Source organism: Hetaerina americana, unplaced genomic scaffold (genome assembly GCF_022747635.1).
Source record: "Hetaerina americana unplaced genomic scaffold, ioHetAmer1.1.p SCAF_2, whole genome shotgun sequence".
In the NCBI taxonomy this organism is placed as follows: domain Eukaryota; kingdom Metazoa; phylum Arthropoda; class Insecta; order Odonata; family Calopterygidae; genus Hetaerina; species Hetaerina americana.
Window position 1 is genome coordinate 31,443,069 of NW_027286763.1, and position 144,179 is coordinate 31,587,247.

A 144,179-nucleotide genomic window follows, 5' to 3' on the forward strand; every position below is an offset into this window, starting at 1 on the left:
TCTGAAAAATTTTAAGAGTAGATTTGATGTTTTTTGTGATAAGGGTAAGGAAAGGGAGTGGAAAGGAAGAAAAATAAGTCGGATGGAAAAAAAATAGATGAGAAGTAATCCGGATGTTGAAATCTGAGGTAACAGATAAAATATTTTGTATGTACCTATCTACGCGAGGGAGACGAAGAGATTCTCTTCATGAGAGGGCCGATTAACATCAGTGGGCAACAATGTCGTCATGCGAAGTCCTTATGAAAGTCACCCTTGAACCGGACTTAATACATGTGTATAAAAAATTAATTTGCAGCATGAGTACATCTTTGTGCTACTCTTAAGCTTAGCTTGGAATTATGCCTCGATTCTGTGACTCTTCGTCCTAGGCGTAGCGGGTGCCAAATTGATCCGCCAAAGCTACACAGGGTGCGAGTGAAATTCACCGTGTGAGCCATAAATTTGTCAAGAGTGACCGCCTTTTCACTCTACGCTCGATAACTTGAGGTATAGAGGCCACGCGCATTGGGGTTGTTAGGGAGAGGAGAGATTAACTGCATTCATCCCTTTCTGTGCCAGTCTCATTATCCGAGTGATATCATCCGCTCTTGCGATTTCACCAATGGGAACGCTGGAAGTAAAACGAAGAAAAATATAGCCCTCCCGTGGAATTCCAATCTGATTACCCCTTCCCCACGGCGACCGCATCCCTCAACCTCCCACCCCCCGTTCACGTTTTCTTCTCACTCAAAACCCTGAACCCTCTCTCTCCCTCTTTGCCGACCGTGATTGGGAGGGTTCCACGTTTGAAGGGGAGGGAATCCTTAGCAGTGATACCCGCTTCACCCCACCGCCGAAGCGTCGCGGCTAACCGACAGCGGCCCACATTACCTAGGCCTCTCCCCTACGTCTCCCGTTCGACACCCGGGAACTCAAAGACACCAACGGCGCTGCCGACGCGATCTGCTTTCCCGTCTTTCCCTCGTCTACCCCAGCATTGGGAACAGCACGCGCGCCTCCACAGGGAGAGAACTAGCACGAAAGGCGTGGCGTCGGTGGGGCAGGTACTTACCTGTCTACTAGGTGGAGTGCGAATAGACGAAAGGGGGAGAGAAGTGGAGGGGGGGATTGAGCCTGCCTGAGGACGGAAAGGAGTGAGGGGCAAGGGGGCACTGGAAAAAGGCGCGATGGGGGGTCGCGGGGCGAGGGATCCGCATCTCTGCCGCCACAAAGAGGCAGTCATCTTCGAACTTCCGGGACGACCCTTCACCGATCACGGACCCTCGTCTCCCGCCGCCCCTAGCCCTCCCTGGGAGGCTCCCTCACCCGGAGTCGTGCCCCTGCCCCCTCGGCGCTGTGAATTACTAGCCGGATTTCGGTGCAAGCTATCTGGGATTCGCCAGGGACTTGAAGGATCCTCGACGACTGGTATCCGGCCGACTCCCGGCCAACTGGTAAGCAAAAAGTTGCCTGAGACAGGGAAATTACGAGGGGGAGGGGTATGAGTTTGGGATTTTCGTAGCCACCTACAACGAAATGGGGACCAACTGTACCCACGCGTAGAAATTTTGGCTACCTTTCTCCTTTTTTGCCCTGTCAACTCAAGGTCGCATACCGTCTCAGCCTCTTCCCTCTCCATCTTACTATCGTTACGTAACGTTTGCATTGCTGGGGTTTTCAATTATCCAAATAGTTAATCGTGAATATAATTGCTTAGTACATTTGAGGGTACATACAGTTTTGCTCCCAAAATAACTGAGAAGTGCCACAGTTTGATAACCTCTGAGGGTTTCACTTAATATGTAATTAACCAAAATAGAAAACGAGGAAAACTTGACATATTTTACTAAAAAAATTTGCATTTTTTATATTGTAGATTGGGAAAGAAAATCTATGCTTAAAAACTGTATGCAACAGAGAATGACACGATAGGATTCGCGTGCTTTCCTCTTCTTCTCGATTCATCTCCATTAGCTAGGCACGAGATTAATGAATGGAAGAACGGCTGTTTTAATGTGTGACATACTGAAATCAAAGTTGCTGCAGAGACTGTTCAAATACAGAGTACGTACGATACCTGACACGTAGACACATTTATTAATGGAATGGATACGGATGAGTTCATTTTACACCACTCTGACTTAGCTCTCAAGCTCCGCGAGGAATTTTTTCATATTTCTTGGCGATATTAAATAAGAAAAATAAATAAAATCTGGCTGTAAACCCGAGATTTATAATATAAACTGTATATTATTATGTTGATATGTTGCATAATGCAAGCATTTTGGAATACTATTCCCAAAATTTAAGACAAATGGTTAATTGACTGAGGAAACTTTTAAATTCTCAATCCCGTTCGCAAAATAAAGACCTACTAATAATAATGAGATTATTCCAGGTCTCGGTCTGGTGATAGACATGAAATTCATTGAAAGTGCTCAGCGATGAGTCCCATCCATCAAGCTTACAATTTTCCCTATTCTATAATGGGAAGAGCAAAACGAACACAATGTGTTAATTCACGAGGTCCCTTCCAGCTGACGTCTCTCGGTGATTATTTTGTGGCTGAGAGACCGCCCTTCAGCCGAACCTAGGCCATGATCCTGCAATCCACAAGAACTGGAATTGCGTCCATCATACTCGTTGATAAAATTCCTATCGTTAACACTGACTTTCCTCATGGACTAAAGGCGTTGAGTAGCACCACAGCCATATCACATGTCATGTTGAAAATGTAATGTTAGCCCCACGTGCTACGGTAGAAGAGATCATGCCAATAACATTAGAGAGATTAAGTGCAGAATAGATGAATTTTAGATATCATTATTCCCGAGAACGATGAGGGATCAGAATAATTTTATCCCCTTATTCTGATTCAGTTAACGAATTTTGTTATTTTGTTATGTTTATAAATAAATAAATAAATATATACATATGTATATATGCAAATAAACAGATGTTTATTTTTAAACCATAGAAACACAAAGAAGGGACACTCACATATGTAGTTTTGACGTTTCGACGGCAAGGCCGTCGTCTTCTATGGTTTAAAAGTCTACATCTGTGTTTTTATATATTTGTGCGTCGCCGAAGAGCGTTCCATTTCGACGATATATATAAATATAAATATATATATATATATATATATATATATATATATATATAAATATACACACACATACACAGCAATGAGCAATTAAGATAAACTTCATTTCAACACCACCCCTGCCACACACCCTAGCTGTGACTTGCAAGGTACCAAGAGATGCAGTCACATATTCACTGGTAGTGCATAGCTCGAAGAATTGAGAAATTAGCATAGGTTAATGATATAATAGAAGCCAACTTTGCTCTTTGAAGAGGGTCTTGAGAAATGGTAAACTATAGTTTAAGTCGACTTATACTGATGTCACCTTCCAATATTCGTAAATTTACAAAAGCGGACAAAATATACCGACACAAATATGGAAGAATCTCATCACTTAAACTGAATGTAGCTTCTTTGTGTGCTACCTATGTCTTAGGGTGGCAAACCTGGACACTTGTACGTATCAGCATGTACGTATCAGCTGACGCCGAACTTACAGAAGGAGCTCAGATTTACTTCGAAATTCCCTTTCGAGGGATTATTTTGTCATTTGAAAACAAAGAAGCACTAAGCAAAATGCATTTATATTTGCCGAGAAAATTTAGAAAATTAAAACTAAGTAGTTATACAATTCTCTTTGGAGAAGCAATATAAACTTGATAATAATATGCACCAACGCCAGGAAATATCTACTTTTCGCACCCATTGCAACGAAAGCTCTTTGAGAATGTGGAAATAAATTACGAGGACAATTGAAAATAAGGAGTAAACAACACAAAATACTCCAATTAATTAGTGACGACTTTCTTTGAAATATTTTGTTCACATTCAGGAATTAACATGCATGCCATGTTGGCAAATCATTGGCCGATGGGAAAAAAAGAATAATGGATATTTTACTGATATCTGAATTGCACGAAGGTCACGTGAGAAACAGGATATTAAATGAATCAAATTTCCCAAAACACAATGCTCACAACTTGGAAAACCAAAGGTTGATGAAGTAATTTTACTGGCAATATGTCATCTCTTCGTTTTGGCCAAAAGTTCTTACGTGAGGGAAATTATCTAACCAAACCAGCTTCAACATTGAGATTTGAACACAGCTGGAAACAAATTAAAACATACAAAATGCTGCTTTCGTTCGCAAATTTGTCTTTAAACCACCGAGAGAATGACGAAACGAGTTATCAAAGGATGAAGTAAAATAAATATATAAAGCAAATATATTTTTACGCTTTCTAGCACTGTTAAGTAAGAATAAAACGATTTAATTCTATACGATGAAATTATTAATCGATGTCATTCACAATTCAAGTTGAGTTATAGGATAGTGAGCAAAGCCTTTGACAGCTCACCGAAGGACGTTCAAAAGATTTCCATGTTTTATCCCGTACAAAACTGTGCGTTTTCCTAATACCAGATGGGACCCATCTTCTCTTCTCTACTCAATCCTCGTGCAAATACGGTTACTTTTGAAAGTCCGCAAGTTTCCGCGGTAGGTTCATATTCGGCTCAAAATTTGTCTGGTTTGTATTCACTCCCTGCCACACACCCTAGCGGTGGCTTGCGGGGTACTTAAATAAGAAAGTGCACAGTATCATCCATCTTTGTACCTTAAAATTATATAGCTATTACTCTGACAATACAATGTTAAGATTGAGTGCTACAGGTGCAGAAAATCTTACGTTACTGCAAACCTAAAAGCAAATAAATTAAGTGGAATTCACTGTACCAAAAAATTTGTTCGTTGCCAAATTTCTGCACTACCAAGCAGACGTAATCAAATGATAACTTCAAGGTCAAATCCAGACTCAATTTTAAATATTTATTTATATGACGAATCGCACTGCAATACCGCACACAGAATGAAGGATTCTTTAGGTTTTTTAATCAGGTTTTCTAAGAGGTCCAATGAAATGATGATAAAATTGGAGTCGAATATCGACTTTACATTTTTATTATTTCGGCGATTACTATCGCAGTTCAGCTGACAGAATGGACCAATAAGTTTTTCTATCTGGCTTCCCAGAAGCCCATGGCAGATGTGTGTTGAAATAAATTTTGACTTTTGGATTCGCGTGTAATGATGAGATAGAAAGGTGTCCAATAAATGACCTCAAAAGTGGGAGAACCTGATATACTGGCACGGTCTTTTCAGCGGTCTCACAGGGTGATAAAGAAAAGAGCTTCGGAAAGGCAAGAGTCAAACAGTGGGTTAGCAACCAATATACCGTTGGCATAATTTTCAACATATTATGCGGTGAAACCAATAACAGTCGAGTTTATTTGACTAGTAGATTGCCTGGCGAAGTTTAAACCTTGAAGAATTCAGTAAAACATTTGGCTACAGCCAAACCGGAAATGGCATGGTGATATAGGGGAAATGCGCATGCGGTAAGATGGTGCCAAGCAAAATGGTAGAATATCTCAAAGAGTGACAGGAAAACCTTATTTGTCTCTGACAATGTAGCACTGCATACAATAATACTATGTAGAGAAAGGACCAATCTCATATCCCCCGTTGATTTAACATTTCAAAAGAAAGCATCATGAAATAATTCAATGAATACACTTTCATTTTTCATCCGCAACCTGTTAATAAGTGCAGATTACGATGATAATTACTTTTGTACTCCCCAACGGAATGGACATTTAACTTGAAACATCACAAGCAGAAGAGTTTTGGACCGCGGTGAAATTTTGAGCATGGCTTTTATTGCAATCAGCTTGGTTTTACATGATTGTCATCAAGGCAATAATTGATACGAAGTAATATTAAGGTTACGTTTATTTGAACACAAAATTTGGGCTTCTGGAAAAATAGGGTACAAAATAATAAATATTTTTTGGCTAATACATACACATCTTCAAAAGACGGCTGCATTCAAGGGGTGCAGACATTTTGAATATTTCTGGAGATGTGGACCTGTAGGTAGTTTTCACGCGATATTTAAAACTTTTGTTGGCGTGTATTTTAAACAAAAGTAATGAGAATCTTTCAACAGAAAAGAAATATATTTAATATTGAATAATCTCTAGGTACTATCTTTTCAATATGAACCATTTTTATAAAACCACTTTACGGTATATAAATATTCTTAATATTTTTCAGAAATAAGTTTTCTTTGAATCAAAAAACCACTTCCCAAAACATTTTGCGAAAATCCGTAAAATCAGTAAAAGTAAAAGCTGAGCTTATGAACTTGGTTATAGCCCGAGCCTACATGTCATCAAGCAATCATGGGGGGAAGAAGCACATTGGGTATACGAACAGTTATTGGACGATCTATAGGATATACGATCAGTTTGTTAGAGGACATAACTGCGAGTGTCCCTAGAAGGGAAACATTTGATATTGATGGGCGGATGGAACGCGACGGTAGACGGCGAAGGAAAAGATGGTAGTGAGATAGGAGATTACAGTTTAGGGGCGAGGAATGACCGCGAGGAGAAAGCCAGAAGAGTTCTGCAGGAAACAAGGGTTATTCATTATGAACACATGGTTTAAACACCACAAAAGACGTATGTATACAGGGAAAATGCCGGGGGATTCAGGAAGATATCAATTAGACTATGTTAAGGTGAGGTACAGGAGAGGTATTAAGGAATAACGTGATCATTTCGCACAGTTTTCCGGGAGCGGATTCAAACTCGGATCACAATTGGGTAGTTATGAAGTGTAGCGTCCGATTCGAAAAAACAAAACAGAGAAGAAAATTGAGGAAATGAAATTTGGAAGTATTAACAGGAACGACAAGATAGGAGTATCATCCGAGTTAAGAGAAAAATATGATGAGGACAAGGGACTGCGTAATACAGTGTAAAAATTGGAACAGATACAAATAGAGATATCGAAAGTCGCAAACGAAACAATGGGAACTGAGAATAGGAAAATACAAGGAAACTATGAATTACGGACGAGATGATTAGAATTAGATGAGAGAAAGAATTGGAAGAATGCATATACATAGGTAGCAGGAGGTATAAAGAGTTAATAAATCAATTGAGGCGGGAGTCAAGTAGAGCAAAAGAGACGGTGGGTGGGAGACACAATGCAAGGATATGATAAGTTTACAAAGGGAGGGTGAAATTTGTGCGCTATACAGGAAAGTTAAGACACCGTCAGGAATTGAGAGAGGCAAAAATGAGTGAACAATCAAAAAGATAAGTCAGGAAAATTATTCACTGCACCACTGTAGATTCAGTGGAATTGGAATGAATGTATACAGGAAATACACGACGAAGACATTAGCCCTTAGCAAGACGCCAGCAAGATTAGACAGGGAAAGAGAATATGACCTAGATGACGATAGCTTAGTTCCAGGCACACTCGGTGGCGAGATAGAAGGAGGTTTATGATAATGTGGGAGTATGATCTTATGGACTAATTCTTAATGGGAGAGGAATTTAACTGGAAGACTTCGTCAGATCAATGTTAGTTCCCATTCCAAAAAAGGAAATGGAAGCAATATGTGCAGACTACGGAGCAAATAAGTTTAATTTCGCACAAAGCGATTTCTCCTACTTCTTCGTTTCATTTTCCCCTAAACTCTTTAATGATTCCGTAGGGGTATTATCTATTTTCATTGCCTTGTCCGACATCATATCTTGCAATGAATTTTCTATTTCGCTATCTAGTAATCCTTGACCCAATCTATCATCGCAAACGTCGTACTGCTTTGTATTTCTAGCCGACCGGCCTAATATCTTTACCATAAAGCTCTTGTACAAACTATTACGTGCGTAGCTTTATGTATTATTATTACAATAATTTTACCATATAAGGTAGGTTGTGAGTAGACCCAGCCTACACAACGTTACCACAATTCTTTTCCTTACCTCTCCTAAAACAACCTGGAATGCGATACTACAATTAACTCTTTCTCAATCCTACAGGTATATACTTCTGTCTTCTCTTTACTCCTCCCAACATGTTTATTATTGTTTTACATCTTTCTCAATAGCCTAACGTTTTCCTTTCCAACACAGCTTTTAACATCAATTCCTTAAGTCTTAACTCTAATTTTTTTAGGAACTTTTAAACGTATTAAAAAACTAAGAAACTTTAAAAAATAGAAACATATATGTGTGTGTTTGAGGGTCGCGGTAGTCCAGGGGGTAGAGCGTTGGACTACTGATCGGAGGGTCCGGGTTCGGTTCCCGGGTGAAGCTCTCTGGGTACCAGCAGCTCCACCCAAGCTATGTAATTTTTCGGGTATCAGTTCTTCCTGGGAAACCATAACCGGCACAGGGAAAGGAACTGCCCCCCCTACCCTGACGTGTGAATTTCAAACGCCGTTGGGCTTAGTACTGGGTGAACTCTACCATCACCTACCAAACTGACCTTCGGGTTGATTACTGCGATTATCGTTACATACATACACGGACAGATACATTTCACGCCGTGAATTTTTTGGCAGGCGCAGTCACGAGAAACAGGAGTTAAAAAATGATAGCAAAATGTAAACTTATATACCTTGTAAATTGTAAACCTGTATGCTGTATAAAATTGAAAACCTGTAAACTGTAAACCTGTATACTCAGTACTGACCTACTATTGCTTACTTCTTTCGTCTCAGTTATATTGATACATTATTCATACATTTACCAATATCGTTTACTGGGCTGATCACTATATGCAATGACAATGTTTTCCCACACATTCACTTCTGCTCAATATCCGTATGCCCTTGTGACTATTCACCTATCACAAGGTTGATCTAGTATATATAAAACATTTCTCTCCACCTCTCCCCTCCTTGTGGTGGCCTGGTATCTGTGTCCTCTACTACCTCAATCCCTAACCTTGCCTATTCACGGCATACTACCCTTTCCTCTCCTCGTTACCTACCCTTGTTCACCCTTCCCTCTTACCGTAACCTTTCCCTCCCTTTCGTCCCTCCTTGGGGTGTATTAAGTATTAATTTGAATGCTAAAATCGGAATTTTTGGATCGACCAAAAAATTACGATCTCAAACGCCTGCAGCCAACAAATCGGTAATACAACGTTGGTGCAACACTTGGCAATTAGAATTAAACTTAAAAAAAGTGCGTATTCATACATTTTTGGAAAAAGAGTAATTCCCTCCCGAACGCCTACTGCGTTGGGAACACCAAAATGGAATGTGTAAACTCTACTTAATACCTAGGCATTACCCTCACTCACGATCTCACCTGGGTGAAACACATACGGGGAATATGTGAAAAAGCCAACAAAAAATTACGATTTATTAGAAGAGTACTTGGTGAATGTGATAAAAAGGTCAAAGAGAAATGTCATCAGTCGTTGGTTAGGCATCATTTAGAATATACATAAGTATAGTATATGGAATCCTAGCGAAGTTGGATTAATTGCCGAATTGGATCGCGTGCAGCGTAGAGGAGCTAGCTTTGCAAAACGTTTCTATGGCCAATTGAGTGGCGTATCAATATTATTAGAGGATCTCGGTAGGAAACCATTCACGGAGCGAAAGTTAAATCACAGGTTAAATCTCTTGGATAAATCGAATGGATGTATCTTTTGCAATGATGTTGAAAATGTGTTATTAGCCCAATCGCACTACAGTTGGAGGAATGATGGCAATACAATTAAAAAGATTGAGTATAGAAAAGATAAATTTGAGATATTATTTCTCCCACGAAGAATAAGGAATCAGAATAAAATAACGTTTGTCCGTCAGCGCTAGGAAGGGAAGGTGTTTTGGGTAGAGGGCAATTTGTAATAAAACCCTGCCACACACCCTAGTGGCGGCTGACAGGCTACTTAATAACAAACAAATAAGTCAGGAAAACAAATCAAAAACATGTTTCTGCGGCAGCCTTGAAAAATATTCTTTTCCTCAGTAATATTTTCAACAATAGCAGTTCCTGTGATTTATTAATGTGACATTTAAAAAAAATTCTAAGTTAATGAAATCACTATTAAATTTATGATCTGACACAGTTCCGGACTTGCTAAGAAGAATTCGACGGTATAGGACGCGATTAATATTGATGGCTATAATGAAATTCACTTTAAAAAGTAGATTGAACTAGATTTCTGAGTTTTTTTCTGAGTTTCAGGGTGTACTTATGAATCCATACGATTCTTAAACTCTGTTTTAATGATTGATTGTTTGTACTGTATTTATATGCAGAAAATAGGAACTCATTAATTACTTTAGGTAAGATTCACGAAATAAGAGTTTTATACAACTGTTAATTTCACTATATTAATTTATATAATCTGATGCAAGTATATACGTAATCATACATAAGTATATATGCATGTAATACTGCAAAACAGTGGCAGGCTTTCATGGCACTACGAATATATTAAATTGTAACAGAGACGGTTAATATGTATTCGGTCGTTTAATCCCAGAACTTAACAATAATTTAAAGCACTAAAGAAATATTTAAAAAGGTGATCAAAAGGTGTAGAGGGTCCAATATTATAGAAAATCAATACCTTTCGCTGAGAATTCCTGAACAAGAAAGGTCACATGACTAACAAAACCGTCACCGATAGCAGTTCCGTGCAAATTTCCAATACTTTAGTAATTAAATAAATAAATTTAGTAATAAATCTTTACCAAGAGCTAAAAATCACGATGTACTTCATCAATTTTGTATTATTTTTCCGTGTGTGTGTATATATACTATATGTGTGCGTGTGGGTGTATATATATGTGTATGTATATATCTATATATATATATAAATATAAATATATATATATAAACACAGTAATTAACCCAAAGGTCGGTTTGGTAGGTGATGGTAATAGAGTTCACCCAGTAAGCCCACTAAGCCCGACGGCGTGTGAGATTCACCCATCAAGGTAGGGGAGCCAGTTTCTTTCCCTGTGCCGGTAATAGTTTCCCTGGAAGTTCTGGTACCCGAAAAATTACATGGCTTGGGTGGAGCTGTAGGTGCCCAGAGAGGCTTGTCCGGTAATCGAACCCGGGCCTTCATATACACATATATTAAGAACGAAAGAATTCAATCGCAAAACCGCAGATCATAATCCATGAAATTAAAGGTTGCGGGCACTTACTGAATCTGTACTTGTACTTTTCCCAAACGTAGCAATAAAGAAGAAAATAGGGCGTCCGTAAAAAACATTGACTTTTCTGATCCACCATAAAATACGCTTGGACGTTTTATCTAAGGTGCCCGTCATTGCGTGCATCACTGTACATGTAAGTGTATATGATAGGAATTTTGAAAAATTAATTCAAAATCTATTAATAAATAGAAATTAAATTAAATTCAAAACCTACTAATAAATAGAAATTAAATTGAAGACTTACTAATAAATTCAACACAAAATTTCAGTTCGAATATTTTTTCAAGATTAGAAACATTATTCATATTTGGTTAAAGCTAACTCACGGAAAATAACATTTTACCTTAGTTAATTTGACTATGTTATGAATTTTTCAAGCTTTCATTTTTACACTTATGTGGGTCGCGGTAGTCCAGTGGGTAGAGCGTTGGACTACTGACCAAAGGGTCCCGGGTTCGATTCCCGGGCAAGGCACTATGGGCACCTGCAGCTCCACCCAAGCTTAAGTGATTTTTCGGGTAACAGGTCTTCCTGGGAAACCATAACCGGCACAGGGAAAGGAACTGGCCCCCCTACCCTGATGTGTGACTTTCACACGCCGTATAAGGCTTAGTACTAAGTGATCTCTACCATCACCTACTAAACCGACCTTAGGGTTGATTACTGTTTATGGTTTTTTATGAAGAAATAATATTTTAAAATTATAGTTAATATTCTCTAAAATTTAATTATATTTTGACTAGTTAAAACAGTATCAAATTTTGGACGTAGTTTACGAAAAGTAATTACTAAATTGATTTTTATGCCTCAATCTAGCTTAAAATATTAGTAATATATTACTTATGGTACCTAATGGTTTCTTTCTTTCGGTGTTAACTTATGATACCATTTATATAAATACCAAATGGCTGCGGTCGAACTTCCTTCATTCATTAGCAGCTAAAATAGCGCCTACATTTGGATGCTATTCAATTATTTATGTTAGGCTTGCTTCACATTTTTAATATTTTAATTTGTAAATTATGTAAAACAACATTCAAAGAAATCACACACAATGAAAATGTATATAACGAAATAAGGATGGTAGTGGTGAAGATTTCCGAACACTCATTGATTAAGAGAAATGGATACGTTTTTCGCGGTGAGTAAATTTCTTGAGATAAGTAGGTGTCAGAGCCTTTAAAAGTTTATTCCGGATCTAGTCGGGGGGTTTAAGTTTCATACTTATGTTGAAATGCTTAAAATGAACTTTAATCGGTCTTCTCAATTATTATGTTCTTTCGGTTAAAATCGCTTTCAACGGTAGCACATTCGACACCACATAATCAAACCTAACATGATCACGCTTGCCGATTGATGAAATACCATGTGAAAAGAAGCTAGCAGAGATAAAATCCTTGATGAAAATGTTATGATTATTTCATATTTGATTCATTCATTTCATGTTTTTCTGCACGATTTATTAGCTGCAAATTTAGGTTTTTAATTATTATTAAACAGGGTGTAACGTGTTTCTTTGTCTTAAGTCACAGAAAAATTTAGAAATAAATAATTACTATTAAGTACCATTTTCTCTCAAGCGTATTTCAGGAATTAAACGAGTGCAAATGTGAACGATTACCTGTTCTTTCCTTACCCTGTCAAAGCACCAGTCACAGATATACGAAGTACAATCACTTAAGTCGACACTAAGGGAGACGAAACCATGGGCTTCTGCGTGGGGAGCTCTATTTATGTGGCTCGTCCCTGACCTAGAATCCTCCGCTATCCGTAGAGCTTCTTAGCGCAGCCAGACAAGAGGAGGAAAACAAAACAAGTGAAGGGGTACGGGCTTGATCTCCTAAGTGACGGCTGACGTTGATTCCTTTCGGAATGTGTACTGTTTCCGAACGCAATATGGGAGGGCTTACAAATGGAATCTACGAGTAGAACTGATCGGATAGCCTCCTGTGAAAGTTATTCTGGTCATGTCTTGCAAATCATCCACGAACTCATTTAAGAAGCTAACATTTCGACTTGAAAAGTACGAAAAATTAACAAGACGGATCACCCAAGACAACAGTTTATGCTTGCTGCAAAAAGTTAAATATTGATCAGCATACCGGTGGCGGACGTTTAAAAACCGAAACAAACATCACCATTTAGGAGGATTCATACTGCTCGACCGTACGCTTAGCAACGTTTTTTCGTTCACTTGATTACGATTTAAAAATATAGGTATCATTCCTGGTATAAAGATTTGGCCTCTGTTTATATCTAGCCTTTTCTCAAATTTCTTCATTATTTTTTTTTCGACAATTGTAATGCGGTAAAATCAGTAAAATGGAATGGCTATTTCTTAGAAAACCACTGACGATTTTGAAAAATAAAAAACACCCCGATGTCAACCATCATTTCTTTCAGAATCATGTCAAGTTATGCAACATATGCTTGAAAGGTACTTTCAGTATACGATCTGGAACGTAAGTCAAACAGTGACATTTTCAGCGACGGAATTGGCATGTTGTGGTAAGTAGTGCAGCCTTTTCTCTCATTCCTTAGGGGAACTGCTCGCATTCCTCGGCACGTATATCGTGAGGATATGGCAACTCTTTTCTCTGTGCTTTAAATGGGAAGCAATGGAAATCAAGTGAAACTTCGTCTCAGCGATAAAAAATTCATGAAAAAGGAACCGAGATGAACAGTAGCACGACTCGTTAGGTAATGAGGAGTTGGAAATTGCCTGAAATATGCCTGGGCAGTCATGCTTTATCATGCATCATAGGTGACCAATAGGATATTGACCCATCACTGTCCTCAAGGCAGATGATTTATCGCTTTCGTAGTGAATGTTCTATCAGTGAGTTACAGCATTTTAAACTGCAATATTTTGTTACTTTTCGCAAAGAAGAATATACGAAAATATGCCATCGGTTTCTAGTCGCTCCCGAAAATCCAAAGTTTCATTAAAATGGAAACTGAGCACTCAAAGGAAGCAAAAATGAGGATAGAACATGCTGAATTTGATGAAACTTAAGTTCGTAGAATTTAAAATCCTACAATTTATTTGTGTGCCTCCTTTTTGTTTGGGTCTACGTTTGGAATTTTCCCCTGCCAGAATTAATTTTGAATCTTTGGAAGAGAAAAAAATCCATGGGTTATCAACAATGAACATGATGAAGTAGGAGTTCTACAATCCCACAACCAGTTATTGATATTAGAACACAACCTTTTGTTGCATCATAACTTGTGGATGATTAAACAATATCAGGGTATGATGAAGGCAGTATATATCAATGTTGAGTTGCTTGACTATTTAAATTTAGGAAAAAATAGTATGAACAAAAGTCCGCCTGTAAATGTAGTCGTAGAATCTTAATGAATCAAAGAGAAAAGAGTTGACCACATTTAGACCCCTTCAACGCCTTAACCCCACCAAAAACGACACAATACCTATGCGCCATGCACTGCTAAAAACCCTCTACAATTCAGCATGATTTTTGCCTCCCTTCATTCTGTCCAATGTGCTCATTCTATTTTTCTTCCTCTGCTTCACCTGCCGATCATTCTCCTCTGCAAGCCTTCAACACTCTGTATCCATTTTTCCTGCCTTATTTGATATTAACAGGGTAACATATTGTCTTCTACTTTATCTTTTGGTTTTCTTTCTAGTCATTTATTTTTGCGATTCTTCTTCGCATTCACATCTCGAATGCCTCCAATGCCCCCAATTATTAACTTGCAGGAATGACTCTTTAGGAGCCATACAAAACTATATACTCTTCACCTTCGTTTTCAATGATCATTTTTATACACATTTATTGAACACACGTTTCCTATCATCTCCTTTAAAACCTTCTTTATCTAAAGCAATCTGGCCGTTTTTCTTCTAAAAGACTTACTAATTGAGTGACGTGCTCTACCTACCTAAGTTTATGCACTCCAATGTTGAGCTTATTACCTTCATTTTCCTATCATCGATTCTTTTCCCATTCATAAGGCACATACTAATTTAATAAGGCGCCAAGCAATGCTTGTAATTATTAAGTTGCCTAGCTAATTAAAGCGAGGAAATGAGCAGCAGTGACCCTCAAATGATCCTTAATACACTAGGCAAAATAAATGTTTAACCAACTTATTTGCACAAAATTCCCCATGGGTTTTCGCAAAAGGATACCTCCTTTTAAGATCTCATAGTTAATAGCTGTGCGGGGAAATTACTTTCGCCTAATGACTTGCCATTAGTTTTCAAAATAGACTACCTGTAGCAACGGATTATTAGATTTAAAATCATACGCCTTCTTGCAATCTGTACAGCGTGCTCACATTCTAAACCAATGGCGAGGCCGGTTACGAGATGATCACGTTAAAAGGGTTGATTCATTTAAGCGCCAGCATCTTTTGACACAGAGTAACAGTTGATGCACATAGAATGAAGGCAAAAATTGTTGTGGTTTTCCATTCCTCACTATATGAGCGATAATGATTCCAGGCTTGCCGGATAACTATGTCTCACCTAATCGACTATGACTCATATACGAGGCATCTTCATAAAGTAACGGCCGTTTGCTTATATTTAAATATTGGCGCTAAAGAGCACAGTTTCACTCCTGCAGCGCTATCTACTGATTCATTGAGAAGCTGTAGCAGCATTTGTTTTGTTTCAGAAGTCGTTTGCTTGTTCGTGCATTCAAACAACAATGTCCGCGATAATCGTTCATCCCGCCAGCTGTGAAGTGCATGCTGTCATACGATTCTTGTATGCAAAAGGATTGTCGGATACTGAAGTTCATCGGGAGTTATGCCTAGTTTATGGACCTACAGTTATGAGTGAAAGAAAGGTTAGACAATGGTGCCGTGATTTTAAAAATGGACGAACAAATGTCCATGACGAAGAGCGAAGTGGCAGGCCCAGTATTCTGACCGATGAAATTGCTTCGCAAGTGGAACAAAAACTGCGATGTGATCGTCGATTGACGATTAATGGCCTGGCTGAACAATTTCCTCAACTTGGACGCTTGTCACGGAAAACCTCGGATACCACAAATTGTGTGCAAGGTGGGTACCGAAACACTGCTGCCAAAACCAATAAGAAAATTCATGATTTTCGTTGGGAACTCTTTGACCAACCACCGTACACTCCTGACCTGGCACCTAGCGACTACTTCCTCATCTTGTACTTGAAACAGTGGCTCGCTGGACAACGTTTCGAAACCGAAGATTAACTCAAGAACGACGTTGTCGATTGGTTCAACTCTCAGGCGGCAAGCTTCTATGCAGAGGGATTAAAAAAGCTGGTGCAACGGTACGAAAAATGCTTAGAAGTGAACGGCGATTATGTGAAGTAGGTTTGTAGCTACCTAAAAGTGCCAATAAAATGTGTTTCATATGAGTATATTTTCCCTGTGACCAAACGACCCTTACTTTATGAGCATGCCTCGTACATACATATTTTGCTGATTTACATTCGGCAAGATCCCGTTGCTGTTCGATGGAACTCGTCGTGCCCATCGGATAGCTCAATATGCGTGAAGGGAGTGAGTTGTGCGTGTGTATGTGCTAATGAACAGAGTTGAGTTGACCTACCCGACTTGTTTGAATTTCAATGTTGCTCCATTTCCCAAACGGTCACTATACGCGAGCGGATTCGAAAAAGGTGGTAAGTCTTCGGGTAACAACTGGAAAAATGTTTAGTCCAAATTAAGTGCCCACAAGATACTCCACTTCAAATTTTACACATATTATTGAATGTATATCCTTCGATGACATCATTAAACTGGCAGCCCGACCAAAGTAAATTGTGAATTTATTCGTACCATTGTTCCAACAACTTTATTTCGCCAAATAGCATCCTTTAAGAAACACTATCCCCATCGGAAAATACTCTTGAGAATGATTTTTCGGGAGCGAGCGCAACCCACTCATGGGCGAGGCTGGACTAGGGACCGGGCGGCCTCGCCCCCACCAGCCATTTATCCGCGCGTGACATGTTGGTTCGCGGCTCAAAGATTGAAGATGGTAATGCGCTGTTTTTGTAAGTGAATGAAGAAAAGAAAACGCTTGGTTTTTAGGGGTTATTTTTTTCCACTCTCTACCGAGAAATCAATTCACTTATCCTGGAATAAAACTTGCCTCGAAAACCAGAAATTAAAACCGACGTTCGGATCCCATGGGCGTCACCTGCAGGTCATGTGATTGACTAAAATTATACTAGAATACATTTTCAAGCTTTATAAATACGTCTATAAAGAAACATGTTCAAAGATATATCTAATATGTTCTCTGGAGAAAGTCAAAGGGACGAGGGCATCTTACTCCGGCCGCCATTTTGATGGTGTTATTCAAGGATACGAGTATTCACGCTGATTATCTTCGGGTGAATTTTGAAGCGGAGTATTTAGAGAGCATGCTCTTTGGAATAAAAACTATTCCAGCCGATCTCCGAAGACCTGTCACCTACTATCTTATTGGACAACTTTTGAACTCGACAATCCGCTAGCCTACTAGGTTCACTTTGAAACTATCCTACTTTGAAATCCTAAGACTCCTGGGCCAAACATTGAAGGGGAGGTTCGCTTTCTTCTTCAATCAATCAATAGAGTGAATTTTTATGAAAACCGCTTTTTAACTTTGTGCGCGTGAAAGTAGTCGCAACAAATCCAATGAACGAAGGCGTTTACCGACATTAAAACAGATCCTTAAAAGAAACAAGCCAGAACCTATCAAAAAGAAGGATAATGTCAGTCGCGTGAAGCGAAACACAGATCAAGCATTATTTCAGAATGTTTTACTGAACAGGGAGAAAAGGTCAAGAAAAATGTTTTATCCTGAAGACTCTGAATCACCCATTATAGGTATAAAATAATTTTAACTTTTCTTTAATATCGTCTGCACCTTTCAGAATGTATAATGTCGAATTTTTATTTCAATGAAAAAACTTGTGGCTAAGAGAGAACTTCAAAATTACGCAGTGAGATGGGAATGGAAGAAAAAAGGTGTGGAATAATGAAAACAGACGAATGATTGAAGGATAATAAAGAGAAGTGAGGGGAAGAGGATGGAAGAGACAGAAGAATGCGGTTATCTCAGGGCGAGGAACATAAATTATGCCACGTGCTTCCGATACTTATAAAGTGTGACGCTGACGAAGAGGGGGAGGGCTGAGTTTCATCATGCATGATACAATGTCAAGTAAAAGTACATGTAAGTGGAGAAAAAAATCCCAACTCCCCCTTCCTCTTAACTAGACCTCACATTGGAAATGATTTTAAAGTTTTAACAAACGAAACGATACGCTCATTACTCCAGAAAATGGCTGTAATTTTATCGATCGCCATTTTCCACACATTTTGATCTCAAAATGCGGTATCTTTCTTCAGCAGGTGCTCTGAGAACTCACGCTATGCATTAATCATGAGAGAATTATGTTTTGCATAATATATGGATCTCAACGATTGCAATTAACAAACATAAAATTTGTAGCAATACTAGCGTCATTTCCGAGTGCTTTCTGTAAGCAAAACTTATTCACAAGTGTTAGAAAAACATTATGGATATAATATGAAATATTTTACTACAATCTTACAGTAAGAAAGGAAAACAAATTTCAGCATTTTAATTTTCATTTGAATACGCTACATGAGTTAAATAAAGAAAGGTGCATCAAGAAAAGTATCGAATTATAGCTTTCATAAATAGGCATAGGAGTGAGTAGCAAGGAAATCGGTATCTCATAGGTTAAAACTGCTACCTTCAAGTCCAATGCACAAATAAAGCCTGAACATTTGGATTTCAGGGAAATATGTCGAACAGGAGAGAATTAATGGCGAAAAAAACGTTGAGGAGGATATTCTAAAACTGAAAATCATGAAAGTTCCTGGAAGATTCCCTTGAAATAAATAGCAGCGTCTCTCGAAGAATGTTGCCCTTTTCAAAGCGTCACTCATTCCGTAAGATTAACAGGAACATGAGAAATTCATCACACCGTAAAAAACCGGATTTTGAGCAATCTTTTACAGATTTCCCACCAAACAATAAATTTCTTCCCACCTGCAGATCATTAACTTATATGAGTGTTCATTTGGGTGCTTCCTTTTTATAAGCTCGGGGGTTCATATAAAAACCTACTCTCTGATTGAAGTAAATTTCGTGACTTTTCTTTTCAAAATGTACAAGTTTTTCTTGACGTTCATCATTTAAAACAGCAGGATCGACGACTTGAATTTAAGGACCAATTGATTTCAAAGACCGAATGAAAGAAACTGAAGGCAGTCCTAAAGCTTTATTTTTATGAATCTATTTTGGACCAAGATGGCCGAAGTAGGAGGGACATAAAAAATAATTGCGTTAGACAAAGATGGAGTGAGTTGATGACAGAGATGTTGAGTAAGGACATTAAGAAAAGATCATGGAAAATTTTGATAAGGAACGTGGTATTTTACGGGTTGAAAACATGGTCGTTTTAAGCAAGATGACTGGCGTAGGTTAAAGGATTTCGAAATATGGGCGTGGAATAGGATGAAAAAGGCAATGGAAGGAAAGGAAAACCAACGAAGAAGGGCTAGGTATGGTGGGGGAAAAGAAAGTTCCATCTAAAACCTACCTTAAACGGTAGACTGTCAATGGTAATTATAATAATAAGGAATAAACTAAATTTACGATTATAATAAGGAAAAGGTTTCCATTTCGAAAAACACCGGAAGGAGAAAGAAAATATCATTGATTTAACGGGCTCAGAAGAGAGGTTTTTAATTTTGGGATTGGAAGGCTACGCTGAAGGTAGCCCATGTAACGATTGGCGTATAATTGGATTATTTCTCGTTCATCACAGTACGTTTTACCTTTAGGTAGATGGAGCTGTTGACTATAAATGTGTTTTTCGTTAGGGCGAATTCTGATATCAACGGAAGAGGTGTGTGGCGTAGGTAGCTGGGAGGGGCAGTGCCTTAGGCAAATGAAGCTGATAATGAAGTTGAGAATGCATGTATGGTGTCATGGGTTTCCACTAGGATATTAACGTAGGTGGAGAAGTCCCAAATACGTACCTCCGTACCTCCTCAAATACTGAACAATTTTTCGCTAATTTTGACATTTGTAGTCAAATTTTGTGCCTCCAACACATTAGAAGTATCGGTAGCAATTTTTTCCTTACACGTGCGTGAAGTGCTGAATTCAGACGGTCGAGTAAGTGTGCTCATGATCGCAGATCGTATTAGTATTGATGATTGTACACAATTGTTACTGAAAATTTGGCTATGGGAAAGATATGTTCTAAACTCGTCCCGAAGATTTTGACAGACGGCCTAGGGCAGAGTCGAGTGTCCGCTTGAGAAGACCTTCTGCAACGGCATTTTTCCGAAACCCCTTACAACTCTCATCTACATCTACATAATGCCCCGCAAACTGCCGCAAGGGCGTGTGGCGGGGGGTGTTAGGTCAACACCCGTAAAAAGGAACATAACCACATGCAAAACATTACTCGCAGTGGTTTATACATCCATGCAAAAAACCTTTCATTCGACAAGTATGCAAATAAATGTACTATTATCTAGCAAATAATGGCACCTTAAGTTGCAGTAATAAATTTATCCAATAACGTGCAATTAGAAAAGTAGGAAGGCGAAATACCACTACCACATGGACATGCAACATAAAACGGTCTCTTCCCCAAGGACACAGGTGAGGAATGTGACCCAACGCTGCAATCCTCACCAACAGACTATTTCTTATTCCCAGCAGTTAAATCCTCCTCCAAACTGCACCAACATGTAACCCTGTGTGCCGTCAAAGAAGCTTGCACGCGCACCCTTAAGAACCTTCCAGAATCCGCCTACTAAGGAGCCTTCGAGTCATGAGGAAGCCGCTGGCTGAGGTGTCAACGCTCAAGGGATGTACTTTGAAGAATGTTGAGGAATTGTAGCGATATCTGAGATAAATCTCGTTTTCGGAAACTATTCCCGATAATTTTTATACAAACCTATTATGTGATGCTTCCTTTATCCCCGATGCTTTGAACAATTTGAAAAATGACGTCAAAACCGACAGGGCCACTTGCGGTGATTTGAGTCCCCGATATCATTTGGGAGAAAGGCCTTCACACGTGCTCTATCAGAAAGTGGTAAATGTCTTTTTGGAATTCAAGGTTTGCGTGGTGGGGGAGGTGGACATGGCAGTTGTCGCTTAATTGGCGTGATGCTTCCGGTATGTAATCGCGTTTGCCAAGTATGACGGGGGAGGAACTTTTGATCTCCTTCGTGATAAAACTGTTTTCATTTGTCGTCAACTTCTTTAAGGAATGTGCTCCAGAGCGATTGAGGTTGCTTGGAGGATTAAGGGATTTTAGAAAAAAATATGTTAGCGATCCGGTGACTGGGTTATTGGGTGAAAGAAGCTTAGATGGAGGGCGAGACTTCGCGAATGCGGTGTTGATTGCGAGGGTTTTGAGTAAGGCCGAGACTGCCTAAATGCGGGTCAGTCACAATTACCCCTCACACTACTGAATTAAATTTTCTTTAACGCTACCTAAAGGCCATATGGACCAGCTCCCGGGAAAATTTGATGTAAAAAGCAGATTCCACGTAGTCTGCGCGGAAATTTCAATACTAAGTTTTACAAAGCAGATAATACTTCGCACTCTGCCAAAAGAAAGTATTTTTACGAGAAAAAATAAACATTTTAGAGATAGTTGCGGACTTCAATAAACGTGACGTAATGAATCTGTAAGAATATATAAATTTAATGACCAGTGACCTTTTGTCCAGCTATATACGAGGGTAGGCTCAAAAGTAATGCACACATGCTTGTAGAGCGCGAGCAAAAATAAATAGCAAGATCGGGAAAAAAATACATTAAAGCACAGTTCTTAAGTTTCGAAATCATATATTTATTTTTCAACATAGTCACCGTTAAGGCTCACACATTTCTCCCAACGTGTAACAAGTTTTTTCATTCCATCACTGAAAAACTCTACTGACTTTTCTCGAATCCAGGACTTGACAGCTGCCTTCACCTCATCGTCCGAGTTATAATGATTATCCTAGCGGTGTCTCTTTAGTGGAGGAAAAAAATCGGGGGAATTAGGAGGGTGTGGAATCGGTTCAAATTTCAGGTTTCGCAGAGCCTCTTAAGTTGCGCGCGAGGTGTGTGGTCGAGCGTTGTCATTCTGCAAGATTATTGACGCCAGGCTGCCTTTAACACGAAAAAAGTCTTCTGCCTTGGATATTCCAATATGGTTTGAAATACTGTTTTGAGTGATTCGCCGGTCATTTGAATCAAAACTTTGATGAGTTTACGATATTTGTCGTCTGTGGCAGTGATTTGACGTCCCCTGCGTGTTTCATAAACAATTATGGCCTTTCCAGGCTCGCAACCACGAAATTTTACTACCCACTGATTATAATTAGACCTATCAACAACAACGCCACAAAAAACAGCCTTTAAACGACGATGATTATCAGTAGGAGTCACTTTTTCAGCAGCTAAACATTCGATAACAGCACGCTGTTTAACTCGCGTTCACATAGCACTAGAACACGTCTCCATACTTCCGCTTCTCGAAATACACTGGAAGAATGAAACGATCTCAAACCTGAGAAAGCATGTTGAGGGGGGAATGTTACTTCCACATGCCACCAAATGTGCTTCTGAAGTTCATTTTGTCTGTGGTCTATAAGCATGTGTGCATTTGTTTTCAGCCGACCCTCGTAGATTTCGAATCTGTAAGTGTGTATCTACGAGGTGTACAAATTAAGATTGTATTTAAGGAGTACACACTTGTAATAAAAATAAATATTTTTATAATTTGTGAAGCCAACGGCTTAGACTTGAGTAAATTGAATTTTCAGTCAAGAGACAGGTAACCGGATTCCCATTCTAATATGATTAATTCCTTTCTCATCTACCATATTATCGAAATTTGTTTGAATTTGATTGAGTTAACGCTTTACCTAAAAAAAGAAATTTATAAATCAGTTTATTTCACAGACAAGAATGGAAACGATTACTCTACATTCTTGTTTTTAATCCCACCATATCTCCACGCTTGCTCGATTGACCATCCGACTAGAATATTACTCGTTGAGTCCATTAGCTGCAAATGGAACCGTATGCAGCATTAGTAACTTTTGGTTTTAAATTTAATTATTGAATTATTCTTGAATGTAACCAGGTAGGAGGGAGTAGAAAGCGAGCGAAATGAAATCGGTTCACAAAAAAGGGCCTCACTCACTAACACAAAAAAATATTCGTGCTTCTACTTTTAGCGAGCACAGTGATTTGAGAGAGACATGGCATGAGATGGATGGATGGAGGCATTTGAGATGCATGGCTTAGATTAACGTCTAGAATTAGGAGCCACTGCAGGCTTTGAAACTGCCATGCATTTAAATTCAACAAAAAAACTGTCGGTGCTAAAATTATTTAGGGGAAGGCAAGACATTTAGAGTGTCGCAAAAGACCTGCCCATATTTTATACGATAGAACTAGGTATTTAAAAACAAGTACTGGTTTATAACAGTATGAGCCTGAAAACCTTATCCCTGAAGTTATATCATTTTAAAGTAAAATAAAATGATAAAAATATCAAAGCATATAAAGTGTCGCTAGTAAAAACATTAAGAGGAAATTTTACAAATTTTCATGCTCCCCTGAAAAAAATTACAATTTAATAATTACATAATTAAAGAGACAAGATTTTTTCACACAAATTAGAGAAAAAATTAAATAAGTGAGTCATAATGTAGGAATAATGGAAGCATTATTCTAATAACCGAAGCATATTATCAATCCTCGCTCTCCTTGTAGTCTATATTAAGTATAATAAAATAGCAATACCATTATTTTAGCAACATGGGTATCTAACCACCAAAAATACACATTATCGATGATTTCCATATTAATAAGTGCTTCAAGAGAAGAACAAAAACATAATACGTCTTCGATGTTCTTCATTTCTCTTCTTCACACATCTGTCAGTATTTAAGATTTAATCATTTTTTTATCAAATAAGAACTTTCTGTGTCTGAGGAAATTGTAAGAAAATTTGATCATTTTATACAATTAAAAAAATCTCCATTTATTTACGTGTTCCGATTCGAAACATGAATGCATTACTTCCAACAATTTTACTCACACCTTCGTAATCTTGAATTACCTCCAGCTTATACTCGGCTTTCAATGTTTTCACTTTATTTTGAAACTTTTAAAGATACATAAATCAATTTAAAATAGAAGTACATATATCTTAAATTTAGACCACACTACACACGTGTCGTAATTTTGAGTGATTAAAAACGCTCCTTCTAGAAAAACAAAAACAGAAGGTTTTACGAAGTTCAGTTGCGAAGCTGGTAGAATATTTTTCCGGCAATTTTTTAAATATTTACTAATATATTAAAACAATTTATGAGCTAAACAAATTTCACTAAACAATATAGGTAATATAATCATTAAAATCGTGTATTAATGAAAAATCGCTAAACAACGGATCTTCATATTCGAGCAGTGGTAAGGTAATAGATTTCAAGTTCAGGAAGGGAAATTTGAGGTTTGTACTGAATTGATTTACAAAAACAAACTCATAGCATAAAAAGTCATCCTAATTTTAAGACTAATTTTAATTCGGGGCGCGCAAAGTCGAAACATACTTTTATAAATTCTTTATACAACCACGTCAATTAAATATCTATATTCTCCTTAAAACCACAACTCTCTTTTTTTCCGCCATGTGCTTTCCTTAATTTCTATCCTCTCTCTTACAAAAATGTATCTAATATTTTACCGTCCTTTTCTCCTCCTTCCAGTGCCTAAAGCCTTGCTTTGGACAGTTTTCCATGAGACTAACTCTTGTCTGATGAAACCGCGGACGATAAGGCGTAGTAGACATTTTGAAATCCATATAAATAATTACTGTGATAAAAAATCAGTTAATAACTGTCAGTATTTGAATTTTTATAAACATTAACCTAAAAATCACGTTCCTGAACGCTGAGCTTGGAAGAATGTCAATCATGGTTTAGTGATAATGGCAGTAAACTGACAAGTATGAAATATGCATGCATAACATCATCGGAGAAAATGTGTACCTTCAGCAGAAAAATAAATTTTTAGAGGAACTAGATCGTGAGGAGAAAATGAAATGACTGTCGTGCTAAAGTTATTAAAACAGAGTCACGTTTGATTTTTCGTGAGCGTCTACGAGTCATTGTCTACGTACACCCATTTGTCTGAAAATTTTAAATGACGCTGAATATAATGGCTGCACTCATTGTGCAAACTTAGGTATAAAACATTGCTGCTTCTTTCCAATCCAGGGCCACGTTAACCAACATGATATTATTTGATGCGCAGAAAACTATCTATCTTAATGATAAAAGGGCCTCGAGAATGATTTTTTAAGGAAATAATGTTGAAATATTCTGTTTCCGTCGCGGAAGTATAGTCTTGAGGCAAGATGATAGGGGGAAATTTATTAATTTATTTAACGTCTTCATTGGGGCGAGAGTCTTAGAGTCCCTTCTTCCACTGGAGAGTTTTGAAATGTGGGTGTGGACAAGGATGGATAATGTGAAATTGACAAAGAGGGAAACAAACGAGGAAGTGCCAATATTGGTGGGGGAGGAGAGAAGACTGCTGGTAGAAATCTGAAGGAATACGGATACAAATAATTATGATCGGCAATAGGATGTTGAAAAATACATGTATGATCGAGAGAAGGGCGTTAGGCAAGCGAGGACGGGGTAGGAATAGCATAGGCATGTTGCACACGGTGAAGGCAGGAAGTATTACGAATTCAATGGCGGGCTTATCGTAAAGTCAGATGTCTGATTGTGTTTTGATAGGAGAGGCGTATAAATGTATCGTCATACCGTTGTTATGTGTTCCCATATAAAACTTACCTTAACTGGTTGAATTACAATCATAATCATATTTAAACAAGCTCGAATCTGTACTAATTTATGTAAGTAATGCATTAGAAAATAATGAATGATCAAACGGCCTATCAGGGTCTAATGATCGCAGAAATGAAAACCTTAATCTTGGGAAACCGGAATTGGTCGATATTAAAATGCACCTACAAAGCACTCTTCAAGCCATCAGGACGCATTATTATATAGGACGAAGATATATTTGTGGCGGTGGTGTATCCACACCAGGCATACTCAGCACACGAACAGACAAATAGGTGTATCTCTATGCAAGAGATACACCTAAAGAAAAGAATTCCGGCTTGAAAATGAACTGGTAATCACTAATCGGACTAATGAGGAATGCACATGGCACCGCCACCATTTCTAGTTAAGTCATGCAACAACAGTGATAAGCTTAGTGCTGTATACAGCCTCTACTACTTTCAGCATATGCACGCATACATAAATAGACACACATGCATACGCATTGATTAAAATATATACGAGGGGGGACCAAAAGTAACGGGCATTAGGTTGCGGTGGGGAGCGAGAGTGGGGGAAGCCTTTGTTCGGCCGGTCGTACTTCAGGCTCACGCCATCTGCGTCAGTATACGCAGAGCCGTCGCTGTGACTGGATCGGTCCTTGAGAGCTGTTTCAGTGAAACAACTTTTTTCACTTCGGTGAAAAACGTGATGGCGGATTATCAAGAGCAACGCGCTGCAGTGAAATTTTGTTTCCTGCTGGGGAAATCGGCCGCGGAAACTATTGTAATGCTCAAGACTGCTTGTGGGGAAGCTGCCCTAAGCAAAACCAGAGTCTACGAGTGGTTTACACGTTATAAAAATGGTGAAATGTCAATTGAAGACCAACCCCGTTCAGGCCGCTCTTCAACAACAAGAACTGAAGAAAACCTCGACAAAATCAATCATTCGTGAAGACCGTCGCAGAACCATTGATCAACTCTGTGAGATGTCTGGAATGTCATGGAGTTCAATTCAGAGGATTCTATCTGAAGATTTGCATATGAAAAGGATTGCAGCCAAATTTGTCCCTCGCCATCTCACTAACGAGCTAAGGGAGCGTCGAGTTCAGGCAAGTTTTGAGCTTCAAAATCAGCTCGAAGAGGACCCTGATTTTTTTCCAAGGTGATTACTGGTGATGAATCGTGGTGCTACGGATACGATCTTGAAACGAAGCAGCAATCAAGCCAATGGAACACAGCTGGCTCTACTCGTTCAAAAAAAGCTCGCCAAGTGAAATCAAAAATCAAGACAATGCTCATTTGTTTCTTCGATTGCAGAGGTAGTGTGCACTCAAGGTTCGTTCTCCCGGGTCAAACTGTCAACCAGAAGTTTTGCCTGGAGGTTTTGAAGAGATTGAGGGAGAGTATCCGGAAGAAAAGAGCAGATCTTTGGCACTCGGGCGACTGGTTCTTCCATCATGACAACGCGCCGGCTCATACCGCTCTTTCATTGATTCAGTTTTTGGCAAAAAACGGCATGACATCAATTGTCCACCCCCCTACTCAACAGATTTAGCTCCCTTTGACTTATTTTTGTTCCCCAGACTCAAAACGGACATGAAAGTAAAGCGTTTTGACACTCTGGAGGAGGGAAAACAAAAATCGCTAGAAGGCCTAGAGGACATCCCGATAATTGAGTTTCAGAAATGTTTCGAACAATGAAAGCATCGTTTGGAGGAGTGCACAGTGGTCAATGGGGAACTTTGAATGTGAACAAAATTAAATGTACATATATTGAGAACTAAAGAATCTATAACAACATTCCTGTTATTTTTGGGTCACTCCTCGTACACACATAAATACACACGTACATACATATGCATCTCTAGACACATAAACATTGTGGAAAGAAAGATATAGTGCGGTCTCGCAAGATCTATCCTTTCGGTATCCATACTGATTTCTTATCAATAAGTCCTGGCTGCCGATATGTCCCATAATTGATGTGACAATTACGTGTTCTAGAAGCTTACAAGAAAATATTTGCAGAGAAATTGGTCTGTGTAGTACTGGGTTCTTCTCTATCGCAACTCTTAAAAACAGGTGCCATATTAGTTACGTATTTTCTATTCTTTGGGTATCTTGGGTTCCGCCAATGCGGACAAGAATGTCATCGAGCACGGGAGACTTGTTGAGTTTGAGTGTTTCAAACTGATGGAGTTTTCTAAAACACGATGTATTAATTTTGCTCAAACAGAATCTTACCAGCACAGATTGCATTGTTTCATAAAACAAGTGTGATAAGATTTAGATTGGCGATCACAATATTAGGTAAAACTTTTACTTGATAATTTAACATTTATGAAATCATGCTTATGCGTGAGGGTCTACGAGTTCTCGTATAATTTGATATTAGCTAGACTAACTCAACTTAACACACAGAGTTGAGATATATTATATTAACACTGCCATAAATGGAGTATCACATGCTATTTTTATAAATTTTTGAGTTTAAATAGTTGTATAGATTGTAAATCTCCAAAGAACCGTTGTCCAATGAAATTAGAATAATACTAATAGGAAAGGAAACAATGCAAACGAGGATAAACAACCTAAAGGGTATAAAAAAAGACGTAAAACGATGCTGACATGGGTAAAGAGGACATAAAATGGCAAACTATTAAAACTGTACTAATTGAAGCCGCAAAATTAGCTGCCATGAAAAGGAAAGACTCCGGGAGAAGGCCCAGGATTACGACGCATTGTTTAACCAGTGACGACGATGGAGAAAAGGACTTCACTCGAATCTTCAAGGAAATTAATTTTCTACGATGATACCAAGATATTTCCGCATACACCATCCTCTTTAAAAAACGGAAATATACCGTAACGCTATATTAGTACCCCGCAAAGTAGTAGTAGTTGCAAGGACGGTTAGCGGGGTATTATATAGAGATAAATGTAGAATATAAAAACTTTATTTTCTTATCATAAATAATTATATTTCAAGAGTAAACGATATTATCCTGGATTTGGCAGGTAAAGAAGAATGCGCGAGATTTTGAGCATTTCGTTTCGCCAGCCCACTCAGTTTCCTGGTCCTGATAACTTCAATTGAAAGAAGAATAGAATTACGTAGACGAGTTTTGGCTGGCCAATGGTGGTAAAGTGGGAGAGACGAGGAGTAGGATGAGGGATTGGTTTGCATTGAAAAGGGAAATGTTTACTCACGACGTTCGATTACTCGCTGGAAAATCCGTCGAAGATTAGCACCTGCACTCAGCTTTTGATGGCACTTTCACCGTTTCCAAGTGTTACGAGATAATGGGTGGTCACCGGTGTGAAGGATGGTGTATTGGAAGGGTAGGCTGTGAGGAACAAAAGGCATTTAAGGAAGGGACAAAGGGAAAGGAGAGAGAAAATAAGAGGGAGTTGCATCGCCGTTGCGATGGCAAGGCCAACTGCGACAGTTAAAGAATGATTACGGGATGACTACACGGGGACGTAGCTCCGCCCCCTTCCCTATGTCCTACACACTTTCACCTTCCTTCCTCGCGATCTATAGTGCAATCACATTCCGTAATCATCCTTGGTCCGGCGGAGCTGGCCTTACGATAACGTGCCCGTTCTCATTCTCGGCATTTTGATAGCAAAACATTGCTCATTTTTCTTTTTACTACATGCTGTATGCATTAAGTTTACATTTTGTATGCACTATGCATTTGAGTTATTACCGTTTATTAATTCAGTCGACATAATAATTTTCTCCATTTCACTGCACCACCCCTCTGCACCAACAAAATATTTATTTTCACTGAGAAAAATGGTTAGGGAAACAATGCAAACCAATCCCTCAATTAGGGTGATTGGAAAATTCCGTAAATCACTTTGTTTGTAGCCGGGTTATATAATCCCCAATTTATCAAAAAACGTATCAATATAGGTATAGAAGCAGTAGTAAGCACAGAAAAATTCAGAGTGAAGTGATCCTCACATAAAATATCAGTTTAATTGTAATGCACGCTTTGACTGACCCTTTGCCGCATTCGCTCGGTTAAACATGGCTATTGAGTTACAAAGAAACTCCATCAACCGATGATTACAAGTCTAACTAACTGCGGTTCAATTTTCAGCCTCAAATTTTGTTCAACTAGTGCAATAGAAATGCTTTGAATATAAGATAGATATTTATGAGGTGCAACCTTACAGAATATTACTGGCAGATTAAATGCATCTGTGAAAATCTGAATCAACATTAATCCGTGCCCTACTGAAGCCACAAAATAATCCGTCGGCAAAAGGAATGAGGCCAGGAAAAATCCCAGCTCATGGGGAATATCAATAGTAACACATTATTATAGAAAACTCCTGTACATAAAATCAGCGCCACGATAAATTAATATTTTTCAGCGATTACTCGTAATCTTGGTGAGTTATCACTTTCTTCTCGCAACACCATTTCTTTCCTCTGAGAATCATAGAATTTTTCCATAACTTTCTTGATGTGACGACAGTATTTTAAGGAGGCATTTACACGGTGGCAGCACACACAAGTATTTAAACGTACTTTCACAGGCATTAATCCATCGGCAAGTAATTAACAGGCATCACGGCACCATCAAGACGAGCATGCCTCATCGGGCAAACTTTGTTATTTTGAGCGTGGAGGAGGCGCGAATCTAGCTCGGAGACAAGTATATCCATCAGTGTAAGTGTGTGGAATCTGTAGAAGCGCAAGAAAGCAGCCTCGTAAGATAAATCGACGGGAAAAATATAAGTTTTTTTTTAAAGATAACTCACCCTTATTTAAGTAAGTAAACGCATCAGTGGGAGAGAATTAAAAAGCGGGTGGGAGATGGATTGGGTTCGGCTTTTGAAAATAGGACATGTTTTGCATCTAGGTTTATTGCAAGGCATGGGAGTGATTTTGGGACAGGGTGGGGATTTAAGGAGTGGATTGGTTGATTTGAGGAGTTCTGATGAGTTGTCGGGGTCTTTGAAATCAACGGAGGGGTATCTGGAATAAAGGTTGGTGGTGGAATTATGGTTTTTGAGGATAGGGTAGAGGTTTTTAGGATTGATCTCAGAGACTTTTGGCCAGGGAAGTATGTGGTACAAATGTAAGGAGGGTGCGTTTCTGCGGTGGATGAAGGTTTTGGAGTGTAAGCATGTCTTCCCATTATTTTGTTTAAGAGGGATTTAGAATGACCTCTATGGAGGAGGGAATGGTGTATATTTGAGAGGAATTTATCAATGGAGTCGGGGTGATCGCAGATTCTGTGCCCTCATATGGAAAAAAGAATAAGGAATGGAGCGTTTGGTGTGATATCGGTGGCAACTGTTATAATGTAAGTATTGTTCTTTGTTGGTTGGTTTTATATGTACAGAAGTGTGGAATGTTTTGTCTCTTAATAATCTAGAAAGTGATTTCGGAAGAGGAAACGGTAGAATTGAAGGAGACTGAGGACGAAGCATTGAGGTCGAAAATGAATGTTTCCAGGGAATCAGTACCATGTGGCCAGAGAAGGAAAATATCATCGATGTGTATGAGCCACAATAGAGGGTTCAGGGGTAGTTTTAAATTGCAAAAAATCCTGATAAACTCTTATTAATTACACTCCCAAATCTTCCTCCACCGCAAAAAGCCACCCTCTTAATTTGTACCACATACTTCCCTGGCCGAGAGTCTCAGAGATCAATCCTAGAAGAACCTCTACCCTATCCTCAGAAACCACAATTCATCAACTGAAGTGGAAGCTCTGACCCTCATCCTACGTTAATGCACCCCACCCCTCAACATCCTTGCAAACAATTACCACTCCTCTTGCAATCCGTCTTCCGCATCCGTTTCTCCCTCCTCACCCTAACTTGCCTCCCTCCACAATGTTTCATTTAATGACCGTTTCACCGTATCAATTATCGCCTCCCTCCCCACATATGACAAACCATTAATCCTCAAAACCCTCAAGGTGATACACATTTGGCCCCTGTGAGCATGCTCAGATTCAGACTTCAACCTTGAACCCTAAGGACGCCCCCTCTCACTTCCCGTCGATCCCCATTCCTGCCGCTCGCCTCCCAAACCCTCCCCTTCTCCATTCCTGCTACTCCGGCTCTCCCCTCCAGACCATCTCCCGAGTCTCAGTTTTCTTCCTTCTAATGAAAAAGGTGACTTTGTCACCGAAATATTAAAAAAAACTGTCTTCAGTGGCATTTTGGGTTTTTCTAGTGTTTGATACCACCGTTACGCCTGGGACTATACTTAAATTCACGCTTGTGAACTTTTTTCTTTAAACATAAATGACTATCGTTGGAAATTTATAGAATGAGTGCATAGTGACAATATATTTGTATACTAGCGTTAATTATATAGCCAATTTTTCAGCTTCTTTTTCCAAAATTTCACCATGCCACGAATCCCTTGTTTAATATAAAACAAAGGTATAAGCAAATATTAAGGATCCGTGCATGAATTTGTAGTTCAAGATGGGCTAGATTCAAAATCCGATTGTAATGTGTTCAGGAATTCATCTTAATCAAGAGGGATTTTATCCAAAATGACAGCGAAGTCGGTCGTGAATTTCAAAATATATTCACAGAAACTTTCTGTCACATCTTAAAACCCTTATAATAATGATTGAATGTATACTAAATTGCAAACATAAAGGCGAAATCAGGAAGATACTTACTTATATATTTTCATTTTCTTAAATTCAGATGTCTTACTCATTTATGGACGATCCTTACCAGAAGTGAATCATGCAATGTGTAACGAGTCGTTCTTCTCGAACCTTGGTATGAGTAAACGAGAAAATATAAAATGAAACATTTGCAAACAATAGCTAGGAAGAATAATCGAGATATTATAATTATGACAATAATAGAAGAAAACATTGAAATAAAGTAGGCAGTTCCGTGATACTACGGCAATTGCCGCTTGGGTTGCACTGGTTAGCAAGTTTGATCCCACCACCTTCCTTGTTACGAAGGTTTGAAGAAGAAAAGATGAAAGTTTCCAGTAGACGTATTTAAAGTAAAGGCATTGGAAAAGCAAAACATAATCATGGCGTTTAGAAAATCCCAGATGAGATGCCCATGCTGAGGAATAATCTGCTCGTATACTAGTATGCTATATCATTCACAGTTCAAAACGAACAAGTTAACATTTGGATAGCTGGTCAAATTTTAAGATATAATTCTTTTAAGGACCACCCTTTCATTATCAGACCTTTCCATTACTTTATCAAATGCACTTATGACTTATCTGGTCTTTGGCAACTTTCGGATAAATCGCTCTCGTGTTCTAGTAAACCGGCTTCTAGAGATTTTAATTCTCGATTCGTTCCTTCTGCTGGTTTATCCTTGATCGCCTTTATTGACATATTCCATTAGCATCTCTGATACCATTTCAGTTATTTTTCATTTCACAGAGTGATTATTTACGTGATCGTATGCCCTTCCGGCGTTTGTCCTTTTTATGCTTTCTTTGATTTCTTTCTCGGCGATATTGATATGTCTCTTTCTTGGATTTGTCTCGACCTTAGAAGTTGGTTTTTTCATTTATCATAAAGCGATTCTTAGCCTTCTCGTTTTAGGCTCATGTATCTCCTTAATTTTTCGTAGGCCTTATCTATGGCAGCCGAGTACAACTTGTCGGAATGTTTTTCTACTGCTTCTGTAATTGGCTTTTCATGTAATTCAATAACCTTCAGCGGCGGTTTTGTTACCTTTCTCCGGTTTTTCATCGATAGCCATTCTAAATCTTTATCAGTAATCTTGTCTCAGAGTTTTCGAGTCTAAAATTTACGCTTCGCCCTATTCATTTTCTCAAAGGCTGTTCTCCATGACCAATTTCTCACGGCCACCATTTTAATCTACAGGAAGATATCGCTCGCTCCCAATGGGTCTTCTGAGTCTTACTCATCCTATTTCCTCCTGATAGATGTCAGTGAAGGACGTAGTCGATTTGAGATCTGGTAGACCACAGAATAAACCATGATCTTCTTCCCCGATGTTACTAAAAAGCCTTTGCTTATCATTTTCCAATTCTGATGGATTTTCGAACGCATTTCATCGGCATGAGAACTTAAATATCGAAATCTCAAAAAAAATTTCATTTGAAAATGAGCAAGGATATATGTCACCGATTTGCTGCCTGTACTAAAAATATTTCTTGGATATAAATGGATTATAGACATTAATTTATTTCAACAAAGAACAATATTGCGACCTTCCAAACGATTACCTTTCAAGAAATTCACGTTCGATAGATTCAGTGTTCTCGTGGTTTCTGATGAACTTGACATTTCTAAAAATGATGTGCATCGACTTGTGATCAAAAACATGGGTATGAGAAAGACGTGTGCGAAGTTGGTTCCGCGAGTGTTCGCTGAAGAACAAAAGGAAACTCGAATGTAGACCTGCCAAGAGCTTCTCGAGCATATGAGTTAGGATACAAATATTTTTAGCCCCACAAGACTCCTTCCTCTTCCCTCGTCTCAAATCCGTGCTGAAAGGACGTCACTACGGCCCGGTAGAAGCGTTACAATAGGCCGTGACGGGGGAGCTTAGCGGTATTACGGACGCCGCCTTCCTAGAGACACAAAAAGCTTTTCAAACCCGTCACAGTGGTGTATGGACGCAAAAGGGTGCTCCTTCGAAGGCTTTTGAGTACATGTATCATTTCTGGCAATTGATATTTTTTAATCCACTCAATCCTACTACTATGTGGACAGAACTTGTATATGCTAACAGGCATACGACAGGAATTTCTGTTTAATTAACTCTGTTTAAAAGTAAATTTTGGTTTTTCAATGCAGTTATTTGGGCGCTTGGGTTTGATTTTGTTACGAATGCGTATCGTACGAGGGGCGACCGAGTAATTGAACTTCGGTGATGATGTATGGATATTTATACTAATTTTTCTCAATGGTCTAATCAAATATATATAGTTTTGAGCTGTAATAATTTCTTCGATATCACCAGTAAACTCAGATATCCCATACTTTTCTAAATTGGTTAACCTTACCTGTACTAGACTAAGGGGCTCTCAATTTAATTCCCCCAACATTCCCCTTACGCTCTCTTCTGCAAGCAATTTTAAATGTATCTGGTTGATTTTCTTTGAACATGTTTCAAATTCTTAATTGAGGTCTTCTCCTATTGGTCTCAAATACTTGCCGCGTATTTCAAATCAATTAAACCGGAGTTGCACCTTTCTCTTACCTTGTCATTGCATTTTTCTGCAATTCGTCTAATGAAACCTAATTTAAGTCTGACCCGCAAATTCTTCCACGGAGTGTTCCGCATAAAATATTTGATATCAGTTTAATACCCAAGTATTTGTTCTGTTTAGAGTTTCTTGATTCGATCATATCTATTTTACAATTAACTTAGCATAGAAATCACCTTACAGCAAAATTTCAAAGTGTTGCCCATCGCGTAATGCATTTTTCCTGGGTACTTATTAGAAAGCTACGGCCAAGAAATTTATTTCCTACTCTACCTTAAATGGATCATATTACATTAGCTCTAAAGAATCAAATTTTACATATTAATTCGAGCATTATGCTCTGTTTAATATTCAAAATACTTATATATTCTATTCTTTCAGGTTTCACTTCGTGGAAGTATTTAATATCCATACTAAAAAGAAAGACTTGTACTTTTCCACAGATTTTATTATATGGTACAACGCGTTTCACCGAATTGCCTCATCATCAGGTACAAATTTACTGCAAATTTGTACCTGATGATGCCGCAAGTCGTTGAAACGCGTTGTACCATATAATAAAATATGTGGAAAAGTTCAAGTTTTTCTTTTTAGCATGGATCAAAATACTTCATCTAAATAATTTCTAGCATTAAATTGACGTAAATTATTCATTTACCACGTTTAATGAAAAATATGTTTCAGTTAAAATTGTAGCTACTTAAATTGAGGATGGTGTTAGCCTTGAAGGACAAAAAATTAAATACGATTTGGCCCAAGGACGCTTGGAATCTCAAATGTAACCATACAAAATCTCCTTTGGAGAAAATAGTGCCCGGAGGGATATTCCGCCTTTTCATACACTAAACGAACTTATTTCGAGGCTTATTAATACGTTGTGCATATGTGACTCCCATTATTACATAGATACCATTTATGAGTGAAGTTAAAAGACGAAATATTCAGTCATATGGAACAAATCAGCTGAAACTGTACAGTAGCACAGCATTATTCTAAGAATTTTTCGTAAGAAAAAAACTGAAGCGAAGAAATAGCCACTCATCACTTTAACTTTCTACTTTATGATTTCTACCTGATCCTTCTAGCTTTTGGATCTAGAGGAATCGAGAAAACCAGTCAAGCGTGAAGCAGCAAAAAATCACTCCATAAAAACAAGAGATGTGCACAAGATACATCAGAAGAAATAGGAAGATAACAGAAACAGAGATTTAAGTATTAAATAAAGGACTGCAACAGCTATCTGGAGGCCGATGTCAGCAGGGACCCCAATTTAATTCCAAGGACTGTTCATCTAAAAATAAATAAGATAAAGAAAAAAAGATCAATCGCTTGTAGTTAAATTGAAAGAATCTGAATCAATGATTGATTAAAATGAAAATTGAAAAAGGAAATGGTAGTAACCCTGGAGTTATCGTAGACTAATGGTTGCGACGGTAAGAAATGATGACTGGAGTTTCAGAAGCCTAGAACAAAATCAAGTACGGAAGAATACCTACGATTAGGACACCGTAGATAAGAAACAAAATGCTGTACCTAATAGAAGAGAAAAGAAAGTAAGAAACCTCAAAGACTGAAAAGGAAAAATATGTTACCAAACGGTACGAAATGAAATTAGCCTAAAAGCGAGAAAAGCCAGAGAAGAATAGGTCAACACCTTGTGCGAAGAACTGCAGCATATCCTTGTCCAGGGTAAAGTTAAGGAACCTTAACAAAACTCGATACACTATTGCAACGAAGGAAGAGCAAACGTTCATGTATTGCGGACATTAATAGTGAAATCGCTACATGACACTGGATGATGACGAGGAAGCGATTTATTTATTATTTTATGTTGACGGAAAAGAAATCCACGCTCAAATAATGTAAGAAGAGGAAATTATCAACATTGATGAGAAAGGAGAATGTCTTCGAGTCAAAATATAACACTGCACAATGGGACTTCGGGGTAAACGACACAACGCGCCCAGACGATTTACACTCGGATTTCATTAATTCTACCTCCGGTTGCTGAAGTGAAAGGACGTGCCTCAGCGTGCCCCTCTAAAACCGGTTCTACCCACCTGCTCCCTGTCCTTCCCATGACCCAGCAGAGCAGTTCCTCTGACTGCTACCTATTGTGTATTGATCTCTACATCTACATAATACCCCGCAAGCCTACGGAAGGGCGTGTGGAGGGGGCGGGGGGTTAGGTCACCCCAAGTAAAATAGAAATAAGTATTATCAGTAAAGTATTATAGGTATTATGCATTTTATTTACGCTCAATTATGAACAATTACAGTGTTTTGTGCTTAATAGTCTCCGCGTTCGCGGGAATCAGAACTGTTTGAGGGTACAGATATTTTACTTTGTGCGTTACCTAGTTACTTAGTGCGATCTATCTTGTTATCTTGCATTTCGGTGTTATTAAAATTGTTAGCGAGCCAAAAAAGTAAAACCTTTGTGTTTTCATCGGTTTACCTTGAATAGGTCTTTGGTATATCTATTCATCTGAATCAGTAGGAACGTAGCCGGTGACAAATTCTTTATTTCCGGAATTTAGTTTAAGAATTGCAGATCAGCCTTTATTTATAGGAAAATAACGTGAATGAGGATAATTTTGCGTAGGTCTCCTTTGCTATACTTGGAGTGCAGGCGATTGCACGGCTACAAGAACCCGTGACGAGAGGTTGCAGAGGATGGTGCAGGAATTCCGACGCAATGAAGAGGGCAGAGTGGTTTCTGCTATGAGCAATACATGTATGACTCAATGTGGGAAGTCAAAAGACCACATCACCAATACTGCGCGGGTTCGCCCAACTGCTAGCAACGGCTAGGTGATTTCAGACCTGCCTGGGGCTCTGTCCCCCAATGAAGGATGGTCGCCTGTCCGTAGATCGGATAACTGTTGTAGTTTCATGGAATAAAGCTACCATTTGGTGCATCCGGTCCTCCGTTCTGTTTTTGCGTCAACGCATGTCCAGTTTTCAAGCTTGCGACAGCACAGGACGAAAACAGAAGACGGCGCTGACTCGTACACTGCGTGTTTTGATGGGAGATGAGCAAAATAATAGAGAGCGGGTGTCGGTTTACGCTGCAACTGCGGGTGAATTGGGAGGTGGCGAGAAGCGGAAATGCGACAGCGGTCTGCTCACTGATTGGCTGCGCTGTCTGCGGCACTTCAGAAACGGATGTCTGGAAGTACAGCTTAAAGGAAGGCCAGACTGCGGATGGGATTGAAATGTGCGTAAACAGATCCTATCCGTCTCCAACAGGTACCAGGGACTGCCGCGTGATAGCGCCACGCTATCTGCAGCCCCTACCCCGAGGCTGATGAATAATAAAACCTGACAGCGTAATGGAAGGGAGGGAATAGTAAGTACCATATTTCCCATCTTCAAAGATGCACTGGCGTAAAAGACGCGCCCTGATTAATAAGTTCAAAATTTAAGAAAAAAATACTTGCGTCAGATTGAAAATGTGTAACAATTTTGATTTTTACACTTAATACGAAGAAAATCGAATTTTTACATTAAAAAATCAGTAGCTACTCGTATATCAACGTTTATTCACTGCCAAAATATCTTCCAGCTGCCTTGTTTTCGTGTTCTGAAGCGTAATTCACGAACCGATACTAAGTTCAGCGATATCACCGCCACGGTAATGTTTTTCCCATAGTAATGCGGGAAAAAATAAGTAATATCAAGCATTTTACCGGCGAACCGGCTTGCGCTCATAGGTGATAATTCAAAGCGTGTCCCCTCGACCCATAAAGCGTAGGCTGGTTTTAGATCATGCTTAGAAGTAAAAATGAAATTGTCTCATGCGTCGGAAAATACGGTAGCTAAATAAGAAAACGAGTGTGATAAGTCTTCTTTTAGAGGAATTAGGCTGGTAGCCACTTGAGATACGAAGAGAACAAGCGAGGCTTAAACTTTTAGCAAGGTTCAGAACACACGAGTTTAATTATGGCACAAAGGGAATTTATGATTTATCTTATGATGGCCCCACACTATTGGGGTAGGTCAAACCGCAAAGATAAGATAAGGGAGATAGACTCCAATACAGATAGATACAACTATTCGTTATCTCCTAGAACAATCACGAATCATAATAGTAAGATCAAAGTCATGATAGAAATAGTAGAGGTAATCTAATTACAAGCGAGGACACGATTAAACGCCGCGTAGACATATGGTACATTCGTAGGTACATGTGCATGCGAATGTTATTTGCTAATATGTGTGTTTGCATGAGTGTAAGTTAAAAAGGGTTTTCCATTAATATACACGACTCTTTGGGTGCGAATTGGTATGCATTTGTTAGTTGTGCATGTGGTTTTTATTCTGTTTTACAGGTGGTGCCCTAAATCCCCCCGTCACACGCCCTTGCGACGGAGTACGTATTGTGTAAATGCAGGTGTGGATGATCTAGGTACAACAATTTTGAGGTAGTGCTTAAGTAAACCATTTAGGATTTCCTGTGATTAGCATACTGTATTTTGCAAGGGCTCCCGAAGTCAAACAAAAAAAGATTTACCAAATGAATTAAATGCTTTCATTCCATGAATCTACATCTTGACGTTTTGCTTAGGGGTTGAATCTTTGGAGGTTGAATGTTCATTTAGGGTAAAAACCGCCTTCAACTCCGTTCTCGAAATAAATCACTAATTTCTTTGATTTGCCCAAATTCCACACAACCGTTAGCACTACAAGTGTTTTAAAATCTAACGGTTTCCAGTAAAAAATTGCGATTCCAGTCTCGGATAACTTATTAGCTTAATTGTTGATTTTTGAATAATTGTTGAATTCGAATGCCTTGAAAATCAGAATAGTACAATTTTTCAGCTAAAATAGCTGTCTTCCAGGACTCAATTCGCACAATGAAGGAGTAAAACATACGTAGTCAGTCATAAAGTCGGATCTATCATCAGACAAATATTTTATCAATTAAGCATGAAATTGATATTTCATATGTGCTCTTTTTGCTGGCAAAGATATTCTTTATTCATAATTGAAAATTTGTCGCCAGCCTTTTCCTACAATAAATGTGAAACAACCATTTTTCACCCATTTATCCATCTCAAAAGTTAAGACATTCTTGTAAAAAGTCCTCTGGCTTATCTGGTATTCATCATCACTAGTATTTCAATCCTGGGATTGGTTTAATGCAGCCCTACATTCTACTCTATTTTATGTCAATTCCATAGACCTGATACCTTCTCTGTTTTGCGTCCTTCTTAATTTGTCCTATGTACGAGGACAAACACATACATAAAGGTACATGTGTCGTACATGTCTTTTGGTCTTCTTCGTGGCACTTTCCCTTCTATTATATTCCTAATCAAACCATTGTGCCGCAATGTGTGTGCAATCCTTCTATTTCTTCTTTTCCATAGAGTTTTCCATGTGGTCCTATCCTCTTCTATACACGTATACTTCCTCGTTCCTTACTTTGTCTGTCCATTGAGTCTTCAGCATTCTCCTCCAGCACCATATATCGAAGGCTTCTACGTATTCTTCGATGTTCCAAGTCTCGGAATCATAGAACACCATGCTCTACACGAAAGTATTGACAAATTGCTTCCTCATTTCTAGCCTTAGGTTCTTTGAAAATAGCAATTGCATCTTCTTCATGAATGCGTTCTTAGCTCGGGCTATTCTTCGCTTGATGTCAATCGAACTTCTTCCTTCCCATATTATCATGCTGCCCAGGGAGATGAAGGATTCCACTTGCTCTAGTTTCAACCCTCGAATTGTGATATCTGTATTCAGCTTCTCTCTTCCACACACAAGGATTTTAGTTTTCTTCTTGTTGATGCTCATATTATATTCCCCCAGTACTCTTGATCCATAGCACTTAGAATTGCTGGTATTCTTGATGAAACAAATGTTCAGGAGGGAACTACTCCTATTCTAAATATTCATCATCACGACACTTTTTTTAACATTTAATGCTAATCAACAAGGGCCGCACGAGCATTGTATAACATTGAGGTCATCTGCAAAAGCTAATTTATCCTTAGAACTATGAATAGCTGTGTAAACTACTCCATCGTCGGCAAATAAATGAGTCACACTATTTATTTATTTAGCATTAGTCCGACAACAGCATATTTTGGCCTTTACATCGGACTATTATCAGTGATAACAATGGTCACATTTACAAATAATTTCGTTCACATAAAGGAGGAATAAAAGAGGTCCGGTCCTAAGGTTACTACTTCTGTATTTGCGCAAACCTCTAATTCAGATACCACAAAGGGTAATATTAATTTGTTGCCGTCACACCTAGAATTTTAAAATAACAGAAATTTAATTAGTACATGTTGAAATTCCGAGCCACTATCTACCAATTAATCTTAATTGACAGACTGAGCTTGAAATTCTTATCTAAATTTAATGAAAGACATGAAAGACAAGAAAAAGAGAGAGTTAATTATTTCCTCTGATTGCAAAGTAAAGGCCCATAAAAAGTTATGATTATTTCATTTCATATTTATTCACCAGAAAGGTTGACGCAATTAAATTTCTCTTAAAATATTAATCTGCAGGCGCCAATCAATCTGAGCCTTAAGACACCACGCAGCAACCAGGAATAATGTGACGGGAAAGCAGTCCAAGGAATGGAAAGGGTAGGACAAGAAGTAACTGAGAGTGTTACTAGGAATAAATACACGAAGCATCGGGGATGGTGTCTCGTTGGCTTTCGCCTTAGAACAAAGAGTCATGCCAACGTAGCGTGACGAGTTTATTTTACCGGGAATTAACTCGATCATCCAACGGAAACAGGTGAAGGACACTCCAGTCTTCAAACTTTTCCTAATTCTTAAAAAAAGGATTTTGTCGTCAAGACTCTACTCCAGTATTCCATTGTTAGATGGAGCTTTCGATTTTTTCGTTAGATCCTTGGCAGTCTTTTTTAAATTCTATCTCGAACGATTGGCTAAGGCCTCGAAAAAATAATAGCTTTCATTCCAGTCTAATGACTTAACTGAAAAGGTTAGGAGCCTCATTTCCTAGTTATCTTCCTGGGAGATACTTAACTGTCAAGGGAAAGGGAAAGTCTAAAAGCGAATGCCCAGAACATAAACACTGTAAGTACTTTTTGTCGTCTTCCACGCGAATGAATTCGTGCATTCCAGTAAACGGGCAAAGTGCCCTAAGGAGAACACGCCAGGAGGGAGCTGTTTCATCGAAGGAGATAAAATGATTGCAAAATTTAGAAAAGAGCACATTAAGAAAACTAACTTTAAAGAATAAAAAATTTAAATCTTGTTTAAAAAATGCATATTAATTGTGATTTGTTTTATCGATGCGACAAATACGGAGATATTTGCAAACCTTAATTGAATTTTAGAGTTATCAATTTCTTCCTGGAATTAACGATGCCAAAAGAAACATAATCCTCTTTTTATACCATGAATGAATTCGAAGGACAAGGATTACAATTATCCTCTTCAACAATTTATTTCGCAAACCATTCGGCGTCAATTCCGTAAGTGGAGTTTGCTTGCGAAGTAACTACACCATTGGGAAATGAGGCCAGTGCAAACAAGAAGGGCGGTAATTAAGAATGCATTTTTGAGTATATGATAAATGATAATTGTTAACCGACAGCGCAGAGTTAATGATGGACTAATTCATTGAACGCGTCCACGGAGGTATTCTTTTAGTTATTTAACTATGAAAATTTCCGTATAGTGTACGCTTATCTTTATTAAATTTTCAATTCACTAGCCGAGAGCGTTCGGATCATCCGGTGCCGATTTGAACGCTGCGAAATGTTAAAACAGGAGTTATTCAATGGAAGATTAACGAATGCTATATTATTTTTTAGTAAATAAATTTTAGCTTCTTTTTTGCTTAATGCATTTTTCGATCTCGGAATTTTAACTTGTGATCCTGATTTTTAGATAACTTTCGCATTCCACTAGTTTCAAATCACTCAGCGCCAGAAAATGTCTCTTTGTTTGTTCGCAATTATATCATCCTCTAAAGTTAATGACCCCATAATGTTCATTCGCCTTCATCGCCTTCAATCCAATTCTGAGTCACGAAATGGCCATTATCTTTAGGTACTTTCTTCAATTCTGTCGACAGGAAGTATTGTTCGTATACGATGGTTTCTGGCTCAACTTTGTGGAAGTTCATGTTCATGAAGAGATGAAAACAATATATTGTTCCACTGTTCTTTATTTTGGTACTTAAAGTTTCTACGCTTAGGAGTCATCATCAGCTACAAATTGCTCAAGCTGCGGTCCAACTATACTTATACCATTCTTGTGGGGGAATGGAAGGGTGAGAAAGGGGGGGGGAATGAGAGGAGGGGAAAGAGTTTCAAAGAATTAGTTTCAAATGTATTTTTAAAAATTTTAATGAAACAAATTGATATTTTTAATTTGAAAAATATCCCGCAGTGTTATATAGATTTGCTTACGGAAATTACTTGTCAAGCATCGACCCCTTTAAGTACCTTTAATAGATTGAATTTTTTAGAATAATTTAGATGTCACCAGGCAGATTAGGGTAGTATTTTGGAGGTCGTAGCTTTAGGATGAGAATTTTGTTGTCGAAATAAGAATTAGTAAAGAGAAGGGAGTTCATGAGAGAAAGAGTAAGTAAAGTCATAATATAGAGTTAAATAAACACCTTAATATGGATTGTGGCAGGCATGATTGGGGAGCTTGGTCTATGAGGAAAGAGAATGAGCGTCGATTAGGGACTTGAAGAATGTAAAAAATAATTTAGCTAGCAAGGAACGAAAACGACGGACAGGTTTAACGCACAATTTGGGAAGCGAGAGGGCACAAAAATATATTTGGTCGAAGTTCGTAAAATGCAGAAGAGTGGAAGGGGTATTAAGGGATAGTAGACTACTGTAGACCATGGTAGAAGGGAGAATGCTGGGAGAGCCGAAATGGGAAGAAAGAGAATATATTTTTATGGATGCCATAAACGTAGGTAGATGATAGGAAGAATTAAAGAGGAAATTGTTTTCGTTCAAATTATAGTTTACTATAGTCTGACGGAATAAACTCTAATTTGGGCGTGATATATCATGATTTTTAGAAGCCATATTAAATATAATTTTTATGGGTCACTCATAAAGGCGATAATGTCGTCTGTTGCTTGACTATCGTGGCTTGAAAATTCTAGCTCGTTTCCATAATCACTTGCACGCTCAAAGTAGCCACGAGAATGAATGCTTAAGTTCAAGACTGCAATTGGAATGTTGTTGCGCTCCTCTTAATAAGTGAGGAAACCCGCCAGGAAGAACAAATATTATCGGTATAATGCACACGTTCATTGAAATATCCGTGATAAAATAGTCTAAACTGGAACATTTTAATCACCATCAAGGGAATTCCAGGATTCTGCAAATATGTGATACAAAAGGTTTACTAAGTTCGGTTAAATACCTTTAGGAAATGCGACCAGTATATTACATTAGAGACATAATTTTATACTTTAACTTTCTCGGAGAACATTGGTTTGATTAAGATCTCCCGGGAATTCATTCGATTTTATCAAATGGGATCACTTTGGGAAGTGAAATGTGGCATAAGCAAATTCATATCTCCATGGAATAAATGAATGGTTGTCTCTCTTTATGGCAGGGGGGTCGGAGGACCATGTCGGCTTGCCTAGAGCTCACCAAGGGCGCCAAACCATGCAGGAGAACGCACCGCCATGTCCCCCTGATCGCCTTCCTACTCGCCCTCTTCGGCTCCGTGGTGAGCATATGCCCTCTACCACACGAAGGCATTATTGGGGAGGCGACCGTTGCGGCCCTCCTGGCCCTGCACCGGGGCCCAAACTGCTCCCGTGTGGAACTGCGGGGACTCCAGCAGGCAGCCGCCCTCGGTCTGGCCGTCCGGAGGGTGAACGAGCTTCACGCCGAGGCCAGGGACGGCCTTTCCTTAGGTAAGAGCCGTACACGTCGACACCACAAACTATGCCGGTGATCCACTATTAGGAGTTGATTTTATGCCTTGATCATCCGACCTAATGCCCTCTTGAAAACAGGTCAATCAAAGACGCTCCCAAATTTCGTGACTAAAGGCACTGTTTCTAATACACAGTTACCAGCTGCCTCTGCATGTACACCATGATGGTCCTTATTTTTTAAATTTCTAAAAGTTTAGCTCCCACCCACCTATCTTGTTTTAATCAATAAAAATACGGTAAGTGCGAAAATTTAGCTCAATCGAATAACTGCGAGGCGACCCTGAAGTTTAGAAATTTTCCCTCAGAAGGTCATATTTTCATATACTTTGTTTAGTTATTTTATTTTGTGGAAGATTTTCTTTGTCACTTGTTATTTCTTCAGTTTTTAATAATCAATTAGTAAAGGAAATTAATGCGAAAAGGAGTAAGACATACATTTTTTTCCATAGCATGTGGTGTTCTATTCCTTTAATATAAAAAATCACTAAATATTAGCCGTATGAATTACGTCATGTAGTTTATCATTAAAGATAAATTTATACTATTATTTTTGGGTGCTTCGTTTATTTATTTTGAACCAAGTATGATAATTGATTTTTCAATTATCGTTTCAGAACTGTTTGTGTGGCTGGTATACGGTGACTTTTACGAAGTGTTCTTCCTAGACTTGTGAAATGGTAAAATGGCATCAACTTTTTCAGGTCGTTCGGCTCACAAATTAAGAAAAGATTATTCTGTCACTCTTGCTGGCTACATTTCCAATTGAATCGTTGGAGCCAAACTTCCTTCAAACAAACAAGTTTTAAGCGTCTTTTTCTACAATATAAGAGATATTACAACGAAAAAAAGTGCAGCATTGGTGATTCACGAAGTTTGTGTTTTTTGGCCAAAAGCACGAATTCCTACTAGAAGAACTGACCACTGCATTGACAAGTTAGTTGAATTCTATGATGAATGGAAGCATCTACAGAAAAAATATTCTAGAATTACAGGCAAAAGAAAAAGAAAAGAGATATTTTCATGAAACTCTGGGCGATTTGTTTGACATAGCTATTAAAATGCTTTGGGACACATGACAAATGAAGAGGACAAACATTTCTTAATGCTTCAGCACCAAAAAGGACGATCGGGCTCCATGGTTGGTGTAGATCGAAAACCAAAACACAAGGAAGAAAGAGACACGGCAATAAAAGCTGCCAGGAAAAAAAGAACGTATGAAGAAATGGAACGACATTTTGAGATATCAAAAACTGATGATTCTACACCAGTTTGCAGCAAAAGCAGTGATGGTGATCATGGCAGTGAAAGTTCTTCTGCCATCGATAAGGAAATAAAAGCAACAACTACAGCAGCAACAACAGTTGACACCAGAGATGCATTGCAGCTTTTTACTCCCAGTCTCTCTGAGGTTTTTAATAGGTACAAAATCACTGATAGAAATGGGGTTTACATGATTGCTGTAGATTGATGGCTGCTGCAGAAGCTTTTGGGTGTGATACTAAAAACCTGGCAATAAATCGAACTTCTTTTCAACGCCTTCGAAAGAAATTTAGAAAAGTGAGACACACAGAAATGCAACACAAATTCAAACTAAACGACTGCCAAGAATTAGTGTTGCACTGGGATGAAAAGTTGCCTCCAGAACTCGCAGGTATTGAAGAGATTGATAGACTGGCAATAATAGTAACTTTTGAAGGCAGGAGCAACTGTTTGGAGTCCCCGAAATCCCAAAATATTTAGGAGAAGAGCGAGCCATAGCTGTTTACCAAGCAGTGGAGAAGTGGGGTATAATCGATAAAATTCAGGTACTTTACCGTGATAAAACTGACTGCAAGCAACACGGGTGGAATGCATGGTGCCTGCAAAAATCTAGAAACATTGTTCAATCGTAGTCTGTCCTACCTTCCTTTGCCGTCAACACATTTTTTGAGTTAGCTTTGAGGAGCTGTGTCCACTCAGTGATGGATGCAACTTATGGTCCAGATACGGCGCTTTTCAAAGATTTAGAGAATCCTGGAAATTGTTTTCTGCCCGGTAACGCGGTGAGTCATGCTAGGTGGATGGCCAAGGCAATTTATTTACTCAAGATTTACCTATTTTAAGATCAATTTCAGTTATCTTATGGGGAGAAGAAATCTTTAAAAATATAATGCATTTTTCTTGCTCGAGTTTACGTTTGAGCCTGGTTTCTATCATCAGAAGCAATAAAGCACCTTATCACGATTTCTTATTCATACGTCCATTGTTAACTTATCAAGATATTGATCCAGAAAGGCCGCTGTCAAAATATTTTCAAACCATCTCTGGTACTAAGCTCCCGAAACTGTGGTTTTATCCTTATTTGATGACAATGTTCCAATCACGGTTAAAAAATATAAGACCCAAGTTATGCTAGAAGCAGAAAAGGGTTTAGAAGAAAAATTCAACTAAAGAGGACAATTGTGCACCAAAATGATTTTTCTCTCTTTACAAACGAGTTTTCGTCTTTTGTAACTCTCGTGACAAAAACTTTCTTTACGAGATTCTCTGTCAGCACCGATTTCCTCGACAAAGACCCTTCAACATTGAAGTATGAGGCTGATTACAGAAGTGCAATTAAAAAACTGGAGAAGAAAGTTGTTGTGAACGATGTTGCAGAGAGAGGTGTCAAACTAATTCAAGAATACAACAGCATTCTCACAAAAGATGCAAATGAAAAACAATATGTTTTGCAGATCGTTGCCCAAGACCGTAAAAATTACCCAACTGCTACTAAATCTTATCCAAAAATAATATTCAATGTTCGATCGTTCACATGTGAATGTTTTGATTCCATACAAATTATTTTTCTAGATAAAAATGTCTTCCCCTTAAAGAAAATTGTAGCTTTATTAAAAAACATAATCTTTTCGCAATTTCCATGTATTTCAAGGTTTGTTCCAACTACAAGACTTTTGAGGGTCGTCAAGTAGTTGTCCGATTCAGGTGAAATTTTGTACAGCCTGTTTTTTTGTTTATTAGGATATGATTAGGGGGTGGGAGCAGCAAAATTTTGACTTTCAGAAAATACCCTATAGCTAAGGGCCACCCTAATCTACACGGATAAATACACATGAAACTTTGCGCCAAAAAGATAAATAAATTAAACACAGCATTAAATGCATTTCATTCTATCGTTCATCGCTTAGTATCGTACGCTTTGGAAGCATACTGAAGAAAATTTCATGGTAATAATTAGCGGTTCTGTTGCGGTGCCCATGAGGATTGTCCCCAAACTCTCCAGTCACCACTCGTTTGTTAACACTAAGTTTCCCCAAGAGCAAACAGAGAAGGTCTTATCGTAAATTTCTAACCAAACAGCTTCCAAACCGTTAAATGGCGACTCGTTCGCTTAGCTACTGCGATCACTAGGCGTTACGCCAGTAGAATTCTTCCTTATCGTTCATCAAGGACAGGGTGTGTACTGGTACCAAAATCTATTACCTCCGATAAATGGTGTTCTTATACAGGGCACTTATTAATTTCGTCACGCTAGAAATATTGCGAAGAACCTTGCGGTAAACCGGCTCTGCATTAAAATGCTCTCTTAAAGAATTTTACTCAATTATCGATGAAAATTGCCGAGTTTTCCTGGGTGAAGATAAGACTTAAAGCCAGCTAAAATTAGACAGTTAAAATATATCTCATCCAGCTAATTTAGCACCAGTTAATGACTTCCCGCTCACCATGCTGAAGATTTCTCCGTAATATTTCTGCATAAAACGCATTCAGGTTAATTAAGAAACTCGCGAAGCATTCATTGTTCCGCATCTGACGTTGGATAGCGGAATTTTCAAAATGCCATGTTTTTGAATTTTTGAAAGGTTTGCTAATCATATTTTGACCCTTCCACACATGAATTTTACGCTCCATTATCTTGATTCAGGAACATTATCACCATCATAAATCATTTCTTCCCTCAATATGTTTCATTCATTTGAGACAATTCTCCCTCAACTCGAAACATTACAAGATATCCAGAATATAGCATAATAACGGGCAACAATCACATTTAATCCAAGGTATATCAGATGTGGTTAACATCGGAAAAGTGCCATCCAATACTTAAATGAGCAAATGATAAAATAATGTAATAGCTGTAACTGAATGATCCCTCCACAGTTCCTAAAAAAAGGGAGACGCGCTGGAGTAACAAGGAGGATGAAAACTACAGGAGATCTTCAAAGACCTCTCGACGACTCCTGCAGTTAGATTTCTCTGACAGACTCCTCGACAAGGGTACATCATTATAAATCAACAGACTTTTGAGTAATATTCTGGCAATTACTACGCAAGCTCCAATTTTTTTGGAATTTTTTGAAAAAGAGAAAATTAACTATTGTCAACCAACCATAACATCTAAAATTGCGCAACACATAAATTTATTTGAAACCGTAGCCATCGATAAATAGAGGGGTGACCATGTTTTTTTGGGACTCTTCATATTTAATCATTGTAAATAAAGCATATAATCTAAAGTTTTAGTTACATGGAAACACACCGATAATCTAATGCGCAGAAATTTATATATGTAGAAGAGATCACCTTCATATAAACTCTGTTATGTTCATAATTTTGCAAGAGGTGTATAAAAATTGGTAGCTGAAGGTTATTAGTATCTTCATTGCAAGTTGTAAAATCTGCAAAACCATAGTAGATGGAGAAGATAGTGATGATCCTTAATGTGAACCTCGAAACGCCATCTGATTTTGCGGTTTCGTACAGTTAAAAGACAGTTACATACACGCTAGTAAGTAAGTAAACGAATTCGTACCGTGAACACCGATAAAAGAGTGCAAATCGAGACATGCAGACTCAAAACGGCGTGAATTTCTCCCGCCGTCGGGGTTAGTACTGGGTTAACTCTACCATCACCTATCAAACCGACCTTCGGGTTGATTAATGTGTTTATGGTTTATAATATAAAGATTCAAATTGAATACTTGAAGCTGATTTTCAAATATTAAGTAGTTTCTAATATTATTTTCATGAACTACTCGCATTAAAGCCTTTCGACGGCTTAAATCACAAAATTTATGACTTAATTAAATATTATAGTAAATTGTGAAAGTTTCGGCGGTTAAAACAATTTTATACTCTTGGACAATGAAATATTTTGCACTTGTATGTATGTGTATGCATATATATATATATATATATATATATATATATATATATATATATATATATATATATATATGTGTGTGTATCTATATACATATATATATATGTGTGTGTGTGTATATGGGGGGGGTCACGGTAGTCCATGGGGTAGAACGTTGGACTGCTGACCGGAGGGGCCGGGTTCGATTCCCGGGCAAGGCACTCTGGGCAACTACAGCTCCACCCAAGCTATGTGATTTTTCGGGAACCAGACCTTCCTGGGAAACCATAACCGGCACAGGGAAAGGAACTGGCCCCCCCTAACCTGATGTGTGAATTTCATTTCAATTTCATGTGTGAATGTGGGCTTAGTACAGGGTGAGCTCTACCATCACCTACCAAACCGACCTTCGGGTTGATTACTGTGTTTATGGTTTATATATGTGAGGTTTATATATATTATATGATATTTATATTATATATATATATATATATATAATAAAATCTTGATACTGGATATAGTACATACTTTTGCATACATACGATACAATACTAAAGACGAGATTTCGCTTTTCGAAATATTCAACCAGACTAATTTATGGGGAAAAATGACAAAAAAATGAAATCGTTCCTTCCAATAATTCTTATTTGAAAGTTTTGGATACGATCCTGAACTTGTTTTTCCTTCATATTCTATAGTATTTCATTAAAGATACAATGATCAGGAGCACATCTAAGTCATATTCTATATTTTCAGGTCTTCAAGTCTTGGACACTTGTTCGGAACCTGAGGAAGCCGTTAAAATGGCACTTCGATCTTTGGTCAGCTCTGTCCAAGCGTCGCCCCTCCCTCCACCCCTCTTCCTCGGTAAGTTTTCGTCCGATTTACACCGAGGCAAAACGCCACAGGTCTAATGGGTTGACGGCTGAGCGCACTTTGAGAGAGCGGGGGGTCTACATATTTTGAAAGGTATTAAATTGTAGCACAGAGCTCATGTGCACTTATTCCCATCTTATTTTTATTCCAATCCTGATATAGCTTGAGATCAAGTTAAATTATAAAAGTAATCAGTTGACACTCAGTTGTCAGATATAATGTAATCAGGAGAAAAATTAATTTCGAAGAGAAATAGAAATTATAATGAGAGAATGAATTTATATCTCAGTCAACTAGCTCACAGCGTCTCGTGATAAAATGATATGACGAATATGTTCAAGCGATTATTGATTAACAAAAAATATATGCAATGATGATTATTACATTCTGGAAAAACTGTCTCACATTCAGATAGAAAGGAAATGTCATATTTTGGGTACTAATTGTGGAGGTTCAAGAAATTATGTGTTATCGGGCTCTGTATCATATGTGTTTTATGTAATTAAAAGAGACCTAATTATCGAACCACATCGGACGTTATGAATATACTCACTTATATTCAAGGAATAATTTGGGATGATCGATTTCTGCAAGGAAGATTTTGCCTGTCTCAAGGGTGGCATACCACGACATTCTGTTGATTGAGAGAGATCGTTGTACATCTCAATCATTATGAGTTTCTGTATCGACGCGCCTCGAACTACATGAGCTGTGGGGAAAACCTGGATACACTACTACACTTCAGAGACAAAGGAATAGTCCAAACTGTAGGTGAAGGCTCCTGCTCCAAAGAAGGCGAAGACAGTAAAATTGATCGGTGACAAAGTAATGGCCACGGTTTTTTGGGAGGCATGCGAAATCGTCAACAACGACTACTTGCAAAAAAAACAAACGATTCACAAAGTGTATTATGCGTCGTCGTTACAACTGTAAAATTCGCACATGACGGTAGGAAAGAGGCCTCGTGCCGCTTGTGGTTTCCCAGAGTTCTAACTAATAATATATATAATATACATTTTCATAAAGGAGCGTGCAAGCCTAATGAGTAGAGAATTCGGCAACCCAACTGAAGATTCCGAGTTCATATTCCGGGCGGTGAAACACTCCATTAAAAACCAATCGGCTTGATCCTCTGGTTACAAGGGTAACCGATTCGGCACAGGAAAAGGACATAACATGAGGTGTTTGAATGTGCGCATTTCAAATACATTTAAGCCTAGTTATGGGTGACCTCTACCCTCACGCATAAATAAATAACCTTCATGCTGGTTATTATACAAATACTTTTGCTAAAAAAAAGTCAAATAGAAGTGGAATGGTTCAGAATTAATAACTGACAAGGTTTGTGGATGTATCTTACCTGCAGGATGTTCTTTGCCACAGGAATATTGTCGCCAATTGTGCCAAATAAATTAATAGGATGCCTTGCAATTATACAACAAGATCACTTAGTTGATAGTAAGAAAACTATCCATTCAATTTCTAGGTATCAGCCATGCCGAACATAAAATTTCCTCATAATTTTGTTTTTTTTTGTGGGAAAAATATTTTCTCCGAGCATTGTATGAAGCATTTTTCGCTTTTCGTATTGGTTCATCGGGTCTAAGGGCCGAATGCGATTAAAGTCTAAATATACTGTTTCGATTTCACTGTAATCGAGCTATGGGCAACTGAAATAAAACACATGAATGGTACCAGAAACAAAGGTGTGAAATGGATGGCGATACAGAACGTTTGTATAAAAAGTATCGGGCAAATTTTTAGAAAATTGATTTATTTCAGGTACTGCTACAATGCCTCAAAATTTGTCAAACTACATCCCTTAAGCTCGAGATACTTTTTCCAGCGGCTTTTCCACACCTCTAAGGCTCCCTGAAAGGTGGATTCCGGAAGGTCCTTAGGGGTACTCGTGCGAGCGAACTACGACGCACATTCAAGTCAGGAAAATTTGTTCCCGATACTTTTTATGTCCGGTACAAGGTCTTTTCCAAAAGTAGTATGAATTGTTTTTTCCCGGATAGACGGACGGATGTGCGTCATGAAACGGTTATTGGAACAGCGATACACCATCAAATTTAACATGAAATTGGGCAAAATCGGGAAAGAAACTCATGAAATGGTCAAGGTAGCTTAAGGTGATAACGCCATGGGTAGATCGGGTGTGTTTGAGTGACACAAGTCGTTTCGGGAGGGTAGAAAAGATGTTGAAGATGCCGAACGTTCAAGACGCCCTTCGACATCAAAAAGAGATGACAATCTTTCAAGAGTAAAGCTTTGTTGAACAGGGATCGCAGATTAAGTGTTCGCATGATTTCTGATGAACTTACCATCCCTAAAAGTGATGTGCATCGACTTGCTACCAAAAACATGGGTATGAGAAAGATGTGTGCGAAGTTGGTGCCGCGAGTGCTCACTGAAGAACAAAAGGAAACTCGAACGTGGATCTGCGAAGAGCTTCTCGAGCATGTGAGTGAAGATCCAAATATTTTTAGCCCCACAAAACTCCTTCCTCTTCCCCCGTCTCAAATCCGTGCTGAAAGGACGTCACTAAGGCCCGGTGGAAGCGTTACAATAGGCCGTGACGAGGGAGCTTAGCGGTATTACGGACGCCGCCTTCCAGGAGACGGAAGAAGCGTTTCAAACCCGCTCACAGCGGTGCATGGACGCAAAAGGGTGCTACTTCGAAGGCTTTTGAGTGAATGTATCAATTTTGGCAATAAATATTTTTAATCGACTCAGTACAACTCCTTCAGGGATAGACCTTGTATAAGCCTTGTATTTACTGAAAAATACTACTACCAAATAAGATAATATATTACCAATATATTTTTCACATCTTGAATTTCGCTTGAAAATCATGCGTATCAGCCAGTTCATGTAAAATATGGAGTAAGAATTTACTCATTTTTGGGTCTGCTGGTGTAAATAGATGATTAATCTTATCAAAACAGAACGTCAATTACGAACCCTACTGAAGGAAGTCAATTTAAGCTTCCCCTAAAGATGTGCTGTATTGTTTTGAATCGATAAAGTGGTATAGTGTTAGATAATGAACGAGGTTAGCACACAAATTACACCACCAAAATGTCCCATAGATTAGCGGTCTCTCTCCATTGCACTTACGCAAATACGCAATCTCTTCTATGCAGCATATTTTTTGTGGGCACTGATTTTATGTGCTATGGTACTCTTCGTACAGGAATTGACATGCTGATGCATCAGTGGAGACCTACTTGCATTATCAAAAGCATTTCAGGAAAAACTTAGGCCAGGTACCTTAAAAGAAATTCCTACAATATAAAAAGGTATGAATTAGAAAGTGACCAAGTCGATAAGGGACTTCTTATCCAACCGTACACAAAAAGTGGTCGTCGATCAGCTGAGTTCATCTTTCATTTCAGGTGTGCCACAGAGACTTGTCATTGAGACCCTACTCTTATTGATATACATTAACGACCCAAGTTCCCGCGTTAGCAGCTGTTTAAATTTATTCACACACGAAAAATTTATTAATAGAGAAATTAGGACACCGGCTGACTACGAGCTACTCTAAAGCGATTTGGGCCAGATAGTGAAGTAGCGTAAGGAACAGAGTTTAGAACTAAATGTAAGAGACTATGCAGCACTGAAGTTTTAGAATGAAATAAAAGTAGAGGAAGGCGTAAAATGTAAAATATGTCAGATCAAACTAAAATAATGCAGTACTTCTGGAGCTAATTAAATAAATTTCTGTTGTTCAAATTTATGACAGGCATGTAAGTTGGTAAAATGTTTCCATATATCGCAATAAATTGAGATAGTTGATGGGTACTCGAATAACATATGTTTTTCATGCGCATGATCACTAACACTTCCAGCGAGGATTGGAAAGTACTCCTACGGAAATTACACTAATTGTAGTCGAGGTTTCATTTGATTGACTGTTAAACGCCCTCAAAGTCATCTGAGGTATTACAGCGAGTGCTAGGGCCAAATAACGTAAGGGTATCAGACCTGATGTGGTGGAATCGTTTCATGTTGCAAAAACACGCTTGAATTGCACCATTTAATAATGCATTAATGCGATGGGAAAATTATATATCGCATGAAAACTTGCGATAAAATAGTATCTAGGGAAAAATTACCAATTAACTCTTATCCCTTCAATATATATTTTTCACATTGTTTAATACCAGGTTATTATTGCGTTAAAAGAATGCACCGAGAACTTGTGTATTCCTCCGAGTTTTCAGGCATCCATGAAATCGAACGAGTACATAAGATTCTGAAGTAACTTAACAACCATGCTCTGAACTCTTCAGTTCTAGACAACTATCGACACAAAATATGAGGTATTTGACCAAGTTTCAAAGTCCATGCACTCATAAACAGATCGTCACGCATTTGTTCCTGCAAGTACTAATTTATCCCCAGAAATTAGGTGTGTATCCTCATACCCATGTTTATACTCAAGTATTAAGTTTTTATTCTGGTACTCAAGTTACTAATAATGTATACATTTGGGCCTCTCGTTGATGGAAATAAAGAGCTCTCAACAAATATTAGCAAAAAAATTACTTCCAACCAAGTTAACATGGAAGCGATGAAACACAATCCCATGGAAATGATCGGAGTGCGGAAGTCCGAAAGTGGCTTGCCCTCATTTGCACGGCAACGAGACGAAATAAAAAATATCCGACCCGAAGCCCTCAGCTTCTCGGTCCCAAGTTCAGTTATTTCTGGTTTGAAGCGTATTTGTCGTTTTGGGAGAAAGATTTTCCATACTTCAGCGAGGAGAGTCGTGGGATTAAGAGGCCTTCAGTTTTTTTCTCCTTGACCGAAGGTTCTGTCGCGGTGACGCTTTGTAAGGTTTGAGGTTATCTTAAGAAAATCAAAGTCTGAAGAAAAAAATCCTTTTGATATATATGTCACAGTAAACGAATAAAAATATTAAAACAGTCCACCAAAATACTCAACTTCTCGAATTAACCGCACTTAACTCAGCGCAACAGATTGCGCTGTCATGTGCCACCACGTATATTTATGTTCAAAGGAGGGTAAAATAAATTGGCCTTGAAAGTTAAAACGTTATTCTTAAAATAATTTCAAGCTAAGGAATGCGAAATATTCAATACTTTTTGAAGACATTTATGAGAACATTTACCTCATCACCAACAGTATTTAAATCCTAAGATTGATTTATTGCAGTCTATTTAGTTTTAATTCCCTTAGCCCCCGATTAAACGTAAGTATGGAGCCACTTCAGTGTCTTGTCCTGTCCACTGGCATTTTTTATGTGTATTTTCTCCTTTGATGCTGTTCAGAGACTGTGTTTGCCACCACCACGTTTTTTTGTCTCACGTACCTGGACCGTATGCTCCATATCTCTATCCTGAATTTGTCCAACTTGACTAAAGTTTCCTTCCCAGTAGTCCCCACCCAGGGATCCAATTTGGGAACTATTTTGTCGCAGGAATATTTTACTAGGAGACATTCCATTACGTTTTATTTGAATGAAAGGCTGCATAGCCTAAGGAGACTTACTTGGTGGTTTCCCATTGCTCTCTACATTGCAGTACTGCGACCGACACCGTGACTTTCACTTCCTCCTGCAGCCGTGGCATTTGATATCGAACCGATCTTCTTGATCTGGGCCATCAGTACCTAATGTTGAAACTGTTGAAACTGCCTCTCCCCACTGGTCCTGGGTAATTAGTTGTAGGAGCCATTTCTATCGTGGATAGTTCGGAAAAATCATGAAATATGAGCTTTCCAAAACCTGAAAAATTTTGGCGCCTTTGGGAATCAAACCAGCTTCGTAGTCGAACAGACTCGCAACCTCTGGGCTACCTCAGCCCCTCATAAACCTATGAGTGCTGCACTTTAGAATCCTGAACAGATTGACCTATGAAGCCGGCGACATCACAAACATATCAGAACCTTTAATGGGTCTCCACTTATAGAATGTCTAAAATGACTAATAAGCTTACTAAAATCAGAATCAGGACTAGAGAATGCGACAGAATCATTATTTAAAATCATTAAAATCTTCATCAACTGCGGAAGTTTATTCTCGATAATTACCGACATTTATTTAATAACTAGAGCCACTAAGATTATTGCTTTATGACTACACCCATAGGATTACTGAATTTTTCAGCGGAGGTGTCTTCATAGAAAGAAGGCACAACGACTGGGTACATTTTTACGCTTGCTAGGTTAATATTGCCGTTTGCCAGTAGCGTTTGGTACATATAATAATAAATAACTTCATGTTTTCCGCTCTTTATGGACAAGTCCAGTCGCATAGTCCATAACAGCTTTATTGATGTGAAACCTGGTGACATCAAGGGTTGAAATCACAGTTAATGGCAGGTTTTTGAATAAAATATGAGTATTATTTATTGCTTTCTTTGCAAAAATAACCTCGAAAGCGCGACATTGGATTATCCCCAGAACTGTAACATATTTTGCCATCTGAGTAGGAAAGTGCAGTTAATTTGATTATGCTGCAGAAAAACGACAACGAGGTTTGTTCTTCTCTCCTTTCATTCGCCTCGCCATGAGGAACGCTCAAGAAGACCATACGGCCAAATAGCACAAAAAACATCTTAATGACGCACGCGCCTCACCTTACTTCCCTTTCGTTGTCCGAGGCGTCCTTGCCGCTCGAAAGAGCGCCTTTGGCTACCAGGGCGACTGCGGTGACGTCTCGCCCGTGCGACGGGTGTTTGTTCTGGCAGTGCCCAAGGCCCTTCTCGAGTTAGAGATATTTTTTTACCAGTCGGCCACTCAGTTGATTCGGCAACTGAGCTTAAAAAAACGAACAACCTGAATATATAAATATTCGGACGTCTTCATCTCATGCGTGGAAATTGCTTTAATATATACACTGCCAGAAGCACTATTTACGTTTAAGATAATTTGCATGAATTAATGACTATGTACATGGTACAGTCCCAGGCAACCGAAAATGTTTCACCTTCTGAGCGGAAGTAGTGATTAGAAGACAGCTTTTATGCTGGAGTGAGCCAGGAAATTATACGAAGTTTTACAGCACCAGCTCCGATTTTGCCTTTTCAAGTTACACCTTAGTCTCCTCAAAGAACACGTATGACTAGAATCAATATTATTTTGGAGGGTAGGTGAGTAGATTGGAAGGATAGGTGACTTAATACACTGTGCACATGTCTCAGATAGCTGAGGTCCCAGAAGGGGTGGGATAAGATAGGGGTGCCCTTTAACATATGTGCGGAGAAAATGGTTGAAGGAGCATGATATGAACTGGAAATGAAGGTCGGTGAGGAATTAATAAAATTAGTTGGGCTTACGAATTATCAAGATTTAGATAGCCCGGTAGTACTGGGGATACAAGTATTGCTGAGCGCATTGCAAAATCAGTGAGATAGGTATGGGATGAGAATAAATGAAAAAAATCGAGACAGAGGTTGTGCGGTTTTTGAAAAAGAAAAAAGCCAAACTAAATATTACAATAAGAGTTCATACACTGGACTAGGTGGAACATATGCCTATCTCGCAAGTGCTTGGACCATAATGGTAAAAATAATAGGGAAACAAGAAGAACTGCGTTAGATATAGAAGCTTTCCAAGTATGCGAGAAATGATGACAGGGACATTCAGTAAGGGCGCTAAGAAAATATTAGTGAAAACTTGGATACTAAGTTTGGTTTGTTAACGGTGCAGAAACATGGTCGTTGAAGCGAAATGATAAACGTAGGTTGGAATTCTTTTGAAATGTGGTCATGGAGAAGGGAGGCAAAGGTGAAGTGGAGAGAAAGAAAACAAATGAGAAAGTGCTAGGCATAGTGGGGGATATAGTCGATTGTTGGTAGAAATGTAAGGGACGAGGGTAAGATGGACACAGAGTACTTTGATTGGCAATTGAATATTGAAGACTGTGATAGAGGGGAGAATGCAAACAAGAAAGGGGCACGAATAGGATAAACATGTTGTATGGAATAAAAGGGAGGACATAAGTAAGAATGCAGAATTGAAGAGGGGCTTAATCCAGTGTCGGATGTCAAGTTATTTTCTAAGGAGGGACAAACAAGTTTATCGTTATCAGGTCTCTGTCTATCCACACCCTACCTTTGGCGGTAAAATACCAAGTAAAATATTGACAAGCGAGTTTAAAAAATTTTACGTCTCATAATATTTTCAGAAGTTCATTAAAGTTAAAATTGTTTTTTTTAGAAACGATTGGAAGTCTTAATGGAGAAATAAATAAAATTATCAATGTGTAACAATACGTGTTCCTTGAACATTGCTGCTGTTAAGTGATGGCTTTTCTTGTCTCACTGATATTGATTTCGAATTATGATGACGTGCTAAAATGAATTGCACTTTGACATTGAAAATACTGCCAAATTTCGACTAAGTGCTAACTTACTTCCGTTTCTAAATGAATTGTTAATTTAAAATAAAATACTGTTAAATGAATGAAATTTACTTTTCACAATGGAATTAATTCCATAAGTTAATTAATTAGTCATAATAAAGATTTTTACTTAAACAAGCTAACAATTTCTAGCTTCTTAACCGTGCCTGTGAACCAAGATTAATGCTGGATTCCATTGTAATGACTAGATACTCTCAAATATTGACAGTTGAGCATTGTAATGTTTACTGAAAACAAGACTTAAGCTTTGTCAGCATATGAAATCAAAACAATCTCTCTCTGTCAAGACGTGCTAACTCTGCAGAGAAGAGGTTTTTCACAATTATTTGCAAGATAATTTTTAAATATTTATATTTTACACAAAAAATTGAGAAAAGGGCAATTGATACTGATCCAAAAGGAAGAAAATAGCCTATTTATTTAATTACTCGATTACCTCAGCTAGGCGAATGAGAGGAGTATGAAAAGCATTTTTATTTGGACTACCACTCCATTTGAGGAAAGAATTAGGAAAAATAAATGCAAGAATTCGGTAGAAAACATTTGGGAGAACGTAAAAGAGAATCGCGAGCATTGGTCCCCAAGTTCACCGCTGAAAAATGTGAATACAAAAACAGGGTTGAAATTATTATTAAATTGATCAATTACCCTGCAAAGAACTTATTCATTAACAGTCTAATCAGTTCTTATAACACCAGGGGCTGAATTAGAATCACGGGGATTTTGCCCGATACTCTGACGTGAATACCCAATATTCTACTGGAAATCGGGGAGAGTAGTGATCGTGAAAGAAATATGCAAAACAGCGGAACATTTTTGATGCTTTCTGAAGATCTTAAGCGATAAGGATGAGATGATGGAGATGTTGTAGTGACATTGATCAAGCGCAATTCAGACTAAATGATTTGCGGCGAAGGCGGGAAAAATACAAGTTTAGGGAATTAAGAAGATCACAAATCGACCACACTTTCGAACGATTTGCCAGTAATTCCTTCATGAAACATTTATTCTGTCATCCCGCCTACCATTTGTCAAAACTATAAAGTTCTTTGATAGTAAAGGAAGCTGAGAGATGAAAGTTACTAAACGATTACGTAGCGATTGTACATCATTTACCAATGGCAATACATTAACCCATAAAATGATAGCTGTACAATGATATCGCGTCAACTCCCGAATAAGAAGCAGAGCTGTACGATGGCTATGGAAAAAACGTACGCACGCATTCACTTTATTATTCCGTTGCTCACGTTCTTAGCAATTACTACTCCACTCCCCCAACTTTGTTTTCTATTACGTGTGATAATGAAAATTCCTTCTATCTTCACTTTCTGTGCCACACGGTCGCTCCTATACGTATTTTGCATTTTATTACTTTTGTCTACTCACCTGGAACCTGAATCAATCTTCTGAGGAATTTTATTAAAACAACCTATTACAGTACCTCATAGAATCATTTTCTAGATCTGCACAGTAATGAAGGTAGTTTAGAATTTTGTACTATTATCTCATTGAAAAATCTTAGAACACGATAGGTGATCTTAATTCTATAACTTTTTCAAATAAAAATGATTATTATTGGATTAAACTTCCGTTCCCCCCTTTATCCCGCGATAGGTTATTCCGCTAAAATCCTCGCTCAGTGCTTCCTAAGGCTAACTGTTGAAAAGTTCTCACATTTTACCCTTATATCATTTGGTAGTGCAACCAATTGCTCTCTCTAGATAGTCACTCGGCGTTTTCCTTATTGTTATCCCTAATTGGAGCATCAAATTCGTCTTTGATTGTTCCTGATCATCAAAACTTCTTCTTCGACGATCTTGTACCCATACCCTCTCAATCATCTACATCTACATAATACCCTGCATGCGGTCACAAGATGGGACGGGATGTTTTAGGTCACCAGTCATGCATGACAATCATAAGCCTATACACAGATATCAGTTCGATCATTCTCTCGAACAAGGTTTTATTTCCTAGATAAACCCTTTCCAGTGTCTATCTGTTACCAATTATGATGATTCCCGTTATTCAGAATTAAATAATTAAAAACAAGCACGGTTTCCACAATGTTGGTGCAACGCATGGAAATAAAAATTAACTTTATATAAGTATAGAGCGATTAATTTTTGGAATAGTAGTAGTTCCTTCCCGAAAGCATACTGTATCAGGAATACCGAAAGACAGGGTGTAGACTCGATCAAAGACTCCGGCTTCCACGATTTTGACCACAAATTACCCAAATACTCTTTCCCTTTATTTGCAAAATTTCATTTTTCAGCATTCGCCATTGCCTCATTTGAATGGCTTTAAATTTTGAATCATGTTAAATGCAGTGATGCATCCAACATGCTAACTGCTTCAGCGTTTCCTTGCTTAAGATATTTTATTATTTGTTTACTTAGGTCCTTTGTCCACTATTACCTGACACACATCACTAATAAGTGAATACCATTTTTTATTGTTTTGTAACATTTTCAATTACTTCTTTGGCTCAGTTTCGTGCTCAGTTCTTGTTATACCTATTTCCCTATATCTGTCCAGACGTAGCCATCGGATTCCTTCTTAGATTTTTTAGATCTCTTCCACTGAATATGACTGACAGATAAAGATAGTACAGCTACCGAGGAGGTACCATCTTAAATTAAAGAATAATATAATATTTGATTACGGCTTAGGCAAAGATGAATTATTTATTTATTCGACAGATAGTTGAGGCCCATACTTTGTGGAAATCCATTTGTAAAGCTTGAAGTAAGAATCAAAAAGATTTCGCGTTTCCACAGGAAAGAATTTATTACTGTCGACTAGTTTCGCTACGCTGAATAATCACTGTAGCATAAGTATTTTATTTATTCATTTATTTTTTGGTTTGAGACAATCTGAAGTAAAACTCATATAAAGCAATGCATTTTGCTCTTGCACTTCAAAACAACAACGACACTCGGACTCCCAACTCGAAAAGTCAAAAATTAACCATCGGAAACTAGAGCTCATGGCATCATAAGGCACTTCAGTAGGAGGCGACTCTTCAGGTTTATTTTCTTCTTCTATAGCTATTTTCCTTCAGCAGCCGAAGTAACTGAGCATATTTTAGAAGCTGTACCATTGATGGGCTCTCTCATCTCTATGTACGTAGGCACTTTCAAAGCGCTACACGTTACCAGGTAGCGAGGGCAAATGATGCTGAAAATACATTAGGAAATGCCTATAACCCTGATGACTAAATCCTCAATTTCATGCCATACTCAGTAAAGGGACATCACACCAATGCATTACTATACATTTACTACATTACATATATTACTACATTACTATCATTTCATGTTGCTGTTAATTTAGCTATTGTCATGATAAAGATTTTATTGTAGTTATTTCCTGTGAATGTCATTTTAGAGTTCACATAACGTTCTTTGAATTTATGGAAAGTCATTAACAATAAATCACCTAAAACTAAGTTCTTTTCACGGGAAGCATAAACCTTCAGGCTATCCATTTAAATTAGATTTGTGGCCTTAATGTTCCTGTTTGACGGGATACCGCACATGTATCCACTTCCATGTTTCAACTTGATCGAGCGTGGAAAGACGGAAATACAACAAGGCGGGCTTAAGCTACCGCATCGGCAATCTATACGTAACCAACTCAGCGGAAAATATTTTCTTTCCATACATGCATTATAGCGCGATACACAGAGTAGTACCAGTGTAATGTTGGATGAAATGGCTGGTTACACTTTAATCGACTTGGATATTAGTAGCTATTACGAAATAGGCTTTTAATTTCTTTTGGCAGTTACTCCAAGTTTAATAATAGCTTAAACGAATGTAATAAAAGTATTTGACTATATAATAACAGTTATTTATTTCACAGCCATTTATTTATTGAACTATTTAATAACAGTCACTTTATTCATTAACAATGAAATAGCAGTCAGTCCACATCACTTGTATTCCCACATTGCCCCTCAGTTTCGTTTAAACGCCCGTCGAACTTGCGAGACATCTTCAAGTCGACAAAACCACTTGCGGGCACCCCTGTATCTTGCTCCTGTACCGCACCCCTGCATCCGTCCCTGTCCGCACCATGCAACCGCCCACGCTCCAAATACTGCCATCTTTCAAGTCCCGCCACCTCCCTTACAACCGATTCCCAACCCGATGTCACCTAAACCTCAAAAAAACATTAAATATCGCTTCTCCTGTAACTTCTGCCCTGCCTTCTACGAGGGTGAATGCATCACTACCCTTTCCTTCCGCATGAATAACCACTGCTATTCCACCAAATCTCCCATCTTCCTTAATTATCCCATCCCTACTCACACTACTTCCCACGACCAAGCTTTCGCTGACTGCTTCTCCGTTTAGGTGATTGAAACCCTTCCCAAATCTGCAAGTAGCATACTTGTAGAAGTGAGAACCCGCGAGATTGCGCAAAGCTGGGTGCTCCGGTCATTTAAACCTCCCGGACTGAAACAAGCTCACTGAATCCATCCAATAGCCGCCGACATATCCCTCCCACTCCCTTTTCCGTTTCCTATTCGCCCTTTACCTATCCTCCCCTCACCCTTCCCCACTCATATCCTCTCCGCTCTTACCCCGAGAACGTAATTCCGATGATGAGGGCCGTGCCGTCGAAACTGCATATGTGCGTGTCCTTTCTTTCTATGTTTTCAAAATCTATATCAGTATATATATATATATATATATATATATATATATATATATATATATATATATATATATATATATATATTAGAAATAATATATATATATATATATATTATTTCTCAACCCATCTGCTCGCATAACTGGAAATAGAGGATGGTCGTGAAGGCCTTCATAACTTGATTGCTAATGCAGACTCAAGGTCGGGAGATTTTCGTCCACAGTTCTCACTGTAAGAGTATACACCTGCGTGCCGAAAAATGCCTCCCTTAAATTGCTTTTTTGGACTAAAATGGGACTATCCACAGGTAGTGGTCGAAATTCCCTTTAGAGTGGGCCAGGGCTCCGGCGTCTTTTTTTAACGATTTCGAATACTATTTATCGACCACTTGGCATAAATGGCAAACCATAAAAGTTCGACCTAAAGCGCAGATGGTAGAAGTTTCGTAACACTCATAGTTGGAGGCAACGGACGGAAGGCCACTGTTCCAGTGACTATGTCGCATTTAAATAATGATTTTGATGTGAACTTTTGAAAATGTTTTTCTGGTCATTTTTGTATTAAAAAAGTTATTACGCAGATCCTGAAAGCTTCAAGAATACGCAACATGAATGGCATAAAATAAATTGCGTATTTTTTAATGGTTTTTATGAAGAGAAGACCATGCAAAGTGAAAAGCAAACGCGAAATGTGCGTTATGTCGAATATCCGTGATCATGCAGGAAACAATGTTTCGTTAAAGCTGAAGAAAACTTCACCGTGAACAAAAAAGCTACACAAGTACTGCAGATGCTATTATTGTGAATAAATAGTGAATATAACAAAATATTGATTCATTCACGAAAAATCGTTGCTGTAGCAAAATCTGTATCATAGACCTCACCGTAGTATTTTTGTCGAGATATTTGACATTCTGCTGAAGAATATTTTTATGCAGTAACAAAGAGAGCATAAACTGTATGAAATCCTGCCAAGTAATATATTTTGAAACTATTTTGTAGCTTCCACATCACACCTAAATCGGTATCATTTTAGTGGGGCTCGAAAACAACTACGAGCGTTGGATTAAGATTAAAAGAAATTTCTAGGACTGCTACAATGAATTAGCCCGACAATCAATTCTTTTTCCACAAAATTTACTTCCAAATCGCGATTGTCTAACAAACATTTGAGTGAAGTCCTTAATCCTCCCTATTGTTCACGACTAGCACCATGTGACTTTTTCCTGTTGCCAAATGAGAAAAAAACACGTTTGTGGAAATCATCTTTCTTTATCAGAAGTAGGGTAGGCGAACTGAACACGTTTCAAATTGCAACGGTTCCTGCTATCGTAATATAAGAATAAAGTCATTGAAACTTGTATTGCACACTAATCACACATTAAGACAGAATCACACATTAAATTAGAAAAAAATAAATTATAGAAATAAAAAATACATAAAAACTCTTCACAGAATATTCCTTAATTACTCTATTATCCTCATTAGGAATACTTTTCGGATGCAGGCCATTATTTTGCTCCTCTTATGTTATTGCTCGAATTTCAGGATTATCCAGTAATAACGCATTAATGAGCCAATATTTAGCAATAAACTTCTGTAAATATTTCACTGCTTCATCTGTGTTTCATTATATTCATTGACCGTAGTCCTGAATCAGATGTGAACTGTCGTCCTTCGTCTCCATTTATGTCATTTACCGCATTGGGTGAGGCGTCTAGGTTACGGCTGCCCGAGTATGCGGAGCGAGTGGTTTGACCGGTGGTACGTTACTTCGGGGTTGATGTACATGTTTTTCCGCATGTGTCTGGCGCATTCCCATGCTTCTAATGTCATCAATTCAGAATGCTATCCCACGTCTCAGAGAATGCAGCCGCCCCATGTCTCTCCTAAGATTGATCACACTGGTTGATAGCAAAATAGGTCATCCCTCAGGGCTTTCTTCGCCTTGTGTGGCCTTCATGTCTATCTGGTTTTATATATGTACCACTCTCATCTCCACCAGGGTTGCTCTCGAGGGGGGTCGGCTGTGGGTGGCACCTCTTGATTTATACTGAACAAGGTATTCTCGTGTGTCGGGAGGTTTACCGATTCTCCTACGCGCACCATCATCTAGTCGAACCTTCAAAAGAACATCTCGATGTGGCTAATGGTCTTTATTTCATTAATATTTTGTTGATCTATAGCTATGAAACCAAGTTTAGCTTGAATGGGAGGGATAAGATAGGTGTCAGGAAAAACGACGCAATGTTCCCTGCATCACTATGTACTTGTATGAAATATAGTATTCAAAGAGTTTTTTTTCTTTGAATGAAAATGAATTCTTCATTTTTTACTCCAATTCTTAATTTTTATATTACAGTGAATTGCGAAATTGGAAGTGTTCAGGAAAGAACTTTTGAATGAGCGTGATCCCGGTGAATAGCAAAAAGTGATAGCGAATTTAATCGACGGCTAAGACGCACCTCTCGGTTTGTACTGTGAAGGATATGTGAGTAACATGGTGGAGGAAGAGCAGAGTCTGTGAACCAGAGTGAAAATTGCCTTCCTTGAACGAATTCTGCCAAGAAGTTCACAGTTTAACGTCCCATCCGATGGATTGCGAACTCCAACTGTAATGCCCTCCACATAGCACTCCCAACCAGGGATCGGGATACCACCGAAAAACCCTGCCACCCCCAAATGAATGATAATTGCTGAGTGTTTGCATGGCAAAAGAAAGTTTGCTCAGAATATGTTGTTAAAGTATGAGTACACCCATTTTAATACATGACATGGGGTAACTCGAGGAGCATTAATGGTTAAATGTTTACTGATGAGAGACAGATTACTGAAATATACGATTTCTCTTCAGCGTGCTAAACGTGATATAGTGGGAGTTACCCGTGTAAGTGGTTTCATGATGTTCTCATTTCCCCTCCCCAAGACCACTGAACCCAAATTTACTCAATTAAGGATACAGGGAAATTCATGAAGATAGTACTAAACATAAAGGTGTGGTTGAGCATGTGAATTAAGTATTTTTTTGTCCAATTAAAATGCAGTTAAAATTCCTTAGTTACGGAGTAATTGCAACGCAAATATTCAATAGGAAAAATCATGCCGTTTCCATGAAAATTGTAAATTATAGTGGGCCATGTCCATACAATTAATCTTATCTTTTCTTAGAAGTTGAAAAAATAGTGTCTTTGTAAAAATCTACCGTTTTTTAGGTACGCTTCACAGCTTTCAAGATGACACCTCAAATTCCTTGCAAAGTTTTCCAGTCAAAAGGATTTTTTACCATTATTTTCTAATTAAAAGCTATAACACGGTATATATGATTTTAATTCATTAAAAAAGTTGATTTTCTACCTTACAGCGATAGAATAATTCCTTCGCCTCTGTTTATGGCAAAGATATGAGCTATTTTGTGATAGCCTGACAAATCACGATTGCGGTTCATTAATTTTCTGATATATTTAATCAGCAATGAGGTCATGATAGACAAAAATTAAATACGCGAAATAAATCTTTGTGGATTAGCATATAAACTCGTACAATAGCAAAGGTTTGGAGCAAGGATGAAATTTGTGGATCCAATATTTGAATTTAGTACATTGTCATGGGAGTAAAACAATTGATCATACAAACATTTTGTAATTTTGATAACTCTCCAATGGTATTCCAAATGAGAAGTAGGGGAGGACTCTTCGTTGATTGACGCCGGGCTCTACCTTATTTCATCCTTTCATTAGCATGCATTGCCTGATTTCGAACAGAAAACTGTTATTTAATTTACCATTTTTTCTTCATTCCACATATTTGTATTTTGTGCACTCTGCAGTAGAAATATTAAAATTACGTTTGCTATCACCTAGATTAAAAGGCATGAATATAGAATAAGAGTATAACACGCAGTTAATCAATCAATAATAAATGTATAGCACGAGTAATTCTGAGGCATTATATTTCGTCATATTAAATTTATTTTTTTATCTTGAGAAGGCGAATATAACTTGCGAAGTAGATGAATGAGATTTTGGAACACTTGCTTCACTCAGAGTTGCTTCAATCCTCAACCAAACTTCATATTTTTCAAATGAAAAATCAATTTTCTCAACGTATTATCAACGAAATGATTTTCCACAAAACATCATAGTCTCCAAATCGTCAACAAATGATTATATGTTTCCAGCCTATGCAAATTGGACTCATGAGAGATTTCAACGAGAAAATAAAAGATAATTTCAAAGGTGGTATCTAACGCGGAGCCATGGTAAGTAGATTTCTACATGTAATCGCCTTTGGCGTGAAGAAGGTGCAAAACACGGTTTCAGGATAACCACTGACGAGTGATTCACGAATGCCTCCCCGTGAGCCCACCCGTCTCTCAATTCACCCTCAGGGTTCCTCGGACCCGACGAAGCTATCACACTGGACGCCGTGCAGAAAGTCACCGGGGTGTTCAAGCTGAGTCACGTGACGCCCATTTCACTGCGCGGTCGCGTGTTCAACCCGCTGCACGTCGTAGCAGTGGATCCGAGGGAAAAGGTGAAGGTGAGGAAGTGTTTTCGCCCGCCAAAACTCTTCCGCTCTCCTTTATGACCTTGTCTTCCCTTAATCGCCACTCAATGTTTTATTTGCGTACTTTTAATAGGAATTTTTTATTATCGCTCAGCATCTATGTTGATTTTGTTTTATCTTAGTTATTACTCGTTAGAGTTTTTAAAATTAATTTTGAAGTTTAATTAATATTAACATACTACTAATAAGTGATTATTATGCCGATATACAGTTATGGTAAATAAGAAAGATTGAAGAAGTTTTAATATCCTGGGAGATTGATTTTATAAATCGTGAGGACAACCCATGAAAATGATCGAGTAGAAAAATACATGCCAATTGATTTTCAGAAGGCCAAAAATTATTGTATAGTTAGATTTTATTTCTTTTTAATTGCAGTGATTAATATATTCCCGAATGCCGAAGATAAGAGTAAGAAAGAGTTTCTCGATGGGAGGGACCCAGAAAATTACATCAGGAATGCATTACTGTAGGTACACTCATCAAAAGCGTTCGATTTTAAGTTAAATTGATGACCATAGGGCACTTATAGTAATTCATAAATTTACTCATTCAAATATAACCATTGTTTTTATGACATAATTTGATTTCAACAAGAATTCATCTAGACTTTTTTCTACACAAGGGGCAGCACACAAGGCTGAAAAGATCTGAATTAGGCGAGCAAGTATCCGAAAAGAACTTTTGCAATTAAAATAATGAGATTTAAGGCACATAACCAAAATCGATTAAATACCATATTCTACGACGACGCTAATAAGGTCAAAAAGTTCGCCCTTCACTTATAGTGACAAAAAGCTTTCTCTCGACATTCCCAATCCTGAGGAAAACTGACAGCTTAGAATCTGTTATGGCCTTTAAATATTAATTCATAGAGAGTTATAATTGATTTTATATGCTATTTCATGAAAATACAGCGCATGAATATTCATATGAAGAATAAATTGGAAATGCATCCCTACCTCCAGTCCTTTCACTGCCTCTCTTATAACTTTATCCGTGTACACCAGGAGCTAATGCGATAAAGCACAACCCTGATTTATACTCCTACTTATCACTGCTCATCCTCACTCCATATCTTACCTACCTACACTTGGGCAGTCTGGGATGCATACAGGTTTCGGATAAATTATCTATGCCTCCTGTATGTTCCTATTTTGTGTATTAAGCCAAAGGCATTCAATCTAAACTGCCTAACACCTTCTCAAAGCACGCGAAGCTGACATATACTCGTATATCATGATTGAATTTATGCTCTTTTTGATCACTGATCTCGGGACTGTTATTTCAATGCATCATACTCTACCCATTTTAAACCGAGTTGATATTTCTCGACGTAAAAAAATTGCTCTCCCCTCTATAATTTTATTGACGATCCTTACTCTACCGCTGGCAAAATTAAAATGATGGCCCTATAGACCAAATTTGCAACTACTCTTCTCTTTCTTAGAATGAAATTACCATTGGACAAACAAAAACTTTGACATTTGACATATCCCTCCCATAAAATCTCTTCCTCCTTTTTTTTGTAATGCGCAAGGTATTTATACAGCTATATTAACTGTCATCAACGGGAAAGGTCCATCTCACCTCTAGGTCAGTAACAATCATTTCAGTAATTACCGCATCACGACGGCCCAAATCAATGATCAGCTTTCCTTCTGAGAGTACGCATTCTATTTAAAATATTTTTATCTAATGTAACTGGGAAATTCAAATCGGGAAATTATTTTCCGATCTGATGGAACAAAGAATGAGAAAACTTGCATAGTTGCTCGGTTACCCGCGAAATAATACGTAATAATTTTCATGTTTTCAGTAAATTATCAACTGACCACTCAAGAGCGATGAGAAAATATATCGCATTCCCCCGCCTTCGGTAGTTTGATTCATTGGTGGGTTCCCTTAGTGTCCAACTCTGATCTAAGAGCGAGAACACAAGTAATATTCGACTAAAAGCCACTGGAGATCGTTCCTTGTTCGATGGCTATGATCTCCTGCGATGAGCAAGAGCATATTCACTGCCAGTGGTCGACGCCTTCGTCATCCTGACCACCCGATCTCACTTTGGCTTTTTCTCCGTACGCACAGATGATCCTGACGTTGCTGAGGCGCCTCGATTGGACTTCCTTCTCCGTGCTGCACACGGGCGACGCCGTCTCGTCCGACGTGTCCCGCATCCTCGTGTCCGAGGCGACGTACTCCGTCGAGCCCATGTGCGTGCTCTCGGTGCAGGAGCTACCAGCGACGTACGACGCAGAGGACTACGAGGAGATTGTCACAGAGCTGGCCACCGCCAAAAGGAAGGGAGGCGTCACGGTGGACCTCAAGGGAAAGCAGGTATCCATGCACTCCCTCCTCGCCATCGGTTTCTGAACGCAAAACACACATTGGTTTGGTTTAACAGTTCATTTGTTTGTTCATCTGTCTAGGATTTAACTGCTTCGGGAAGCGGGAGAGACACGCGATTCAATTTGCGTGGACGGTTGACTTTCAAGTATCCCGTATGCTCGAAAGTTTTTGCCATTTTTCAATACTGGATGTTTTTATAGAGAAATGTGATAATCAAGAAAATGCCGACAATCGACATAAGTGGTCAACGTCAGCGGTAACCAATGTTGTTATTGACTCGTATTGATTACGTCAGTGAAATCTGTAAGAACTAATTCAAAGAAACTGCGAGAGATGATGCGGCAGTACCTTTAACGGAGTTACCTTCTAATGATCATTACAATGCAACATTTCCAAAGAGTTGAAATCAATCGTCTTGACCAAGTTGAAAGATTTTTACGCTTCGGAAATATTGAATTGGTAAGATATATTCGAGATAAGATATAAAATAATCACAAATTGGCAATTATACCAATGATATTCAGGGTATTAAAAGAAAAAAACAATACTTCCGACCTTATAATGGATGTGATTTTGAATTTTTTCTATGCACATATCCTTGAAAACCCTTAGTTACAAGTTTATGTTAACGCAAGCTCTTAATCGAGTTTTTCCTTTAAGGAAATATGAATGTTCATAACAATAGATTTTTGTCTACTGTATACTATTTTCAAGATGGAAGTCTGAAATCACAATATACATGTGTTCTGTCGTTAAAATTTAGTTCCCGCATCAATTAAACAATTTCACAGATACGAAAAATTGGTTCCCATTAAATGTTTTAGTAAATCTAATGATATTTAAATAAATATCTCTTTTCAATGAAGAAATAGTTACTATTATACCATGGTCTGGGCTTACATGCAGATTACCACGATCTAATATATGCGTTAGGGCCTAGAGAGATTAAATTTCCGAAGGCATATTTTAGTACAAACACATTTTTCTGTCGAATATAAACAATATAACCTACCACACATGCACGCCAGGTTCGTTTAATATATTTCAATATAAATCGATAATATGTGTTTGAAATTTATTCCTTAGCTCGTCCAGCTTGCCGAAGAGTATGAAATGTTAAATTTCAATAATTATGCTGTGGTGTTATTGGCATTGAAGTAGCTAGAGGTGGGTCTGCTACTTATTAGAGAAAATACTGTATGCCAGTATGAGAAAATGGGAACAAATCCTCGATTCGGAGACGGTGAATGGGGTAGGCTTATTCTATTTCCTTCTGTACATGAGTAATGTGTTAAATACTTACTTGAAATTTGGGTTATTTTAAATACAATCAAAAAAATCCTCCTACACTGATATATTAAATAAATATTCAACAGTTTCAAATGAATTTCGCTGTGAAGGTTTCCGCGAAGTGTAGCGAATGAAGATTCAAATCTTCCGGGATTTCTTCCGCGTGGGTCCATTTTCTAGGACGCAAAAAATTGGCCCCAGAAAATGGATCAACGCGAAAGAAATCCAGGAAGATTTGAACCTTCAGTTCCAAATTAATTTGCATAAATAGTTACTAGGCTAAAGCCTCACTAGTTGTTGAATCAACGGAGTGCCTTTATCCATTCTACACTGATCTCGATTAATATCCCTTTACCTTCATCTATGGCTTGGAAAAAATTTAGTCCCCGGATGAAAATATCGTAGCCTAAATTATGCGTATGCCATTCCTATGGTATTAAAAATCTAAAGTTGTGAGAGATGGTTTTTGAAGAGGATGCTAAGTGCTTAGATATATGATTTCCAAAAGTATGATTGGAATTGTGCAAGGGCATATGTTAAATTGGAAAAATAAATGGTCACTAATGAAAGCAAAATACATTTCCATTGTTTCGCCATCAATTTGCGATTACCAGAAATCATCGTATTGAGAACTATAATGCAAATTAAAGAGGTTAACGGTAGGCATAGGAAAGTGTGACATATAGGTAGTCTATCAATGGGTACCGTTAGGGGACCCTGAACACACGCTTCTTGTAATTCCATTTGATCTGTACTCCCTTGTTTGAAACCAATAACTTGACTACCACCAAATATTTACGGCTTGACTGAACGGGCGCTGTTCCATGATACAGCTCCTAATATGATCTGTAGTAATTGTAGTGATCGATTTACATGGAAATACGTAGGCTATGAGTTGCCATGTTTTCGACAATTGAAGGGTGCGTGCAAGTCCTGTAGATAGACGCGTTGGAATGAATTTTTTTCGATTCATTATGGTTATCATTTGCTTTTTTGTCTTCTTGGTTTACTTAACTAGAACATGGTTTAAAACAGTTCGAATCATACTGTAATTAAATCAACACAGTCCATGTTTTAAAAAGATCCACTTTCAAAGAAATATTTTCACCCTAAAGAACTTCTACGCTCTTTATTCAATTCATGTAATTAACTAGGGCGTTGGAGTCACCAAGAAAAATTATTTCCGCAGGCAGCCTTCGCAGCTGCGGCCGCTGCCGCAGCCGCAGCCGGCCGAGGTCCCCCCGGAGTCGTGATTATTGGTTCTCTACCCGGGCCGATTGCCGACTTCCTCCGGTACGTGGAGGTTTGGGGGCTGAGCAGGAGCTCGGCCGTAACCCCTTCGAACGCAGCCACGGCCCTTGGGGGCGTAGTGCAAGGGCCGGACGAGGCCGCCTTCGTGGTCAGCGTGTCTTCCACAGGCTTGCTTCCTGAGCTGGCGGCCTTACAGCTGGGGCCTACGACGAGCGTACTCGTCATTCAGGAGACGGTGGCCGTGCACAACGGGGACGACGACGACGACGATGAAGAGGTGAGACGGTCAATGGCGACAAATGCCACCATTTTAATATTTTAACATGTATTCATTTGCGTCTCTGATTATCGAGGTTGGCGATGCAAATGCCGATTATTTTAATTATTTATTCTGAAGTTCCAAAATATTATTACTGTAAATAGCCGTTGGTTATAGCTTTCTCTAGCCGTTTTTCAGTTGATAAGGGATTCGAAATGGCATTCGGGAATTGGAAGTTAAATTGGGAGTTAAAAGAAAATTTGGAATTTAATTTTAATCAAAAGGATAAAAGACCGTAAATGATTTCGTAGACTGGAGTTGCTTCAAAGTCCCGAAATGGAGTTCCCCTGCTAATTCGCTGACTGGTAAGGAAGTTGAGAAGCTCTGGGGAGGGTGGCTAACTATACCTATCTTCTCACCATTGAGTGGTGTCCACTTCCTCCTTATCCCCACAGTTGCCTCCTGCGTTGACTCCGAGGAGAGAGATCGAACCTCCTTGCACTCTCGCAGCAACCGCGTGGGTCACCTCGCTACAATCATGCGCACTTTTCTACTCAAAAGCCAGGAGGCTCCTCTCCGCCTTACTTAGGGAACCACTACAGGGATTCTTTCCTTCTGAGTGCTCCCAGGCCGAACTCTAGTTTGTTTCCCAGGGACCGAGACCCTGCCATGTAGTCACTTTTTTCAGCATGAAATTTAAAAATTTAGCATATGGTCGCAGCAGAACCCCAGAAAATAAATAACAAGCCTGTCGAACTATTATGGAAGCTCTTTATGCACTGGCGCTTTTCGGTTAATGTACTCAATCCAATATTGTGTTATAAGGCCCATCGGCGTTTTCATCGTTGCAGTAGACCCCTAACCAGAATTGTTTCAAAAAGAAATTAAGTAAGTAGGTAACATTAGCAACTGCATAGTCTCCATTCTGCTCTAACAGCACACTGATCCCCAGATGTGTTAACGGAAGAAGTCGCTTCGGTCGTGACAGATACTTTTGCAGTGCTTCCTCCAGATGTCACAAGTGCGCGGAACAATATCTGGGGAAAGGCTACGACGAACCAAAGGAGCTGTTTTGCTGCATATGTTGCCACGAACGCCTTGCCTTTTCAAAAGGCTATGCAGTGTGGTCCAAGAATGTTGAAAAATAACTTCCAAATTGTGTCAACGGAGGATCAAGATCTCGAACCAACCAGTACGCTAAAGGAGCCGGAAAAGAAATCTTCTACGAACACTCATGGACCCATAGCACCGCCGGAGCCTTCGCTAGGGGAGCACAGCCAATATAACCCACGGACACCTGACAAGACAATCGAAAAGACAAGAGCCAACAAATGCGGCAACGAATAGATGCTGTTTTCCTTGACCTCCCTCCTCTGTAACACCGAAGGCTGAGTCTGCATCTTCGCTTTGGATCCCCCTTGGTCAAAATAAATGAAACTTTTTAGGGAACGAACAACCACATTTAACGCAAATAACTCCCAAATATGGGACATACTCGTAAAGCTTCTGGGGGACACACGAGTCTTCCTATGAGATAGGTGCCCTCGCTCAAGAGTGGCCACAGGGGAACCAGAAGACCCGCCATAACAAACCACTAAAATGGAAAACGGCGGAGCCAACGGGTTTAACCGAAAACTAACCCGGGGAATAAGGCCCGAGACACATGGCAATCAACGCTAAGGAACGCCTCCTCTGAAGAACCCGCGTGTTCCGACCAGAGACCCCATCCGGAAAGAAAGAACCGCAGACGATATCACTTCCTACTTCCGCAATTTATTAGCTTTATTTTGAATACATTACTTTACAAGTTTTATCAAAATATTATCTAGTCCACCCGTATTTCCATAATTTTTCCCCAAAATTAACATGCCAACAATAAAATTAACTATGCTAATTTCAGAGTGCCATATGAGCTAATTTACTTTTGATTAATTGGAGTGTTATACTATATTCTATAATGACCTTCAGCAAGCATTCACTTGAAGTCCAACTAACCTTACCCTTAGTAGTAGATTTAGGGGAGGCGACCGAAAGCTAAGGTCACCATTAGGGATGGATAAGAAAGAAAGAGAAGTGAAGACCCGAGGATCATTAGCCTACTCTTAACGAAAGGCGCCAAGGGGTCCGCAGCTTAACGTCCCATCCGACGGACGGCGTAATCACTCTCCACAAAGCAGCTCAAGTAAGGATCGAGATACTACTGAAAAAAATCTGCCGTCTCCAGGATACCAATGAGAAGCCAGTAGGTTAGCCACCGCACCATCCCGATCCCCAAACCTAACGTATGCTAACACACTTGGTTATACTGTGGCTGATTTACTCAATGCCACGTACCCTCCACCAGTAATTCATAGTCACTGGTATTGCAATTACGGTAAGATATATTCCACACCAGTTAACGGCCCCAAGCGTTCTACCAAATGGTAAGGTTCTAACAAAAATTGGATCTTCATTCCGTAAAATTCGATTATATTATAATCTCGTAATTTATGCGCAAGTACTCAGGATTGAAGTGACTTCTAAATTAACAGCTTTTCCTAAAGCTTATGTGGTCTTCGTCAAGTAAGTCACATGAGTCTTCGTCAAATAATCCTGGGTCTCATTCTTACAATAATTCTTATCACAACTCTCTACGAATAGTAAGCTCATTGTTTTCAAATTATCTATGTCAATAATGATATACAAGAATTATTTACTGAAATGCCTTTCAAATTAATTAAATTAAAGTTTTGATCCTAATTAAGACTCTTTCATTACCGGACTCGTTTAACGAGCGGCGGCTTGGCATCTTTGGCAATTGCATCGCCAGAGAATCTGGGTGGTGCAATAATTAGTCTAAGGAAATTCCAAAATGTTATAATTCTTGAATAAGTGCACAGCGCAGACCAATAACATCCCGAGGGAACTCTTGAGTCTCTCTCTCGAAGTTCACATAGCAGTAATGAAGATGACCAATGATACCAATTGAAAGGCTTCAATAAATGTTTTACCTACTAAATCTACATTGGCGCTGTCTTAATCCTCAGAGTGGAAGGGATAGTAATTTAAAATCGTGCTCTGCGATCTTCTATGATTTTGAAATTTATTGATTGTAATCTTTTTTGAAAACTAAAGTAATTATCACTAACTCGTTCAAATACACGCCTTCATTAGGGATGATGAAACCACGATGGTGCAAATGGCACGGTGGTATGCTCTTCGGTAAAGTTCAGTCAAAAATTTTGAAATCGAGCCTCAGGTTACATCATGGACGACTCGAAGGGACCCGGCCTCGACGTACCGAGTTTTTGATTCCACAGATTAAGCTCGACGACAATCGGTTTTTGCATGAAAAATTCAAGTCCCTGCAATTTTGGAGGCTCAAACATTTCGAGGCCTTCCACAGTAAGCCCCATGACCGATAGATATTTCCTGGTTCCTACTTGGAGAGAACCCAAAGGCAAAGGAGCCATCTAAGCATAATAATATTATGCACAATTCAAAATACCTTAATGCACAATAAAAATTTCATATTATTGTCACGTTATACTAAGTCCACAAAAACTGTTATCAATAATTATTTTGCTCTTTCGTTCGCCATGAATAATTTAATCAAATATTTAAAAAAATATTTTCAATTATCAATTTTATATAAAATCAATATTCTCACGTTTCAGAAGGATGAACATAGTATTTTTCTACAATTTGCAGCTCCATGACGATCGAGATGAATTCCATATGAATCCACCTTAAATTTTCATTTCTTTTGAAAAGAAGTGATATCCATGTTTTTCTTCCTCCTATCGAGATATTTCAGTGGGTAAAGTGCTGGGTAACTGACCGGAGGGTCATGCCTCGATTCCGGGTGACGCTCCCGGGCAAACTTAGCTTCACCCAAACTCTATGATGTTTTGGTTACCAGAACTTCGTTGGAAACCACAGACGGCATAGGGAAACGATCACCTCTACCCTTTACAGTAGATATCACACTCCGTGTAGGGCTTAGGATTACACGTAGCTGAGCTTTACCCTCACCTATCATACTAACCACAGGGTTGAGAACTAGGGTTAATATCACCCTTCATACCTTTCCCTTCAAGAATAGGCAAAGTCAAAAACACCTGATGTCAGGTTGTTTCAGGAAACCTGTTAACTTTTACTCATTTCATTCATGCTTTCCCATTATTTCATTATTATTATTATACCCTCCCATGGACTACAACCTTGATGTGGTGAAGGGGCTTGTACGTTCCGATGAAACCTAGAGCTGTGCAAGAGGGAGCAATGATTATTGCTCCTGGTAGGGCCACCCATGCCAGCTAGGTCGAAGTTTACGATCCAGACGAAAGGTAGCCCACGCAGCGTCTGTTCCTCAGTGAGGCGGCTGCTAAGGTGTCTGACCACAGTGGGACGGCCAGTAAGAGATGGTGTCACGTTAAAAACACTATTTAGGAAGGCAACGGGAAACCACCTCAATTATTATTCCCAAGACTTTTATGATGGACAATATAGAGAATATGAGTCATGGAGACTACGGGACTCGGCCCAATCGGCCGTTTGTCGTGACCGGCAACGGGAGAGGCAAGGCTTCCGCGGTTGCCATCTACGGAACCCTTGCAAAGGAAAAACGACAGCAGCAGGACAGAAGACACAGAAAAAGAAGACCGAATTAGTTAGAATAGGATCTTGGAATGTTACAACAATGTTAAGGAGAGGAAAATTAGAAAATATAAAGCGCAAGATGGGTAGAGGAAACAGACATTTTAGGCCTATAAGATGGAAGGATAACGGATATTACTAGAGTGATAATTATTGAGTGGTGTACAGCGGAGGGGCAACAGCCAACTAGAGGTTGGAATAATATGGAATATAATGGAGGAAAGAGCGTAGTCAACATACAGAAATCAACGGACCGAATACTAATTGTAGAGATGAAAGCAGAAACGACGAACTTTGTCATTGTTCAGGTATACATGCCAACACGCATTCATGAGGAAGAAGAAGTCGTTAAGATATACGATCAGTTAGAGGACATAATCGTGCGTGTTCCTGAAGGGAAACATTTGATAAAGTTTGGGGATTGGAATGTGACGGTAGGCGAAGGGAGAGATGGTGATGAGGTGGGGGACTACGGTTTAGGTGCGAGGAATGACCGCGGGGAGAAAGCAATTGAGTTCTGTAGGAAACAGGGGTTAGCCATCACCAACACTCGGTTTAGACACCACAAAAGGAGTAGGTATACATGAAAAATTCCAGGTGACTCAGAAAGGTATCAGTTACATTATATTATGGTTAGGCAATATCTGGACTGATTCGTAGCATCTAATAGGAAGGAATCTGGTCGGAAGACTTTGTGAGATCAGTTTTAGCTCTCATTCCGAAAATGGTAAAGGCTAAAATCATGTGAGGACTACAAAGCAATAAATTTGATTACCCAAGCAGCTAAAGTTTTTCTGAGGTTCATCGAAAAAAGGATGGAGAGCAAGGCAAATGATTACTAAGGGGATGATCAGTTTGGGTTTAGGAAGTGGAGATGCAAGCGCGATGCCATAGGAATAATGAGATCACTAATCGAGAGGAATAAAGAATACAATCAGGACGTATTTGCCTGTTTCATGGATTTCGAAACGGCGTCAGATACAGTCAATTGGGAAAAACCAATGAATAAATTGAAAAAAATAGGAGTAGATTGGAGGGGAAGGAGATCGCAACCTGTACATGTATCAGATTGCTCAGGTGCGAGTGGAGGGCGGTGAGTCCAGATGGGCAGTGCTAGGAAGAGGTGTAGGGTAGGGTTCCCCATTATCAACGGTGCTGTTCAACGTATATAGTATGTGGAGGAATTGATTTAAGAGGCATGGGAAGAACTGGACATAGGAATGAAAGTCGGCGGGGAATTCGTAAAATCAGTTAGGTCCGCTTATCATCAAGCGCTAGTTTGTCAGTCAGCCAATGGGTTGCAAATATTTCTGAGTGAATTGGAAATTCAGTGCGATAGATATAGGATGAAAATATAAATATGCATTAACAATAATAAAGATTATGCAATTTTCCAGAAAGAGAAAGCCTAAGTTAATCGTTTAAATAGAAGGTCGAAAACTAGAGCAGTTGGGACAGTTTTATGTATCTCGGAAGTGTTTTGGACCAACACGGTCAAAGTAGGAGGGACATAATGAGAAGAATTGCGCTAGGCAAAGAGGCTTTCACAAGGAGGAGGGAGTTGATGACTAGCAAGGATGTTAAGAAAAGACTCGTTAAAACTTTGATATGGAGCATAGTTATGGTGTGCGGCGCGGAAACGTGGTCACTGAAGCAGGAGGATATGCGTTGTTTGGAGGCTTTTGAAATGTGCGTGTGTACGATGGAGTAGGTGAAATGGATCGAAAGGAAAACAAAGGAGGAAGTACTAGTTCTGGTGGGCGAGGAGAGGGGCTTGTTGGGAGAAATCATAAGGTGTCAGGAAAAATGGATGAAGGGCATATTGATCGACAGTGGGATGTTGAAGACTGTGATAGAGGGGAGAATGTTAGGCAAACGAGGAAAGGGCAGAAATAGGATAGGGATGTTGAACTGGATGAGGGGAGGAAGAAGTACAAAGAGATGAAGAGGGACTTGTTATAGAGTAGGATGTTGGGTTATGTTTTGCTAGGAGTGACAAAGTATTTATTTATGAGTTGTGTCCATACTAACCTACCTTAACCGGTAGATTATCTAATAATAATTATTATAGCGCTATCATTCAGGTAGATACTCATTGAAGATCACAGATCAGTCCCTGTGATTACAATGATTTCAGGCCATCAGAGTCTCTTAACCATGTTAATTCATGATTTCCTCCAGGGAAACGTCTACGATTCTAATGAGAAACCACTTGCGGTACAGGGAAAGGAAAGCATGAATGTCATAGGCCACTAGGTTTATTGCAACGTGCGCCCTAGCCAATCAACCCGACCTTGGGGTTGACAACTGTGGTTTTCGGAGATTAATTGTTGATACAATCCTATAGGGATTAGCTCTCATTCTCATCGCTTTTGAAAAATTGTCGCTCATCTAAAGGGTGGACTCATTACTGCCTGTTGGGGTTAAGGAAGAAGTCATCATTAATTACAAATATTTTTCAAGTAAAATATATAATATAATCTGAAACAAGATTTATGTATTTCTCTGCTTTGATGATAAAGTGAAGACATACGTTTATCATTACGGCAACAGGAAGGACAGCCTGTAAAAAGAGTGGATGGGAGGATTACTCAGGGATGTCACACCCTTTGTGTTTTTTCCCACCTGCAAGGCTCGACCCAAGAGTTTTGGTCCGTAATTTTCGTAGTAAAAACTTCGTTTGAAAGTGATTTGTATCAATTTTTGGATTCAATTATTTTAGTGAAACTTGGAACACATGTAATTAAATAGGGATTGTTTTTAAATGAATGAAAGAGAGAAAGTGTGCACAGGCTATATACTTGCTACGAAATTATTTGTCAATTGAACCTAATCAACGCAACCCTAATAATTTATATGAAATGTCTACATTAATTCAAAACTATAGATCTATAATTTTACCTAGAGGTAAAAGGATAAAAAGAGATGTACATTAGTTTTAATCAGATTATGTGGCAGCCTTAAGTTTTTTTATAAACACTGAACTAGAAAGGGTATGCGGGAGTCCGGGGGTAGAGCATTGGACTGACCGGAGGGCCCGGATATGATTCCCGGACAAGCCTCTCTGGGCACTCTCAGGTCCACCACCGCGTGATTTTTCGGGTGCCATAGCTTCCTGGGAAATCATAGCGGGGGAAACGGGGGAAGAAACTGGCCCCCTACCCTGATTTGTGATATTCAAAAGCCGTATAGTGCTTAGTACTGGGTTAACTCTACCACCACCTATCAAACGACCTTCATGTTTATTAATGTGTTCATGGTTTATAGGACTAGAACTATAGCCGTGCTTCAGAATTTCGCCAACAAAAGAACAATTAATCAAAAACGAAAAACATTTCTATCCATTCATGTCGCACAATTTCCTCAACTAACTTATAAAACGAGTAGATGATATTAACAGACAGGTGCCTAATCTTTCCATTCTGACTGCTTCCGTTGAGGTGGGAAACGAGATCGGGAATGGACAGGTGAGACCGAGTATCCACCGACTGGCGAACACCGTGGCCAACTCCACACTCTGGCCGCCTTACCTCTTGGCGACGCGCGGGTGCGGTGTCGCCAACGGCGCTGCCGCCGCCTCCGTCGTCTCCTCTTGCGTGGACGCCGTCGCCCGGTCCAACGTGGAGGAGTTCTACTTGGTGCAAGACCCCTCCGTCGTGCCCGTCATGGATGCCATCCGGCTCTTTTCCAGCGCCCTCGGCGTGGCACATTCCGCTAAATGCGGCGCCAGTCCTGGAAGGTGAGAAACGATGCAAATAGCGCGATGCCCCATGCTCATGGAACTTAAAAACGAAAATGTTCCTCATTCAATAGCTTTCGCAACCACATTTCCAGATTCTAATCTCTAGCACTGTTTTTTATCTTATTTATCATTATAATGTCACCTCTGCGAAACTCTTACGGTGGCAGAGAACTAAAACTACAAGTCGGATAAGTACATACTTAAGCTTTCAAACCCGTTGAAGACTCTCGAGCGGACGGAATGATGACCACATTCTACAATACAGCGCTTTAATCGCGAGATGTCTGTGTTTCATTTAAAAATATTGACACTATGTTAAATACCTTTTTTGCCGTTTTACATCAAATGCATATATTGTTTCCACAACTGATAAACAAAATATCAGAAATTAATTATAATCAGACATGGAGACGTGCAATACTAATTTTAGTACATAATTGTCGTTAAATTGAGTACAAATATTTTAATGTCTAATTTTTTAGTTAAAATAAGGAATATTAAACAGCGGACCAGAAGAAAGCACTAGGCAAGGTACTACAATAGGCCACTCTTGATATCTGCCCCCAGATAGCTATACTATAGTAGTCCTTTATCTGATTTCTTAAATTCTCCTTTAAGGAGCATAGTGGCCTCTGCTTCTTCTTACACCCTCTGGCACCTTTCATGTATATTTTCATTTTAAATGGATTTGAAATGAGGGGGTTTGCTATCGCCGCACCATAAAAAGTTATATTTAATAAATTTAATGTGCTCTAATATGATCAGTAGTTACTCTAATCTGAAGTCACGTTTATTGAGATTCGAGCAGTGATTAAATACTTAGTAAAGAAAAGTATCAAAGCAAAGGAAATTCATGCCGACTTTCAGAATACTCTGTAGGGCTCCGCTCCTTCATAGGCAACTATTGCCAAGTGGAAAAACGAGTTCAAGTTTGGTCGGGATAGCTTATATGGTCACCCGCCTAATAGTCGGAAAAAATGTGCCACTACCTAATACATTATTGCAAAAGTGTATAAAATGGTCATTGAGGATCGTCAATTGAAATTGCGAGAAATCGTTCTAGCTGACAGGATGTCTTTCGAACGGATAATCCACAATTTAACAGTGGATATGGACTAGGAAAATTATCTGCTAAATGGGACATGCAACTCTTGAAGCAGGATCACAAACGCATCAGAATGGAAATTTCCGAGCAATGTTTGACCCGTTCTAAGAGTAACCAACAAGATTTCCTGCGCCAGTTTGTGACAACAAGTGAAACTTGGGTCCAGTACTAACCCCAGAGACAAAAGAGCAGTGGAAAAATGCCCTGTCCAGGCAGTGGGAAAATGTTGATTCACCTCCACGGAAGAAAGCAGAGACAATACGGTCGGCCGGAGAGGTGATGGCTTCAGTTTTCTAGGATGCGAAAGGGATTCTGCAGATAGATTGATTATCTTACCACTGGCCAATCAATTAATGTAAAATACTACGCTAACCTCCTGGACCAACTGCAGCAAAATATAAACGAAAAAAGGCCAGGTTTGGCAAGGAAGAAAGTTATCTTTCATCAAGACAATGCACGCCCATACACAAGTGTCGTTGCCATGGTAAAAATACGTGAACTAAAATACTGAGAACTAAGAACTGTTGCCACACCCGCCTTATTCGCCTGATTTGGCTCCATCAGATTTCCATCTCTTCCCCTGGCTCAAAATTATCCTCGAAGGACGGAGATTCTCTCCAAACAAAGAATTAGCGGACGAAGTAGACGGAAATTTTGCAGGCTTGAAGGAATCTAGTTTTCGAGATGGGATTAAGACATTGGAACATCGCTGGACCGATTCTATTGGTATACAGGGAGACTGTATTGAAAAATAAAAATGTTTCACAGAGGAAAGTCCATTATTTCCGTTCCATTCCGAGAACATTTCAAATTACCCTCGTACTAATATGTATAGTCCGACAGTTTCAATTACTTCTTGTTCCAGTTTTCCTCATTATCATTGTTTCCTACTCGTTTCTTCACCACACATTGCTCTTATCCTTGCTGGAGCAGTGGGAGACATGAAGTGGAGTCGCAGGGATATTCTCATCTACAAGTATGAATAAGTCTATTGAAAAAATGAAATTATGGCATACTCTTTTACCATTCCTATTTGCTTACGTTCAATTATAGATTTTACGGTTGTTTATTGGTATTCCTAACTAGCTATTTATTTGGATATACAAGGCAATTTCTAGTTTCAAACCATTCTTAAAATCCTTTTAATGCTCCTACTTTTTTAAATTAATAATTATTACCCGATTTTTATTCACCCCTGAAATTGAAGCAATAATTGATTACGTTCTTCATATAATCTTTTCAAAAAATTATAGTATAACTCGCCTTGTATGATCTCGGAAACTCGGAATTTTCCCTGATTACCTGCGCCAATAATGAAGTTCCACCATTTTTTAGGTATTGGTAAACATCTTGACTGTTGGAATTAGATGTCTCACCACTAGCTTAGATATGACACCGTTTATTTTTTTCTCGTACACCGTACGCCTACATCAGTGTCATCTCACACTTACAGTCCCAAATCACTATTTTTTTTCTTCAAGGGAAATTCCCTATTACTTTCTCCAGTAGAGCATACATCTCATATACTTCTCTCTTCCATGCATCTTCATGCTGGTACAGGATCTGTCCCACAAATAAGTACCATGCTTTTTGCCATTAATGCAGATGACTGGAGTTGGGTATTTTGTGGTGGAAAAAGTAATGGGAGATCTTGGGATAGCAATGTGACCTACGTCAGTTAACTGTGGGCATTTACAGTGGACGGATTGCTGCTAGAATGGACCCCTGTACGATGGTCACGTCACGAATTCAAGATGCCAATTCCCATGGATCAATGATATGCGATAAAATTGTGTATTAAGCTGGGAATATTGGGTTCAGAGACTATGACCATGGCTAAGGATGTTTATAGAGATAGAGAACTGTCCCAAGTGATGGTTTTCTGCTTGCAGAGGATTTTCTGGGAGGGTAACAAGGAGGTTGACAATGAGGAATACCCTGTACATCCATCAACAACACAGTGTGATGAAAATGTTCAGTAAGTGAGACACGTATTCAATTCTGATTGGCCCCAAAGAGTCAGGATGTTAGCAAAAGAGTGCAATATTCAGAAAAAACAGTGCATTGCATTATTACAGAAGATTTAGCCATGAGTGAGGTGTGCCAAGATGGTCCCCAAGATACTTTCAGAAGAATGCTAGTGTGACAATCTTGCTTTGGACCTCTTTGACCACGGTGAAAGTGAACCTAATTGCTTACAAAAGGTGGTTACTGGTGACGAGACAAGGATAGGTCTTTGAGTACGACCCAAGTACAACCCTTTTGAGTACCATTTTTGACGACTGGATTGTGTCAAAGAGGCCATGACGAGGTGCCTGAACGAGGGTCCTATTGATGCCTTACAGGAAGTATTCCACAACTGGCCGAGGTACTAGCATTGGTGTGTCAATATATAAGGGTGCTCTTATGGAGATTTTTAGTGATTTGTACTTTGATCTGCAATAATTTTTCCCCAGATTCATTCCACTTATTTTTGGTACAGACCTTGCCTATGCATTAGTGTTAATATTAGATTAGAGGTCTGCTACCAGACAAAATATTTCTCTAAGAAACGAAAGAGGAAATGAAAGTTTTTACAGATAACACCCACGAAAAATTGCTCAACTGCTAAAAGAGAAGAAGAGCGATAAGAAGAAACCTCATTAGTAGCATCGATAATGACAATTTATACACGTATCAGTTTAATTTCACACGCCACAATGACTCCAAAGAATCACTAAAATAATAATCTAGATAAGGATCAATTTATATTTATGAATAGGGGGGAACACGACACTAATTTGCAGAAGAGAATATTTAGAGTGATTTAAGCAAATATAGAACATAATCAGAACTTCTTTGTTTGGTTCATGGAATTATAAAATAGCTTTGACAGAGAAAATGCGATCAAGTGAATGAATGATTAGCAGAAAAAATACCTAAACTTAAGGATAAGGTGACTGGTTTGAAAACTCATTATGAATTATAACTCTAGATGAAGAGTACACGGATAACTGCTCAGCGAGTTACGGGCAAATGAAAAAGAAAGAGCCGCACTTTATCACCTGATCTTTTTATTTAATCCTCTTGTTAATATTGAAGAGAGACGGAAGGGGCTATAGGAGGAAATAAAAGTGGGCGGGGAATAGACCAAATTTGTGGGATTTGTAAATGACGACACACTGGTAAGCTATTAATTCAAGGAATTTCAATTATTGTTGAGTGCATAACAGAAACAACGCAATTATATGAAAATAAGCCTCACTGCGAATGTTATTGCGGTTGATGCGATGAAAATATACCACAAGAAACGAAAGTCATCAAATTATCAAGTAGGAAGGTTAAGCTAAACTCTGGAATAGAAGGGCATGCGTTAGAACTCATGGAACAGTTCATTTCGAAGCAGTACTTTACTATAAGTTAGGGGACAAGAGATACGTTATTGATGCCGCGGTCTTTTATAAAAGGCTTTATAAAAAGTAAGAAAGATATATGGCAGACTTAATAGGGTACACAGCGCTATATGACTCTGAACCTGGTATTTCAGAGAAGATGGCTAACATAGTCTTCCGGAATGTTGGTGGGTAGAAAAACTGAGAAACTAAATGGGATGCAAAGGTAAACACATACGAGTTATATTGATTCAAATATAAAATTCTACTATGAAAACGTCAATGATGAATTTTTTCTTGCAAACATCTGTAACAGTTCGGCGATCAACTCGGTCACTTTGGTAAAATACGGTGGGTAAAAATGTATGAGATTCCCAAAATCACCGCCAATTCCATTGCATTCCTTTGAGGAATTATTGACGTCAAAATCTTTTTCAGTCGTAGAAATAATCATACTTAAGGTGAGTTTTGTCACGATATAAGCAAAATATCCGTGAAGACTAACACGCAGCGTAGAGCTTTACGACTTAGAGCTAGGCGCGTTTTCAGTTATTTTCATAATGAGTGCGAGTCATATTTACCGTTATTTACGAAATGAATAGCGATTATTATTACCGCTCTTCAGAGTTCGCGAATCGGAAACCAACTTATGAGATCCCTAAGACCGCCACGATTAATCGGAGCGGGGTTGCAATATTAGTGATTCTACACTACAAAGCACTAGTAGTGATTCGGGAACAGAGGAAAATCGTGCTATGAGTAGCGATAGTGGGACCACGAAAACAAGGCCCATGAAGTGTACTACACGGTATTTGTGGAAGAATATGGGGACAGATCCGAGGCTTTTGAGAAATGGAATTGGAAAAGAATATGCCAGTAATTAGGCGAAAAAAAGATAAAGCAGTACTTATCTTGAGAGAAATAGATAGGCGGAATCCAAAAAAGGAAGAGAATGTGGAGGAAGGAGAGCTTCAGATTGCTAGAATTTGAAGATTAAAAATAGATTAAATTCCTGCTGTTGAGTTTTAGAAAATAATTAAATGTTTCCCAGACACAAAGTGATAGGCAAATATAAGTGATTCTGATAATGATCGCAGGCATGCTAATCAATTAACTTTCCCATTTCCCCAATTATATTTCTACGACTTCACTCCGTTCAGTAAATTTAATGAATTCCATGGTTTCCAGGATTTCTACGCTTGGAAAACTCCCTGTACGATAAGTTAAAATTTTCAATTTTCTACATTTTAGTTATTCTTACATAATTATTTATTTAATGACTGTTATTGAGGCGAGATTGAGAGTTTATACTCCCTTCTTATAAATAACCCCTATACATACACCCAGTTAAGACAATTACAAACCCAGCCCTATGTGGAGAAATACCCACCCGGGTGGGAATCCAACGCGCGACTACTGAGTTGGGTGAGGATGTTACCCCGCCACCACCGAGGCCGGGTTACATGTCGTACTCACTCATTATTTAAGCAACAGTTTTCTCGAAATCCCCTATGATTTTAAATTTGAGACAAATCGGATGGCGAAAGTACTTACCCAAAATGTATCGTTCTCTTCAGAGTACGTAAAACGGGAGATTGGAGGCCCACCAACGCGAAAGCATAGACAAGGAGACCGTCAACCTAAAACCTTATGGTACATACTTGGGGCCAGCAGTATGAAGGAGCAAAGTTAATGCCGTTCACTGATCTTGAGAAGCGTTTACAGAGAAGTATTTCTTGGTTTGCTTATTAATATATATTTTCATCATTGAATGTTTACAGCCATTGCCAGCATCGGATATAGTAATATTAGATTTTGGCACCCTGGACTTGAATATCCGTTAGCTTCAGTGATATACATACGTAACAGTCGACTAAATACTTAATCAGAATCACATTAAATGCAAATCTATTGCACGAGTATGCTGAGATCTACTACACACGTATTGTATCGTACTGGGAGAGAAAGGCAAAAATTGAAAAAAATGTTTTACCTGATGCTTAAATCCTTATTTTTCATATATTTTATTTACTTCTTGAATTTATAAAAATAACTTTCTCTTCCCCTCCATTACCCTCTTATAAAATCATCCTTCGTAACCTTTTCTTTTGCCATACCCTTGCCTGTTGTCGAGTATAATCTCTCTATGCTGTATGCAATAACGCCTCCTTGTTTCAGCTATTAGTCCTCATTCCTCACATAAATAAACCACCACTTCATTGATTTTTCTAACCATCTAACCGGACTACAGCCTTGACAGCCTTGAAAGCACTTGCAGGAATTATTTGGCCCTTTAATTACGAGGTCTAGAGAAATGATTCCTCAAAATATGCCCGACCATGAGAGGAAGGTCGATTACGAAAAGAGGTAGAAGCATTCACCCCAGTGACAATATACCAGGCAGACGTCTTATAAGGAATACGATCTCATGACTTCGCAATTTAAAAGGATTGTCACACTGGAAATGTAATTGAAAGAGTCGGCGGTAACTCATATTAATTAATTTCTTTCATTAAACACAGGTAGGCAAATAAATTTGCAGAACTACAGACCAAAATTGGAGAACTACGAGTATGAAGGGGTGCGGGGGTGGGAGGGATCAAGGTGTACCCAGCCGGCATCACATGGAATTAAGTACGATAGGCAGGGGCATGAGATAAATTTGCTTAAAATCTCATATACCGTTTAATTTGTCATTATTTGATAAAAATAAGTTCAAAAGCAAATAGAATTGAGTTGTAGTGAGCAAAAGAACGGGTAGGAGGGTTATGATGAATTAGAAAAGAAACAAAAAATGTCTCAATAATCCAAGAAAAAGTTCCTTACTACTAATATAGTACGGGGAGAAAATAAAACCCACTTCAAATAGGAGGTAAATCACACCCAGCGCATGGAGATCTAAGCAAAACGTTAAAATCCTGCTGTACATAAATCTAAATGCTTAGAAAAATAGACACTGAGGTAAGCAGCAAGAAGAGAGGAGATTCTTCTCAATTTGTATACATGCCCACACATTGCAAAGATGGCAATTTGCGTATCAACAATTTTGCAGAATTTATAATTGGTAAAAATATTATTTGATTAGTTTTATCATAACTTAGACTATCTCGAATACGCACGGAAGGCAATGCTCTAATCCTAATGAAATGACGGAATTCTGGGTACAAAAGTACTTGTCAACTGTCAAATGTGTAGATGTAAATGAAATCTCAAACTTAAATAAACTAGATGTAGATGCAATATCAGATCGAAATGCGTTATTCGGCACAAAGTAGAGAGAAGATATAACTTCACCATCCAAAAAAAAAATCCCAACCGCGATTCTCTGTGCCTCATGCAGTCCAGATTTTTCCCTTCCGCTTTCAACAGAAGTGGCACCTTCATTTGATTAATAATTCCGCCCACACTTGGAAGTTGAGAGTGCCCAGTGGAGGGCAAAGGCTTGCGTAAACCTCAAATAGCCACCCTACTGGTGCAGTTTGCTTAAGTGGCTCTTTGTGGGGGCGTCACCTCGCTCTTGGAAATGTACTAAAGCGTTTTATGGCTTCCGTAGGTGAATATTATCGGGATTGTTCTTGTGTAACGCGAAGTGGCCTTTCAAATACAAGAATTCCGAGGCTCCTTTGATCACAAAAAGTGTAATCAAACATGAAAAATGCATTCCGTTGAAATTATCCATTGGTGCAATATGTACGTTGAAAAATCAAAACAAAAGTAATATGCCTCCCCCTGCGTAGACGACCTTCACTTACAGGGATTTTCCGCTAAATTATGACTTAATCTTCTCGAATAACTGTAGTTTTTTGCGTTTTGAAAATGCCCAATAGGAAGCAATGGACAGTAAATTAAAGCCATTCCAATGCATTCTCTTTTGTAATTACGCCATCTGCGATGCAAACGTTAGGCATTTTGATTGTAGCCTACGAATTAAAGCAGCGTAGCTAATTAAAGATATAAATCTAGAATTGAAATTAGCTCATCGCATACTATATCAATGAATTTAAAAATGTTCGAGAAAGGATTTAATATTTAACCTCCCCAGTACGATAATTTACCCTACTTCAGGATCAAATATTGCCGAGAAACATGAAAAATCACCAATCGCAAATTCATTTGCTTCACCAACCATACTCTAGTTTGACCCCAGTAGATTATTGGGCGTTTTGAATATTTCTTGAGGCCACAGTGATTATGAAACAATCATTTATAATGAGTTTTTCAAAGCATACTGACGTATACCTTTAGGAAACAGAACAGACATAGTGAATTTTCAGTTTGCTTTATTCCTGATGATTCTTAAGACTACGAGTATTATAAGGTTGTAAAGTTTGGTTTCCCCCTAATATATGGGGAATATTACACTTCCTTTTCAAAGTACTGCACTGAAGATCCCATAGTGGAGTACATATAGACCAAGTTAAGAGCAAATTTCGGATGCCTCCATTTAAGTTGATGCTCGCCCACCTTCAGATAAGAACATTTTGCAAACATTCTTGAATTAGGTGAGAAAATAACTACGGAAAGATAGACGACTTTATTAAAAATATTTTTATCACAATCATTCTCCAATAAAAGATCTCTACTTATCTAATTAGCTTGGTCTTTGGTGGGAAAAATAAGTAACTTGCAAAGTTACATCACCAATAGAATATTTACTGCATATTTTAGTCTAGAGATGAGATCACCTGTGTGCACGTGATTATAAATCATAGAATACAGCAGTGCAGTTAATATTTTCGTTCATTATGTTAAACTAATTCTTCAATGTTTTATTCGCCTTAGAAACTATTTTCACTTTAAAAGGAATAATTTTATTTTATTACTTTTGTGATGAGAAAATGTGAATGTATTATAATCTAAAAATGAAACAAGCCATTCACACGGTCAAAACCATACGTCGTTCCTCAGTTAAAAGTTTGATACTTTTTAATATAACTATAATTCAAAGGAATTTCACCAAAAATTTAAATTCATTTTGTTACTTCAAATCTATCAATGAAAATATATCTTTAAGCATGAAAAAGAACGAGCTTTAAAAAGAAAACGTTAATAGGAAGGGACTAAATGTCGTAAATGCATGCTAATACCCACTTAGGCTGCTCGATCAATCATTCAGCCTTTCACTCGCATGTCCTTGTTTAAGTTTTTACGTCTCATTTTCTACGATGTATATCCCCCGCTACCTTTGAGTCCTAGCTCTTTGTCCGGCCAGATCAACGGCTTCAGTGTTCTTACAAAAGTTGACCTTACACCTTTGGTCTTTTTAGTTGTCCAAGCAATACGGAAGTTAGGAAGAGTTTTCCCTTCCTGTCGTGGGAATATTGGATGCATTGGAGCACTGGCTCTCTCAAGCCGAGGGAGGGAGAAGGAGGATGGGTGTTGTGAGGGAGAGATGTGGACCCTTAAATTGTACGTCATCGAGACCATTTTCACCCCTAAACTCCGGGTAGAGCACGCCCTCTTTCCCCACTCACTCCAGTCGAATGGTTTTTCATTGGAGCTCACACAAAAACCTTGGTTGATATAGCAACCTTGAACGAGGGTGACGAACCTCTTTCCTTCAGGGTCGGAGGGTAAAGAGAACGGAAAGGGACACACAGACTGACTCGAGGTCTGTCTCCATTTGTTTTAGTTTGTTTTACTTACCTCCCAGGTATATCTACGTTTCGCTTTTTCTCTCGATATTCGGTGCGTGAAACCTCGGGGCCGTCAGATGTGTCATGTAAGATATTCTAGCAATGAAGAGGTTTTTTTACATTAGAGTGTAGGCCAAATACTGGGTCTCTCAAGTCCCCCATGCAAAATAATTTAGCTTTAAGTGAAGTGAGGATCTGTGTTAGAGAAGTACACAATAGGTCCTTTAACGTGATTCATATTACGCTACACGGAATGTATTCGATAATATCAAGAAAAAGATCCCCGCTAAATACTTAGGCAGCCATAATAGCCAGAAAACATTATCTAATCGACATAAATACCACGCGATCCACCAAAAAGGTGTGTCGCAGGTGGTGCAAGCACCAGGCTGGAAGGGTAAGTGATAAAGGGGGATATGGGGGAGTAAGGGAAAAGTATTCAGTAAATAAACTATCAAATAGCATGCAAATTTGTATGCATCTGGAGGAAGACTCAATTCAAAACAAAAGTTTATTCACCTAATAAATATGTCATTTGCTAGGCAAAAAAGAGAAAAAAATAAACCACTACCAACATAGAATTGTTCTCCAACATTGGAAGACAGTTCATGCAGAATTGAAAACTAAGAAGCGGAAATTCTACTATTATATGGAAATGCAGCTCATAGTCTCCACCATTAAAGTCTGTATTGGGTGAAACCACATCATTTACTACCGGGAAACTGCTTAATAATTACGCTGTTAGTAAATCTGTGCCAAACCACCATACAGTGTAACTGATATCTTTCTGAATCCACGGTTTTTTTCCACCTTTGTTTCACGAGATAAATAATTGAGGTGGTGTCCCGTTGCCTTTCTCAAAAGTATTTTTAACGTGACAAATCTCTCAAATGGCTGCCCCACTGGAACCAGACGCCTTTGAAGCACCCTGAGGAACATATACTGCGCAGACTACGTTTCGTCTGACTCCAATTCTTCGACCTATCTGCCATGGGTCACCCCTACCAAGAGCAAGTAACATTTATCCCAATAGCACCGGACAAGGGACCACCAGGACGTGCAAATTCTTCCGCTAAGTCAATGTTGTAGTCTTTGAGGATCCAAATATATATAAAAACCTTTTCTATAGACGGAATTCATTATTATTGCTTTTTTAATTTCATATAATAAAGGTGGAAAAGTTTTTAGATGATTTTCTCCGCTGACAAAGACTTTCCAGTCCAGCCTAGCTTTCATTTTCTAATTGTGACGGCATTTATCTTTTTCTTCACTTGAAACATGCCTTTCGGAATGCAATCCTTAAGGAACAATTTTATATTGATGAATAATGAGTATTAGATTTTTCTTAGAAGGTGAAAGTGGTATTAAATATTAAAGAGGATGAAAAAAGTCTATGAATAGTTTACTTAAGTAAATCCTAATTTTTTGCGAAAACTAATTGCATATAACGCAACATCTTGTATGATTCATTGCGCAAAAAGCCATTATTCCCGGCCCCGAAAACAATTGGCTGTACTTTATCTTGTGCATGACACCACTGAACCTAAGCACCAGGAAACTAAGAAAACATAAATGATCTACTCTGGTCAGGCTTTTTGATATTTAATGATTCACAGAATCGATGAACCTGAGAAAGTTTAGTTTGCGAGACACATACTGAGTAACTTTTAAAATTGAATGATTATATTTATATATATAAAAAAGAAATATTGAAGAATACCAAAGCCCTAAGTTTTTGGACTGTACACATGGCGGGATTTACTGACCGCAATTCATGGAGATATTAGTTATACAGTGGAGCATACTTTGACGAGTACCTCGCACAAAGAGTGATTCGCATAACGAGCAAAAATATTAGGCCCTAAAATGGCTCGCTAAAAGAGCGAATTTTCCTACAACACGTGGCGAGGAATCCCGGATTCATGGCGCGCCTACTGCAGTTTGTCTCTAGCACTCGTTCCGCTAGCATCTTAGCGTCGCTAGTAATCACACATTTTTCCAAACTTATGTTCAAAGATATTATTAGTGATTTATATGTGCAAAATAATGTTGTGTGTATTGCTTTAAAATTGACCGCAAAGAAACATCCATCAGTAGAAAGCCATAAGAGAATAAAAATAAAAAAATAGCATTAGAAATGAAAAGTAAAATCATTGAAAATCAGGAACAAGGTGTGCGCGTGGCTGATCTAATACGCACATCAACAATCGGTCGTCATCAATGATTGGCCTTTTCTTCAAGAATACGGGCAAGACTGAGGGAATAGATGCATAAAAAAGAGTGAAAAGAGTATCTACACAACGGTTACGTATCCTCAACGATATTGAAAGGTTGCTTCCCATTTGAATAAACGAAAACTAATTACAATGCGACACCATCCACAATAATGCAATTTGTGAAAAGGGGAGGGTGATTTTAGCCGACCTTGTTTATTAGATGTCAGGACCATCAACGGCCGAACAAGTCTTTTGGGAGAGCCATGCGTGGTTCGAGAAGTTAACGAAAAGAACCGTCATACACGGCGTTGGGAGGCATGGTGAAGCAGCAATCTCTTGGTCAATGGCTTCTTGGCTGAGTCAACTTCATCGGTGACTTCAAATAGCTCGTTGATTCTGAGGTTTATCGGCCAGAATATTTTTTTAATTGTGACGAGACGGTTCTCTTTGAGAAAAGATACCGAGGCGAAGCTATATTTTTGCAAATACCAGGAGTAGAGAATGCATTGCCAGACCACAAGGCAATGAAAGGTCGTCTCATGCAGCTAGTTTGTCAAAAAGTGAGGGGCGATTTGAAAATCAAACCCCTGTTTGTTTAGAAACTCCACGAGCCTTTAAGAAGGGTTAGGTTTAAAACAGGATGCTAAATGAGATGCGGAGGTCACAGGAAACTTTTGCATCGTCCGCACCATGCGTGCGAGGCATCGCTCTAATGAGCCAATGGCGATGCGCGTCATAAATTTACTAAACGATCATTCTGAGTCGCATTTGTATCAAACTTTGAAGCGTCGGCAAAAACAAATATCTCTAGATAGCTTTCTAGTAAAAAGAAATCAGGAAAATATAATAAATAATTAAGAATTCATTTCCATTCTTTTTTTGATTTTACGAATCGATTTCGCATTCCCAATTGCTTCATTCCGCGATAGAAGAAAAGATAAACGTGATCCACGATCCTAAACAATGCATACATAATTTTCTTTAAAAAAAACCTTGTGCATAATTTATTTTTTGGCATGGAACGCAAGCGTATTTTACATTAACTTATATGCAAAAAGCTCTTTCACTAAACAATGGTTCCCTTTACGAGAAAGGTCGCGGAACGGATTACGCTCGTATTATGACGTTCCACCGTATATTAATACTTTTGACTGGAGAAAGTCCATGGAGATGAAGCGTCACTTTTCCCGCAGCATTCAACTTGCCACTGCCCTCATCAAAATTCGTCACGCATGAGCAATTCGAAAGGCGACGACTGATCAAAAAAATAAGTGATTGTAGAGCAAGGTTCCGACTCCACTGAAAGCGGAAATAATTTTCTAAGCCATGCCGTTTCATCGAGACGGAAGAAATTAGCTCTGAGGTCACTCTAGTTCGAGGTTCTCACCCCCTCGGAAGACTGGGTGAGATCGGAGAAGGCATGTTCTCTGAATGGTATAATCACGTTCCGCATTGAGCAAATTTCGAATAGTAGCAATTACTTCATTTGAAAGCAATTATCAAGAGCAAAGAGGTGCAATGAACACGTAATGGATACCCATTACCATGGCGTTTAACGCGCAGAGAGAAGTAAACATTTATCATGATCGTATGTTGGCACACCCCCTGACTACTGATTTCACCGCAATGAATATCAGTCACGTTTTCAGTTTAAACTGCCTCATACGATACTACAAAGCTTCTGATGATTTAAAATAATTCAATATGCGAATAGTTTTAACATTGAGGAAAAGTAGCCTGATTTTTAAAACTTAAAAGATGGAAAAGAGAAAAATCATCCTTGGTCCTTTCAATGCCAAGGGGTCACTCTTATCAGAGGCATTCGGCGATGGTGACCTTCGAGAATAAATAAATATTAATGCCCCGCCTACTCTTAGCTTCCGTCAAGTGGGTTCCCGCATAATACAGGTACATCGGTCATTCTCAATGTTCCTCTTCGCTCAACAGAGTTGCTAGTTAACATGACATAGAGAAATGATAATGAATCAACCATTGAATGTTTAATGAGCAGAAATCTCTATCTTACAAAAAAAGGGGGTTTAATATCATATTGTAGAAGCGAAAGACGAGTCCCCACGTGAGTCGCCAAGTTTTGTGGCACCCGTAAGCTAATAGCGAGGCCGACCCTAATTTTTGCATGCCTTTAGATTGTATCCGCACTCACTTCAATTATTTACTCCAGCATCATACGTACTCCGGCGACTAAGTCACAGAGGTGGAAATATATCATAGCTACCATCTGCCCAATTTCGCTTCGTCTCCAGGCATTAAGCAAATAATCCTAAAATAATGCAAAACATTTTATCTATGACGCGCAGTATGTTTAGCCCATTTAATTATTTTTCTGGATGCTGTGACCACTTGACTGTAAACGAAAGAGACTTGATGGAAAAAAAGAATGCATATTTCGTCACTTTAATGCCAAAACAACTGCTATCTGATTTTAAACAGACTGAGATAATATTTGGGCCATATTATTGACATGAACTGACGCATTGAAATATTTAAACAACGACCGCTCATTCTAAAGTAATAATAAAGTACTCACAAATATTAAGGTACACAGGTTATTTCATAAAGTTACCACCACTTCACGTTTAAAAATTAAGGTTATCTGGAATGAGGAGCAAGCAGGACTGCTCAGAAAATTTGCAACAAAACCATTTGTTGTTTTGCCATTGATTAATTGCTTCGTGTAGTCCCAAATGCTCAAGCAGTAATTGTCCATAGAGTATGTGCAATGTGATAAACCCAGATATTAACTACGTCAATGTAAAATTGACTGACTCATGGGTCTAACATACTAACATGGGTCTAACATCTCTGACATACGGATCTAATTTATTACGGAATAATATTATTTATTCACACTTTACAAAATGTCAACGCTACCTAGACGCTGTCAGATATATGTGCTATTGAAGAAAGATAAAGAAAAATACGAATCAAAAGTGATTAATGCAAGAAGATAGCACATATTGTCCAAAATATAACTTTTAAATGCCAAATTGACGATTTAGTTCGTTAAAAGTGAATGTAAAAGTGTAGAGGGGAAGAATCAAAATATTTGCAAAACTATTTTTCCATCAATAGTATAAAAATTAACATATATACTTAAAGTAATTTTACTCCAGTATATTAGTTGTGATAATTAATTATCCTGAAGGATATATTACGTTTGTACCAGAATATTAAATCCCTGAACATTACCATAGGTGTCCAGAGCTGGTATCCATGTCGGCCGATGAGTGGCGAGCTTTGCTAGCGACGGCCACGATAGGAGGCAAAGGCCGCAAGGTCCACTTCCAGATGCGGAGCGAATCTTCGGCGCAGATCTACTCAAAAACGCCTTCAGACTCCAGCCCCGCGTTCCTAGTCGGAACAGCACCTGGCGTACGATTAAGGAAGGTAATCGTATTGCGTCAAAAAGTAGTCTTCTGATGAAAATCAGCTTTTTTCTTTTTTATGAACTTAATAATAATTTTTATTCAAGAGTTTATTCCATATTTTATAAAAGAAAATTTGACTGGTGGGGTAGAACAATGATATCTTCATGATAAATGAATACATTATGAAATTAATAAATGGGCAAATTAATGTCATGTAACACCATTTTTTAATAATAAAATTTAATCTTTAGAAGAATTCTCCAGAATTGGGGGTAAGTTTTTGATGGATAATGGCACTACACACTCCTGAGAGAGACACAAAATATCCTCGAATATGATAGGAGGATGTAAGGGCCGCAAGGCCCATTTCAAAATGCGGCGCGACAAAAATCATTCTTCAATTCTCACCTCTTAATAAAGGATTCTTTACCGAGAGAAATTCTTTTTTAATGTACCAACTACTATGCCCACCTTCTAAAACACTTCCTTTAAAGGTGACATACACTATCTGTTCTCGTTTATGTCCCCTAACTTTAACTTTTACCTAAGCCTTCCTATTTCTTGAGAATCGCATTATCTTCTTTTTATTATGATTAATTCTTATTCCATTTCCATTTTCTTTACATACTGCTGCCTTTCTCTTTTTTGTGATGGTATCAATACTGATCTGACGAAGTTTGCCGAGCAAACTCCTCCCTGATAAATGAGCACATAAAAAGTTTTACTTTCCCATTTTCCTAAATTCTTGAGTAGTTCGATGAGGATATTATCTATTTCTTCGGCCGTCTTCCATTCAATTATTTTTTATGCCTTTTATATCTCACAGTCAATCCCGAGACAGTTATTCGTATCTCCCGAAAAGAATACTCAAGAATCTCCTAAAAGAGCTTAGGCTTCCAACCCAAGTCTTTAACCCGTTTCACCCGAGAAAGAAGATAGATGAGTGCCCTGGAGACACCGATTAACGCAGTATAAGCCGGTGACTCACGAAGAAAAAGACCGGGAGATAGAAGGCCACGTTAGTCCAGAGTCCATCCTTTTCTCGTGAGAGTTTTTTCTCGAGATGAATGTGCGTATTTCAACAGTGATTTGCCGATTTTTCTGAAGTTTTGCCTTCCATGGTGCTGGACCGGTGGAGTTTTATTTCCGCATTTTAGGAGTGTTGAGATGACGTGCAGTAGCACATACTTCAGCAGAATAGTGTTTAGATCGCAGAGAACTTGCCCGTCATAAGGTTAAAGTATTTTGGTAAATTCAACCAGTAACTTTGTTTACAAAGGATTTTTATTTTATTATTTTGTTTCAATTTCACGAAAATATTAATGATAACATGAAGTACCTGGCAGGCGGTGGGTGACCAGAATTCCAAATTGTTGCAAGAGCAAAATTGCAGCTAATGTTGAGGAAGAGAGTACTGTCCCTATAAACATTATTTTGAGAGATAGTTGAGGCCGATACTCTGCAGAAGTCCATTGTAATGCACGAGGAAGATTCAGAATAACTTTGCGTTTCCACAGAATAGAATGTATACTGTCAACTAGTTTCACTACACTTTAGCCCTAGGTCCAGATTATGCTACAGGGCAGCGAAAATTGTAGACAGTAAAAATTCCATCCTGTAGAAACGCAAAGTTTTCTGATTCTTCATCGTGCATTATAAAAGCTATTTTTCGTGCACGTAAGCCTCACTCCAACTTTTAGTAAATGGATACCATTTTCCACATACTCTTAAAACAAACCATTTGACTATCTTAATTTGATATCAGTCAGTTTTCAGATAAGGTATTTTAAATGGACATCGACCACATTCCTTCTAATGTTGAGGCACACATCAGGGGAGTTCTACAGGAGAAAACGCCTTTTTTCTTCCAGAGAGAAAAGTTAGAGAAATGGTACTAAGCTATCCTTATCAACATCATATTATACGAATTAATTATTAAGGAAAAATACGCAAGAATCCACTTAGATAAAATAATGAACTATTTCACTTGTTTTCAGTATGACAAACGCCCGAAGTGGAGCAGTATAAAATAATAAAACGGGTAAAAAAGAAAAAAAAACTTATTGCGTCTCGGCTTGAAAAATAAGAATAGCATATCACAAAATATTTATCGGCGCCTTGCGACAGAATTGCCACTAAAACGTGGAATGCAACAAATAAATTACTTCAACTGCATCTTTCAAGTAAAGAAATAATTTTCATGGGTTTAAAAAAAGTGCAAATCATTCAAGATATTTTTAATGTCTTTACCATAAGTCCATATGGCCTTGTTTCAGAATGACAGATCTCTTTATGTTATTCTTTATTTTCAAAATAATTTTGAACGTGAAGAAAACAGATCAAAAGGCCAACGTTTACAAGAGAGCGGTAAACACAGTCTTTAACAAATCTAAAATATTACTGCATTTTGTATACCCCATTCGCATATTTTCAATCATTTGTCTGAAATACAAATTAATGAACATAAGCAACATATTTTTATGTATTTTTCTACTTTAAAAAATCTAATGAAATTCAGATCCAGTTTCCCATTCGTCATTGAATGCGAACTTTTTAGTGTAGCGAGTCTCTGAAGAGGTTTTTAAGCATAATAGTTCTTATTTCTTATCTTAAATGGCAATATTAAATTTAGGACAACTTTCTAATCTAACATGGGCTTTCTGGAGCGATTACGCCGCCAACTTAATAAGTTCCCGTTGACATTGGCGTCCTTTCTAGGGTGCCAATGCCGAAATCGCACGAGGTCCCCAGTTGTTTCCTCCCGTGATTATCTCCGTCACGATAGGGCGTGACTACGATGGCCATAGGAAGCCCACCTCCTCATCGGAAATGGACTATTCCTTTCCTTCCGGGAAGAACGAAAAAGGCCATAGGCAAAAGAGAAGGGATAAACGAACCTCAATTTTTTCCTGCCCTCTGGCTAATTCCTTACTCGAACGAATCACCATCGCATGCCCTTGGGCATTCCTGTTCGGAATTGATATTTTTTTTATTTAACGGGGAGCGTCTAGTATCGATAGTGAAAGCTCATTCTACAAGGAAATCTTTCATTAATAATCTCTCGGGATGGGCGTATTGCACTCTTCACCTCGATAAAAAATGTGCTCATTCTATTATCAGATGCCAAAACCGATGAGATATCTATAATAAACCACCTCTACTGCCTCCCCTCCAACCCATCCGAGGCCACAAGGCAGAACAAAGTCCATGACCTTCCTGATTCAAGGCCCAAGAACTTGTCTCATTTCCCACGGTCTTGTTTATCTAACAGTTCTCAAATGATGCTAGCCGGGACATCTACCACAAACATTGGAAGTTGTCACAAAAACAACGAGGAAGTAATGATGATTAAATCCTAAGTAATTAGGCATGCCAATTTCAATAATTTTTGTCATAGATCTCCACAATACTACATCTATGAGTATTTTTGAAGACGATAAGCGTATATTATACACTTGGACTGGAAGGAATATATAGTGTAAGGAAAAGAACTTAGGCCAAAAAGCTTAGACATTGAAATAGAATTTGATGTATATCAAGAGAGCTTAGATCCAGGCATATTCAACGATAAGATAGAAAGGGCATCAAGGGAGATGAAATCAAGTAAGGCCGTGGAGGTAGACAATATTCCTGCGAAACTACTAAAAGGTTTAGGACAATCTGGGAGGAAGAGGACTGATCCGTAGTAGCTATGAGGAAGGAATACGGCCGAAAGACTTTGTGAGATCAGTGTTAGTTCCTATTCAGAAAAAGGTATAAGCTAAATGATGTAAGGATTACAGAACAATAAGTTTAATTTCCCATCCAGCTAAAGTGTTCTCAGGATCATCAACAAAAGGATGGAGAGCAGGGTAAATGCTTTCTTAGTGGATGACAAGTGAGGGTTCAGGAAGTGGAAAGGAACGCGGGATGCCATTGCAGTAATGAGATCAGCAATAGAGAGGAATGTAGCATACAAACATGCAGTAAATGTCTTTTTCGTAGATTTAGAGAAGGCGTTTGAGAAAGTGAATTGGGGAAACTAATGAATGCATATCTATTACAGAAAATAGGAATAGATTGGTGGGACAGGAATCTAATCCGCAACCTGTACATGTCTCAGACTGCTCAGGTGCGAGTGGGGAGCGGAGAGTCCGGATGGGCAGTGTTAGGACGAGGTGTAAGGCAAGATTGTCCGTTATCACCAGTGCTGTTAAACGTCTATGTGGAGGAAATGATTTAAGATGCATGGAAAGAACTGGACATAGGAATGAAAGTCGGCGGGGAATTCGTAAAATCAGTTTGGTCTGCTTATCACCAAGCGCTAGTTTGTCAGTCAGCCAATGGGTTGCAAATATTGCTGAGTGAATTGGAAATTCAGTGCGACAGATATGGGATGAGAATCAATATTAATTAAACAAAGGCTATGCGATTCTCTAGAAAGAAAAAGGCTATGTTAAACATTGAAAAAGGAGGGCAAATATGTGAGCAGATAGAACAGTTAACTTATTTAGGAAGTGTTTCGAACCGACACGGTCAAAGCAGCAGGGACATTAGGAGAAGAATTGTGCTAGGAAAAAAGGCATCCACAATGAGGAAGGAGTTGATGACGGGGACTTTGAGAAGGATGTTAAGAAAAGGCTAGTCAAAACTTGGATATAGAGCGTAGTTTAAGCGTACGGCGCGGAAATATGGTCATTGAAGCAGGAGGACGTTGATTGGAGGCTTTAAAAATGTGGGTTTGGAGAACCATTAAGAAGGTGAAATAGGCCGAAAGGAAAACAAATGAGGAAGTACTAGGTATGGTGGGCGAGGAGAGGGGATTGTTGGGAGAAATCATAAGGTGTCAGGAAAAATGGATGAAGGGCATATTGATCGACAGTGGGAAGTTGAAGACTGTGATAGAGGGGAGAATGTTAGGCAAACGAGGAAAGGGCAGAAATAGGATAGGGATGTTGAACTGGATGAGGGGAGGAAGGTAGTACACAGAGATGAAGAGGAAATTGGTGTAGAGTAAGATGCTGGGTTGTGTTTTTCTATGAGTTACAAAAGATTTGTTTGGTAGTTGTGCCCATCCAAAACCTACCTTAACCGGTAGATTACCTAATAATAACTGCTACCCAGGAAATAAATACGATCCCGCTATGATGTATGCATTAGACTGCTTAATCTTTGACATTTGACCGAAAAATACAATATATAAATGCAAAAATATGCTAAAAATATCAGTTGAAACTGGTGTCAGAAAATTTAACACAAATTTTATATTTACGCTTAACACAATGTATAGGAAATTCATTTTAGAATATTTTGAGATTGCTTTCTCAGCCACTGCTCTCTCCATTTTTCGATTTATTTACCATTCCCTCTCCCGTTGACGCTCAAGGTACCGATACTCGTATATCGGTCTCCCATATTTGTCTTACAAAGCTCAAGCTTCCGATACATTGGCTCTAGTTTTAAACTAATTAAAAAGTGTTTAAAATGCAAATAAAGTATTTATCTCAGTTAAACTGATTATGATATGTTTCTTTATTTATTTCTTCAAAATACGAGTGCACTTTATAAAGAATATATTGTACATTTGCAAAAGTAATAGTGAGTATCATTTGACATTTGTCGGACGCAGCTAATTGCCATGAATCGTTTTTTAATTTTTTTTTGTCTTCACGTCTATAGGCTTCGCTATATGGATTACGCAATTTCTTTCATTCTTCTTCCGTCGTTTCGTATGAACTGCCTGTCGTGCACTTCTACCAAAATGTTATCATTCGTAGTCTGATACTTTATGTGAGGCAAAACGCTAGCTAAAAATTCCGTTCTTTTTCCGAGAAAAAACAGGTCAATAGAACAACCAAAACAAAAAATATGAAAACCTAACTGCAATGTTTACCTAACAGGAAACATCATTGGTATGGGGTTAAATTTTGGAAGCTATGCGATTCTGTGTCAAATTATTGCCTTGCGTTTCTTCTACAAAGGGGCCAAGTGCAAAACAAGACAACACTGAAATACAAGATCATGGATTGGAATATTCTGCGGGAATGAAATTTTTGCAAAGAGGGAATTATTTTCAGAAGGGTAATCATAGATTTGTCAACAATTTTTTTATGTGTATTCCACTTGTTCAAAAACTTTACTCTTTTGGAACCTATGACTGGTACAGTGAGAAAAAATGGGAAACTCCTTCCAGAAAATTTCAAAAAGACATTTTTAGCAGGGCAGAAGTTATACTGTCGGGCGTGACCTGTTCTTGCCTGGGGTTTCCGGGAAAACTGACCTCAAAAAAGGCCTGTTCTTCTATTAACGATTAAATTATGCATAAACCAAAAATAATTTGCCATTGTAATAAATTTATTGAGGGGATTGAAACTTCTAAGATGATACTAAGCAATTTATACGGATGAAATAAAGAGCGTAAAATATTGGAAGAAAGTTGCTCTCAATATAATATCTAAAATGGTTTTCCATAGTTATATTTCATTTAAGGAAAATTAAAAAGGACCAGGGAAACCTCAGTCAATAGCATTTGTATCAGTATCATTGAGCATTTGTGTAAAGAGAGGGCTTCAATTAGTTACATCATTTGTAAAAAAAATTTGATGTTTCATTAAAAAAATATTTGAACTAAATATTTTCCATAAAATTACTTTTTATTTTGACGTATCCAAAAAAAAATGAAATAGACACTAAATTATGTTTTTCATTTTCAGTTAAAATTTCAATATCCTTGACCTAAAAACAGAAACAAATATTAATTTAAAAAGATTGAAATTTTCAGAAATAATGCGCGAGTTTTCTGGGCTTGAAAACCAAAAATGGCGAGAGAGTGAAAGGGAATGGTGCTCTTCCTTTCTCTTTTCCTTCCTCTTTAATGCCTCTATGATTCCTATATAGTTATTCTTTCTTTTCTTCCTTCAATGGTTCTCATTAGCAGATCCTCCTGTAGTAATGCGTGTTCAATAAACTTAACTCTATTATTTTACCTGTGTATTCTAGAGGATTTTTTATCGCCTATGCAATTAAAAATGTCTTAATTTGTCACACGATCCATCCAGCTCACTTACAGCATTCGTCCCAGACACCGAATTTGAAACACCTCCAGTCTCCTTATTTCTATAGCTTCCACTATTCAAGTTTCAGTTCCGTGCAAATACACTTAAGACACATTTTCATTGCGCCCTTTCTCAAACAAAAGATTATACAATTAAATAAAATACTACCTTGATCAAAAATTTCCCGGAATTTATTCAGAAAATTAAAAATACAAGTTTATTCATCTAAATCTATATTGTCCCCTTCAAAGTAATCCCCATCGACTGCAACACACTTATGCCAGCGCTTGATCCAATCCTCGAAACATTTTTTATATTCGGTTTTCGGTATGTCCATCAGTGCTTCCTGCGATTTTTCCATTACTTCCTCTCGGCTGCTAAAACGCGTTCCCCGTAATGGTTTTTTAACTCGATTGAACAGAAAGAAGTCACAGGGAGCCAAATCAGGTGAATTCGGTGGCTGTTGGATGGTATTTGTTGCATTTTTCGTCAAAAAATTACGAATAATGAGAGCACTGTGCGACGGTGCGTTATCATGGTGCAAAATCCACGAGTTTTCTGCCCACATTTCTGGTCTCTTTCGGCGAATTGCTTCACGCAAACGTCTCATAACGCCCAAATAATACTCTTTGTTTACTGTCTGGCCTTGTGGCAAAAATTCATGATGCACTACACCGTTGTAATCCATGAAAACCGTCAGCATTGCCTTCTTTTTTGACTGAAAACGACGTGGTTTTTTTGGTCTCGGCTCATTTGGTGAACGCCATTCACTTGCCTGATGTCTGGATTGCGTGTCGTACTCATAAACCCACGTCTCGTCTCCAGTAATGATCCTTTTGATGAATGTGGGATCGGATTCAGCCTCGCAAATCATGTCTTTTGCGACGTCAACACGGTCTCTTTTTTGCATGAAATTGAGGTCTTTTGGCACCAACTTTGCTGCTACACGACGGAAACCCAAATCATTAACCACAATGTCTTGGGCGGATCCATAGGCAATGTTCAAGTCCTCCGCTATTTCTCTGATGGTTAATTTGCGGTTATTGACCAACATTTCTTTTACTTTATCAATTTTTTCACCGACTTTCGATGTCGATGGTCTGCCGCTGCGTTCATCATCTTCGATTGACTCACGACCACTTCTGAACCGCTCGTGCCACTGGTAAACGACCGTTTTTTTTAGAGAATCGTTGCCGAAACACTTTTCCAACATTTCCAACGTCCGTGCGCCACTAAATCCGTTTTTTACGCAAAATTTAATACAAGTTCGTTGTTGCAAATTTAAATCCATTTCTGCAATTGTAAAAAATCGCCAACACACACAGAGATAGATGTACTCTTGGCTACGTAACTTTTGCAAATGTCAAGTTATGACACTAAGATTTAAAGGGAATATCAACAACAGATGTACCAATTTAACAAAAAAAACAGAACTCAAATCGGAACGATGGGAGCGCCACACGGTGGTTATTCCGGGAACTTTTTGATCAAGGTAGTATTAATAAAGATATAAACTCTGAAAACGTTTTGCTAAAAAATGAAATCACATTTGTTTGGAACCTATGCAAATTGCGAAAAACCATAATGCAGTAAGATGTAATTCTCTTCGATAAATGAGCCTTTGTAAAATCCTTAATATTTATCCATGCATAGAAAGGTATATAGTATCATTGAGACGAGTTTGAGATAGCACTATGCCATCTTCTGTGTACCTCAATCCGAAATGTATGGACCACATAACTACACATGAACTACTCTTCATAGAGGTATTATAGTATTATTCATACAGTATTATGCCTAAGAATGGGATATAGGTAAACAATTAAACTATATTATGGATATTTGAAATTCTAGTGATTTAATTCCAATGGCTAAAAATATAATTCTATAAAATCTCAGTTCAATTTTAAATCTGCTTTCGTATTCCATTTACATAGAAAACTAAAATAGCCTAATAATTTGTGATTCATGTCAGGTTTTGAATTCACACTGAATGAATATCCCTACATTTCTTAGCCTCGTCTAACAAGGTACAGCTTGGGATCCAATATTACAATTAACTTACCTCAATGTCGCACTCATTCTACCGCCCATTAAATTTGCCTAAGGTCCTCTCCATTCCGCACTTGCCTGACCTTCTCCCCTTCACCGCATTCTTCCAACATTCCACCGCCTATTAAAATGTTCTTCATCCATCTTTCCCGCTTTTTTTTGGATTTCACTACCCTGTTGATATCGCCTAATTTTTCACCATCGTTGTTTAAATCTAAAAATTGGTTGACTGCAGTCCTCTCTTCCTAAGTTTTCTTTATATTTACTGTCGTACCATAACTCTCAAGCATTACGCCCATTGTGTCCGATAATAAGTGAACATTTTCTAATTTTGATTCCCTTTCGCTTCGATAGGTCTTCCCTAAAGTCCTAATATCCCTATTTATTTGGCATACTTACTTGATTCTCGACCTGCTCTATTTTGATGCAAAAAATCTATTATGCCTCAAGCTGTCTCCAACTTATCTATTTATTTTCCTTATTATGACCGATATTGTTTTATACACCTCATTTTATCTGTCAATTAGTATTTACCTCCGGCATTAAGTTTCGGCGATCCCCTTTTTTTGGCCCCCTTTTGCAACATTCTATGCTTCACATTTCCACAGTCTAGGAATGAATGCGTTACATGATATTATGCCACTAGTAAACCTACCTTATTAGGGGATATAAGTTTTCTATTCACCTGCTATTTCAGAGCTCCAAGGGATATCCATTGAGTCTTTTCATTCAATTCTATGCTATAACATAGGTAGATGAAATATTCCATTTCTATCAATTTTTCTACTCATGACAAACATCTGCCTACATTGTTTCTCTTCCCATACTATGATTTTATTTCTCTTTATATTTACTATTGTATCATAGCTCTGGAGCATTAGGCCCATCGTGTCCAGTAACAGCTGCAGCCTTTCTGCATTTTCTGGCGTGACTGCGCGTCCCACACTAAAGAGACCTTGTTAATTTCTATTCCATTCACCTTGATTCTTTTATAAATTTTATTGCATTTTCCAAGAATATTTGACTGGTGTTGGATAGAAGTTGTCCATCCTTGTCTAAGTTATTTTTTGATTTTTTCTTCAGTTATTTTTCCGCCATTTTATCAAATTGCAGAGAAGTTTTTTGGTGTAGTTGATACATTATTCTACTGTCGTTTTAATCAGTGCAAGTTATCCAAAGAAATGAAAATTTTTATTCATTCGAAATTGTCAAAGGTCGAAAATTCTACAAATTCCGCATGCTACTTGATGGTCTGAATGTATTTATTAACGTTTGCTTCGGTTGTTGGTTCTTTGCTTGAAGAGAATCTCCGTCCACCGATGATAATTTTGAGGTTGGGGAAGAGATGAAAATCTGATGGAGCCAAATCAGGCGAATAAAGCGGGTGTATCAACAATTTGTACCTTTGTTCACGTATTTTTGCAATGGCAACGACACTTATGTATGGGCGGGGATTGTCTCGATGAAAGTTGACTTTATTCCTCGCCAAATCTAGCCTTTTTTGTGTATCTTTTGCTGCAGTCGGTTGAAGAGGTTGGCGTAGTATTTTCCAGTAATTGCTTGATTATTGGGAAGATGATCTATCAGCAGAATCCCTTTTGCATCCTAGAAAACTGAAACCATCACCCTTCCAGCCGACCGTATCGCTTTCTTGGAGGCAGTGAATCAGCATTTTTCCACTACTTGGACAGCTCTTTTGTCTCTGGGGTATTGTAGTGGACCCAAGTTTCATCTGTGGTGACAAACCGGCGCAGGGAATCTTGTTCATCACCATCATCTGCAGCTATACGGCCTGGTGTGGGCCTCGGCTTCCTCTATGATATGCCTCCATTCAGTTCTTGTTCTTGCTTTTCCTTCCATCTTGTAACTCCCATTGCCTTCACCAACCAACAAGGAAATCTTGTAGGTTGCTCTTAAAACGAGTCAAACATTGTTCGGAAATTTCAATTCTGATGCGTTTATGATCCTGCGTCAAGAGTCACGGCACCCATCTACAAGATGATTTTCCCATACTGTTCCACTGTTAAAATTTGATATGCCCGTTCAGATGACATCCCTACAACTTCAGCGGTTTTTCGCACTTTCAGTCAGCGATCCTCCATGACCATTCTAAGTATGTATATTAGGAATAATTTCTGAGGTAGTGGTACATTTTGGCTGACCGCTACGGAAATCATCATCTAAGCTGTACCGACCAAACTTGAACTAGTATGTCCACTTGGCAACAGTTGAATATGAAGAAGCAGAGTCCTCCAGAGAGTTCTGAAAGTCGGCATGAATATCCTTTAATTTCATACCTTCCTTTACGAAGTATTAATATCACGGCTCGAATCTCAATTTTTTCCACCTTCACAAATCATTACACGGGAACTACAACAGAAAGGCCATACCACAGATCTCTTCCCAGAGCACTGACGCGTTACGTGTTTAGTCATATAGGATTATCTTTACCACGCGGGAAACTCGTTGTGCTAACGCTGACATCTGGTAGCGATTCCTAGAACTCTCAAACTACCCTCGTAATTTAGGCAGTAATTTGAGATATGTATCTTTATGTATGGAATCGAAGACAATTCTGGCATCGAATGCGCATTTACTACCCATTGACTTCTCTCCAGGTGGGGAACATGACTGGGGGAGGAGAACTAAATCTCGCCGTAGCCTTCCACTTCCCCGTCTCCCACAACGCCGAAGGGGTCAAGTGCGCCGTCACGCCTGACCTCCCGCCAACGGATGCCGCGGAGCCGGAGGAAGTGGCGGACGAGGAGAGCGCGAGCGAGGAGGACCCGGAGGACGAGTTACCCGCGACGCCGCCCAAGCTGCGTCCCCCGACTCCGCCCCCCGCTCCCCCCAAAGGAGGAGAAGGTGGCGTCAAGGTGGACGATGACGACGACGATGACGGTGGGTTCACGTTCGACCTCCTGGAGGCCCTCAACGGGGACAACATGTGGGAGGTGATCGGGATCCTGACAGCGGCTGGGATCGCCATACTGCTCGTCTTCGCCTGCTTCATTTACGCCGTCTACGCAAGCTTCCGCGTGAGGTCGGAGGGTAACGAGGGCAACCGATCGAGAAGCAGGCCCGGCACGGGCAGGCGGCCACAGAGGAGGGGCTCCGGAGGATCTGTGGAGTCCATCCAGAGCTAAGACGACCCGAGATGCGATTTCGAAGGCGCATCCGCGGAAGAAGGCAGGGGAATGGCGGGGTAAGGGAAGGGGAAGTGAAGGGGCAGGGCTGCCCTTTTCGAGTGATGCCAAACGACGAAAACCTTCGCCATTCGTGTCTTCCCCGACCGAGACAGTCTTAGCCAGGAATGAAAACGCTGAGGAGATCATGTATGTGGGGATGTCCGCTCTCAAACGGGCATATTGGTGACCTTTACAGTGAAGAACGTATTAATGAAAGATTGTTAAGCCATCGTGCCCTCAAAGTATTCAAAAAACGTTTCTTTAATTCACATGTCCATGGAGGGTAGTAGGAGAAGAATAGCACGTCTCACGAATTTTGGTATCAGGCACCAAAGAAAGAAAATCAGAAAAGGCGTAGGATGAGAAAAATGAAAAAGTGAGAGGTTGTGGAGCCAACAAATAGGCTGTGTGGGCGAACCACCGTGCTGTTACTCGACGTTCTATTCTGCTGTAGAAAAAAAATATTTTTTGTGAATAATAAATAAACTATGAAAATCGTTTTGATCAAAATTTGGGAACAACATTATAATAGTTGACATTACTGAATGAAATCTATCGTATCTCCCCTTCGGCAGTTTTTAGAGCCTTCCCTGTCTGATAAATGTAATGGGGGACATTAAAACGTAACAGACATTCAATAAATTCTTACGAATAGAATTATGATAAAATGACCTGGGTGGGGCAATGCCTGTTATACGAACTCCCAACGCACGGTCAAAAATATTTTTACGGCACTCTGAATGGCAGCGAGGGGACGCCTCGTCTTATCTTGTTAACTACCTCCTATGTGATCAATGAGTCATGTGTTTCATAAATCTTCTAAACCATTTACTCAGCTTGATTCAATAAGTTCCATTGTACCCATCAATAAGTAAGTTCAATAAGTACCCATTCATGGACGATTTAGATGTGTATTTGTAGCCCATATAATATTTATGCATGCATAACATTGTACATACAATTTTACGAAAGACAGGAAGTAGAAAAAGGCAGTGTCTAAGTTAACAGAGATCATTGTAATTTTGTAATGACTGAGAATATTTTAAAGAATGTGTGAATAAAACTGACCGAGTATGTAATAATATAAAAATTATGCATTACACCAAGGGAAATTGTATTAGTATAAAACAAACATATATGTTACCGTGAAAAGTCAATTATGTATGTACATCCACATAATATAACTTGGAGCGAATGAATAATTTCTTAACTAAAGCAGTTAACCTTCTCAAAAATGGGGAAAATTTCTATGTTCTTTGGACTTTTGCAAAAACTTCATATGGTCCGAAACTTCCATTAAATCTCTTGCTTAGATCAAGCAATAGAAAGCATCAATGACTGCGCCATAGTTTTTAAATTATTTATTTAAATGTTTTCCTTTAAATAATTGAATGGGTATTTAAGGACTCCACGACTAAGGTTGATATCTTAAAATACGATTAAAACTTTCTGTAAGGTTTCTAAAAAAACATTATAAATTACTCCAAAACTTAATGACGATTGATCAAGACTTTTGTGTTGCTCAAAAAGCGAACTGGAATAAGTTAAAGCATATGCATGAATATACATAAGCAGGGACGGGATATAAGCCTTGAATCAAACCAAATATTCCATATTAATTTCTGCTATAAAAACACACATCACATAGAAAGAATATGTAACTTAATCCACACCTTTATTCGTGATGAAATAACCACAGCTTTGAAGGAAACTATGCCACATTTTCCGCATGAAAATGGATTAGTGAGATATTCTAGCATGAATAAAATTTAACAAATTTATCTAAATGGCCTCATCTGGGATTTTCAATGATAACTTGTACGCATGTATATGTATTTATATAAATATGTACACACAAGCAGAGAAAAAAAATGTCCTTTTAAAATCGACCTCCGTATTGGTATCTATATTTTTTAATATAAAATAAAGGAAATTTATTAACTGAAAATTCTTGCGTTTTCTACGTCTGCTCTGCTTCAACTTATTTGAATCAATGCAGACCGGGTGGAATTCAAGGAGATGACCTCGTAAATGCCTATCAGCAACTGAGCGAGTTGCTCTCCATGCCTTTAATTAGACACAGAAACCATTAAAATGTATTATTGCCGATCTGAATCTTTTAAGAATATGGGAAGCTTAACTCTTAAGAGCGCAGCTAAATATTTATTGGTTGAACGCAAGAAATACTGATATGAAACAAGAAATAAACGTTCCTTAAACAAGAAACTAAACATTTTTATTTGACGCAAGCGTATTGAATTTTAAATGAAATTAAAAATTTTATCTTACAGGCAAAGGAATTCCAATAAAATATATTTTGCATTAACATTAAAACACTGCACACATATAGTAGCTATTAGTATGGTTTTCCCAGAGCAGTAGTTTTACGTTCGTTGTTTAAAAGCCAACCCAACGGCGCGAGTGGGCGAATTAGCATTGAAGCCTAGCGATTGAAAAGGATTTTTTAAGGCATAACGTTGCGATCGGCCGTTGGAAAAAGTTTAATTCCAAAATTACTTCATTTCGAGTAGCTGAAAGGACTACTATTCGTGGATTCTGTATTGATTATCTTTATTTTCGAGGCGATTAAGAACATTTTTATTCATAATTTACAGACGAGACTAAATGAATAGAAACTAATGAAAATTCCTTCAATTTAAAATGTATTCTAGATTAATAAGCTCTTATACTATACATCGAAATAAAGCTTGATGGTAAAAGTTCCAGTAGATTGGTAAAACCACGCCTAACATGATTGAATAAGGAGTACATCTTTTATTTTGACATTACAAGAACACCATATTTCTGGTGTCTAACATAAAGTAGGCCTATATTTTGGGTTTTTTTTAAATATTTATAATAAACTTCGTATTTACAATGGCTTTATATTTGACGATTTATAGTGGGACGTCTTAGTAGCCTATTCGACCGAACGTCCGACTACTGACCTACGGCTTCGATATAAATTCGGAGGCTGTCGTTGGAAAATAAGGTAAGATTTGAGCAGAGTGATATTCTCGATATTAGAAATTTATGGGAGTCGGTAGGTGTCATAAGCTGAGCTGAGCTAGTAAAGCCTGAGCCTTGAATATGTAAATTTTACAAGTCGCCTCAAAGGCATTAGATATAACGTTACCTATTAAAAACAAAACTTCAGGTAGATTTTTATGCTGACGGATATATGTGAATGAAATAATTCATATTCAAACAGACGATTGCAGCAAATGCTAATTGATGATGTTTTATAGGAAATTCCACTGATTTAATCGGGAAATATGTATTGGTGCATTTCTATTAAGGACTAACCTTTGAGTCTACATTATGTTTTGAGTAATTTATATATTTATATAATGATGAAGACAGTTCGACAAATCAGTGCCCAACCTCCAAGATACTCATCGATATTCTGAACACATTCAGTGCTTCCTTAACATGTAATCCAGCGCCATCATTTCACCTCAACTACTACTTGATCAACTTGGTGGAATGCATTACCCACCCAAATTCGTACCACGTTTAAAAGAGGTCAAGACGTTCATTTTCCCTCCAGATCGATGGGTAGAAAAACAGTCTACTTTAGGAACAAGTTAACTCTTATTATATCTCGGTTAAAAAGCAGTGTGTGTGTACCTTCGGCGCTTAAATAATGGAATCACTTTCACAGAAATAACTTAACAGTATGTTAGTTCTCCACCACGGTAACTGCCTATCATTAAAATTCTATTTACTTGGAAAAATATACTTAAAATATAATACTCATATTTACAAGATTTCACTAGCCTTCCTTCTTACTAGAGAGGAACTGCCATAAAAGGATAGTTATATAAAACAGTTTTAACTCGATCCATCATCTACTGGGTTTAGTTGCATTTTGTTTCATCGAAGCTCTAAGCATTGTGTTTAAAACCTCGTATTAAATTCCAATCCTAATCCCTCGTATTACATTCCAGTATCTTTTTTCTTAACTATACTATGATAACGTCCGCATTCAATATTATCAATTGCCACCAAATAATCTTCGTATGACGGTAGCATTGAGGATGGCACTATTTCCGCCCATGTTGTACAAAACCGCGTGAAAAGCTTACTCGAATTCCGTTGGCTAACTTTCTTGCATTCAGGTGCAAAACAAATAAAGCTATAATATTTCATACAGATTTGCACCAAAATGAGGGAAATGTTTGTGCATTAATATTTTACGCTCGGAGTGCACTATTTACAACACCCAGGACTCAAACCAGCTGGATTATATGGCCAATAATGTTGAAAATATGAATTCCTTTTTGTTAACATGGTTGATGTGTACTCACGAAGACGAATAGATAATTTAGCAGCCCAAAGCCAACCAACGCCGTACCCATCCATCTGGACGAATTTAGCTGCCGCTGAAATGAAGAATACCAAGTACTGAGGCGTAAAATCATACAGCGACAATGAGTCATCGTACGTGACAACGTCATAATTTGACGTGATGTACTTTGTATATTATGTGTTTTATAATAAACAAAATTTTAATGACCCATGCTTTTAATTAGAAACCATCAATAATATATGTATATTTTATTAGGTAATCTACCGGTAAATGTAGGTTTTTGGATGGGCACAGCTACTAAATAAATATTTTGTGATTCCTAACAAAATACAAAATCCAGTATCCTACTCTACATCAGACCCCTCTTATATACTAGTATATACCCGGCAAGTCACCACCAGAGTATGCGGTAGGGGGTGAATACACACCAGACTAAATTTTACCCGAACGACCATACCGCGGTCGAACAATGTCATTATGATCCCCTATCGTTCGTGGAAAAAATGGCATCTTAAATCTATCTGTTCTACACTTAATCTCTCTTATTTTACTAACACGACCTCCCCTACCGTAGAACGATGGGGGCAATAATACGTTTCCAAGATCACTGCTAAAGAGACTCCAATTTATGCAGGAGCTTCAATCTGTAATTTAACCTTCGCTCCGTGAGTGATTCCCAGGCTAGCTGCTCTAATATTGTGGATACACTACTAAGTTTAACATAACAACATTTTACAAATCTAGCTCATCTACGCTGCACGCGATCCAATTCGGCAATTAATCCAACTTCGTGAGAATCCCATATACTAGCAGCATATTCTAAATGTGGCCTAAACAACGACAGATAACACTTCTCTTTGACTTTTTCATCACATTTACCTGGGACTCTTCTAATAAATACTAACTTTTTGTTAGCTTATCCACATATTCCCTTTATTCGTGAGTGACGGTAACACCTAGGTATTTAATTGAGTCTACGCATTCCATTTCGGTGTTCCCAATGCAGTAGGCGTTCGGGTGGGAATTGTTCTTTTTCCAAAAATTTATGACTAAGCACTTTTTTACGTTTAGTTCTAATTGCCAAGCGTCGCACCGGCGTTGCCAAGCATTAAGGTCATCTGACAAAGCTGCTGTGTCCTCAGGATCACGGATATCACGGTAAACCACTGCATCATCGGTATAAAACGTATATTACCAGTGACTGCGGAGTCAATGTTGTTAAGGTGAAGAAGGAATAAAAGAGGTCCGTCAACACTTCCCTGGGGAACCCCTCAAGTAACTTCTACTGCATTTGAGCTAACTCCATCTATCGTTACCCTTTGACCCGACCATTCAAAAAGTCTTTCATCCAGCCCCGGATATTTTTATCTAAGCCATATGCTTCTAGCTGTGCGAGTAGTTTACTAGGAGGTACTTAGTCGAAGGCTTCAATTCCTCCTTGCCTGCGTTTTAAAATATTGGTGTTACGCTAGTCGTTTTCCGAAAATTTTGGATGAGACGAATTAGTGAGGTTAACAGTAGTCATTTGTACTAAATTGAAGTTTTACTAGACCAGTGCCATTATATAAAAATTACAATTTTAAACTCAAATAGTATATAATATTTGCGGGAAAACTAATTAATCGGGTGAGAATTAGTTCGCCGGCAAAGTGTGAAATACACAAGCTATCTGTTGGGTAATTCTAAGAAATTGATTGTTATCCGCGGTTTACCCTTCATGATGTTTGCTTGACTGGAATATTAATTGCGTGAAATGACGGTAAAACTACTCGATGTCTTTATCCTATGATCTAGCCTCAATATGGGAAAGCATTTTTCAGGGGAGCATGGTGAAATTGATTTTAAAAAATCCGTGTCAGAACCAGATTCCAAATTTGTAATATTCTGGTTAAACATATATTCCTAAACGTAATATCCACAATAGCTTTAAACAAAGCCATACATACAGCCTTATACAAGAAAAAAATCCTAATATCAACCCCTTCAACATGCTAAAATAAAATAGCTTCCAAGTTACGTCCCTGAAATTCTGATTAATAATTTCACTAGCACCTGGCCCCTTTTATAATATAAAATAAACTAGAGAAGGCATTGATTGCGAAAAATTCCTTTAAACAGAAACTTTCACATGTGGAATTACCGCGGATATGTTACCATATTATGCTTATGAATCTTTTGGCGTTGTCCTTGTGATCTCATATGATAAGCATAGGCTGTCTAACACGGAATTGAGGGTATCACAGTGAAGTGGACATTCGTCGGGGGAGTCGTGGGCTCAGTGTCAATCCGAGGTATTTAAGGTCCTCCAGACGAAAAAACCGAAGCCCAGGCCGCACCTTCATGATGAAATGTACAATTCTTGTGCATTTAAAATTTATATAAGGTTCAAATATTTATATTAAGTTCAAAAAAGCATTGTTTAACTTAATGTAGTAACTAACTGACATTGGTTCATGACGATTGCCCTGAACGAGACTGAAATACTCACGATGTTAGAGCAGCCTTTAGGGAGAAAAGACGGCAGGTACGATTCAGTCAGCGTTAGCAAAATAGCACCCCAAAAAGTATTTTTTTTACACATAAGGGTATATCTCACCTCGTGCTAAGGTATATGGCATGTGAAATCTACACTGTCGGAGCAGGAAGACAATTCCTTTCTTCTGTTCCACTTTGTGCTACCCACGATTTTGGCATTCAGAAATCACGGCTGCGCTTTAACTTAATGTGTCAAATTCCCTTTTGCCATCCCATGTTAACTTTTCACGTTCCCACGTTAACTTTCCGCCAAACGTTTTACATTGTAGAAAATGATTTAGCAAAAAAAAAGAAAAAATCGTGCGCACAGGTTCCACCGGGAATGAAACGGGGGCTCATCTTGTCTTTAGCCGAACACTCTAAGCTGCCGAGTCTCTCAGTTTTTATTTAATCGTCATAATAGCCCTGGATCGTTAGCCATAACACCGCCACCCTAACAATTCACTTGAAATCTCACTTTTTTATATCGAAGAAAACTTTTTTATGCGCTCTCTCCCGGGTTCATCATTCTGTCGCCCGTTGTACTCTTATCTGCTCAATTTTACTTCTTGAGGCTACTTCTACCTGTTTTTTATGATTAGATTAGATTTTTAGATTAAAATATGAGTATGATGAGAGAGTTCGAAGTAATCATTCTAAAATTGCTAAATTATATCTCATCCCACTTTAGATGAATGGAGGACGATGACTTGTGTTCTGATAACTATCAGCTCGTAATTTATTTCTGTTCTATATAGGGGGGTCGCGGGCGGAAACTTGAATTAGCCTGGCCTCATATTTCCGATTTATTACATTGCTTTAACGCCCGAAATTTTGGCGACCCGCCCCTTCATCCAGTCCTGCGTGGGACTACGTTTTCAAGTGTACCGCTCGACGAGGAATGAAGAGAGGGGTGAACGTTTTACTAAACGAACAGCCGAAGGTCATTCGGAGAGTGAGAGAAAATGCGAAGGGCTTCCTGCCCATTTCGATGAGAACCGAGCGGCCAGTTGCTCCCGTCAAGCTAAAAACGGGGCAGGCCTCCCCATCGGGACAATCTTCTCCCCACCCGACACTCTGAGCGGATATTGGGAATCAAAAGGAGAGGAAAGGGGATCTCGGAATAGCGATTGGCGGGCGGTCAGTCTTCATTGTTTAATGCGCCGCTTCCCCACTCTTCGCCCTCGTAACTCACAAAAAAACCTTTACAACTAACAGGGAAACCGTGGTGAATTAAGATAGGTCTTTCCTTATAAGAGCTGGGGTGAAAACAGTTAATCTCTGCCACGTTGACCACAACGCGTGGCAGGGTTGCCGGATGTGTCGTCCTTAAAACTGCAGGTAAAGCTAGTCGGTTACTTCAAAAACCGCAGAAATCATTGAATTTTTGTTTTGGACCTGGAATTGGGAAATGGCCCTTTGCAATCAAATTTGTATTAAGAGGAGCAAATGTAAAATCTTCATTCCAGTAAGAAAGATATTTAGCCAAAAATTAATTTTGTTGCAACCAGTGATCACAACTAAATCGTTTGATCAACCATTATTTACCGTCATGTTAACACAAAGTAATTTAGAAGTGTTCGTCTCTCGGTACAACGTAAAAATAAGAGCTCTCTTTTTCTGCATAATATAGGATGAAATTGAAATTAAATCTTAAGAGGCGACGACCATTGGTGCATTGGAACTGGTTCATCATAGATTTAAGTCGTCGCCCAATTGCTATTCTTTTTAAACTTAGATTTTCACACTCTCTTCACGCTATATGATCGAATCAATTAAAAACATTGTCATACAATATAAAATCATTCTTATTAATTATACTTGCACTAAGCCCTACCGCGTGCGAAGGGTGTTTGAAGTCCCACCTGTTGTTTCACCGGCAGTTGAACCCGGGATCCTACCGAACAGCCCCTGCTTCAGCTAGCTCTCCCAAATTGGATACCGCGGCTCTTTTCAGTAGTCGCAATGAAGGAGACAAAGCTAAACCCAATAAATACCAACCACAACGAAGTGAGTAAAATGAGAGCATTAAAAATATTAGCATAATAGAGTTAAACATTTTCCCTCAACGTTGGAAGTTAACCATTAAAAGAAACTCATTAGAAAGAAGCGCAAAGAATGCATATTTCAAAGTATTTCTAATTTTATTTTCAAAACACCCACGACATCACTTGGATAACATTTTATTCAACTTATTTTTGCAAGTCCAAACTCATGAATAAAAGTAATTTTTTTATTGATCAGTTTTATGAAGAGTCTCCTAACGACTTGCTTGGGAGTAACAATTGGTCTCACTGAGAGATGAGTTGCATTAATCAAGGATTTTTTGTGCGTGTCATACCTATCTTAATTAGGACCTTTAGAACATTTCTTGATCATTTAATCCAGTACCAATGAATCACTAGAAATATTTACTTATTTATTTAGCCTGAGTCCGAAAACAGCACTTATGGTTTTTCACATCGGGCTATTAATAGTGATAACAATGGACATAACTATGGACGCCCAAGCGGTAGGTGGAGGAAAACCCACCCAGGCAAATATATTCTCTAGGAAGCCATTTATGTTGAATTTCCAGTCAAAGAATTAAGTATTTCAGGAATAGTAAGAGAATACTCCTTTTTCATCGTTTCAAAATGATAATGACTTCATTAATAAATAAATCAAAATGTTCACCTCTGATTGGTATTAGGGGTACGTTTGGAGTGTTTCAAAATCTGCTGGTAATCAGAAAAAAATGTTTCCTTTCATATATGCAAACATTTCTAACTTTTTACTCAGAGAGATATGGTAGTTAACTTCCGTTTGCGTATTTGAAAGGATAAACACCTTATATTTGCCAAATGGCATTCACTAGCTTGGAGATGAAAACATTCAATTAATCATCACCTTAAGTTACCGCCGATTACACAGCAATTTACAGGGAAATGGAAACATCAACAGGGGATGGGCTATCCTTTTGTTATTTAGGCAACACTTTGGACTGGTCTCAAATGAGAGGTTACATGTAAATCTCAATTGAAAGGTAAAAAGCTTTATCCAAACAAAATAAGTAATGGGGAGTCACCAACTTTTCATGAGAATCTTGCTTATGGAAAGCTTGAGATTCTGCCTCAATGGCCTTTCATTCGACGATCTCAAGAAAATTTACTGATTTAAGGATAGGCAAATTATTGCTGAGATTTGATTATAGCTCACATATGCGAAAGGCATTTTTAAAGGAGATAATTTTATTCAAGAAATTAGATAAAAATAAAATATCCTAGATTTGTAAAAATAGCTACGATACGAAATTCGGCGTGACAGATAGTAAACGATAAATTAACGTAGACATGAAGACCTTTAGTGTGTTTTCGAGTTAACGCTGAGGACTTATTCATATGCCACCCTATTACAATAGATAAGAGTACATTCATGAAAATTAAAAAATTACGACCCAAATGTGTTGCAGAAAAAAGGAGTAGTTTGAAAAGATAGGAGACTTTACCGCAACTTGTACATGAATCAGACTCCTCAGATGCGGATGGGGGATGGAGAATCCGGATGGTAGTAATAAGAGGAGGAGCGAGGCAGGATTGTCCATTATTTCTGCTGCTCAACGTATATGTGGAGGATATGATTAAAGAGGAATGCGAAGAGTGGTAGATAGGAAATAAAGTCGGCGGGGAATTCATAGAATCAGTTAGGTTTGCTGATGACCAAGGTTTTGTTTGCCAGTCAGCCAAGGGGTTGAAAGCATTACTGAGTGCATTGGAAACTAAGCACGATATATGTGGGATGATAATAAATGGACCAGAGTAAAGTTTATGAGGTTTTCCAGAAAGAGAAAGGCTGAAATAAATTTTAAAATAAGAAAGAGAAACGTTAAAAAAGAAACCAGAGCACATGGAACATTTTACGTATCTCAGAAGTGTTCTGAACCACAATGGTCAAAGTAGTACGGACATAAGGAGAAGAATCGCGCTAGTGAAAGAAGCTTTCACAGAAAGGAGAGAACTGATTACAGGGACATCGAGTAAGTATGTTAAGAAAATCCTCTTCAAAAAACTTTCATCTGCAGGGTAGTCATAGGGATCGGGACGGTGCGGTGGCTAACGTACTGGCGTCCCACCCAGAGGTTCCGGTTTTGAATCCCACAGTCATCAGATATTGTTCAGTGGTATCCCGATCCCTAGGTGCTTTGTGGAGAGCACTGAGTGAGTGCGCCGTCCGTCGGACGAGACGTTAAGCCGCGGACCCCTTGGCGCCTTTTGATAAAAGTAGGCTGATACCGACGACTTTCTCACCACCTTTCATCCTTTCCCATTTATACCATATGGCGCAAATGACCTCAGCTGTCGGTCGCCTCCCCTAAATAATACTAGGATGGTATCGTCCGGCGCTTAGATATGGAGCGCAGTTATATACGGCGCGGAAACAAGGCCATTGAAGCAGGATGATAGGCGTAGTAGCTTTTGAAATGTGGGTGTGGAGAAGGTGAAGTGGACTGAAAGGAAAACAAATGATGAAGTGTTAGGAATGGTGGGGGAGGAGAGGGGATTGTTGAGATAAATCCGAAGGAGACAGGAAAGATGAATGCAAAGCATTATAATTGCGAATAGAATGCTGAAGAATGCGATAGAGGGGACAATGTTACGCAAACGAGGAAGGAGTAGGAATAGGATAGAATTTGATGTAGGACGGAATGAGGGGAGGAAGGAAGTAAACGGAGATAAAAAGGGACTTTGTTGAGAGTAAGATTTGGGATTTGTTTTTGTTAGGAGAGGCAAGAGAAATATTTGATAGTTGTATCCATCCAAAACTTACCTAAACCGGTAGATAACCTTTATTAATGATGAGCACCTTTCATCGGAAAATTCGCGATTACAACAAATCCAAGGTCAAGCATGTAAACGACTGTAATTGAAAAGAATTGCCATGTGGCATTCCTTTTGGACCCACTTCTCCCTTTTCTACAATTGCATAGTAAAAGCCAGCGTATTCACGCCCTCGTCAGCGTGGCCTCTTGCAGGCTGGGAGAAGAGGTGTGACGTAGAGGAAGATCCACTGAAATTGCTTTCCATTGCATTTCCATCTCTGTTAACCTTTCATTTTGGCCATAGAGTTTCACATTTCAAGTTCGTAGTTATCATTCGTAGTTCCTTCTTGGATAATCATATAATTTTTCCTTTTCTTTGCTCCGTCGATTCCACTCTTGTACTTTCTCTCCCAGAGCTCTCAAACTGTTGGAGCAATTTATCAAGTTTTCCTTTCCTTTCTTCAATCACCATCTTGATTGAGGGTCCAAGCCTCCCAGCCATCTTCAAAGGATAAATTTAGTTGCTTCGTCATCACGTCATTATTTCACTTCTCGCAAATCTTCTGAAACATCACGTACTTTTCCATCGTTTCCGATCTCATTGTCCTTGCTGCTATAATTGCCTATGTATCTAGCAGTACAGTCTTTAATATATTATCATAAGCAATAATTCAAAAGCTTTAATTAAATCAATGTATTTAATAAACCCACACCGTATGATGCAGTATCACGTGTAGCAATCAACTTAACCCAGAACCCAAGGCCTATGGCTCGAAGGTTACGTGATGGAAAAAAAAACGTCTCGCCCACTTTCAACTCCTTATTCATCACTTGTATGAACGTAATATAATAAGTAAATCTAGCCATCATCGAATTTAAAAGCAAGCCGCTAGGGGCAATGTAGCATTTATTAACTTTTCCCGCGCCACTATTTAAACGTAATTAGGTTGCATGCAGCTTATTATTATAGCTGTAGTAATAGGCTGCATACAACTTAATGTAGTTTATTGCGATAATGCATGCATTGACATGGTGTGCTGAAAACAAGCTTACATAATGAAATTGATTGGATAACCATACCATACATTCTGATTCAATGCGATAAATAGTTTTGCAAAAACTTTTTTACAACAATTTTGTGGCATCAAAGATGAGCTGTTATATACAGCATGTATAGAGTGAGCAATTTATATGTATATAGGTATAGTTCCCTGCGGACGTATCTGTTCCTGCCTAGCTGCCCTTAAAAATAATTCCCAATCCTTCGATTCAATTACCATCACAAACACCGTTCAACCCCATAACCCACCATCCAGTCTCCCCATAATCCCTTCAACTAGTAAAGAGCACTTACCAGCTATCCAAAAATAATAGTTATTTCATCTGAGTCTAATCGACCGGCCACCTATTTCCTTCCTCCCAAGTGTAACCCAATTTCTCATCAAATACCATCACGACCAATTTTATAACCCATATCCAGAACTCCTCGACAATTTTGTATCCTAATAAATCCAAGTCCTCAAGTGATCAAGGACCCTTTAGCAATACAAGACTGGGAACAGACCCACTTTAGACTGACGGCCGAAAAACATCCCCCGAGCAACGCTTCCCAACTCCTAAGAAGTGCAGCATTTTTCCAGGTGGATAAAGTGGAATCGCCGCTTCTGACAATCAAATAACGTAATCATAGATTCTGAAACTCGACGTCTCTTCTGAGTCAATGCAATCTAAAATCCAATTAGTATCAGTATCAAAGAATAACTCCAATTACTCCCATCGTATTTGGCAGGGTACACATTGAGTTAAAGCAATACTTAAATTATATCATGAAATATATGATAGTACGTGTAATAATTTGACTATTCGTAATTGAAGACATTAGACAAGGTACACGTATTTACTGAATTTTCTTCTGAAGTCCATGTAGTCCGCTAGGTACCCTTACCCCATATTTTCTCCTCCCACCTTCTTTCCTTCCCTCGTATGAAAATACTTCCCTCAATCCTCTCCTCCATCTTCCACCTTAATTTCACTCGTCTCTGTTTCATCCTTCATTCCGTCGAAGGTAACAGCTCCACCAGAAAATTTTTAAATGTTTTTATTTTTCGTGTTTTACGGTTGATTAGATCTCGTCCTTGCCAATTTTCTATTTCGATTCGATTTCAGACACATGGAATTGAATACTGAAGTCAGTACAAATGTTAATTAATGGCCTTCATTAATTTATAGCATGTATATGGCCTCCACATTGGCAAGGAAAGCCATCGGAACTCTTACGTAAGTTCTAAGCGGTTGTTATGAGATACATTCACCGATGAATACTCAGGGCCAATTACTGAAACTGACCGAGAACCTAAGAAGAAATCAAATTTTTCTTCTCTTTCTTCCAAGTAATGGTGCGGGTAGCGATGAATTCCAGCTGCCAAGGGCATTAAACATACAATGGGTTCGTCTCTGTGGAAGATATGAAATGAATGAATGGAAACTAATAATAAAAAAAACGTTGCTTTCCGGATGATCATTACATTTGTACATTCATTACATTTCCTACATGGATGCACGAAGTGATTCTTGAGAATAAAAAAGTAGTTCTTCACTGTCAAAATACAGCTTCTGCTGAAGGTGTATCTTATCACGGCCATTTCGAATGGGATACGTGTTACAGAAAGACGAAGACAATTAATTAAAAAACTTCACGTGCTGTAGCAGTTTCACATTTTCTATAAGTTGATAGATGTATAGCCATAAAATTCAATACTTTGTAAACAAAATGACCTTAAACGTGATTTATTTCCCACATTGCAATTCAGACTACATCTTCTTGACCATATTGACCAAGGACGATAAGAAGGAAAGTAGTTTTTATTTCCAATTATTGTGAAACATTTAAAATATGTGATCGCAGGTGTTCTGTTGTCGGAAACCGGTCAATCAAGAGTAAATGCTCCCAAGTCTTGAAATTCTAAATTGTTGGGTGAAACGCGAACAAGATTGTGTGAACACTTAATGCATTTCTATGTAAATACATTTCATTGGTTTACATTAAATTATGTCTAAGTAGTTATAACACGATTGGTTGGGTGACTAAGAAGAAAATTGACGTCACGGCCGATGACTGGGAGAGAGATTCCAAATTTTTTATCAAACATTCCATTACCCAATAAAAGTTCCACGTGAATAAAGACTCAACATTTTACTGCCCATCACATGGGAAGTAGAACTGGGATTACCCTCTTTGAACCCAGATTATTTAAAGCGAAGACTTGGTGCCAAAAAGTATCAAAGGTGGTAGTAGTAGTAGTTTTAGGGGAGGCGACCGACAGCTGAGGTCATTTGCACCATTAGGGATGGATAGGAAAGGATGAAGGGTGGAGAGAAACCCGGCATTAGCCTACTCTTAACGTAGGACGCCAAGGGGTCCACAGCTAAACGTCCCATCCGGCAGACGGCGTACTCACTCAAAGTGCCCTCCACGAAGCACCTCAAATAAAGATCGAGATACCGCTGAAAAAATTCGACGTCGCCGGAATTCGAACCTGGGCTCTTAGGGTGGAAAGTCAGTCCGTTAGCCACCGCACTTGATTTTGATCCCCGTATTATAGGTATAATCAACATTTTTAGAAGGCTAACGCTTCCATTTGCATGTGCAAAGTGCGAACAAACGGCATTAACATCAAAAATATTTACTCGCTGGGGCCAAAGTATATTACAAAATTAGCAAAAATGTTTAAAAGGTTTTTACGAGGTGACAAGGGGTCACAAAAAGCTCGAATGCCGGAAGTTTATAATACATCACACTTTTGTCACTATCTTAAACATCCCGCCGCGAATTAAAATTCTCTATATCCACCTTTCCTGCATCCTTTGGTTTTAATCTAACAATCCTCTCCCCTCCACGCCATGCCAAGCACTCTCCCTTTGTTTATCTTTTTGTCGATTTCAACTCTTTCATCCTTCTCCACACCCACATCTGAAAGCCTCCACTGTATGCATATTATCTTTTTTTGACGACCACGTTTCCGCGCCGTACAAAAATACCCTCCATATTAAGGTGTGAACGAATATTTTTTTAACGTTCTTACTCTAAACCCCTCTTATTCATTTTCTCTTCCTTTTGGAATACACTTTACCTAATGCAATTCTTCTTCTGATTTCCCTGTCTTGTGCCCAAACCCTTCCAAAAAAAGGTCATTTATATCTCTCGCTTTAGTTTTTCCCATCTCATTTTAACGGCTAATTTATCTGTCCTCTTTATCGTAAACCTAAAAAACATTTGTTTTACCTGTCGTTCATATTTAAGGCTAGTCCGCCCTTTAATTCGTTAAAAAAGACTAGCCTATTATAACTGATTACGTGTATACTAGACTGACCTGTTGATCTATATTTTATTAAAATCAATCAGAGACATAGAAAATTTAAAAAATATATAAAATTTATTAGCCCATTCTGCTACACGCTGCAACATTGATTAATATTATCATTATCAATAACAATTTCCGTATAAAATATTATGAAGATTTTATTAGCTCGCTAATGCAATGCATTTGACAGAATAAAATTTATGATGCTGGAGAGAGTACTGATCCCTACAAGTTGACATAAAATTGCTTTTATGTCAGTTATTATGATACCAAAGTAAGTTTTCTCTTGAACCACATTTGAAGAAGAAATTCACAGTTTTTAAATTTCCCAAAAGTTCATTATTTAAGGGCTTAGTGACTAGCTATACAAGCAAAGATATTCCCGTATGACTAATGTTTGTGCGCGATTCACATTTTAAGAAATGAAGACTAAAATTACAACGCATTTCAACAGCCATAAGTTAAATAAATAGTACGGAATAATACGTTAAAACATTAAAAAAGATAAGCTACCCGTAGAAATTCGCGTGGGGTAAAGTTTTAATAAGACCTCCTACGGGTTCGAATTTATTTCTTTATATTTGTGAAAAAAGAAGACAGCAATGTATGCAAACAAAAAATTTAGTACAGGTGGCACTGTATAAACAGTAAACTAGAACATAGTAATCGAGTTTCGAAAGTATTTCGCATACGTATGTGCCAACTCAGAATTTTTATGCAACAAATTTTAAAATTATCATTGTACATTCAATTACTCGTTAAATTAAGACAATTACAGATGGATTTATATGATATTTTTAAAAGAAGCACAAAACTTAAGAGTAATAAATCATGTGGTTAAGTGTCTCCTCACAAAAGTAGTAAACAAGTGATTGTAAAAAACTACACACCTCTCCTTGAGTAGTGTACTCTCGAAATTGTTTCAAGCTATGGGACCGGGAAAATATCCATAAACATATTTTTTAGAAGAGATATTTGTGGGAAACCCAAGTGAATGGATTTTATCGGAACTTGGTGACGCGGGAAGCAATTGGATACCAGAGTAATTGACTTTCCTGAAGGCAATTGGCGCGGTAACCCATAACGAACTGCTTTATAAAAAATATTAAATGGGTATACAATAGAGAGGATATTTTGAGGAATAGGAAACCAAAGGTATATTCTAGACTTCTCCAGGGTCGCGATAGCATCTATATTGATTCTAATTTTTATAAATCATATTTTAATAAAAAAAACCATAATGTTCACCTGCTTGGTGATGATTGTGTAAAGTGTGGTTAATGCATGAGATTTTTTACCGCTGAAAATTATTTGGGCATACTTTAAGCTTGAATTAAAGAAACTTGAACGTAAATAAACTAAGCTGAAAGCTATCTAATAAATTTTACCGAAAATGCTTTAAATATATAAAAATTAGGTTCGGCTAAAAAATGCAGTACCTGAGATAATTTCTCACGAAACATCTAAAGTGGAGCACTACTCGTACATCGAGAAGGCATCAATGAAGGCCTATATGACTCTTTATTTTGTTTAAACGAAATGTTCTGGATCATAAATCAATTTATTCAACAAATCTTGGAACCTTTAGTAGTTATCATGTAAATTCACAAAATTAATTTTTGGGACTCTAATGACAAAAGCTGCAGTTGCTAATAGGGAAATTTCAAAGAAAACCTGCTAGAATTATGAGAGAAAAATATGGGAAAAAGTTGATCAACAAATCGGATCGGCAGAGAGAGAGAGACGGAATATAATCCGGTTATGTGGAATTTTTTTAGATGTCCACATGAAATGTTACATACTTTCATTCAGAAAATGAACTCTTTTTATGGGAGTGTCAAGGAATGGATGATGTGGAGAAGTGTTCCAGTTTTTCCTAAAACTTAAGTGTTTAAGGATGATGCCGAATGAACAAAATCCATTATAATATGATACAATCCTCTTACTCATACAGGCATGTATTGGTATTTTTAGCCCTCCGGACGGCACAGGAGGTCCGTGCGCTCATTGAGATGCCGATAATCCTTTGCGTTGTCATCAGATTTCCAGGAGGTCGAATCCCCAGGGTTGGCACAACACCCACGCCGCATACGCGACTCAAACCGCGAACTTTAGGTTGGCAGGTGAGCATCCAACCCACCTGGCTAACCTGGCCAGCACTGATTAGAATCCTTAAAAAAAACTTTCTTAATACTTTGACTTTAAATAAAGCTTACTTTTAGCATTATTTTCCCATTCCACCAACCTGCTTACTCTTTTAAAATATAATATTGAATAAATAAATAAACTGTAGCAAGATTTCTTTCAAATGTAATCAATTCCGTAGTAATATTTATGCGGGAAGAATGTGTACAAGACAATGAATATATTCTGGTTCAGTATCTAAAATGAATGCTACATGGAAATTTCTTCTTCCACTTTATTTTTCAACGCGAATAAAGAGGACATCTCTCTCCTAATATACCCCTATTCCCATGCCGATTTGTACGAGTACCAAATCTGGTAATATTATCTGAAGTATTAATTAAATGAAATATATACTTAGGTAAAATTAAGAAAGATCCTGATACAATAATTTCACTTAGATACATTAAATTCGTAATTATTCTAACCTCCGCCTCAGTATTTTACTCCATTTTCCTGCTCTGGTCAATTTTCCAAGAGAATGCACAGCCTTTCACATTCATCCCATTAATCTACCGTCTACCCTAAAAACCTCCTCACTTCCACCCGCCAGTCTTTTCATTTTCAACAGAGGACGTCAGCACTGCGTGTTTCTCTCAACGTGCTCATCAGCGTATTCCATGATCTGCCTCACCAATTTACCTCTATGCAACCTTCAACTCATATAGTGTTACATCTAAAAACTGGTTCTAAACATATATCTTATCTTGGCACTCGTTATTTGTACATAGCAGATTTCTCTAACACATCGTGAGCGCTCATTTCGCTTGGAATTTCTCGCTTTACATCCCCATTGGCCATATTCTACTTCTCGCTAATATTCTTCCGAAGTATGTATAATATCTTTTTCACTGATTCATTACAAAGTTATTTTTTTGGCAATATAATAACCATTTTTCAATAAATAATTATTCCGACATGTACCGAAAGTATTCTGCCGCAGGAGTGTGAGTTACTGACTAAGGTATGTTGTAATGAATGAAAGATGACTATTACAGAACAGGTTATAATATTTGAGATTTTACATTATTAATTCTATTATATTTACATTACAAGATAAAGACTTCACAAATCTTGCACAACATTAATCGATTATTAACAACTAATAATGAACTAAAATTACGTGAACAACTTCTACATCACTTCTATTAACAAGTTTCTATTTGGAACACCTGAGTTCCATGGTGTTCTAGGGATCATTGAAATTACCAACCGTTCAAGGGAGCGCCAAGGGAGCGTGCCGAACAAAACTAATTCTAGCATCGCTAGTACGAGTTTGTTCAGTTTTTCATTGAGGGGTGCGGAGGGAGGGCCGATGGGCATGGGACCGCAAGGAGTGGGGGGCTGTGGCGGAGAGTGGTGGGTAGGGGCGGCGGGAGGGACGGGTGGGTGGGAGCGAGGCCGCATAATAAGGAAACGCTCATCATCAACGCGCCGTTCCCCTTGGAGAGAGCGCATCGCAGCAACGCTCCCCCGCGGCGCTCACCCCAATTGCCATGTCACCGTCAATTGTTGCGCACATTTTTTTCTTACCTCCACCCGCTTAAAGAATAAATTATTCCTATACGAGCACTCCAGGAGCTCATCCCAATAGTCATTGAGTTAAACTATTTCAACTTTTATCCAATAGGTTAATTACGTGACTTGTTTTATTTGGCTAACAATGGGGTCACCTTCGGCATTCGTTTTCATCGGTGAACACGCGCAGTACAAAACAGTTTAATTCTCCGTATGCCTGGATATCCATAGCGGTCATTTCAAGCAAGAGATGGAGAGATAAAAATGCGCGTACATGGTAGGGTAAGTAAAATTTGATGCGGAATCTTGAAAAGTATAAATTGTGAAACGTATAAGCAAACCGTCATGTTTTCCACCAATTGTTTAAATAAATTGAATTTTTTTCGGATTTCCTCGCACCTGTTGATAACAAAGTTGTTTCTTGGAGCATCAGTTAATCCAGCGTAATCCTATCAATATCAAAATGTTCAGCCTTTCTTAAGTTCGGTTTAATGTTTAAAATTGGTCAACACTCAGACGAATTAATTTTGCTGTGAATGTGGAGCCTGTAATTTAACGTTTTAAAATATCCCAGGAGACTATTTGTTGATTAACTACTGAAATACAATAAAAATGGCCTTCCAGTAAAAACATAGAAAGAATGTATATCAAGTAATCATAAAAAATAGTAAACTAATAATAGTAAACTAATAATAGTAAACTTATTATAGTCTATTAAGCCTATTAAAATTCTAAGCTAAATAACTTCATTATATAAACGCTATATCAGTCCGAGAGTACCTCAATAGCTTATTTTTTAGTTCAATGTGATGCGAAGCCAGGTAGTTTGGATAGAGCTGTTGCGAAAAGCACCGCCTATCTTTATGCAAATGGCTGAATTTAATTGCGCAAAATATGTAGATGAGTGATGAAAAAACTGTTTAATGAATCTCCACCGCATTTTATTTATTTAAACCTAACTTCGGCTGCTCTTAAGGCAATAGTTTTCCGAATGGTAATTAGGTAACCGAGTCGAGTTTGATAGAAGGGCATACGTCTAAAACTATCGCAGTTCACTTGAAATTGTTTTGTAACTCCTTTTCCAGAACCAAATTTTGTCAGCTCATTAGTTTCTTTTTAATTCCCACCTCAGGGACTACAAAATGGATGTAGTGTGATGGCTGGCGCGTCCTGATGGCCTGCAAAGTTGTGCTGGCGGGACAAATGATAAATGTTCCTCGCAGGATCATCCATGACAAGAACATTTTACGGCTTTACGAGGTGAGGTAGAAGGATAGCGGGGATTATTGGAGCGGCACGAGTGTTATTATACAGTAAACATGTATTGAAGGACATTAGAGAATTATACAGTACAGGGGAAGAAAGACAATGAGGGGTGGCAGTAGTATATAGACGAAAAGTGTCGGAATACGCATGGTAAACATACTCTTAGTGCAGACTAGTGATAGAATATTAGTACTAGAAGTACGTAAACCAATATACTTCGCCATTATTTAAGTGTTACCTACCAACCAGCAATTTTAAGGAGGAAGATATAAACAAAGTATGCGACTAATTAAAGGAAATAATAGCGAGTGTCCCTTGGAGGAAACATTTAACAGTTGTGGGGGATCGGAATGCGGTAATGGACAAAGTGGATTGAGGTAGGCGTTTGGAACAAGTAATTAACGTGAGAAATTGATAATGTTCTGCTAGAGTCAGTGTTTATTCATAATGAACCCTTAGTTTAAAAACCACAATAGCGTAGATAATGCAGGGGATTCAGGAAGGTATCGGTTAGGCCATATTATGATTGAGCAAACATTTATGAGTACTGTGATGGATTCGCATATATTCCTAGGAACGGATGCAGATCATAATTCAATTGAAAAATAACGTCAAATACAAGAGGACAAAACAGGGATGACAGTTGAGGAAATGTGGGGTAGAAGCATTAATTGTGATGATTGGAAAGGTATCTCAGCAGACTGTTCATAAAATTATGAGGTAGAAATGGGAGAAAGTTACGATAGAAGAAAACTAGGACTACATCAAAAAAAGACATCAAAAGCCGCAAACGAAACTATAGGAGCAGTTAAAGGAAAAGGACAGGAAACCTTGGATTACACACGAGATGATCATAAAGATAGATGACAGAAGGAAATGGAAGAATTACATCAGATTTAGGTAGAAGAAACTAAGAAGCATGGTTAGAGACGCAGTGCGACGAAATGGAGAGTTTTCAAAGGAAAGGTAAAACTGGTGCCTTTTACAGGAAGATGAACGCACTATAAGGAAGCAAGAAGGAAAAATCAATGCACACACTCAAAGATATGACAGGAGATTTATTGACTGAACCAGGAATTGTACAAAAAAGATGGAAAGAGCGCTTACAGGATCTATAAGGTGAATATATCAGGTCACCAAACTTGGACATTGAATGGCAAGATGTTGTGGATGGCAATAAGCTTAGGTCCGGGCATTCTTGTTTGCGAGGTAGAAAAGCCATTGATAGAATAAAATCAAATAAGGCTGTGAGGATAGAAAAAATTCCAAGGAACTACTTAAGGAAGTAAAAAAACGTGAAGGGAGAATATTTGTGTGCTGATTCGTAGCATTTATGAAGGCGGAAACTGGCCGGAAGATTTCGTCAAATCAGTGTTAATTTGCACCCCAAAAAAGAAAAAAATTGCCGTATAGCAACAATATGTTTAATTTCGCACGAAGCTTAAGGGGCTCTTAGATTCATGTATACAGTATAAGAAGATGCAGAGGAGGGAAATCATTACTTACGGAATGATAAGGTTGACTTCAAGAAGGGGAGAGGCATGATTGATGTCATAGCAGTTATTTAAAAAGGGCATAAAGGAGAGTACATAAAAACATATATGTATACATATATATAATGTATATGGAGTCAGCACTAGCGAAAAAAGAAAAAAACACAGAAACACAAAAAAAGAAAAGAAACTCACTAGTTTTCAAATTTTTGGCGGTACAAGCCCCCTTTCTCAAGAAAGAGAAGGAAGACAGGTGCTCCTTCCTTCTCTTTCTTGAGAAAGGTGGCTTGTGCCACCGAAAATTCGAAAACTAGTGAATTTATTTTTTGTGTGTTCCTATGTTTTTGTTCGCTAGTGCTAACTTCATATACATTATTATTCACATCCATGAGACTTTCACATAAGTTTTATAGATATGTATATACATTAAAACACGAACACCTGCCGTACGGTGAAAAAATATTCGTTCACATGGAAATAGACATAAAGAAAAGGAATGGCAACACATATAAAGGACGAACACAGGAGAGTTGGGGAAGGCGGAATCCAGCAGATCACAAGTGTAAAAATATTTCCTTGACCGGGACTTGAACCACGGATCTGAGCATCGGCTCGGCAAGTCGAAAGATACGTGGTTCATGTCCCGGTTACGGAAATATTTTTACACTTGTGATATGCTTGATTCCGCGTTCCCCACCTCTCCTGTTTTTGTCCTTTATATAGTATGTGTTTCTATTCCCTTTCCTTATATCTATTTCCAAGTGAATGGATATATATCTAAGTGCATATATATGCATATGTGTGTGTATATACTGTATATATATATATATATATATATATATATATATATTTTTTTTTTTTTTTTTTAAGGTTATCTACCGGTTAAGGTAGGTTTTTTCGATGGACACAACTACCAAACAAATATTTTGTGACTACTAACAAAACACAACCCTAAATTCTACTCTACACCAGGTCCCTCTTCATCTCTGAGTACTTTCTTCCTCCCTTCATCCCGTCAAACATCCCTATCCTGTTCCTTCCCTTTCCTCTTTTGCCCAACATTCTACCCTCTATCACAGTCTTCAACATCCCACTGCCGGTCAACACCCCCTTCATCCACTTTTCCTGCCTCCATAGGATTGCTCCCAACAAACCCCTCTCTTCGCCCACCATACCAAGTACTTCCTCATTTGTTTTCTTCTCTGTCCATTTCACCTTCTCCATTCTTCTCCACACCCACATTTCAAAAGCCTCCAGTCTACGTCTATCCTCCTGCTTCAATGACCACGTTTCCGCGCCGTACATAGCTACGATCCATATCAAAGTTTTTACGAGTCGTTTCTTAACATCCTTACTCAAAGTCCCCGTCATCAACTCCCTCCTCCTCGTGAAAGCCTCTTTGCCTAGCGCAATTCTTCTCCTTACGTCCCTACTACTTTGACCGTGTTGGTCCAAAACACTACCGAGATACGTAAACTGTTCTACCTGCTCTAGTTTTTGCCCTCCTATTTTAATGTTAAGCTTGCCCTTTTTCTTTCTAGAAAATCGCATAACCTTTGTTTTATTAATGTTGATTCTCATCCCATACCTGTCGCACTGAATTTCCAATTCACTCAGCAATGCTTGCAGCCCCTTGGCTGACTGACAAACTAAAGCTTGGTCATCAGCAAACCTAACTGATTTTACGAATTCCCCGCCCACTTTCATTCCTACCTCTAGTTCTTCCCATACCTCTTTGATCATTTCCTCTGCATACAGGTTGAACAGCAACGGTGATAATGGGCAACCCTGCCTTACACCCCTTCCTAACACTGCCCATCCTGACTCCCCGTTTCCCACCCGCACCTGAGCAGTCTGAGACATGTACAGGTTGCGGATTAGCCTCCTTTCCCTCCAATCTATTCCTATTTTCTGCAATATACTCATTAGTTTTTCCCAATTCACTCTATCAAACGCTTTTTCGAAATCTACGAAACAGGCAAATACCTCCTGGTTGTGTTCTATATTCCTCTCGATTAATAATCTCATTACTGCAATGGCATCACGCGTACCTCTCCCCTTCCTGAACCCAAACTGATCATCCCCTAAGTAATCATTTGCCCTACTCTCTATCCTTTTGTTTATGATCCTGAGAACAACTTTAGCTGCGTGGGATATCAAACTAATTGTCCTATAGTCCTCACATGACGTGGCCTTTACCTTTTTCGGAATAGGAACTAAAACTGATCTCACAAAGTCTTCCGGCCAGATTCCCTCCTCATAAATACTACGGATCAGCCCATATAGCCTCTTCCTCCCACATTTTCCTAAGCATTTTAAAAGTTCCACGGGAATGTTATCTACCCCCACGGCCTTATTTAGTTTCATCTCCCTTAATGCCCTTTCTATCTCATTGTCTAGTATGCCTGGACCTAAGCTGTCTTCCTCTACGTCATTTTCTTTTTCAATGTCTAACTGTGTTGGTCTGAGTTCTTTACTATACAGTTCTTCTATATACTCCTTCCATCTCTCTTGGATCTTTCCTGCGTCAACTATTACCTTACCCGCCTTATCTCTAACTATTAGCATAGCTCTTCCTTTCTTACTTCCCGATAACGATTTAACTTTGCTGTACAGCGCACCGATTTCGCCCTTCCTCTGGAGACTTTCCATATCCTCGCACTGCGTCTTCCACCATGCGTCTTTTGCCTTATTTGTTGCCCGCCTCAATTTATTGTTCAATTCTTTGTACTTCATTTTGCCTAATTCTGTATTTATATTCTTCCATTTTCGCCGCTCATCTATCTTTGTAATCATCTCATCCGTGATCCATGGTTTCCTAGTCCTTTTAGCGTTAACGGTTCCAATAGTGTCTTTTGCGGCTTTAGACAACCCTTTTTTGATCATTTCCCATTCTTCTTCGATAGTAATAAGCCCTTTACCATCCTCCATTATTTTCTCTACCGCCTGTTTGTATTCCTTCCTTTTCAACCCATTTAATGCTTCTACATTCCATTTTCTAACTCGCCGCCCCTGCCTTATCTTTTTGAAACGTACGCTACATTTCATAACAACTAAATTGTGGTCTGAGTCCGCATCCGCTCCCGGAAAGCTGTGGGAATTTATCACACTATTCCTAAACCTGTGTCTAACCAGGATATAATCTAGCTGATATCTTCCTGTGTCACCTGGCATTTTCCATGCATACCTGCGTCTTTTGTGGTGTCTAAACCAAGTGTTGGTGATGACTAACCCCTGTCTCCTGCAGAACTCAACTGCTTTCTCCCCGCGGTCATTCCTCGTGCCTAAACCATAGTCGCCCACCTCATCACCATCTCTTCCTTCGCCTACCGTCGCATTCATATCCCCCATCACTATCAAATGTTTCCCTGCTGGAACACACGCGATCATGTCCTCTAACTGATCGTATATCCTATCGACCTCTTCTTCCTTATGGTTGCTCGGTGGCATGTATACCTGAATAATAACTAAGTTCGTCGGTTCTGCTTTTATCTCCACTAGTAGTATTCTATCCGTTACCTGCTCTATGTTGACTACGCTTCTTCCTACCTCTTCATTTAATACTATGGCAACCCCTCGTTGGCTCTCGTCCCCACCGCTGTATATTATTCTATACTTATCACTCCAGTAATCCCCGCTATCTTTCCATCTCACCTCGCATAGACCTAAAATATCTATATTTCCCCTTTCCATCTCTCGCTTAACATTCTCCAATTTCCCTGTCCTCATCATTGTCCTAACATTCCACGTTCCTATTCTAACTAATTTTGTCTTCTTCTCCTGCGTCTTCTGTCCTGCTGCTGCTGGTTTTCCCTTGCAAGGGTTTCGTGGGATGACGACCGCGGAAGCCTTGCCTCCCCCGCTGCCGGGCACGACACACGGCCGATTGGGCCGAGCCCCGTGGTTGCCAGGACTCAAATTATCTCTATTGTCCATCATATTTTTCTAGGGAATGATAATTGAGGTGGTTTCCCGTTGCCTTCCTCAATAGTGTTTTTAACGTGACACCATCACTTACTGGCCGCCCCACTGGGGTCAGACGCCATTGCAGCCGCCTCACTGAGGAACAGACGCTGCGTGGACTACCTTTCGTCTGGCTCCTAACCTTCGACCTATCTGGCATGGGTGACCCTACCAGGAGCAATAATTATTACTCCCGCCAGCACAGCTCTAGGGGTCATCGGAACGCACAAGCCCTTCCACCACGTCAAGGTTGTAGTCCGGGGAGGGATATATATATATATATATATATATATATATATATATATATATATATATATATTTAGTATACATATACATATATATGCACTTAGATATATATTCATTCACATGGAAATAGATATAAGATATATATATATATATATATATATATATATATATATATTTATATGTATGATACATTTAACACCTCAGTTCACATTAAATCGACCAACAACCAGCAACATCTTAACTTCAAAGCTGCCACCTATCATATACAAAACGCTCAATCCCTTTTTCAAATTCAGTCCGTGGCCTGTCTCTGCAACAACACCCCCTCCCAATAGAAATACATGGACCAGCTAGACGACTCTCTCAGAAAACGCAGTTACCCGGGAAAACTATTGAATAATAAAATACTCAAACGCTCAACCCAATAAACCCACCTTCCCAAACCAAAATGCCCTGACGAAATCACCACTTTCTTCTCCGGAACCGAAAAAATCAAATTAAAATCCGTGAACTCTGCCCAGTTAGTCGCAAGAGTCAGTTCACATCACCTTTATTACCCCATTGCCCATCTGTTTCGTTGAAACGCCCATCAAACTTGCGAGACATCTTCAAGTCTGCAAGACCACCTGCGGAACCCCCTGTCTCTTCTCCGCACCATGCAACCATCCACGCTACAAATGCTGCCATCTTCATCGACCCGCCACCTCGCTGAGTACCGATTTACAACCCAAGAGCTATTCCTTCGTACAGACGGATGCAAAGGTACACCCTCACCTGGACGAGCATGCCTGAATGTACTTGTTTGAAAAGCTGGATATGAAGGAAGAGAGGAAATCTATCAGTAGTGAAAAATCTTCTGCCTTCTTTTCTACAGTTGCTGACTCGGTTAAGGAAGACTGTCCAGTGATGACGACCTCGGGGGCTGTTCTCCCGCCACGTTTAAACTAAGGTACAAAACTCTTCCCCACCCCTAGTGTACAGCGGTCGTCGATTCCCCGGATTCATGACCCTATTCATTATTTCATGGGAAGGTAATTGAGAAGGTTTCTTTTGTCTTCCTCCGTTGTCTTTTTGCGCGTAGGAATAGATCGCACATAGGGTTGCGGCATCACGGCCAGACACTTTTATAGCGGTGTCATTGAAGCACAGTGGGATACCTTGCGTTTGCATGCCTCTAGCCTTCGAACTATCTGACGTGAGTGGCCTATTGGGAGCAAGCATAGTTCCAGCCAAGGAAGCTCTCTGGGGTCATGGAAACATGTCAGCCCTTCGCTATCCACAACTTATAATCTAAGCAAACAAAACATAAATCTCGACCATATGGTCAGTAAAACTAAAAAGTATAATCAGGTAATCATAGAGGAAGCTCTAACAATCCGGCAGGACACGGATGGCGGCAATACGTAACATTGGTGGGAGGATGTCACTAATGATGGCACGCATGATATAGCGACAGCGATTCTTAATTAACAGGTTTCAGTAAACAAGAGTGATTGATGACCAACAGTGATCCCTTATCCCCCGGTAAGTGACTCGTTCTCAGGGGATTCTTTACCAACTTCTCTCTTATCCAACCTCGCCGGAAAGGCGTCGTTCGATGAAAGTCCACACACCACACAAAAGAGCACAATAGACGCCTGCTGAATGGCAACCTGCTACGCATCGAAGGATCTGGTTTCTTTACGTGCCCCGTTTCTCCCGCTGCATTCGCCTCGTCAGGAGACGGGATGCATGTCCTTGCGACGCCATCGCGAGCCTAAAGGCAACCAAGGAGGCGTTAGGATCCAAGAGGGAAATCGTGGCTCGTAAGCGAATTTATTAAATACCTTGGTTGAACTGGTGTCGAAATTGTATTTACCGTTTTAGCGTTCAGGGTACATAACTTCGTCGAAATTTCAACGTTCATTCATTCAACATTTTCAAAAATAGATATATGTATCTATATCACATCAAAGGTTTTTAATCAGTGACGTTCATCTATTCCCAAGCCTGACGATGTTTACCACAATTGTTCCATTACTGCGAAACTATTATTTTGAGTTGTAGTTCTTTGTGCCGTAATATTGAAACAAAACGTAGAATTGGCATCCAAAAATATTTTAAATTACAATATGCTAAATACCTCGGGTAGTTAAATTCCATCGTACGGTTTCGCTCCCAAATCGTACGCCCGATACGTAATACGCTATAAAGACTATGATTACACGAGGTTTAATCCAGGTTTAAAAATGAAAAAACCCTTTGCTGGAAAACTTGGGTCAACTCAATCTCCTGGTTAGTTTAGTGCCACGTAAAAAAAACACAAAATAAACACCCCGTGACTTTTAAAGATGTTTTATCGATGGCTACATATGTTGTGACACACCACACTGAAAATAAGGGAGCCGTAGTCTCAAGCAAGGAGATTTACATTAATTTCTGTTCTTACTCCCAATAACACCATCAATTAATACCTATTTAGGCTGATTTAGGCCTTCTATATGTTGTGACTGGTGCAAAGAAAGATCACCAGATTATTCCTGTCTCTGTGAAAAGGTGATACTTTAGGCATTTCAATTCACTTTCCGTTATAATTAAGAAACATCAAATCATAGTCCAGGATGAGTGCTTCAATTTTTGAATGAAAACCTGCCAGAAACCGAAGCCTATTTCACTTCCTGTCGAAATAGCGATAAGCTCTTGCGACGAAGTATTCGTGTGATTCATGAGCCCGAAAAACTATTCTATCAGGACAAATGTTATTTTTACAATTTTATCAGTGTTAAATACTATTACTCTATGCGAACATCATTAAAATATTGTACAACAGAAAGGCAACGCAACACAAAGGCATATGGGATGCAGTTAAACTCGTGACTGAGGACTGACGCTAACAGATATTCCCTCATTACGTATCAATGGCAACCTTTATGAATTAGGAGATGTGCGAGCTTGGCTTTGAGCATTGATATGGATGCAATAATAGTTATAGATAATTCTCTATTTGACCCTGGAGAAATAAGAAGGAAGAGAAATAGGAGGGAGACCAATAACACTGCGGAAACTGATTTTCGCGAAATTTCTCTGGCACTTTCCACTTCAACAGTCATTTACCGTAAGTACGGAGCATCAAACATAGAATTAAGGATTCCAATACCATATTCGGCCTACCGATTAAACATTCCTTCACAGTTATACCAATATCAATGAATACATGTAATTAGAGTTGTTAAAAACAAATTTTTAAACGTCTTTTATCAGATTAGCCGTTCTTCTTTCCGAATATTCGGAAGTAGAAAGTAACGAATGTTAGCATTCGTTCGAGGAAACGAAGCACTTAATATAAACCCAAGGGTTTGACAATACAAACCGGTGAAGTTCCCGACTTTTCCCTCATTTAATTTACAGACTTCAACAAAAATGAAGCCTTCATCATCTTTGAGATTAAACACCCTTCCCGCACCACCAGACACAAAAATGACATCTTAAATCTTTGGCCTTTTCATCACATTTACCTAGGACTCTTCTAATATATCCTAACTTTTTGTTAGCTTGTCCACATATTCCCCATACGTGTTTCACCTGGGAGAAATCGTGAGTGAGGGCAACGCCTAGGCATTTCATTGAGTCTACACATTCCATTTCGGTGTTCCCGATGCAGTAGGCGTTCGGGAGGTAATTTCTCTTTTTCCAAACATTTATGACTGCGCACTTTTTTAAGTTTAGTTCTGATTGCCAAGTGTCGCACCAGCGTCGTATAGCATTAAGGTCATCTGACAATGTTGTGCTGTGTCCTCAGGATCACGGATGTCACGGTAAACCACTGCATCATCGTCATATAAACGTGTCTCTTAATGTAACTACGGGGTCAATGTCATTAACGTAAAGTAAGAATAAAAGAGGTCCGATAATACTTCGCTGGGGAACACCTGAAGTAACTTCTACTTCATTTGAGTTCAATCAAATGGGGACAACTTCAAAGGATGCCACGACCCGAATCACGAAGATTAGGACCAATGCGGAGATATGAACGCAGGTCGGATAGTTTTCGGAAACACCTCGTATTTATTAGGCTTGATATTGAATTGACCGGCACGATTTGGTAAGCTATCGGAGGTATTCTGAGGGATATTAGTGAAGACGCTTTGATAGAAGGAATTTAATAAATTTGTCTTTTCCAAACTGCTGGTTACTCTTTCGCCTTCATCATTTTGAGTGAATTAGAAGTTGACTTATTCCGAAATTCATTCTTTGCATTCGCCCTTGATATCTTATAATCATAAGTAGTCACATTCTTTTTGTCGCTAGAAATATCATCCCTAATATTTTTCATTTTGGCATGGCATAGCCTTTGACGTCGCAATGCCTTTCTAACATCCGCGATGTACCATCTAGGTTCCGTGTTATCATTAAAAATTTCATGGGAATGAACTTATTGACTGCTGAACGCGGGATCTCAAGGAAGCGATTCCACGAATTCTTAGTATTTCGGTGGTTACTATCTTTCTTAAAACTTGCAAATAAATTCTGTAGCACACACTTTAGGCCATTGTAGTCCCTTTCCTTAAACATGTAAATTTCGGCATTTCATGCAATCATCCACCATGTAACCGCTATCCCTAAGTCAAAATTCAATGTAAGTAAAACTTAATGTAATTAAAACGTTAGCAGTAAACAATAGTTATTCAAAAGATCTAACAAACGTTACCGGAATAAACTTACAAAAATAGCCTTAAGCCACATTTACAACCCCGAACATTTAAAAGATCCCACTGCCAAATGACGAAGAATACTGTGTCTACGGACTATTTCTCAAAAAGTAATTAAAAATTTTCCTAAAGAAAAAATTAAATGTGCCTTTTACTGTGGTTTATGCGTTAAGAACTTGATACTTCATACTAAAAACAAAGTCCCCAAAAATGAGAGGAGTGGAGTGTATGGCTAAAGTGCTCAACATGTAACACAAAGTATATTGGGCAAACGGGACGGAAATTTAAAGAAGGAATTAAAGAAAACCAAACTCGTGTAAAAAATAAAAACATAACATCCCTCTTTGCAAAACACCTCATCGAAAGTGACCACAAAAGTGACTTGGTGACTAAAATTATTCATTTTGAAAATAAAGGTCAAAGGCTCGATTCTTTGGAGCAGTTGGAAATTTTGAAATGCGTCCGTTGCAAAGATGAACTTGCCAACGAAATTTTGTATTCCTCCCACTCCCAACTCCTAGACCAACCACTCTTCCAAGTCAACGATTGACACCGAAAGATGTAATTCTCTTTTCTTCCCAGCTACATTGTAAGCTTTTTACCCCTCCAACCTCCCTCTCTGACCAACCCCCCCTTCTTTGATCGGAAGGTATATATACTAAGTTTGCTTCTATGAGGACCACCTGATGATGACGTTCAACGTCGAAACTTGGGTCGTGTTTATTAAATAAAGTGTGTGGAACTACAAATTAAATTATTTCATTTCATTATGTTATGCAAATCCCATAAAGTTACACCTGAGACAGCAATTTTTTTTAGTAAATTTTCCTTTTAGGCTTCTTATTTCGGACTCAATGTAGCGAAAACTTAGCATTTACTGCCCTGTGGTCACTAATTCCTTTTATAGTTTCTAAAGTTAAGACCCTTTCGGGAATATTCGTTGCTAACAAATGAAGAATATTAGCGTCCCAATTTGGTGAAGTGACAAGTTGATTCGAATAGTTCGAAGTACAATAATTCAATAGCGATTCGCAGATATCTTTGTCCATACCGCCCGTTCTAAAACTAAATGTGCCCCAGTCAATAGATGAGACATTGAAATCTCCACCAATTATAACATCGCGAACATCGTGTTGGGATAAAAAACATTTGACTTACTGATCTAATTCGAGTATTACATTGCCTTTGTCGACTGGCGGTCTGTAAAATGAGTATGCATAGATTCTTTTGGATTGTGGACTTTAAATTGAGCACCAAACGCTTTCGAAACCATTACCCAGGACTACCTCAGCCCTGCTGTGGCAAGAATTTTTTACTGCTATAGACACCGCCTCCGATTCTATTTGTTCTGTCATTTCTGTAAATGGAAAAGGATTTTGGGAAAATTTCGCCGTCGGCAATATCACTGAATAACCAGTTTTCTGTCCCAATAATTATATCTGAGCCTGTGCTTTGAATAAGGTATGATAAGGCAATGATATTCCGCGACTTTATTTTTTTAATTTCGGCAATTAACTAACAATACAGCCTGCATAAGCCACGACCCGCAGCCTGGAACACTTCGTTCCCGCAGCCGCCGCTCCAACCGCCTTCGTCACATGGGGAACGCCGCCACTAGGAATGCACCATACTGTCAGGCGCTGCCGCACATCCTCATGACCTGCCCTCTCCCGCAACGGGACTATCTCACGTCTGACGTTACTGCTGCCAATCTCTAGAATCCCCCCTTCTCACTCTGACGGTTCCCTCTGGGTGGTACTCTCACAGGGGTGGAGGTAGGGGCTGCAGATACCGCTGGGCTATCCTCAATAGCATCTGCTAATTGTTGGAGATGGGAATGAGGTTTGTCTTCGCATCTACCATCCTTCGCCGCAGCGTTAACTTTTCCCCACTACTGCGCGAGACAACCTTCCAATACTCCGGTTTCTGGAACGGCACCTCGCCCCATCAAAGGATCGGACTTCGGGCGGCCTCTCGATCACTCCGCCGCATGTTGCATTCGGACGAATCCGTGCGGCCCCATTGGCGCGGCGAGATTTGGCAACTCCACCCAGAGCCCAGCCCTCCTGTGGAAAAGCAACCTTCCCGTCAACCTTAGACCGAAGCTCAGTCACGATACCCTCCAACGGAGCCCTACGGACCCTTAGAGCCACGCACTCACCAGCGCAGGCGTGCATCGCGACAGAATACATTACACCCGCAGCGGAGAAATTGTCATTATCTGTGTTAATGATGTATTTTAATGGATTTTTTGGAATTCCTTGCTTGGTTTAACATAGTTACAGCGCGATATAATCTCAGCTGTTGAGAATTTTAAAAAGAAACTACAGCATGCGCACAATCTCATCAGAGCTTAACGTGGAATAGTTAAAATTTGATTAAAAGATATATCCTTCAGTAAACTCCCATGTGGTGTAATGAAAGACTATCATATGATTTAATAAAAGAACGATAACGTGTGTTGACGATGGGTAACGGCAGCTGTTTCCAAATAGATTCGTGTGCCATGATTTTATGAGAAATTGTACACCTCACATATCAGCTTAAAATTATTTA

The 144,179-nt window shown here is 38.7% G+C and overlaps 1 protein-coding gene across 1 annotated transcript; it reads left to right on the forward strand.

Moving 5' to 3' along the window:
- The first annotated feature begins 1,184 nt into the window (after window positions 1-1,184).
- Window positions 1,185-110,790, forward strand: LOC139687990 (uncharacterized). Its single transcript, XM_071585380.1, has 9 exons — window positions 1,185-1,436; window positions 44,798-45,104; window positions 51,007-51,117; window positions 68,579-68,730; window positions 70,849-71,097; window positions 73,589-73,927; window positions 81,988-82,286; window positions 97,833-98,025; window positions 109,711-110,790. Exons 2-9 carry the CDS (start codon window positions 44,813-44,815, stop codon window positions 110,236-110,238), a joined length of 2,163 nt encoding a protein of 720 aa, XP_071441481.1. The 5' UTR covers window positions 1,185-1,436; window positions 44,798-44,812; the 3' UTR covers window positions 110,239-110,790.
- Window positions 110,791-144,179: the final 33,389 nt, after the last annotated feature.

Excerpts from the sequence above, each read along its gene's own strand:
- LOC139687990 (XM_071585380.1), top strand. The coding sequence starts at position 44,813 with ATGTCGGCTTGCCTAGAGCTCACCAAGGGCGCCAAACCATGCAGGAGA. Across the intron at positions 45,105-51,006 it reads CAGGGACGGCCTTTCCTTAG|GTCTTCAAGTCTTGGACACT; the intron begins GTAAGAGCCGTA and ends CTATATTTTCAG. Across the intron at positions 98,026-109,710 it reads CTGGCGTACGATTAAGGAAG|GTGGGGAACATGACTGGGGG; the intron begins GTAATCGTATTG and ends ACTTCTCTCCAG.